This window comes from Podarcis muralis, chromosome 17 (assembly GCF_964188315.1).
Source record: "Podarcis muralis chromosome 17, rPodMur119.hap1.1, whole genome shotgun sequence".
NCBI classification, from domain to species: domain Eukaryota; kingdom Metazoa; phylum Chordata; class Lepidosauria; order Squamata; family Lacertidae; genus Podarcis; species Podarcis muralis.
The window spans coordinates 30,925,829-31,035,714 of NC_135671.1; the positions used below are offsets into that span (position 1 = coordinate 30,925,829).

Below are 109,886 nucleotides of genomic sequence, written 5' to 3' on the forward strand. Positions count from 1 at the left end.
GGTAGTTGTATTCATCCAGGGAAAGGATTACCCGGTTTCCTTAAAATTTAAAAATTAAGGGGGAGTTAAGAAAAACAACTTTTTTATTTTGATCTGGTGCCTTAAAAATGCAAAGAAGGAACCTACTTGGCTCCTCCCATAAGCTGCAGAAATGATGAATATAGCTATTTTGAAGGCTGTCCATCAGACCAGGTGAGAAGTATCCATGCCACTGTCATGACTCCCTCCACCACAGATACCTGGGACTTCCAAGTGTTCTAGACAGCAATGTGAGATGGGGAAGGGGGGAAATCCATCACTGTATTTTTCCACTTAAATGTTTCCACTTTTAGCAATGCACTGAAGGAGCATCTCTACCCCAATTGTTCAGCCCGGACACTGAGGTCCAGCTCCAAGGGCCTTCTGGCGGTTCTCTCACTGCAAGAAGTGAGGTTACAGGGAACCAGGCAGAGGGCCTTTTCAGTAGTGGCATCCGCCCTGTGGAACTCCCTCCCTTCAGATGTCAAGGAAATAAACAACTATCTGACTTTTAGAAGACATCTGAAGGCAGCCCTGTTTAGGGAAGTTTTTAATGCTTGATGTTATGTCATGTTTTTAATATTCTGTTGGGAGCCGCCCAGAGTGTATGGGGAAACCCAACCAGATGGGTGGGGTATAAATATATTATTATTATTATTATTATTATTATTATTATTATTATTATTATTATTATTATTACTACTCCATGAAATGAATTTGTCATGTTGTTGTCATACCCCGCCTATAGGGCTGGGTTTCGCCAGCAACTCTGGGTGGCTCCAAGCACATATAAGAACATAACAAAACGTCAAACATTAAAAACCTCCCTGCTTTCAGATGTCTTCTAAAAGTTGTATAGTTCTTTATCTCCTTGACATCTGATGGCAGGGCATTCCACAGGAAGGGGAAGGCCCTCTGCCTGGTTCCCTGTAACTTCACCTATAACATGAAATAATAATAGCAAACCAGTGATATTTTAGGGAGCAGGCTAGCAGGCAGGGCCAATGACTTACATCACAGGAGCCTACACAACACAAAACACTGTTGCTGTAAGTAGGTTTTATTTTATTTGTTTTTTCTCTTATATTTTGGAAATGTACATCCAGGTTTTCTTTTCTTTAATTTTTTTTTTGGGGGGGGGGACCAAGAGAGTGGGGCCCTAAGCTATAGCTTGTTTAGCTTATACCTAAATCCGGCACTGGGGTTGTGGGTGGTTTTTCTTCTTTGCGTCAAACGTTTCTCCAGCATGCTGCAGCCTCCCCACCTGCCAGTGCTTCCTGATCTCAATATCAATCAATCAATCAATCAATCAATCAGTCTTTATTATGGTCCAGAGACCCAACAAATCATTACAGATCAATACACAATTCATATAGCCTACCTCCAGGTTAATCAAGCATTTTGTTTAGAATACAGGGCTCATTTGTTCTTGCAACCACCGATAAAAACTCTGCCACTGCTAACGTTCTAGCTTTTGTCCGGTCTTCCAGTAGGAACCTGACATAGTGAGCCTCTGATTTTCCCGGGAAAGGAACCAGCAAGGGTAGTATCAGTTCTGGTTTCTCTTCAGATCGTACAAATCTTTCGCCTTTTACTAAAGATCTCAATATCATAGAATCTTAGAGTTGGAAGGGACCCCAAAGGTCATCTAGCTCAACCCTCTGCAATGCAGGAATCTCAGCTAAAGCATCCATGACAGATGGCCACCCAACCTCTGCTTAAAAGCCCTCAAGGAAGGCGAGTGCACCACCTTTCGTGGGAGTGTGTTCCACTGCTGAACAGCTCTTAATGTCAGAACGTTTTTTCGAATGATTAGTTGGAATCTCCTTTCTTGTAACTTGAAACCAGGAGATGCCTCAGTTGAGATTCCTGCATTGCAGAGGGTTGGGCTAGATGACCTTTGGGTTCCCTTCCAACTCTACAGTTTTATGATTCTATATGCAGTTTTACTTATTTGGTATTTATCTATCAATCACCTCTCTATCCATCCATCTATACAGAGGAGCATAGGGGACAAAATAGTAAACGGTGGGGTTAAATGGCAATGAAAGTGGAAACAATGTAATAATTAAATTAAAACCCATCAGTAAGTGGTGGTGATACTACTGTAATCATCATGACTAACAGTGCAATTCTTCGTATGTCTACTCAGAAGTAAGGGGTGGTATTCAACTAAATTCTAGCCAAAGTAGACCCATTGGCATTAAATTAGCCATGTTCATTCATTTCAATAGGTCTACTCTGAGTATAACTTAAGTAGGCTACAACACACTAATTTCATCATGCTGTTGCATGTGTTTGCTTGGAACAGTAATACACAAAAAGCTGATTCCATTAGATTTGGCTAATGTTGCCTCTATTCAACTTGCCTAATTTGAGTTCTGATTGGTGTCCATTAATTACCTGAAAGAGCATCTCCACCTCCATCATCCAGCCCGGACACTAAGGACCTCCTCTGAGGGTTTTCTGGCGGTTCCCTCACTGTGAGAACAAGTTTCTAGAGACTAGATTATGAGTCTTTGTAAGTTGTGTTTCTAAAAGAACTTTTGTTATTGCCAAATGCCAATGTGTTTGCATTATTAAGTTTGTTACGAATAAAAAATCATTTTAAGTTAGAGCTTGATAATTATTTCACTATTAATATACTTCTTAATTGTATTTCAGTTCAACAATTACTTTGATAAAATACAAATGTTGTTATTTGCAAATGGCTTTAGATACCTATTAGGTCCATAAATTACCATGTAGCATACATTCAACACAAAAAAACCAGCAACAATTTGTTGTTGACAAAAGACAGCTGGATATATAAAGGGCCCCATTACCTTCAATAGCTTAGGGCATCATCAAACCTAAATCTGGCCCTGCACAACCCATTTGCAAGGATAATACAAGATCAATCTCAAATTGTGAAGCAGCCTGTGAAACAGTCAGAAAAATGGGAGACTCTTCCACAGGTGGAGAAAACTCTGGAGAAACTGGAGAGCAGGCTTTGGTGTAACACTAGATCAGACCAAAGGCCCTCCGTTCTTACAGTGACCAGCTAGATGCCAAATGGAAACTCTTAAGTTTGCTGCAGTAAAACAAACCACAACCCCTGGTTTGGAAGCCATACATGCTTTGCCTGAGTTGTTTCTTCCATTCAAGGAGCAACTAGCCCAGATAAGCAAGTTCATGGGAAACTATTAGCAGATTGAGGTTGAATCCTGACAAGACAAAAGTACTGTTTTTGGGGGACAGGAGATGGGTGTGTGTGGAGGACTCCCTGGTCCTGAATGGGGTAACTGTGCCCCTGAAGGACCAGGTGCGCAGCCTGGGAGTCATTTTGGACTCACAGCTGTCCATGGAGGCACAGGTTAATTCTTTGTCCAGGGCGGCTGTCTACCAGCTCCACCTGGTACGCAGGCTGAGACCCTACCTGCCCGTGGACTGTCTCGCCAGAGTGGTGCATGCTCTAGTTATCTCCCGCTTGGACTACTGCAACGCACTCTACGTGGGGCTACCTTTGAAGGTGACCCGGAAACTGCAATTAATCCAGAATGCGGCAGCTAGACTGGTGACTGGGAGTGGCCGCCGGGACCACATAACACCGGTCCTGAGAGATCTGCATTGGCTCCCAGTACGTTTCCGAGCACAATTCAAAGTGTTGGTGCTGACCTTTAAAGCCCTAAACGGCCTCGGTCCTGTATACCTGAAAGAGCATCTCCACCCCCATTATTCAGCCCAGACACTGAGATCCAGCGCTGAGGGTCTTCTGGCAGTTCCCTCATTGCGAGAAGTGAGGTTACAGGGAACCAGACAGAGGGCCTTCTTGGTAGTGGCGCCCGCCCTGTGGAACGCCCTCCCTTCAGATGTGAAGGAAATAAGCAGCTATCTTCTCTTTAAAAGACATCTGAAGGCAGCCCTGTTTAGGGAAGTTTTTAATATTTAATGCTGTATTGTTTTTAACACTTGATTGGAAGCCGCCCAGAGCAGCTGGGGAAACTCAGCCAGATGGGCAGGGTATAAATAATAATAATAATAATAATAATAATAATAATAATAATAATATATTTATTGTTTTTATTTAATTATTATTATTATTATTATTATTATTATGATGATGATGATGATGAAAGACAGGTCACTATTACGATCCCTAGATTGCCATTGGGAATGTGCTGTGGCTGAGCCTTGAATGAATTACTAATGTGTTCATCCATTTACCATAGCAGGAAGTGACTGAGCAGAACCAACCAGATTCAGTGCAGCCTGGCTCTGGGTGCGAAACCAAGGGGGCGCTGCAGGTGACACAGAGCATGTGCAGACCACAAAGCAAAAGGTCCAGGTGGGGGGCAAAATATGGCCTTGCACAGGGCGCCGCTGAAATCTGGAAGACTGAAGTCCGCCTCTGAGATGAGCCTTTCACAAACTTGCTCTTCCATCCACCCTTCTTCTGCCCTCCAGCTCCCTACATTCCACTCCACATGGACATTGCAGGGGGTTGGACTAGATGACCCTTGGTGTTCCAACTCTACAATTCTATGTTTCTAACACACACAGGCAACCTTGCATTTGTGTTGCCCATAAGGTAACTCACCAGAGAGCTCAAGGGTCAACTGAAGGTGGTGGGAGGCAGATTTTCGCCTCTCCCTGGAGTTCCTCCCTTGTGCCTTGACTCTTTTAATTGGAAGCAGGTGGTGGCAGTGAGGTGGAGAGGGCTCAAATCTTCATGTTGCATTTAGAAGTTCCTTGTTTGGAGAGAGAGAGAAAATTCCAATAAAATGTGTGTGCTAAAAATCCTCTCTCCCCATGGAACTTTGCCCAGGCCCACACACCACTAGGAGCTGCCGCATTAAAATACCCATCCAGATATAATAACTTTATAGGTTTATGCATCTTTTGGTCTTATTGGCCCCTCTGAGAGGCAATTCCCATTTTAGAGACAAGGAGCTGTGGCTGGGAAAGCAAGGGCTTCCTCAAGAAGTCCTTCCTCAGGGTCACAGCTGATCTGAGGGTTTAATCAGCTCTTCTGCAGTCTAAGCTCCACCTCTTGGTATCAGAAGGTCTCACAGTCATGCTGCAGATCCTCTGCTAGGCCTCCTCTGAATTCAGTTGGCTTACTTCTGAGTAAACACATGGAAGATAAAGGAGCCTAGATGCCAAGCCTGTCATCACATCCTTTTAGCACTTTTCCACCATCCCGGTTTCTGTGCCAACCCAATCTTAGCAACAACCACAAGGGCTGTTTGGTAATGACTTGGCCTTGGCTTTGCGTCCCTCAAATGTGCTTTATTTTGACAATAGTTACTATAAAGCGTAGTACAGTGGTATCTCAGGTTAAGTACTTAATTCGTTATGGAGGTCTGTTCTTAACCTGAAACTGTTCTTAAACCTGAAGCACCACTTTAGCTAATGGGGCCTCCTGCTGCTGCCGTGCCGCTGGAGCATGATTTCTGTTCTCATCCTGAAGCAAAGTTCTTAACCTGAGGTACTATTTCTGGGTTAGCAGAGTCTGTAACCTGAAGTGTATGTAACCTGAAGTGTATGCAACCCGAGGTACCACTGTATTTATCTTATAAAGCATAGTATTTATATAGCACTTTCTTTGCTGACTTGCGTTCAAAGAAATAAGTACTGGCCTGCCAGCCATATCCCTCTGGAAAACTAAAGGAAAGGTGTGAAACTAATGGCATTTCCCCATTGATTGCTCCCAGCACCTGATCCTTAGAGATATACTGCCCCTATACATGGAGGCTCCCTTCAGCTCTCTTGGCTTAGGTTCCTAGCTGTTGATCGACTGGTCTTCCCTGGATTAATCTGTCCCCAGTATATCTGAATTAATATAAGAATAACAAACTGCTTTGAGGGTTAAAAACAAACAAGTTACTGGTTTGTTTTAGTTCTTTTTTTTATTATGTATTTTTTATCTTGTATTTTTATGTTGTGAACTGCCCTGAAATCTACAGGTGAAGGACTAATTAATAAGAAGAAGGAATTTTAAAATTTTGTTTCCACTACGGCAGACCAACGCGGCTACCTACTTGTAACTAACAATAATAATATATTTATATGATGCCCATCGACATACAAATTTAATAAATAAAATACTGAATAAATTGACATTCAATGCTCTTTTTAAAATGTGGTGAGGAGGGAGGGGATTTATTGGGTTGTTTTTGCTTTTATTTATCTCATAAATTTCCTGTTTTTACAGTGTGCTTTTATGTTACTGCGGGTCTAGGGCAGCATACAAATTTTATAAATAATACTAATTATTATTTAGAAGTTAGGAAATAAATTGCGAGCGAGGGTCTCCATCCTCCGACCTCCCGCCCCTCCCTCCCGCCCCGCCCAGCAAATTGGACCCCCTTTTAACATGATAATGACTGGGGAAGTCCTGCCTGCAGCCCATAAAAGATCCCCCAGGGGATCGCGGTCGCTTCGGTGATCCAGCCACGCTTCCGAAGGGTCCCGCCGGCTCCTCCATCCATGAGCATCCCACTGGCCCTCAATGCCTCTTACCGGGTCTACCCTACAGGGGTGGTGGCCCCCGCTGACATGGGCTACGACGGTTACTACTGGCCCTCGGTGAAGGAGGAGATGGAGCCGGGGAGCTGCTCCGGGGGGTTCCCTGCCCCCGAGGCTGTTAACGGCCCGGAAGGGAAGGGCCCCAGCAATAACCCAGGTAAGCGGATCTCCTAGGAAAACGCGCAAAGGAGGTTGCAGCCCTCTTTGCTTAAGTCTCTTAAAGCCCCTTCACCCAGGAAAGCTGACTCCATTGCACTAGGGTTACCCCAAACATGGGTCTCTAGCTGTTCTTGGGGTACAGTTCCCATCATCCCTGACCACTGGTCCTGCTAGCTAGGGAGGATGGGACTTGTAGTCCCAAAAACAGCTGGAGACTCAAGTTTGGGGAGCCCTGCATTTACTGTACAGAATTCCCTTTCTCAGTTAAGCAATTCTTGCAGCGAATGCAAAGCTTGGAATTCGCAAACTGTGAAGCAGAAAAATAAACAGAACCCTTTTGAATGCAAAAGTTGGGCATTTCCTCCCTCGCTTGGTTTTAATGCACCTAAGCGGGGTTGCTTGTTCGGAAGTCGCTTGGGGTTGCCTTGGGCAAGATAAAGGAACTAACAAATTTAGTAAGTAATAATGATGATGATAATTTCGATGGGGGCCCTTTAACCGAATTTGGATTGTGGCCTTTTCCATGATAGGCTTGGGTGATGTGCACGGCAGTAGGGCGTAGTGGGTAGAGGGGGTTGAACCCGGGAGATCGGGGTTCAAAGGCTCGCTTAGCCATGAAACTCTGGGTTTCATCCCCACACTCTCTGCCTACCTCACAGGGTTGTTTTGAAGGATAAAATGGGGAGGGGGGAACCATGTCCACCACCTAGAACGCTTTGGAGGAAAGCCAGAATAGAAACGCAGTAGATAAAGAAATAGAAATATTTCCTCGGGAGCCCATTTTGCTGACTGCGCAGGGAGGAGGTTGCAGGTGCGCAGCCGGATCCTATGCAAAGAGGTGCGCGGCGCCTAATTGGGCTAAAAATGTTATGGATCTGGATTTCCAGGCCAGCGCAAAAGCCCAGCCCCTGGTGGAGAGGAGGTATTCAAGGAACAATTGCCTGGGTTTCAAACTGCCCCTTAACTAGGGAGCAAAACAGGGTCAGTGCTAAGAGTTGCTGCCTAGCGAAAGAAACCGCTTTCTGGCCGGAGAAGAATGCGCTCACATCAGCACCACATTTAAAACGCAGGGCTTTTTCCTCCTCCCCGCCCCAAGGCTACCCTTATATCTTGACCTGGATTATTACTGGGCACAAATCGCTCAGTTCCCAACATTTTGCGGACTCGAAATGTGAGCGCGATCCGGGTGTCAACTCGTTAATCCTGCCCTTCCCTCTTGTTACGAACGTGAATTTTGCCGAAGCATTTTGCAAGCCAGTTACATACCAATCAGTGTTTTGCAGTCATTTAAGGTATGATTGTCTTAAGCAAGAATTAAAGCATTGCTTACATCCAGTTCATTAGTGTTCTGCAGTCTAGTGATGCTAATGAAAACTGTTAATTGGTGGGCGTGGTCTGTTGGTCCTGGAGATGAGCAATGCAATCCTAGCAATGTTTACTCGGGTGTAAGTGTTATTTAATTTACCTGGGCTTAGTCCCATGTTGGTGAAGTTAGGATTTGCAGCCTGTTGAAGGTTTCCTTTTATGTTTCTATGTTCAGAGTGTGCAAACTTTCAAATATAACAGGAGGTCTGAGAAGTAGATAGTTTGATCTTGCCTGATGCAAAGGTTCTATATAGAAAGTTTGTGTACTGTTTCATAAAACTTATTTATCAAACACTTTTTGCATTCTGGCTTTTTAAGCCCCGTTCTGCCCTATTTATCCTTTGCATACTGTCTCTGCTTGATTCCTAGATCTCTCCCCAAGGTCTTCCAGCTCTGGGATATTCACTTATTATACACCAGATTCTGCAACCAGCCCCAACAAGCCGCCCCCCTCCCCAGATCTGACTTCTACTCCCCAGCGGTGCAAGGAGGAAAGTAAAGGAGGCAAGAAGAGCAAGAACCGCACGGCTTTCTCTCAAAGGCAGCTGCAGGTCTTGCACCACAGATTCCAGATGCAGAAATATCTCAGTCCTCAACAGATCCGAGAACTGGCCTCTGCCTTGGGACTCACCTACAAACAAGTAAGTGTTTTGCTGAAGCAGGGCAGGGTCAGGCCAGGAGACCTTTGGCCTGAATTTTTAAAAGATTTGCTCTTGTTGCACTTGACTTTCCAGAGTCAGAATTCCAGTTGTTCTAACTGGTGGCAGCTCTTGCATAAGCTGTCTTGAGATCCACCTTTTCTGTCTTGAGATCCACCTTTAATATTTGTCTGGCACACTTCTGATTGTGTATGCCTCAGTTATTTGAGCCTTCCTTCCTTCTCTCCTTCTACAGCTTCCTTTCTTACGTAGTTTGCATTATTCTTTCTTGGTGGCGTGCAGAATTGTATTTGTTTCCTTGTGCTTTAACTGCCATGGCTTCTCTGAGCTTCCCTGGGAGTTCTAGTTTGGTGCTGAACTGCAACAAAATGCTGCAGTGCGGGGTTATCTTAATTAGTCATTTAATCTTTTGCTTCCCCATTGCAACAAACTAGTCAAAATTCCATGGCAAACTTTCAGTTCTCATTAGGCTGTTTTTGAGGTCCTTCGTGTTTTATGCACTGTGACTTTGCTGTTTGTTTTCTGATATTTAATTTTATTGGGTACTATTATATTCTAATGGGTTATTGAATATTACATCTGATTCAAGTTGTTTATTTTAAAGTTACATTTTTATTATTACAACATTTTTGTATTGGGTCAAATTGTTATAAGTTGTGCAAACTTTGTTTCTTCTGCTTGTATACCGTCTTGTGTATAGTAATATAGAAAAGCGGTATACAAGTTAAAAATGAAATGAAATTGCATGCAAGTAGTGCCAGTTTGGTAACAAATCTCCACCTGCACATTGAAATGGAGGGAATGGCTGACTCTACTCACCTGCACAGAACTCCCAGAGATCTCTTGAGAAGAAGGAATGCCAAGTTCATTCTAAGCCTGTTGTATAAACATGCTCACTGAGTGAGCTTTTTTGCCTTCGTGGCTGACAACGTAAAGATCTGAGTGTGAGTGGTGCAAATACACCTTTGCATGGATTGACTACGAATGAAGGAAGTTGCTTATCTTGTACTGTGTATTTCAGATAAAAACCTGGTTTCAGAATCAGCGGATGAAGTTTAAACGAACCCAGAAGGAAGCTGTGTGGATGAGAAGAGGAATATGCCAACCTCAGGTAATAAGGCGGCCCATCTGATGGAGCAGAACTTCTCCAGCTTCTGACACATTAAGATGTTCCAGTGTGTTGCCTTTATAGTAGTGCCTGGCCCACAATGTGAGCAATGGGTTGTAGATTCAATCCTTGGCATCTCTAGTAGGGCTGGGAAAAATCCCTGTGAAATCCTGAAAGTGCTGCTACCAAGTAGTCTAGACAATGAGTGATACTGAGATCCTTAGCTCATCTATCTGTACAAGGCAGCTCCTTATGGTTTAGTCCCCAAATAAACAAGGCTTTCTAAATCCAACCCAGAACCATAGAATTGTAGAGTTGAAAGGGACCACAAGAGTCATCTAGCCTCACCCCCTGCAAGTCGAGAACCTTTTGCCAAACACAGGGCTTCAACCCACAACCCTGAGATTAAGAGTCGCAAGCTGTACAGACTGAACTATCCCAGCTTGAGCTAAGCCTCCATTTCTAAGCATGGGGAGAGAGGACACAGGTACTTCTCCCCCTTTCATATATTGGGTTCTTCACTGACATGGGTGTCAGCATCAACAAACAAGTATAATGTCCTAATATATGTATCTCACACAAAAATACAAAGCAGGCCTCAGTATGACAATGGAGCTTTGAAATATTGGTCGAGGGAGCGCGTCTGTTACATAGGGAGGGGCAGTGGCAGATATCCTGACATGGACATGTGATCAAAATAGGACCCCCCTCAGCAGCTGTTATGGATGCTTTAGTTGAGATTTCTGCATTGAAGGGTCTTGGACCAGATGACTTGGGGGGGGTGTCCCTTCCAACTCTTAAGATTCTATGATTCCAGGGCCGGACTGAGGTTTGATGAGGCCCTAATCTACTGAAGGTAATGGGACCCTTCATATGTCCAGCTGTCCTTTGTCAAGTACAAATTGTCGCTGGTTTTTTTGTGTTGAATATATGCTATATGGTAATTTATGGACCTAATAGGTATCTAAAGCCATTTGCACATAACAAAAAATGCATTTTTTCAAAGTAATTGTTGAACTGAAATCCAGAACGGATTCAGTTTGAGAACCAAGGTACCACTGTACAGTGGTAGCTCGGTTTACAAACAGCCTTGTTAACGAACTATTCGGTTTACCTCGGTCTACGAACAGAAACCAATGGTGGAAGGCCTCATTAGGGAAAGCGCGCCTCTGTTTAAGAATGGATTTGGTTTAAGAACGGACTTCAGGAACAGATTAAGTTCGTAAACCGAGGTACAACTGTATATAGAAATGAGCAAACCAGTGACATTTTAGGGAGCAGGCTAGCAGGCAGGGCCCATTACTTACATCATAGGAGCCTACGCAACACAAAACACTGTTGCTGTATGTAGGTTTTATTTTATTTCTTTTTTATCTTATATTTTGGAAATGTACATCCAGGTGTTTTTCCTTTAACTTTTTTGGGGGAGGGGGCCAAGAGTGGGGCCCTAAGCTAGAGCTTGTTTAGCTTATACTGTACGTAAATCCGGCACTGTATGATTCCATGAAAAGGCCTGTTCCTAAAAGTCCAGGAGAGTGAGTCTCACACACCCATCTATTCCTGGGTCACTTCTGGGGGCATGAAAATAACTAAACAAACTGGGAGATTTTAAACCTTAGGCTATCTGTTGGGACTACACCCACAGTGGCCTCAGAAAGACCTGACACAAAGTAAAGACATCTTATCTGTCTAGACCAGGGGTCTGCAACCCGCGGCCCCGGAGCCGCATGTGGCTCTTTTACACCTTTGCCGCGGCTCCGGGGCGAATACTAGTGAGGGGAGGAGGCGCATTGTGCGCCCGACACTCCCCACTGTGGCGGGCGCTGTACTGGCTGTGACGTCGCATGCGTTAGTCACGCACTGTCCTGACGACACCTTCCCGCCCGCCTGCCCGCTACATTGTAAGGGGCATGTATGCTGGTCACTGCATTGAAAGGGGGCATGTACGCTGGTCACTGTTTTGAAGGGGAGTGAAGAACACACACACAAAAGGTAACTTGTTAATTTAACGTTTATTTCTATGAGGAGGAGTAATTCTGAGGGGTCAAACAAAGAAATAATAAAAAAGTGACAAAAAAGTTATTTTTATAATGACGAGTTTTGCGGCTCCCATTTTTTTTTCCTTCGGAAACTGGTCCAAGTGGCTCTTTTTGTCTTAAAGGTTGCAGACCCCTGGTCTAGACACACCATTTTTAAGCATTATTTTAATGTGGAGTGTATGTAAGTTTGAAAACAAACACCCTATTCCTTCAGAGCCGGGATGGATGGTCTTATGGAGTGTTTACAGTTCAGGACAATATTTTAATAGAAAATTTGTACAATTTAATATAAAAAGGTGGGAGTTCAGTTAGGTCAAAAGGGTCTGTCTTACAGTGAACTATCCTCTGCCATGAACACACAGGGTGGCATCGGGCACACCAATACTGGTCTCCACCCTCAATCTCCAGATGGGAATGATTTTTGCCTAACTTCTAAAGTTGCCTGAAGGACAACTGAGATAACGGATAATAATTTAATAATAATAAATTATTATTTATCGCCCGCCCACCTGGCTGGGTTTCCCTAGCCACTCTGGACTGCTCCAAACAGAAAAATTAAAAACATTATCCTTGACATCTGATGGGAGGGCATTCCACAGGGCAGGTGCCACTACCAAGAAGGCCCTCTGCCTGGTTCCCTGTAACCTCACTTCTCGCAGGGAGGGAACCACCAGAAGGCCCTCAAAGCTGGATCTCTGTTTCTGGGCTGAACAATGGGGGTGGAGATGCTCCTTCAGGTATACTGGACCGAGGCTGTTTAGGGCTTTAAAGGTCAGCACGAACACTTTGAATTGTGCTTGGAAACGTACTGGGATGCAATGTTCTTCTGTAGACAGGTGATGTCTCAATGCTAAGCGTTGCTATTTGGGTGTGTGTTGAAACAGTGCTACTTTTCTCTTTACAGAACGGTTACCTGGACATAAACCCCAGCTATCACCAAGGATACGCCATCAACGATGCTAGGAATATCCATTCATTGGCCAATGCCCACGAGAACTATGCCAGCAATCCCGTCGGCGTCAACAACCAGAACTATAGCAGCGATCACAGCCAGATCTACGGTAGCCCCCAGGGTCTGTGTCCAGTAGTGGGAGAAGGAGAGGATGGAGGCTTCTTTGGGAAGGCTGCTGGGCCCTGTTATGGCCAACAGGCACTCGGGTACATCAGCCAGCAAAGGATGAACTTCTGTCACGGTTTCTCTGCAAGCCTGGAGTATGCCGCTGTGAAGATGGAGGGTGGATATCCTTTTCCCAGTGTATCTGCCACTGCACCAGGCACCTCTGTCCTGCAACATTATCAGACAGACCCTCTTGCAAACCCAAGGACACCAGAGCAGCTCTAATTCCCAGACTTTAGGTTCTCTCCCTGCCACCCAGGGCTCTCATTCTTTTACTGCTTTCTCTTCAGATTCTCTTGCTGCAAATAGGAGTCCCGCTCCTATTGTCCCACCTCCTTCACTGGCATCTGTGAGGGATCTTGGCACTTGAAAAAAACAACAGAAAATGGGCAGTTTTATTGCTGTCTTCTGACTCGGGGGCTGTGTGTTTGTGTGTGTGTGTGTGTGTGTTGCATGTGCGGCTCTGAACTTGGCTTTCTTCAGTTCATCCTGGCTGGCTCCAGGAAAAGGCACTCAATGTGTATGGAAAACCATGTTCACGAAGAGGAATCTGCAAATGTTAGAATTAACCGTGCTCCCATCTCCCCTTGGTTGCCTGCTGTGTGAGTCACTTCCTCAAGAGCTCAAAATTTGGCTGCCCCTCTCCAACCCAATTTGAAGGCAGCTTCTACTCTTTAAAAAAATGGACTCTTTTTGTTTCTTTCCCCATTATTCTCTTTGATCTTTCATGAAAGATATTGTTTCTTTCCTAACAAGAGAGCATTTACTCTTGCTTCAACTGCCTATCTGTTAAGAGTAGGATGACTTGGGGGTAGAGGACAGAACTTCTGGTTTAAGGTACGTCCACTACATGGAAGCAAAGGGGTTGCCTTTCTGACCTATATGACAACCTGCTGCTATTGAACCCATCCTCTACTTCATCTCTTCACTTGAGGAGACCTCCAAAAACATAATGGACAGAGCCAGATATAATCAAGGTGAAAAGTGAGGTTTTCTTTATTTTGGCAGGAAACACTGTAGGGGGCTCTTTATTTCCCCTTGCACCACAAATCTTCAGGCAATAGCAAGGGATGACCTCTGCAGGTTCTCTTTGATCAGTCCTGGAAGGACTGCACAAACAATCCCACAGTAACCCTCTAGCCAAAGGCTCTCTTAGGTAGGGCTTGGTTGCTGATGGCCAACTTGGAACTTAGTATTACACGCCCCCCAATTTTATTATAAAATATTTCATTCACCAATATGACAAGACCTATCGTCATAGGGGATCTACTGTAGCTGCCAGAAAACATGGCGGCTTGTGTGCTTTTTTAATATGACACTGCAGGACACTGTTGATTTTTCCTCTGGCTAGCCTTGCTTTTTAAGTCTTACTATGTAGTGATTACTGGAAGGGGGAGGAAACTTCTGCCTCCTATCCAGGCATACTGTGGACCTACCTGCTTAGCAGCTGCCTAACTGCCTAGATTAGATTTTCTTTTGGAATGAGGGGAGAGTTAATAGACTTGCCAAATGTTTTTAGTGTTTCATATTCTCGTGGTTCATGTGTTTGCATACAGAACACACCTGCTTTCTAGTTAACAGTGTTTACTATATTGCTGTCTCATTTTTAATCTGCATAAGGCATTGGTGTTATGATTGGTTAGTAAAAGTGCATCCTGATAACCGTGTTTCTGTTTAGCTTTTTTGTTTTGTTTAAATAAGCCATTGGCAAGTATTTGCCGCTGTTATTGTACAAGAACCTTGTGATAAGTATATAACCTCCTTGCCCTAGGAGAAATGTTGCTAGCCAACCAATATTAGTTTTGTTGAGGTTCAGGAAACCCATTTAAGACCCCCAATTAGCCATGATGCCCATAGACTTTCTTTAACTGAAACAGGCTCTGATTTACATTTCCCGATGATTTCATATATTGCTCAGAGCAGCTTGGATTAAGGTTACCTGAGGCTGAAAACTAGTTATCTTCATGCCAATAATAATAATAATAATAATAATAATAATAATAATAATAATAATGCAGCCTTCACTCACTCATAGAGAAGCCTATTGCATCCTTCCCAGTACTGGAGCATTTTGTCTATTGTAAACCACAGAGCCTAGGGCTTGCTGATCAGAAGTTTGGCGGTTCGAATCCCTGCAAGCTCCCGTTGCTCGGTCCCTACTCCTGCCAACCAAGCAGTTTGAAAGCATGCAGTGCAAGTAGATAAATAGATACTGCTCAGTCATGCTGGCCACATGACCCAGAAGCTGTACGCTGGCTCCCTCGGCCAATAAAGCGAGATGAGTGCCGCAACCCCAGAGTCATCCACGCCTGGAACTAACGGTCAGGGTTCCCTTTACCTTTACCTTTACTCTGCTACATTTCCCCAAATATTTATGAATGAAAGGGCAAGATATCCCTGCCATGCTGCTTAATTATTTGCAATAGTCTGAAAGATGAATTATACTCTCTTCTTTAAAATTACACCTTTGTGTCTATAAACTGTGGTCTAAGCTACTTTTTGAATCCATCTCTGCCAAAAGAAGGGAACTCACTTTGAAACTTATAGATGGTTCCTAACACCATGGAAGCTGGCAATGATAAACCCAGGAAACTCAACTACCGTAAATGCTGGAGAGGTTGCACCAGTACAGGCACATATATCTACATGTGGTGGGAATGTCTCAAAATTCAACACTTTTGGACATCAGTCCTACCAGAAATCTTCAAAACAACAAAAAGAGGTATTAGAAGCAACTCCAAAACTGGCCCTATTAAATATAGAGAACAACATGCACTCAAACTACAAAGAATCCCTAAGCTACCTACTCAGCAGTTAGGCGCATCATAACTAGACACTGGAGAGGGACCTGTCAGGAGTGAACATGGGCCACTGGTACCAAACCATATGGGAAACAGCTACTAGAAAAGCTAAGCAACTAATTGAAATGAGTACAGGGGCGAATGAAGGGGATGCCTTCACCCTGTGTGGCTTCCGTTCATTACACACACAGCCCAACAAGACAACAGCATAACAAACCCCTCTCTCTCTGACAAAACTCACTGCAAGCAACCGAATGCTGTGCATGCACTATGCAAAAGGAAAAATAATTGCCCCTCTTTCTCCCACCCCTCCCCACATCTTTCTCCCCACCCCCAACATCACAATGCCTCACACCAAATGTAACTAACCTGTACATAGGATTCTTGTAAACTGAAAACAAGAGATGTTATATGTACCTTTGTTATCCATGAAAATCTTTCAATAAGAACAATAAAAAATACACCTTGTTTTGGGTGTGGTATGCAATGCCTGGGCTGAAATTGTACCTAGATGCAACTAGAGCCATTAAAGAACATACATGGGGACACACATAATGACAACTAAACTAACATGAGGCAGGTGTCTTGGGATGTTGCTGTTTAGTCGTGTCCGACTCTTCATGACCCCATGGACCAGAGCATGCCAGGCACTCCTGTCTTCCACTGTCTCCCACAGTTTGGTCAAACTCATGCTGGTAGCTTTGAGAACACTGTCCAGCCATGTCCTCTGTCGCCCCCTTCTCCTTGGGCCCTCAATCTTTCCCAACATCAGGGTCTTTTCCAGGGAGTCTTCTCTTCTCAAGAGGTGGCCAAAGTATTGGAGCCTCAGCTTCAGATAGGCAACTGCAATTGGTAAAACTAAGGAAATTTTCTTTAGGAGTCAGCAACTTGGGTGATGGAAGGAAGGCAAGGTGATGTGAGGACAACCTCAATCTTCAGTTTATGACCAGGAGGCCAGGAAGGGATTCTTTTTGTGGGCACACGCGCTAAACCCTGTCTGTGGTGCCTACCCCATTATCCACAAATGATGAGACAAGAGACCAGAGTATGGGTTCAAATTGGCCACAACTTTATTGAACTTCAGAAGTGGGGAAAGTGGCACAGGCCTTGGCAGGTAACCCTCTCAGCCCGCCTGGCTGAGGATATGCAGGCAGATGAGGTCCAGTGAGAGGGGACTGCAAAGCGCAAACTTACACAGCATGCCCTTCCATCGACCTCGTCCCGGGAGTTGGACCTACATGCCGCTGCTCTAGGGCCAGGGACTCCCGGTTTTTGCCCTTTAATGGGCCCTGCAAGCGCCACCGCATGGGGAGGGAACATGAATGCATTCCCCTCCCCGACTTGATGTTAAGACTAAAGGATACCTTGCCAAGGCCTAAAAACCGCCAAAGTTGTGACGAAATTGCTACGGGGAATGCAAAATATTAGTCTGTAAAGAAAGAATCATTAAATTGAAGATCGCTGACCTAGGCTGAAATTAATAAAACAAGAAATTATTAATTTGAGGGAGGGTGGCTGGGTGATCCTGGAAGGAAGAACAGCAAAAGAGGCTTGAGCCAAAGTGTCAGCCTCTTTTCTTTTGGCCTTAGGCCCACCCCCGGCCGGCTGTCCATTGTCCTCCCTGGCTGAGGGCGGGTCAAAGACCAGCTCAAGCAGGTGGGTGGCACCCGCCCAGGTGAGTCCCACTCGGTGCCGCAAACCCCGCCCACCTGTGTGGAAGGGAGGGTGGATATTATAATGATAAAAATAGTGTCCTGCATTTTGCCTTCCCTGGGGTAACTGCTATAGGCTGGGAGTGGATCAGGCCAACCAAAGGCTCATCTAGTCTAGCATCCTTTCCTCATGGTGCCCAACCAGAAGCATTGCTGCACTAAAACCCAGGACAATCAATGTTTTGGGGAGTGGCGTCAAAGCCAAATACAGCAATGTCCTGTATAATTAAGTGTTCGTATTAAGCACCTTAATATAGGTGTCAGGACAGCAGCAGGGAAAACTTGTTGGAAGCAAAGCAGGTTTCAGAAAAGCCTGCCTTACCCAATGTTTTCCCTAAACAGGAGGGCCTTCTGGGACATATAGATGGAAAAGGAAAGGCAGAACTGCATACTGTCTTCATGTCACATTAACCCTCATTCTAGATAGGACCAGAGCCACTAGGATGGCAACTGACATCATAGCCAAGAAAAGAGGAAATATATCACAGCTAGGCCGAGAGGGGGATCTTGGTGTCTGGGCAGCCTAGGACCTCCATGCAATCTGCCCAGACTTGCATCTTAGGGGGGTCAATTTGGTGCTTTTAACACAGCGGTTTGGCTTCACCCCTGGAGGCACACTCCATTGTCTCGAGACAGATGGAAGCCAACAATACCAATCAGGTTTCACTTCAGGTAGCAGTGATGGACCCTCATCCACCCCCACAGGCCTCACAAGCTGAAAAGTATCCTCAGTAACATGGCTGGGCAATCTTGCCAAAGGTTCATGCGCGAGAAGGAACAGAAATAGGTTCAAGAATCCATTCCCTCCCAAGCAGTGCTATAGGGGCCTCAGTTGGATGAGGCTCAGTAGAAGAAGATCCTTAGATACGTTAGTCCTGCACAGAAGGAAGAAGCCTGGTTGCTCTGTGGTGATACTACAGCTGCCGTCAGAAGTTACTTTATCCAGCCAACCATCTTTGGAGAAGTGCAGGAGAACATGACCATTGCAAAAGAGAAGGTCAGGAAGGCAACATTTCCCCATACTTGCCAATCTCCCACATCCTGCTGGGATAGCTCAGTCAGCAGAGCATAGAATTAGAGTTGGGAGGGGTCACACGGGTCATCTAGTCCAACCCCCTGCAATGCGTGAGACTCTTAATTTCAGGGTTGTGGGTTCAAGCCCTACGTTGGGCAAAATATTCCTGCCTTGCAGGGGGTTGGACTAGGTGAGCCTTCTGGCCCCTTCTACAAATATATGATTCCATCCCATTGTTCTACGCAATGCCTCCTCCTCCCTCTGGCTGCTGCATTGCTCCATGTCACAGAACCGCAATGGTTGACTCCAGAATTGGCCAAGCTGTAAATGCAGAATTTGGCAGGCCTCTTAAATCTGAACATGATTTATTTTTTATTATCTATTACGATGTTTACTGTAGTGACTTTCTCTCACTTGGAGCGCTACTTGGGCAGAGAACACAACTTGTTTCCCCTGATAATTTTATGGTGGCTTTGTGTGTATTTTTTGTAAACCCATCTGAGGTTTTAGTACAGCCAAGTGGTATATAAATATTGTACAATAAATAAAATAGTTTAACCTCTTAGTCTAACGATGCTCCTTTCGCTTGCCCACCTGCTCCACAAATTGCCGCAGTTTTGCAGGTAACTTTGCCCTACCCTACAATATGCAAGAGGAACATTAACTGTGAACCCCCAAAACCAAACCAGAGCCAAACAATGAAATTCACCTCCCAGTGCAAATTGTTTCACTGCAGGGGAAGAAAATTTTGCATTTCTTCTCTCAGGGCTCAGGAGGGGGCATTGCCCCCTTAGGCTATGTCTGCTCTTTCAGGAAACCTTGAACCAAAGATGTTGATTGAATGAATCGCCAGTCATCTTGCTTGCCTTGTTGTCAACAAGAGGGCAGCCTATGCTAATTCTTTGGCACTTTTCTGTCCTCCTGCATTAGGGGATGAAATTTTGCATGATAAATGGCAAAATCCCTGACTTAAATTTGGGAGATATCACTTCAGGGCTTCAGCTCCAGTAAGTTCCTCTCCTTCCTTGGCATCTAGATAACCTTACCTATCAACTCTATAGGGGGTGCCTTAGACCTTGCTCTTTTCTGTCTCACCCTCAACCCCCAAAATATGGGGATAATACTATATAGCTTCTTATAAGAGCCAACATGACGATGTATGTAGGGAACTTCTGACACTATATAAATGCCAAGTATGATTTTAAAATATCTGAGCAGTGTACTTTGCAAAAGTGACAAGAAACACCATTCTAGGGTGCATTCTAAGAGCAAACACCTGCAAATTATACAGCCACCTTTGTGTAGAAACCACACTTTTTTATATATGCATTTTCATTGAAAGTTTTCAACACATAATTAAAACCAAACTAATACAAATAAAAATAGAGAAGAAAAGGAAAAGGAAATAAAAGAAAAAAAAGAAAGAAAAAACAAAGAGAGATAATAGGAGAAAGGAGAAAGGGAAATAAAATACAGAGGGGTGAATATTAATCCTTATCTCACACAGAAGGGGGTGAAGCCTCCCAGCTTTCACCAGGGAGCTTCTAAGATATCACAGTTTTAACACCTGTATGTGTTGCTGTTTTTTAAAAAAGGATTGTTTCTAAGGTAAGACAGAACTTGGTTGCAATCAAATGTGTGCTAAAAAATAAATTCCAGAGAGGTTTGCACACTTAACTTCACCACAGAGACACCCTGGGAAATATGCAGTTTTCTGAATTTCGTAGAAATCAATCTGACAGAATAGAGAGGCAACGTTTTGTTATATATGAAATCTGGGTTTCTCCAAATTCATAAATTTTAGCCGTGTGTGTGTGTAACAGAAAGGAATTACTTTCACTTGATTTCAACTATAGCTGTCTGTTGCAGTAAATATACACACATACACATTATTATTATTATTATTATTATTATTATTATTATTCTGCATACATATTTGAGAGCAACCCTTTCCTTCGAGTAAACCTGGATAGGAATTCTTATCTGACAGAGCCCTAGTTGAAACTGAAGGATGGTCTTCTGTCTCTGGTCCCACCATCATGCCAATCATCAGCAGGTTACTCCTGAGGGAATTCAGCCTTTGGTAAAAATAAAACATAAAATAAAAAAATATGATGAGTTTTCTCTTTTTGTTCCTACTGACCCCTCCCACTGTGTCGTGTCTGGGAAACACTAGCAATATCGAAGGTTGTCTTGCGTTAAGATTCCAAATGGTAGCTGCATGCATTTGCAATGCAACACAGTTTGCAGCTGCAATTTGGAATCCTAACGCAAGACAACCTTCCGTGGTAATTCACTGGTAATCCGCTCTGCTTTCAATGCAGTGCAGGACACATCATTGCCAGTGAATGGATATAGTATATTACTACAGCAGAGAGAGACATACAAAGTGAGAGAGAACATTATAACTGCTTGAGCCTGTTAGGGTAGCATTCGAGAGATGCACACCCTACAGTATTTCACATATGCAAGAGTGTAACTCGTAAAAATTTCTTTTTTAAAAAACTATTATCCTGAAACAGGAAAAAAAAACTGTTTCCAAATCCAAATAATTAGGACTTTCTTTTGTTTTCTACATTATCGATGGCTCTCGTTATCTATTATTTTCCCAAATGGACTAAAACGCTTACCTTCACCTGGTGACGAAATCCTGAAATTACAATTTATTTCTTCCCACTCCCCGTTTGCTGCCATCTGGTGAACGGAGCTATACCATCAAGTACACAAATATGCAATGCCGCCTTCTTGGGAGAAAAGCAATGACAAACCTAGACAGCATCTTAAAAAGTAGAGACATCACCTTGCCGACAAAGGTCCGTATAGTTAAAGCTATAGTTTTCCAAGTAGTGATGTATGGAAGTGAGAGCTGGACCATAAAGAAGGCTGATCGCAGAAGAATTGATGCATTTGAATTATGGTGCTGGAGGAGACTCTTGAGAGTCCCGTGGACTGCAAGAAGATCAAACCTCTCCATTCTGAAGGAAATCAGCCCTGAGTGCTCACTGGAAGGACAGGTCGTGAAGCCGAGGCTCCAAGGCTTTGGCCACCTCATGAGAAGAGAAGACTCCCTGGAAAAGACCCTGATGTTGGGAAAGATGGAGGGCACAAGGAGAAGGGGACGACAGAGGACGAGATGGTTGGACAGTGTTCTCGAAGCTACCAGCATGAGTTTGACCAAACTGCAGGAGGCAGTGGAAGACAGGAGTGCTTGGTGTGCTCTGGTCCAGGGGGTCACGAAGAGTCGGACACGACTAAACGACTAAACAACAACAACACAAATATGCTCACCCCCTGCCCCAGTCAGGACCTTCAGCTTTACTTAGATGAATGCTCTCTTTTTTTGGTCTTCTCACTGTGCAGAAGTGAGAGTTGCTCATAGAACATAATAGAGAAATGCAAGAATATAGCCCAACTGTGAAAGGGCAAAAGTGCCCCCACCCCGTCAAAAACGAAGAGGACAGGATCTATTGCCTTTCTCTAAGCCAGTATTATTGTTTGTCAACAATGTGATTAATTTAAAATGCAACACATTTAAAAGAGCAACGTGCGTGCACTTCTGTGGAACAGAAGGCTTCTACATTCATCTGAGCACTGAATTTGGGCTGTGAGCTTCAAAGGGGCAATTTACAAGTAACTTGACCTTTGCTGCATCTCAAGAGTATTTTGGGCTGGAAATCCAAACTAGCCTCGGTGCATGGAGTTACTTTTTCAGTAAAAGCATGACTTCATTAGTCATTACTTCCCTGCAGTAAAAGCACAGGGACCCTCGTTGAAATAAGGAATAGTTGTGTGTGCATAGTGCATTAAAAATAGGAATAGAAATTGAGGTGGGGAAAATCCATCACATCATTTACAAAAATAGACCAGCCTTAGAAAGGTGCACAATTTAGAAGAGGAAAAGGCCTTTTTATTGTTGCTTTTATTAAACAATGGAGTCTGGATCCCCCTTGACAACTGAGCCTTGCTTTAAACTCCCTACTCCCTTGCCTGCCACTCTGCTTCTGCCACCTGGTGACAAAATCCTGTAATTACTGCCTCTTTCTTCCCACTCCCTGTGTCTGGTGAATGGAACCAAACAGCCACTCCAATTCAAACCTTTTCAAGACTCCCATGAGAGGTGGTGGACTCTCCTTCCTTGGAGGTTTCTAAGCAGAGGTTGGATAACCATCTGCCATGGATGCTTTAGCTGAGATTCCTGCATTCTAAGACTTTTCTCTCCACTGCACTTAATAATGCAATTCCTCCAGCTCTTTTGTTCTTTGCTGCTGTCAATGGACTGCCCTGCTTACAGGAGCTCATGAGAATGCAAAGATGAACACAAATTTTAAAAACCACCCTAACACATCTGACTAGTAGTGGAACACACTTGACATAAATTGGCATGTTCCAGGGCTGTGCTAGTGGCCCCACTGTGGCTTGTAAAAAAAAACAAAGCATTTAAAAGTCAGAGAAAGCAAAGGGCAAGGTGACTGGGGGTTCTCCCATTCCACTTCTGATAAGTTTTCCGTTTGACCCCCCACCCCAAATTCAACAGCAAAATTGAAGACTGTAACCCTATACAAAGGTAAAGGTAAAGGGACCCCTGACTGTTAGGTCCAGTCGCGGACAACTCTGGGGTCGCGGAGCTCATCTCGGTGGGGCTTACTTCTGAACAGACACACATGGGAAGATGCTATGAGCTATTTTTCACCTCAGATGGAAGATTTCCACAAAATATTAAACTAGGCAGCACTGTAATAACTCAAGATCTCCCAGCTTCTCACTAACAGTATTACAAAATACTTATTCAAGCACATGTACTGTAGGAAAGGGGAGGCTTGGGGAAAAGTCAAGAGAATAACAAACCCTATACAGTGGTACCTCAGGTGACATACGCTTCAGGTTACATACGCTTCAGGTTACACACTCCGCTAACCCAGAAATAGTGCTTCAGCTTAAGAACTTTGCTTCAGGATAAGAACAGAAATTGGCCTCTGGCGGCGCGGCGGCAGCAGGAGGACCCATTAGCTAAAGTGGTGCTTCAGGTTAAGAACAGTTTCAGGTTAAGTACGGACCTCCAGAATGAACTAAGTACCGTATTTTTCGCTCCATAAGACGCACCAGACCACAAGACGCACCTAGTTTTTGGAGGAGGAAAACAAGAAAAAAATATTCTGAATCTCAGAAGCCAGAACAGCAAGAGGGATCGCTACGCAGTGAAAGCAGCAATCCTTCTTGCTGTTCTGGCTTCTGGGATAGCTGCGCAGCCTGCATTCACTCCATAGGGCGCACACACATTCCCCCTTACTTTTTAGGAGGGAAAAGGTGAGTCTTATAGAGCAAAAAATACGGTACTTAACCCGAGGTACCACTGTACATCTTCAGAATAAGTTTTGGACAGAGCTCCTGTGGAGGTACAGCTCCTGAGAAATTAAATGTGAAGAACTGAAAGGGAGAGGGAATCAAAGAAAATTTCAAGAGAATGGGTGCTGCTTCTTTTTACTCATTTATTCACCATACCTGGCTGAGTCTACATGAACAATACAGTGAAAATCAGGATCCTGGAAGAAAACAGACCATGTTCCTAACGGATCTTTTTCTTTGTTCCACCATCTCCAAAGGGAGATGATAAACTACAGCCACCAAGGTACATCAATGATGTCAATTTCCCTGACTCTCCCTTTCTGTTTGCTGGATCTGCTCCTCTGTCAGGACAACAGGCTTGTATTTCTCGTCAAAAAGTTTCTCGTTGGCTTCCGAATGGAGGTTATGGAAATAAATTGTCCTGAGATGCTCTGGCAGGTGTTGAAACTCCTCCTCATTAATGTCCGGATCCCGCATTTTGGAGTGCAGAACCCACCAGCGCCCCCAGAAGCCCACATCAAGGACTTGGCTGGGAACCTCCATCCAGCGTGGCTTCAGGTACTTGCAGTGCGCCTGGTAGAGATCTGCTCCCGCGTCAAAAGGAGCCTCATAGACGAGGGAGAAGAAGAGCAGGCTCTGGAAGCGCAGCTGGCCCCGGTTCCTCAGCTTCGTCAGCCGTTGGACGTGCCCTTCTGAGCTGCTGCTGCGGGTCCAGGGCGAGAGCAGGAGGAGGGTGCCCGAGGCTTCCAGAAGGCTGGCCTCAAAGGAAGACTCACAGGGGCTGCGGAGGCTGCAGCCCACTGCTCCGGCCAGCAGTGAGAGGTAGAGCCCAGCTTTCCCCGGCCGCTGCCTGACACCCAGAACAACCTCTTTGCAGGCTTCGGCATAGTCATGCAGGAGGCTCTTGCACCACAAAGCTGGGGAGGGGGAGGCAGGAAAGAAGAAAATAGGGATGGTAAGAACAGAAGAAGAGCCTGCTGGATCAGGCCAATGGCTCAACTAGTCCTGCATCTGGTCTCACAGTGGCTAAACCAGATGCCTCTTGTGGGAAACCAGTGACTAGGATTTGAACCACTATCCCCATGCCAAGGTTTCCAGCTGTGGAGGTACAGCACACCCATCACTGCTAGTACCTGGCCTACACAGAGGGGGGGCAATCAGATGCACTTGCCTCGGGACTCGGTGGGCTAAGCTGGCCAGAGGAGCCCCTCAGGGGCCTGCTGGTCTCATTCTGTCATGGCAAGAACACCCCATGCCTCCCAGCCAACTGGGGGCTCCTACTCCAGGCCTCTGAAACACTCTGCATGGACATGGCTAGTAGCCTTGGCTGATAGCCTTTTGGTTGTTTTATTTATGTATTTATTTCGTAAGGTTTATACACCTCTTGATTGTAAAAACCCTCACTTTGCGAAAAAACAAAACAGTAAAATTGAGAAAAATTCACAACCCTACTTTAAAACATGCAAAAACGGAAGTACAGTGGTACCTCGAGTTACAGACACTTCAGGTTACAGACTTCGCTAACCCAGAAATAGTTCCTCGGGTTAAGAACTTTGCTTCAGGATGGGAACAGAAATCGCACCGCTGCAGCACGAGACCCCATTAGCTAAAGTGGTACCTCAGGTAAAGAACAGTTTCAGGTTAAGAACGGACCTCCAGAACAAATTAAGTTCTTAACCCGAGGTACCACTGTACTAAAAGAGGTGAGTTGCTTTGACTTTCTAACCACCTGGATGTCTAAACAGGAATGCTTTTAGCATGTGCAAAATAATAATAATACAGTGGTACCTCAGGTTAAGTACTTAATTCGTTCCGGAGGTCCGTTCTTAACCTGAAACTGTTCTTAACCTGAAGCACCACTTTAGCTAATGGGACCTCCTGCTGCTGCCACACTGCCAGAGCACGATTTCTGTTCTCATCCTGAAGCAAAGTACTTAGCCCGAGGTAATATTTCTGGGTTAGCGGAGTCTGTAACCTGAAGCATCTGTAACCTGAAGCGTCTGTAACCCGAGGTACCACTGTAATAAGGGAGTACAGTGATCTCAATAGGCAGGGAGTTCCAAAGCACAGGTGCTGCCACACTGAACGACCGTGTTCTTACAAATGCAGAACAGGCATTACGTGGAACCTTGAAGGAGTGCCAGTTCCGCTGACTGAAATGCAGAGTGGACACCTGTAGGGTAAGGCGATCTCGCAGGTAAAGCGGCCCCAATTTGATATGGATTTTATATGCTAATAGCAACACCTTGAACCCGGCCCGGCAGCCGATCAGCAACCAGCGCAGACCTCCTGAGCAGTGATGCTCCTCCATGCCATGCAGGTCATACAGTGAACCCTGAACAAGGCCAAAATTTGGCACCCTTCATGACTTTGAATTGGTACCTATATGAATATAGGTTTTATTATGATTACTGGGATTATTATTGTGGTCATTTTGTGTCCCCCTCGTCCAGGGCCGAATTTAGGTTTGATGAGGCCCTAAGCTACTGAAGGTAATAGGCTCCTTTATATGTTCAGCTGTCCCTTGTCAACAACAAATTATTGCTGTTTTTGTGTTACATATATGCTATATGGTAATTTATGGACATAATAGGTATCTAAAGCCATTTGCACATAACAAAATATATATTTTATCAAAGTAATTGATATAGAAATGAGCAAACCACTGATATTTTAGGGAGCAGGCGGGGCCCATGACTTACATCATAGGAGCCTACACAACACAAAACACTGTTGTTGTATGTAGGTTTTATTTTATTTGTTTTTTTTATCTTATATTTTGGAAATGTACATCCAGGTGTTTTTTCCTTTAAATTTTTTGGGGGCCCTAAACTAGAGCTTGTTTAACTTATACGTAAATCCAGCACTGCCCTCGTCTCAGCGCTCTGTGCGGGACAACAGTCCGCACCCCCTTTAATCCGGCGCTGCTCCTTGATTGTCTCTAATCCTCTTTGGGAGAGAGTTCCATAAGCCTGACTCTGGTTAAGAGGAACCTGCAGCTGCGTGAGCTCCGCGCCGGGAGGAAGGAAAAGGCGGCGGCCCCGGGCCGAGGCAAAGCGCGCCACAGAAGGGCACCCGCCACCTCCTCCTCCCAGGGAAGCATGCAGGGGGGCGGCGGCGAACCTCTCCCTCCTTCCCCGCCCGTCCCTCGGGGTGAGGTCTGAGGAAGCGGCCGGCGCTCAGGGCTCGAGCCCAGGCCTCCCCTTCAGCCACCCGCTCGCCTGCCCGCCTCACCTATGCGGCCGGTGCGGAGCCGCCCCCAAAGGCGCCTCTTCTCCGGGCTCGGAGGATCCGCCATCGCCGGCCTTTTCTGGCAGGACCGCGAAGCCGGACGTTAAAGCGCGACGGACCAGCTCAGCGGAGACCGGAAGAAGGAAGAGAAGGCGAGAAGCGGGAGCTCATAGAGATAGGAAACCTCTAGACTAGCTTTTTTTTTAGTATTGTTTTGTTCTCTGTGTAGTTTATACAGTAAAGCGCCGTGTGATCCTAGGACAAAAGGGCGGTATATATATTAAATTATTGAATTATTTCATAACATCTAGACACCAATTGGTTGTTAAAAAAGCAAACAAGACACCTCGAAGGGGCTAATAAAAAAAGGCGAGAATTAGTGAAAATTTCTGCACTGCAGAGGGTTGGGCTAGATGACCCCCGGGGTCCCTTCCAACTCCCCAATTCTGGGATTCTTCGGACATTTCACAAGCCTGCCCTGCTTTCTTGCTTCTGCCTTCGAGCAGAAAAACACGCGCAGCTTTAAGTCCCGCCGGGTCGCTTTATGGGCTTCCTCCGTCGCAGGCGAAATTACAAGCGCAGCCCCGAAGCATCCGTGTCCGTGTGGAAATCCCTTCACGTGACCCACGGGGCCTCCAGTCTCGGCGTTTCCGAGTCTATGAGCGCCAGGGGCACTTTTGACGCGCGCCGGAAGCCGCGAAGGGGCGGCGGCGGTGCCTCGCTGGAAGCTGCGTCCGAGGCTCCTCTTGAGCTCCTGGTGAGGCTGGTCGGACTTCTTCCCCCCCCACCGCCGCTGAGGGACCCTCGTGGGGCGGGCTCTGCCTGCTAAGCCCCTCCGCTGGGTGACGAGAGCCTCGCCCGGGTAAGGGGCTTCTGGCTGCCAAGGGTGGGCTAAGGTGGGGGGGGGGGGTCGCAGGCTCCGCGTGGCAAGAGGCCGACCTGTGCTCTCTCTCAGGCCCGGTCTCTGAGCATGTGCAGAGTGCCTCCCCCCCCCCCCCATTGGACAAGGGACTGTGATGCTCAGGGTCCAGGGCTGTTCCCTTCCGTGGCGCAGGCTTGGCATGGCAGAGGGAGGAGAGGTGCTTCCTGGAATATCCTAGAGTTGGATGGGGACACCCAGAGGGTCATCTAGCCCAACCCCCTGCGAGGCAGGATTCTCGACGCCAGTCCTCCCACCCCATACCAGACCCTGCTTAGCTTTGCAAAATGTGCCGGATGTTTTATCTCTACGCCACTAGGAAGCTTACTGCAGGCATTTGAGCTGCAGCAGCTGGGAACCGTTTCGCGGTCAGTGCCGGATTTACATATAAGCTAAACAAGCTATCGCTTTAGGGCCCTCTTGGAGGCCTCAAAAAAATTTAAAGGGGAAAAAACTGGATGTACATTTCCAAAATATAAGAGAAAAAATAAAACCTACATGTTGTGTAGGCTCATAATGGGCTCTGCCTGTTAGCCTGCTCCCTAAAATATCACTGGTTTGCTCATTTCTGTATCAATTACTTTGATAAAATACATATTTTGTTATGTGCAAATGGCTTTAGATACCTATTTGGTCCATAAATTACCACATAGCATATATGCAACACAAAAAACAGTGACAATTTGTTGTTGACAAAGGACAGCTGGACATATAAAGGGCCCCATTACCTTCAGTAGCTTAGGGCCTCATCAAACCTAAATCCAGCCCTGGTTTCGCCCCAGCCATTTTTCAGTCAGAGGGCTAGCGGTGTCTCTGCCCCCCACTCCAGATGTTGTCAGACTACAGCTAGGAGCTGTTCAACGGTGAAAATGACTCCCTCGGATGGCGGCAGACTCCTTCCTTGGAGGTTTTTAAGCAGCGGTTGGGTGGCCATCTGCCGTGGATGATCTAGATGAGATTCCTGCATTGCAGAGGGTTGGGCTCGATGACTCTCAGGATCCCTTCCAACTCTACAGTTCCATGATTCTAACTGCCAACGTCCCTGACTGTTGGTTTGTGCTGACCTGGGTCTGATAAGAGTCCAGCAACATACGGAGAGCCACAGGTTACCCCCACGTCTGTTTTGAAGCTGCCTTTAACTGCCTCCTGTCCATACATCCCAACCCAACCATCTAAATGTACACATCTGTATGTCTATAATATATGCACCTGCCAGTTCATGATTATGCTTCATGTTTCTGAAGTGGGCTGCAGTGCACAAAGACTGATGCCATAATACAGTTCAGCCTTTAAGGTGCTTCAAAGCTCTTTGATGTTTCTGCCAACGCAGTTTGTTATCTTTTCTAGGATAATCCAGTTGCATCATGGCTGCCCCAGATGAGCTCAAGTTTCATGGTGAGTGTTTTAATTCCGCTGAGTGAGTTATGGATTGTGGCAAGCTTTGGGCACTAGGCTGTGCAGTGTGCTTTCTCTGCCCACCTCAAAACTTCCCTGTTCATACATGTCCCACTTACAAGAGCATAACCTTTTGTTGGATTATCTACCTTTCCTATCTCATTAGTCTTCTATACCAGGAATAGTCAGTCTACAGCTCTTGGCAGTGTTAGAAACTGAGATAGAAAAGCTAGGAGCCAAATGGCTTTTGGGACTTGGGTTGTGGGCGCCAAAATCGGCTGTCTAGTTGCTACTGGGTGGGTGTGTGGTTTGACAACACTTTTTATTTATTATTTTGATAAGCATGAACTAAGTGATTCACATAAGTGACAGATAGTTAATGTCACATTTTTAAGCAAAAATTGTTAATACATGTTTCATTTGGTGTTTACAATAAAAATATTGCTACCGTACTTCAGTTTTCAAAACATTCTACTCTTTATTGTTAAACTCCTTAACATATTGTCTATCCTTAAGGCTTCAGAGCACATTTCAGTAATCCTCGAGTGTCAGCCAGGTGCAAAAAACAGCACCCAGACTCGCGGAGGTGTTCGCAAATGCAGAAACTTTCGGTGCAAAATGTGTCTGGTGCCCTGCTAATTTCGAACTCTGGCTCTTGGAGAGTACCCACCCCATAAGATAACTTTTGTGCAGCTGCTGAGCACTTGCTTGCAGTTAAAAGGGGGTTGAAGGAGCAAAGATTGAACCTTGTAATGCGAGCAGAATCCATTGAAGGCAATGGGATTTACAGTGGAAGCCTATGCATGTCTGTTCAGAAGTAATCCTAAACACACGGTAGGGAGTAATCCCCATGGAACACAATGGGATTATTTCTGAGTAATCATGCATAGGAGTAGCTGTGGTGGGACTTGAACTGGGGCTTTCCTGGCCCACAAACCATCATATACAGCATCTCTCTCTTAGGCTCAGGAGAATATGATAACAGTTTTTATACTTGTGGAGAATTTTTGCTTAATGCAAAAAAAACCAACACAACGTGTTGTGAGCAGGCTGGAGGCTTTTTATTTTGGGGGGGGGGTGCTGATTTTTCTTTGGTGTAGATTGCTCCAGCTGCCTCTGAAGGTAGGTAAGCCTACTTTGATTTCTCAAGGAAACACAAGTTCTTTGGAAGTATCCAAGTTTTGTTTCTACCTTAAGCTAGGCTTGCCATATTTCAAAAAGTAGAAACCCGGAAACCTTGAAAGTTGTTGAGCTTTTCTTGGGGAAAACCTCCCAAAAACACAGGTTGAAGCTAGAAGGGAGAAATGCAGAAGTTCTACTCGCCAAACAGTGGGGTCCTATACCTGTTCTTTCAGAATTTCAAACATTGCCTCTGGTACCACATACACATGAAATAGTACCTGAAACGCCAGTGTGGTGTGATGGTTAGAGTGCCAGCCTAGGACCTGGGAGACCAGGGTTCAAATCCCCACTTACCCACAAAGCTCCCTGGGTCACCCTGGGCCAGTCGCTCACCCGCAGCCTGACTTACCTCATAGGGTAGTTGTGAAAATAAAATGAGGGTGAGGGAGAGCTATGTACGCTGGGATATAAATGTAATAAATCAAAGCAAAGCATGTTAAAACTAGAGGAAAAAGCCGTCCAGGTTTTTCACCTCCTCTGTTAGTGGCATCCTGGGATTTTAAGCACCAGATAAGAAAATGGTGGAGCGACTGGCTTGGCTAACAATTTCTTCCAGACAAATAACTTGGCAGCTCTGCAATAGGCAGAGCAAAAATCTACTTCTGCTCACCTGCAAAATTGCTTTCATTGAGTGTCAGGCTATGGAAGGGCTGTCCTAGCTTTGAGCTACAGGGGCTCTAGAGCGAAATCTGATTGTGCTAGTATTTCTGTCCTGACTGCCTGGCGTATTTTATTTTATTTTATTTTTTGCAGAATTCGACGAAGCCATAGATTTGCTGGCTGAGAATGCAGATGCCACCACTCCTAGCATCAGTGAGCGGCAAAGCCACACAACCGTAAACATGTCTTCCGGCTACAGTGAGGAGCCTGAGGCAGAAGAGGAGGATGATAAAACAGAGGTGCTGCTGTTTCAAATTCTGTCCTGCATGTTGATTTATAGCCAGCTGGAGAAGTAGCTGCTTTGCGGCAGGAAGGAAACATTAGCCTAGCCAAGGGGCTACTTCCTATGGACCTGGAAGAGAGTGGGAAGGAGATAACAGGTCAAATGGGAGCTTTGATGTAAAGCACAGTGATTTACATAGATAAGGAGGATGGGAGTCATAGAATGCATATAACACCTGGTCTGTAGCAGTTGCACTGGTTCCCTCATAGCTTCCCAGCCCAATTTAAGGTACTCTCTTGCATTTGGGTTGAAAGCCTAGATAAGGGGGGGGGGCTCGAAATAGCTGAAAGAATGCCTCATTCCTTGTATAGACCAGCTTGGGGCTTAAGATCAGCAAAGGCAACCCTCCTGGTAGTTCTCTCGCTCTTACAGGTTGGGGGGAGCTTGTGAGATTACCTTCTTGGTGGTAGCTCCAAGAATGTGGACCTCTCTTTCCACAGAAGTTTGTCTAGCTTCCATTGTTTGCTTTGACAAAGAAAGAATTTAGTTTTGTGTCCCGCCTGTAACGTGTTGTATGGACAAAACAAAAAAAATTCCTTCCAGTAGCACCTTAAAGACCAACTAAGTTAGTTCTTGGTATGAGCTTTCGTGTGCATGCACACTTCTTCAGATACTTCAGATGCATGCACACGAAAGCTCATACCAAGAACTTAGTTGGTCTTTAAGGTGCTACTGGAAGGAATTTTTTTTGTTTTGACTATGGCAGACCAACACGGCTACCTATCTGTGTTGTATGGAATTAGTATTTTCAGGTAATGGGTGTGCTTTTTGTTTGTTTATATTTTAAATGTACTCTGTGTGTTTTTAATATGCTGTAACCCACCCTGGAACCTTATTGTGAAGGGTGGGTAAGAAAAACAATAAATAACAACACAATGCGCATACACACACACACACACACACACACACACACACACACACACACACACAGCGGGGGGGGGAGCACTTTGCTGTGTCACCCTACCTAATTCACTCTTGAGCAGCCAAAATTCCTATTGTTCCTTGTATGAAGAGTAACTGGAAGAATTTCCATAAAAATAATGTTCCCTAGTAATTATAGGCCCTCCCATAAGTTTCGCCCCCACCTCTTAACACACACAACTGCAGCCTGTGGAGTTTCCTCAAAGCTTGCTGAAAGGAGTTCCTGGGAGGAGAAGCGTCCATGAAAGAAAGAGGTCTTCTTCTTGGATCATTATTTGGAATGAAGCACTCTGCCTCTTTTTCTTTTCTTTATTAAAGTAAGAATGCTTAGGGCACGAGGTCAGGAGTTCCATCTTCACAAGAGGCCCAGGGGTTGGTTTGTCTCACCCAAAATATATTTACTGGGCAAGGGCAAGGCAGTAACCTGCATTCTCATCCCTGCAGCTCTTGAGTTCCCAGAAGAAGCAATCCAGTTTCTGGACCTTTGAATATTACCAGGCTTTCTTTGATGTTGACACATACCAGGTAAGGGAATTTGTGTAGTTCTAGCTTCATAGGTGCAGCCAAGAATCAGCCACAGTTGACAAAATGAGGGAGCGTAGTAACTCAGCTTGCAAGTAACAAGCACAAGACCTGCCATACAGTTTGCAGATGGCCCTCCAGCTGTTTTTGGACTACAACTCCCATCATCCCTAGCTAACAGGACCAGTGGTCAGGGATGATGGGAATTGTAGTCCCAAAGCAGCTGGAGGGCCAAGTTTGGCCACCACTGGGCTAGATCACCCATACATAGGTCCAGTTCTGTTTCATGGCTGGAGGCACAACCTCATGGCTGGCACATTTGTATTGTGCTTTGAGCCTAATTTGGCTCCAGGATTCTGCTGTGGCTGAATTACCACCATTATTTTGTTGGGTACAAATTGAGAATCTTCCTGATCGACTGATACTTTCAGGAGCTGAAATCCACAGTGGTGATGTTCTGACTATGGGGATGGAGATTTCCTAACCATGAAGTTAGAATAACAAATTGAGTTCAGTCTTCCCTCCACCAGAAGCTTGCTTGCTTGGCTGTGGGCAACCATATTATCAGTCTTCTCTCCATACCTTGACAATGGGGTCTAGTGCAAGGCATAGAAATGCCTGTACAATATTTCTAGTGGTTCTTGCACCTCTTCCTGCACCTGTTCAGGGAAGTTTTTAATATTTAACGCTGTACTGTACAAACACTTGATTGGGAGCCACCCAGAGTGGCTGGGGAAACTCAGCCAGATGGGTGGGGTATAAATAAATTATTATTATTATTATTATTATTATTATTGGAAGCAAAAAGCCCTGCATCCTTGCACGTCCCCATGGGTTCCATTTTGCTGAGGCAATGCCTATTTCTTGTTTATCAGGTGTTGGACAGGATAAAGGGGTCGCTGCTTCCGCTGCCAGGGAAAAACTTTGTATGGCACCATCTACGGAATAACCCTGACCTGTATGGTGAGTACAGAGAAGCTCAGACTGATGCAGAGCACTGCCTCCTGCTTTGCAAAGTCTGGATTGAACTGTAAACTGTGATGTAGCATACTATGCCCAGGACAGAGAATGCAGCTTGCTCAGCATCCTGAGAAGCAAGTCCTGATTAAGCGGGGAGGGGGGTGATAGGAATTTTGAGGTCCTAGATATATGGTAGTGTTCATAAGTATACGAACCAAGCACATACATAGATGGTAGCTCCAAGAATGTGGATGACCCACCTGAAACCATTTTGATTCCCAAACTGACCAAATGTTTTCCCTGCAAGGAGGGAGGGGGGTCAGGGAGCCTTCCCATTGTCTCAGGAATTGAGTGATCAGCATTTTAATGGGTGACAGACTATCAGGAAAGGCAATCAGATAACCTGGCAAACAGGAAAAACAACATTCAAATTTCTGTTTATACCACCTTTTCTGCGTTCTGTGATGTATGTAGGATGTTTCTGGGGGTGGTCTTGATCTACAGGGTGGCAATTTCAAAAGTCTTTATAAGGCCTTACGCGCCATTGTTCTGGGTTCCTCCTCCCTTCTTTGTGTGGTGAGTGAGGACCCTGTTGCAACAGATCAATAAAGATCGGGCTTACTAGCTGCTTTGCTTCTCAATATTCTCTGGTTGGTCTCTGTTATTTTCTCCTGCCAATAGGGAACCTATGTAAGGACTCTATATGGGCTCTTGGATACCCCATAAGGGAAAAGGGCAATTTTTGTTTACAACAGGGGGGTGAAGCTTGCTAGTCATCTTCCAGAAGTGCAGTCTTCATTTCCTTGCTCTGTCATCCCTAAGTACATACCTTGCAAGTGGAAGGTCCCAGGTCAACCCTGGGCATCATCAGTCAATGGATGTCTGAGAGCTGGGCCGGGAAAAGCCATGGGGAATTAGGACTAGATCAGACTTCCCCAGCTTGGTGCCCTACAGATTCTGCTTCTTCTTCTTTGGCAATCACTCATAGCCAAGTAAGATTGTCTTCCATGAACATGGTTTTAACAGTGAGTCTGTAAGTGACTGTGGAGGTCAATTCTGGATCCACACATCCTTCCACAGTGGGGACATAGGTTTCCGGGTGGGAGTTGATCACAGTGAGGGTTTGCCAAGCGTGCCTTCCTCTTAGCACGTTTCTCCCTTTTGTCCCGAGTTTGAGCGTCTTCAAAGCCCGTGACACCTTTGGTAAAGGCTGTTCTCCAATTGGAGCACTCGCAGGCCGGTGTTTCCCAGTTGTCGGTGTTTATAGTACATTTTTAAAATTTGCCTTGAGACAGTCTTTAAACCTCTTTTGTTGACCACCAGCGTTATGCTTTCCATTTTTAAGTTCAGAATAGAGTAGTTGCCTTTGGGAGACGATAATCGGGCATCCGAACAACATGACCAGTCCAAACGCAGTTGATGTTGAAGAAGATTCTTCATTGATTCTGATTCTTTCTTACAGATTATTTGGACTATAGCTCCTATCACCCTTGATCCTTGGGCCAAGCTTGCTGGGATGATGGGAATTAAGCCCCAAACATCTGGAGAACAGCAGGTTGGGGGGAGGCTGCGCTAGATAGACTGATAGCCTAACAATGTGTGACACTTTTGTGTGTCCAAGGTTTGTGCTTGGCGAATGTAGATTTCCCTCTAAGGCCTGCTCTACCAGGTGGCCTCCAGTGTTGTGCTGAGACGCCTCACCTGAGCCCCAGCCCTTTAGTTGCTTCCTTGTTCTGTGTTTGGTAAATGAGTTCACAGTCGGCTCCATTCTTTGCCCCGTGCCGAGACAAGAAGTCTGCCCGTCTTTTTTGGTCTTCTAATGTTATATTTCTGCCTCTCACAGGACCGTTCTGGATCTGTGCCACGTTGGTCTTCACGCTGGCTATCAGCGGCAACTTGTCCAGCTTCCAGGAGAAAAAGGGCAGCCCCCAGTTCCACAAAGGTGAGGGATCGACGGGGGAGTGTCTCTTGCACTTTAAGCTTTCTGGACAGAGTGTCAAGTGGTTGAATGCAATCATAGTCCTTTTATATACCGGGTATTGTTGAAGGCACACCAAGAATGGGCAAAATAGAGATGGGGGGGGGGGTAAAAAATGAGTTGCATGTTACCTGCAAAAGCTTTTGAGCAAGGTGGCATGCGGCCTACAAAAAAGCAGGAAACAAGAGCTGTAGTAATGACTCCTTTCTTTCCTACTGGGGATGTGTGAGATGGGTAAATGGACAGTATTCAGAATGCCTAAATTTTGGCTCCCAGATATCCTTAACTTCTCACAGAGGAGCAGAAGCGCCTTAGCATAACTTAGTCATAAAATGAATGGAAGCTTTAAAAGTGGTTCTCAGTTATGATAAGTAAACACAAGAGGGAGGGAGGGAAGGAAGGAGTATTGTGCATGTGTGTACACACACACCCTTACCCTTCCCTCCCTCCCTCTTGTGTTTACTAGCATAACTGAGAACTACTTTTAAAGCTTCCATTCATTTTATGACCAAGTTATGCTAAGGAGCTTCAGCTCCTCTTAGCGCTTGTGAAAGTATGGGAAGGCAGAAGGCAAATATGTAAAGGCTTGTTCCTGGTAGGGTAAGCCCTGGTTACTGACCCTGCCAGTGCTTTTGCCTTGGAGCGAATGCTGCTCTTAATATTGTTTTCCTTTTCTTCCATAGTGTCCATTGCCGGAATAATTATCTACTGCTATGCCTGGCTGGTACCCCTTGCCCTGTGGGGCTATTTGCAGTGGCGAAAGGGGGTCCAGGTCCATGTGGACTCCTACACCTTCCTGGAGATGGTGTGCGTCTATGGTTATTCCCTATTTGTGTACATCCCCACTGCGGTGAGTAAGGCAAATGGGGTGGCAAGGAAAAGACTGGTTCATATGTCATTTCTTTTCAGTTTGCAGACCATAACGTTCCAGTAGAAAATACTCAAAAGTCCTGCTCCGTTGTGCTTTCCATTATTATTATTATTATTATTATTATTATTATTATTCATTCCCTGCCCATCTGGCTGGGTTTCCCCAGCTACTCTGGGCGGCTCCCAATATTAAAAACACAATAAAACATCAAACATTAAAAACTTCCCTAAACAGGGTTGCCTTCAGATGTCTTCTAAAAGTCAGATAGTTGTTTATTTCCTTGACATCTGAAGGGAGGGCGTTCCACAGGGCTGGTGCCACTACCGAGAAGGCCCTCTGCCTGGCTGCCTGTAACCTCACTTCTCTCAGTGAGGCAACTGCCAGAAGGTCCTTGGAGCTGGACCTCAGTGTCTAGGCTGAACGTTGGGGGTGGAGACACTCCTTCAGGTATACTGGGCTGAGGCCGTTTAGGACTTTAAAAGTCAGCAAACACTTTGAATTGTGGTCAGAAATATACTGGGAGCCAATGTAGGTCTTTCAGGACCAGTGTTATGTGGTCTTGGCGGCCACTCATAGTCACCAGTCTAGCTGCCGCATTCTGGATTAATTGTAGTTTGCGGGTCACCTTCATTGCAGCAGTCCCAAGTGGGAGATAACCAGAGCATGCAGCACTCTGGTGAGACAGTTTATGGGCAGGTAGGGTCTCAGCCTGCGTACCAGATGGAGCTGGTAGACAGCTGCCCTGGACAAGGAATTTACCTGTGCCTCCATGGACAGCTGTGAGTCCAAAATGACTCCCAGGCTGTGCACCTGGTCTTTCAGGGGCACAGTTACCCCATTCAGGACCAGGGAGTCCCCCACACCCACCTGCCCCATTTCCCCCAAAACGGTACTTCTGTCTTGTCAGGATTCAGCCTCAATCTGTTAGCCGCCATCCATTCTCCAACCACCTCCAGACATTCACACATTCCTCAAGCACTGCTAGTTTTGTGCAGCGGGATTTCAGCAAAAAGGACCTGAATTAAAACTCAGAGCTGCCAGTGGCTGAGGTCCTGTTTCTCATGAAGAGTGTATGAGATCTTACTCAACTTCCACTTCCTTCATTCACAGATGCTGTGGCTGATTCCTATCTCCTGGCTGCAGTGGCTGCTGCTCATCTTTGCAGTGGGTCTCTCTGGCTCAGTTCTGGTTCTTACCTTCTGGCCAGTTATCCGCTCAGACACCAGGCTGGCAGCTTGCGCCCTGTTGGCTGTCATTGTTTCTCTCCATGTCCTTCTGGCTATTGGTTGCAAGGTATGTTCTCTTCTATTCCCACTAAGCTAGGGCAAGGTTTGGAGAGCAAAATGCTACTTGTGCCGAGAGGGGAAGGAAAAGTAGAGGGAAATAAGCTGTGTACAAGGCAGCCGCTAGAAAGTCAGATATTTCAAATGAGTTTTTAGCCTCGGAAGTTGCAGAGATTTTACAGCAGCAAAAGTACTCAGGGCTGGAAACATGATGATGTCATTGAATGATTTTACTATATAATTCTGGGTACCCTGTGGCAATTTAGTATTATGAACATCTCTAAACCAGCCTTTGCCTACCTGGTCATGCAGGGAGTTGTCTGGAGGGCAACAGGTTGACAAAATCTCCTCTGAACTTAACAATATTTGAGGTAGCTTTATACTGGACCCCTGAAAAAATTGTATGATGTAAACATTGCATAGTGGGAGTACAATGGGAGTACCTTAGAAGTCGAACAAAATCCATTCCAGAAGTCCGTTTGACTTCCAAAACGTTTGACTTCCAAGGCGCGGCTTCCGAAAATCATTCGAAAACCAGAACAATCACTTCTAGTTTTTTATTCCTCGGGAGCTGAAAGATTCGAATTTACAGGTGTTCGGCTTCTCAGGTTCCACTATAGATAAAGGAATTCTAATTATATCATAGTGCTCATTGTGCCCAAAATTATGAGGAACGGAACAGGCATTTGATTAAGAAATAACAGGCTGTGATTTACCATTGAAACCTTTCTAGCAACTGTTCCAGCACTTTTAAGGCCCAACTAAAAGTTGGTAGGGAGCAAGACTTTGAGCTCATCAGAAGTTTTCTTTAGACTGGTTGGATCACCAGGGGTGGGGGAAATGCTGCCAGATATAATGGGAAGGACATTTCTGGTGCAAAAAGACCTCCACTTGTGACGACATCCTGGGGTGAATGGAGGAGTAATGATTGCTCTCACTTTGAAGATAGCAGCCATTTGGTTCTTCCGCTGGTGTACCTGCAAACCAGAGCGGGGGGGGGGGGCTTTCTCTGTATGAAAGCTGCATGCTGGTAGTGGGTGGGACTTGCCATAGTAAAGGTAAAGGGACCCCTGACCATTAGGTCCAGTCATGACCGACTCTGGGGTTGCAGCGCTCATCTCGTTTACTGGCCAAGGGAGCCGGCGTACAGCTTCCGGTTCATGTGGCCAGCATGGCCAAGCTGCTTCTGGCGAACCAGAGCAGCGCACGGAAATGCCGTTTACCTTCCCGCCGGAGCGGTACCTATTTATCTGCTTGCACTTTGACGTGCTTTCGAACTGCTAGGTTGGCAGGAGCAGGGACCGAGCAACGGGAGCTCACCCCGTCACGGGGATTTGAACCGTCAACCTTCTGATTGGCAAGTCCTAGGCTCTGTGGTTTAACACACAGCGCCACCCGCGTCCCTGGGACTTTCCATAAAGGTAAAGGTAAAGGTAACCCTGCCCGTACGGGCCAGTCTTGACAGACTCTAGGGTTGTGCGCCCATCTCACTTAAAAGGCCGGGGGCCAGCGCTGTCCGGAGACACTTTCCGGGTCACGTGGCCAGCGTGACAAAACTGCATCTGGCGAGCCAGCGCAGCACACGGAAACGCCGTTTACCTTCCCGCCAGTAAGCGGTCCCTATTTATCTACTTGCACCCGGGGGTGCTTTCGAACTGCTAGGTTGGCAGGCGCTGGGACTGAACAACAGGAGCGCACCCCGCCGCGGGGATTCGAACCGCCGACCTTTCGATCGGCAAGCCCTAGGCGCTGAGGCTTTTACCCACAGCGCCACCCGCGTCCCTTTTGGGACTTTCCATACCACAACGTAAATCGGATTTATGCGACACATCTCTATCCAGGCAGGCTAGAAGCATCAACCCAGTTAAATCCAGATAGGAATATGCACGGAGATTATGCAGCAAGATTGGTGAGGGTCATGATCCGGGGAGGGAAATGGTCAAGGAAGGAGACAGCAAGGAGAAGCCTGGAAGGTCCCTGAAGCCTGGGGTGTAAGCTACACCTTTGATATGGATTTTAATGCAATTAATGCATATATTGGTGCTGCTCGCTAATTTGCAGCACAGTGGGAAACGTATATGCTGTGTCAGCAGAATCAGAATTTGTAAATGACGGAATATGGCTGGAACAGTGAAGTTGATGAAGTCTGTAAGATCCCAGAGTGTTACTTGTATACATCTAGACCAGACTACTGCAATGCTGTTTATGTGGGGCTGCCTCTGAATAGGGCTCAGACCAGGGGTCGGCAAGGTTTACCTCGCCTGGGCCGGTTCACTCCAGCAGAGATCCCTCCGTAAGCCGGATTGCGCACAAGGGGTCGCGATTTCTGGTGCCTGTGCAGATGCGATTTTTGGCATCTGATCATGCGCAGATGCGATTTTCAGCACCACGAAAGTGAGTCCCTGCGCTGGTTTAGCGCAGCACACAGGGACTCGCTGAGTGGGTGGTTCAGGGGCAGCTCATGGGCCGGTTAAACGACCCCCATGGGCCGTTTGTGGCCCATGGGCCTTAGGTTGCCTACCCCTGGCTCAGACCCTTGCCCTTGTGCAAAATGCAGCAGACTGGGTACCTGCAGGTGCTGAGCTCTTATATCAGAGTAATAGGTTCCATGAATTGCACTGGCTGCTTGTTGGCTTCCAAACCCAATTCAAAGTACGGATCATAACTTCTAAAGCCCAGAACAGTTTGGGACCAAGTTTGGGCCATTTTACCCGTATGGGGCTGCCGAGCCTTGAAATCAGCTGCAGAGCCTGTGCTTGCAGATTCAGCACAAGCTAGTCAGGCTGGAGGGTGCAAAAGGAATATTACACTCAGTGTAGTATTGCGATTGTTGGCTGTCTGTGATTTCTTTTTTGCTAGTTTCATATTTTTAGTTTTAATTTGTAGGATTTTAATGGGTTTATAAACATTTTATACTCCATTGATTGTGAGCTGCTTTGAGAATACTTAGGGTTTCGAAGAGAGGCAAACGTTAATAAATATTAGTATTGATATTCTAACATCCCTTAAAAACTTGGTTTATCTGCTTTTTGCTGTCTTTTCGTTTTACATTTTTAAACCTCGAAGCCTATTAAGTACAACGTAAGAAAAATAAATTGCAGCTAGCCCCCCCAATCCATTTTCCCCTTTGTTAAACTCCCTTCACTTTTGTCTTGTGTTTTCATATAGTTTTAGGCACGTTATAAAAAATACAGTTGGCGTTACAGTGTGGACTTTTCACATGCATGTATTTCAAGTATCGGAAATGACACTGTAGGCTGAGACAGAGGAGTGCAATGTGCTCTGGATTAGTCACATTCTGCTTGCAACACTGAACTTAAATGAGAACTCTTAAGCAAACTCTTTGGCCCCACCTTGGTAGTGTCAATACAAACTCCACAGCCAAGATCCAACAAGGATGTGGATTATTGTTCTTACGCACATGCCCCAGGGCTGGCTTGTACATCCTGTACAAAGCTCTCGTCTAATAAACAGGGAAACAGTTATAGCTGGATATCCAGCCTAACGTGGGATGGGGTAGATTAAATTACCCAGCTAAAGTGAATCCAGTTTTCCCACGTACATTTCAATTATTAGTACATGCCGATTGCAAATGTACAGATTCACAGTCTCACTATGCTACCCTAGGAAACTTCAGTTTCTTACAGAAAACTTTGTGCTCTAGAGCAGTGTTCCCCAACCTTGGGCCTCCAGCTGTTTTTGGACTACAATTCCCATCATCCTTGACCACTGGTCTTGCAAGCGAGGGATGATGAGAGTTGTAGTCCAAAAACAGCTGGAGGCCCAAGGTTGGGGAACCCTGCTCTAGAGAATGGAGTATTATTTATACTACTTCTGCCATTTGCCAAACTGGATTAGGATGGTAACAAGAAAAACCGTTACACAATGTTTCCAAACCTGATCCCCCCCCCCCCCCAGTACGCTGACAAATCTATGTATTTTTGGCGTGTGTAGCTAAGCCTTGAAGAAACAGGTACTGAACAGTTTCTCTGTGAAATGGGAAATAAATGGTAATGCTTGCAGAAACTCAGCAACTTGCAGAACAGGGAAGCAGGCACACCCAGTGGGCAACTCTAGAGAATATATGGCATCTCCGGCCCTTAATATAGGACCTTGTTTTGCCGTTAACTTGGTAGCAGGCAAGTAGCCCAAAAACAATTTGACACATGTCATGTATTCAGTTTGAGACACGCAGGTTTTGCTTTTGCTTGTTTGCGTTCAGGTTTTGATTAAACCAGAGTATTCTTCAAAGTGCAGTCACTGAGTTTTCAAATTAACTTATTGATTCTAGGTGGAGGAAGGCGAGCCTGCTTGATTTCTACAGCTGATTAATTTTCTTCTCTTTGAAGCTGTATTTCTTCCAGAATGCAAGCGGCACACCTTCTCATCCCACGCCAGCTGCTCATTTCGGCAGAAGCACACCGCCTCACCCGGCCAACCACTCCACCTCGCATATTTGAAAGGCAGCTGGTAAGAACTTCTGGCCATCCGGTATGGCATGAAACAGATGCTAAAACTGCCGCTGGGTGTCAAATATTCTTTGTCAAAGCGCCCACTGCTCCCCAATCTCCACCCCTACCAATGGAAGCATAGGAACTAATGTGAGGTAACAAGGGGTTGGCATCTCTCCTCTTTCTCCCTTAGTGCATGCCCTGCTTACAAGACCTAAAATCTCTGTTGCAGACACTTTCATCATGAATGTCTGGCCTCAGGGAAAGCCCATGGGCGAAGGAAGGTGCACACCCATCCAAGAGGCAAGGAGACACCTGAGCTGGAACAGGGACCAAGCTGCATCACCTCACCATTTCAAGACTTTTGTTGTCCTACTTCAGCCAGCCATGTCCCTAAGGTGCCCGATTTGCAAAGAACCCGACTTTTGGAAACAAATTTAAAGGCCTGGCTGTTAACATCACAAAACGTTACTTGGGGTGGATGCAGCTGCCTTTTGCTCCTTCATCACAGGATGGGCCTGCAGTCCTGACACGGCTGCAGAAAGCGACTGAATGGAGTGATTATCTATTGTTCCCTTTCCAGTTAAATCTTTGGTAACGGCGGGATGTAGCAGAGTCAGCTGATGGCTGAGACTTTTTAGATCCTCGGTAAGGGTAGATGATCAGGAATAGAAGTAAGAGCTTCTTTGGAGGGAAGCTTCAATGATAGGGAGGTTGAGCACTTCAGATTACTTTGATTTAGTTTAGCTACTTGATTTTGTTTTCTATGGAAAGCTAATTTAAATAAAACTGCCTTTTAAGAGGAGTGTGGCTCTTTCTCAGCTTCTTTCCCAGCCAACACTGTCGTCCTCTGTGGCCACATTGTGTAACACAGGATCAGCGAAAGTAGCCATGTAACATGCTGTCTTTGTCTGTGAAAGAGGGTGACCGAAAATCTGGTAGAAAGAAGCACCTAATGGGTGGGAAACTACTGGGTTTCCTCCTCGGGGATTTTGTACCCAAGTCTGAGGTCCTAAAGGCAGCCTTTGCACAGTGTGAGAGACTCTTAACTGTATGTCAAAAGCAGAGGCTTGTCTTTTAAAGATGTGAGCGAAAGGGAAAAGAGCTTTGTGGAGTCACAGCAAAACCTGAGGTGGGGGAAACCAGCCACTGTAAACAAGTCTTCAAAACCCTCCCAGTTTTATTCAATAGTCACAAAATCATTGATCAGCCAGACCTAACAATTGACTGTGTAGACCCCACAATTCAGCCACTATGGAGCTTCTGCACAAAGACCCCTCCTCCCTCCCCCCCAAATTCAGCCCACCAAGCCCCTGTTGGGAGCCAAAGGAAACTGCCTAAGTAAAACACACTTTCCCCCCCCCCTCCATAAAACGGGTCCCTGCCAATTCCTTTCGAACATGCCAACTGGTGGCTCTGAAAGGAACAAAAGAAAGAAAATACCATAAATGGTTACAGGTTACACATACAAAGACTACAAAGGGGCTTCCATAACAGATGCCAGAACCATCTACTCTAAGAGTCCCTGGTGGCTACTGCAGGGAGCAGGCAAGTCTATATACTAAGCCACTTGGCACCCAGTCCCCACTGCCTGCCCAGCTGAAGAGAAAAATGGACTAGAGACAGCAGCTGCAACAGCCTAGAAAACAGGGTGGAAATGGAGCCAGAACTGGGCATAGCCGTCAAGATGAGCTGAGCAACAGGAAACTGATACACAAGCTGTTCACTTTCAGCCAGCAACCTTTTTTTTCTTTTTGGTACATTCATGTTTTAAATTTTTTTAACCCTTTGATGCTACATCGAGATTCCCCCCCAAGACAGGCAATCATCAGACCGGCTGATAAGATACTCGTGGCACAACAGTCCATCTCATCTCAGATGTTCTTCCGGAAGCCCAAGATCTACAGCAGTAAGTTGCCAGAACTCCTCACAAAGCCAGCCAGGAGGGATTGTTGGCCTTTTCTTTTCCCTCGCGACAGGAAACACTTCCTCCTCCTAAGTCTTAGCAAAGCAATGAACCCGGAGGTTGGGTTGGGTGGAAGAAACCAACGCACAGATGGAAGGATGAGCAGCAGCTGGATTTTCGCCTGTGCCCACTCTACAGCCAGCTGCAGCCCCTTCATTCAAAACACTGGGAGCAAGGAAGAAGGCTCAGGTTACTAGCGCTGCCGCTGGGCTGTCCACAGTACTGCTGAGAAGCCCTGTTGCAGCTTTGCTCTACAACCTGTGCCTAATGCTGATCAGTCATGGAAGATTTGAAGAATGATACCACTAGCGACATGATTGGTTGTAAGACACAGTGAGCGCAGGAACTCAGTCATGGTTGAGCAAGTTGAAGTTTCCAACATTTCATAAAAAAGTGTACAAGTCTGCTATCAAAGAACGAGTGGGGGGTGTCTTCTATTGTACAAGGGTCAGAACATCTCTGGCAAGCCTAATTTTTTTTGGGGGGTGGGGGGGAGGCAGGGGGGTGGAAGAAATCCAGAGAAGCAATTGCCAAACTGAGGTGCAGAAGGCAGGTGGGCAGGGCGGAATTTTTTCTTCTTCATTTGGTTTCCTGGTGCTGTCAGTTCAGAGGATCAGGGGTGAGGGTCTCTTAGCTCCCATAATGCATTGTGTTGGTTGTGATGGACATGGGAGATGCCATGGAAATGGCCGGGCCTCCCATAGTGAACTGGCTGTTGACAGGATAGTGACCACTTGATGTTCCTCCACTCTGACCACTAGATGAACCTGCAGGGGAAAAAAGAAAAAAGTTCAGAAGTCTCATATGTAAGGAATCAAGTCAGGTTTCTAGCAGAAATAGAAATCCTGAGCACTAGACCACTAGCTTTATACAGTGGTACCTCTGGTTGCGAACGGGATCCGTTCCGGAGCCCCGTTCGCAACATGAACAGAACGCAACCCGCGTCTGCGCGTGCGCAGGTCGTGATTCGCTGCTTCTGCGCATGCGCATGACATCATTTTGAGTGTATGCACATGTGCAAGCAGCGAAACCCGGAAGTAACCCTTTCCGGTACTTCCGTGTCGTCACAGGATGCAACCCGAAAAGATTTAACCTGAAGCAAACGTAACAAGAGGTATGACTGTGTGTGTGTATATATATATATATATATATATATATGTATGTATACACACTGGGAACCTCTATGAGGGAGCTAAAGCAACTCTAAACTGACAGGTTTCAATATAAATTCAGATTCTTACTTTTGGGCGTTACATGGTCTGCATACATGGTTGAAAAATGAAATTCAACCAGCTTGGGCCACCACACTCTGCAGAAACAAGAGGCAAAGTGATATGGTATGAAATTCTGTAGGCAATAGCTTGCTGAAGTTGATAGGAGAATGAAGCTGTCATGATATAGCCCACTAGCTTCTTGGTCCATGCATCTGAGACGGTGAATGCTTGTTTAGGGAAGCCTCTGTCACAATAAGCCAAGTCAATCTCTTCACCTACCCAATTCAGCTATTAATTCACCCATCACGAAGCAAAGTAATTTGATGCCAAAATGGGATGCTATAAATGTTCAGTGTTCACATTACTCGCATTTTGGGGGTATCTAGTTTAAGCTTCAGGGGTGATATAGTATAGTCAAACCTCAGTTCTCTAACAGCTCTGTTCCTGAATGCCGAAAACCCGGAAGTAAATGCTCTGGTTTTCAAACATTTTTCAGAACCCAAACATCCAACATGGCTTCTGCTTGAGTGCAAGAAGCTCTTGCGACCGATGGGAAGCCGTGCCTCGGGTGTCGAATGTTTTGGAAGTCGAACCGTCTTCCTGAACGGATTACGTTCGACAACTGAGGTTTGACTACACTCCGCAATTAACATGGCAGCCTTTGACCTTTCTCGTTCCCAATGAAGTACCTGATCCCTTTGTGGCCATACAGCTCAAACCCCCAAAGAGGAGAAGGCTGAACAGAGGCACACACATCCTTTCCCCTCAACTCCAAGAAAGCCCAGACCAGGTTTACCTTGAACAATCCCTGTACTCATGATGGATCCCATCCGGGAATGGGTGTGATTGACAATCCCAGTGTTGGCTGCTCAGGAAGAAATAAAAGGAGGAGGAAAAACACAGACAGGTTCAATCTGCGCTAAGTTACTTCACTTTACCTTAACCCCCACCTCCCAAGCTGTAAGCATGCGCCACAGATGGACCATTCCCAACAGTATCTGAAAAACAGGCTGTACACATAGTGAATCCCACTCTCTGACTGCTTCTCCCACTCTGCCTCTGGCTGCTAACTACTAAGCAGAGATAAAACACCTGGACCTCCAAACAAGTATGATCTCAAATTCAGAGGCATTTTGATTCGTGACACCAGAACTACCCGAGCCTAAGATGCCTTGGACTCAACTTGAGCCACCCCAAACTATAACCAGTTCAAAATGAGTATCTCAATTATTGAGGTCTGAGAGAAGTAGCTTAACTAGGTACAAAATAAATGCAGATGTGCCAATCCCAGAATCCTGCTTCCTGTCTTTCTTGGCCAACTTCTCTAGGGCTCAAGTGGTGAAAAAACCTATAATTCACCCACTTCAGGTCTAGAAAAGTAGGCCAAGAGAGACAGAAAGGGAGATTCTAAGATTGGTTGTTCTGCATTTACTTTGACCCCAAACCACTTCTCTCAGGGCAAAGAAACAGCAAATTTAAATAAAGTGTGCATGGCTAAATTTCTAAAGTTTCATATTCCAATGATGAACCGGCTGTGACTGACATTTATTCTCGTTCATTCTCCCCCTTCCATCACCATTTAGTGTGTAAGCTTCCTGGGGCAGGTACATGCCTATTGCTTAAGTATAATGTCAGCACTTGTTTAGCTAAGCCAGCTCACATCTTCTCATAACTTCCTTAGTTCCTTCATATTCAGGGTGACCAAGAAACAAGCCAGGATGGGGTTACAGATGAGAGTAGACACGTTTGCCACAAGGGGCATGGAGTAGTTTTTATCTGTCCAGAATATGCCAATTGGTGTGTTTGCTCTTAAAGGTAATCGTTTGCCATTCATTCCTATAAGAAAACAAAGTACAATACTCGGAGCCAAGACTGCAGGGAGGGTAAAGCCTACTATCTACTGATAATGGGTCTCCTGATGCTCAAAAGCAAGGGATCCCACAGAGGACTACATCATGACCATCCCATCAATGATCCCAGGAGTCAACTGTGGCAAGGCTGTTCTGCATTCTGTTTTATAAGAACATTGACACCCACCTTCAGGGATGTCAGCTTCAGCTTGTCAGTTATGCATGTGTGAATGCACAGAGATCACAACTGGTGGTGCAGGTTGCTTAACTATAACAACTGCTATCAGTGCAGTCACACAATCTGCCTTCCTGCCTTCCTTCTTTCCTTCCCCATGGCAGGTGCCTTTTCTTTGTGATTTACACTTGACATCTATGTGGCAGTTGCAAAGTTCCCACCTCACCCTCTGCTGCACATCCCTTGTTAGCTTCTTTTCAAGGGGACACGGAGCAGGCCCCAATTCTCAAGCTAGTTCTCTAACTTGTTCCTGAAACTGGCTCTGCACAGGCCCCCAAGCCCAACAGCACAGGCCCCCAAACCCAACATGCACAACAACACAGACTAGGCCTAAAGAACATCAGGTATGGACTCTACTGAATCTCTCTTGTTGCTTCTGCTTTTGGAACCTGACACAGTTCAAACTATTTGAGCATATAACCCAACACAGAGAGGGCACCTTTCTGTTCCATCAGGAATCAAACATGACTGATGAGTTCTGAGGGATAGCAGTGCAGGCAACAGTTTTAAGAACAAATAAGAATGTTAAATGTCAAGCGTACTCTTCATAGGAATTACACTGTAAGCAAGTGAGTTACGATAGTCTTATGAGTTCTATTTAAAACCATTTTGTAAAACTTAAATGTCTGAACCAGAGAAATACAAATAAACTGGAACTGAACCCAAAATTCTAATTATTCAACCCAACTTCCTAAAACCAGCAGAGACACTCTTCTCCCGCAATTGGGCTTAGTGCACATGGTAAACTCAAGGACAATGAGCAGGAAGATAATTCTGTGGCCAAAGGCATGTATACCCTGTTGAACATTCACAAGCCCAGTACTTGGATGAAGTAGGGCAAAGGATCTCCTCATGACCTCAGAGCCAGGAGTAAAACCTAAAAGATCAGGTGCTCAGGAGATCTGAGAGCTGGGGCCTTCATCTCAGCCACTGACTCTCATGTTTCCTAGGATCCTCCCATTTAGATATAATCTGCTCCACATTGCAGATAAACTCACCTAGAGGAATAAGGTTGTTGTGGCCAACATTGGTGCCACCAGCAATCACGCTGCTGAGATCATAGGCTGTGGGCATCCCTGCAGCACGGGGTAGAAGGGAAGAGGGTGAGAAACGAGGAAGGCACTAACCAAGACACACACACCTAGACCTTCAAGCATCCTGCCCAGCACTGTTGTGGCAGGAGAGGCCATTACATGGTAAGTGTTACAGACGCATGAGCCTCTCCAAGCCACACACACTGCACCACCCCTCCTCCCATAAGCTGATTTTCAAAAGGGGGCAGGCTGTTCCAGGCAGGGATAGGGTTTTTCATGCAGAAGCTCTCCTGGGCAAAAGCTGCAGTGAAGCTGGGCCGTAATCTGGTTCTTACAGAAAAGTAAGAGAGGGGCTTCCTCACTCCACTCCACTCCACGGTACTTGGAAGTTCTCTCTTCCCTTCTATATGTCTGGCTGGGTTGCCTGAGAAAGTGATGCCTTGCCAAAATTGCCTTTGGAGGAGGAAGGAGTTGCTGCTTGAGAACTAGCTGAACAGAAGTGGATGGAATCTGGATCTTCTCTGTCAAGGAAGGCTAGCAGCCTTGTTGGAACCATCTCAGCAACTGACGGAGGCTACAGCATTTGCTGTGCCTGGGAGAGGGGACATAGGTGTTGGCCAACTCAACTCAGACAGGTATAAAGAGGGTGAACAGCAGTGGCCAGCGGAGAGAAGCCCAATAGGAAAATGGTTGGGGGAAAGGGAAATTTTCTCCCAACAGAAGCTGGGTAGACATCAAACATACACCAGGCTGCTGTACCCCCTGGGACAATAGGAGATGTATATTAATCACACTCCAAGTCCACTCTTCCTTGAAAAAAGCAGCTGACACAGGGCTCCCAGCAATCTCTCATCCACATCTGCTTAGCTTTACTAGTGCTAAAAGGTTACGACATTAGGTGCTCAGCAGAATGAGACACAACATTGAGCAAGCTGCTGAGGGGTTACAGGCAGCTGTCTGCAGGTGACAGCAAGAAACGCGAACAGAAAAATGTCGACAGCACCAGTGCAACAGGTACTCCTCAGTCTCAATGCTCCAGTCAGCAAATAGTAAACATCAAAACAGTCAACTGGAGAAGGGAAATTCATGTCTGCTGTGTAAGTACGAGCATCTTCATGTGTGAGCTCGGGGCAAGGGAGCCAGCTTCTTTCTGCTCTGGTATAATCTCCAACAGACTGAGGGTGTACATGCCACACAATGATCTACTGCAGAACCACCAGCAGGAAGATAAGGGCAGCGGCACGAACACCCCAAGGTTCTTGTAAGGATAGTGATTATATAGAAGTATGATATTCTGCATCACACATGTGCCAACTCTACAGAGAGAGAGAAAGGCAGTTGCCACATCCCAAGAATACTGTTCTAGTTGCAAATGATTTGCTTGTTTAATGCTATGGACACAGTGTCAACAATAGGGCTTGCCCTTGGAGGAGAAAATTTGCTCTTCATCACCCCATAGCTACTCAAAATCTAAACTCTGTGACATTAGCTAGAAAATCCTCCCACTTGTTATGCTTGCCTCTGCAGACTGCTCAATTTTGATTACATGGGTCTAAGATGTTCCTATGCTCCGCTGCAGAAAGGACTTTGAACCACCAGGATTGGATGAGATACGGCTGCAAACAAAACCAGATTGCTTGCCGCAGGCCCTCACATTACTGTATGAGAAAGCTTTATAGCCAAAACCATTCAGTGAACCTTCAAACTGAAGGCAAAGCTCGAGCCCTGTGGAATCCAGCACTCCTGGCTGATGTCCTGACTTCCAGACCCAAAATGACTGAGGAACATAGATGACCCATCAGCTTTGCCCAGGAGTGACAGTGAAGAAGGTACAGTACCAGCAACAGCCATCCCTGTGCTCATGTTGTAGGCGCCACCTGTGTTCCACATGTTCTCTGAAGGAGAGGTGTAGTGCGAGCCTGGCGGGGGTGAAGGAGTTGTACCTGTGTACCTGGAAGGCAGACACACACACCCTCACTCACACACACAAACACCAGCGCCAACGTCAATACTCTGGAGATCAAAGCGCCCCAGTGGCTCATCATTCTAGACATCGTGGGCCATTTCCAACCATCATCCAGAAGAGCAGGAGAGTCTTGTGGCAACTTAAAAGCACAATAAATTTATTGCGGCATAAGCTTTTGTGGAATCCATGAAGTGGGTTACACAAACTGGCATAGAGAGAGAAGCTAATACTGTGAGGCCAAGAGACCACTGAATGAAAGTATATGACATTTCCATATGCATTCAAATGCATTCTAGGATTTTATAAAAACATCCACCTTAGGTTTAAGAGAAGAACACACAACAAAGCAAAATTCTGCTTTTATCTTTAAAAAGAGGAGACAGGGGGATAGCTTACCTGAATGTTTATGCAGATAAAGAACTGATGTTTCAAGTAGTAAAATACAGAATATCTCTATCACTCACTCACACATTCACACAGATGTATTGAGCACTGCCCAATAGATAGCCATGACAATCATGCCAAAATGTTCAGTTGCCTATTGCAGCAGTGCTGTTCCTGCTACTTTCACTTTCTTGCAGGGTAGAGCTCGAAGCACTTTGAAAATTTGAACACACACATGGCAGGACACATAAAAAAAACCCAAACCCTCTCTACAATACTGTGTCTCCAAAAAGCTATTGTCAGTAAGAAGTTGGTGCCAGAATTCCTCTGCCACACTTTAATCCAAGGACAGCCCACGATGTGCCATCCCATCACCCCAAAGCAGCGTGGGTCAGTGATCAGGGATTACAGGAGTTGTAGTTCGACATCATCTGGAAGGCCACAGCTTAGCCACCCTCTCAAACTAAACCAAGTATTCGAGAAGAGGTGGCGATGCATGTTGTACAACACAGAGACTTTGCCATCACACCCCACCAGTAGAAAGCAAGAGCAACTATTCTGCTTGCCACCGTTTTAAGGGCTCCTCTGTCCAAAACGCAAGATGCAGAGAGGCAACTATGCCGCTGGATTTCTAGGGCTCCAGCAGTCACTGGCCAGCAGGAAATGTCTTTAAATATCTGCACACTAACCTTCCCTCACCCACTCAAGGTAGATCACAACATAAATTAGCAAGATGTTGCTGGAAATAAAAACAAGGACTAACTAGATGTGAATATTTTAAGGCAGTAGAATCTGATTTACAACAAACCAGGACCCAAATGAGGAGATGCCTCCCTTCTTCTCATCAAAGAAATTGACCCATGCTTGGATTCCCGAAGTGTGAGCAGTGAAGTAGCCTAGTTTGTGGAAGATGGCAAGTTATTCAAAATCTGGCTGGCCACTGAGGGAAACCCAGATACTGGGTGAGATGATTATGTGGGGTAATCCAGAGGGGCTTCTTATACTCTTAGCCTTGCTGAAAAGGCCCACATTCTAGTGGTTCACATTTATTGGGGGGCTCACCTCAGAAGATAAAGGAGGAATAGGAAGGAATATGCATCTTTCTGTCCCCTTGCTTTCCTCTCTCCAGCAAAAAGCTATCTGAATATACTGGTAAGAAAGGAATGCATTTTTGCTCCTTTCCTACCCGCTTTGCCTGAAATCGCTGTGTGTCTTTCCAACCTAGCCCCCGATCCCTCCCAACACAGGTCATGAAAGCAAAACGATTCAATCAGGAAGAGTTAGCTTGCTTCCCCTGCCAGTCTGCCCAGTGAAGACTTGCTTTTGAGTTAGGCAGAAGTAGTTCCCTGAAAAGCGGTTCCTCAAACACACTGCATCCTCATTCACACAAGCACACATTTAAAAAAGCAACAACTTTATTATAGAGGTGGGGGAAAACCCTTGTAAGATTCACCGTGACATACCTGAAAAATGGGTTTTTCAGGTCAAGGAGGTTGCTGGACTTGGAGCCTGTCTGATCAACTTGAGCAACAATACTGATGTCGTAACTTTGCCTGAAAGAGAAGGGGAAGAGATACTGGTAAAGGAGTCCCCAGTCCCTTCTGACAATTCGGCAGGGCCATTTCTAATGGAGACCAGGACTCTGCAGGAGGATGAGAGAATCTCGCTTATTGGGAAAGGAGATGGAGACACTGGCAAGAAGTCTGGCAATATACACTTCCCAAGTGTTGCAGAAAGCTTCAAAGCTCAAACAAAGCCAGCTCACCTTCTGTTCTACCAGTTCTACCTGGACGAGGGATATCTTAATTTATTGATCTTTAGCCTACTTTTCAAAAGTTGTTCCTTAAGCGGGTTAGAGCTAAAATATTACAGTGTAAATAAAATTATAGTGACAATGATAGAACATTAAAAACATTAAAAACAACATCTTAGCAGCAGTTTGTCTGAAGAGAAATGTCTTAATAGCACATTTAAGAGGGCCTGTTTCCTGGATATATCACACGGAAGTGATTTCAGAACTTGGGGGGCCATCACCAAAAAGGATAATTTGGGGGCAGCCACCAGCATGATTGGATCCATAAGCCCCTTCATCTTAACTGCAGGCCTCTCAGATTCTATACTTTCAGAAGTCTTTGCAATGGCAATAAGCCAGCAGACACGAAGGAGTGTAACTGGACTCAGATAAGGCCTAAAACTCAGGATCTTTCATAGTGTGAGTCACAGGAGAAGTTGGGGCAAATCCCAAAATGTCAGGAGTGCAATGGGCTTGCTCATACTGCTGGGTTCTACGAAGCAGTGTGAAACACCAAAATGACAGCTGTGACTAAAGCGAGCTGTGCAAAGGGAAGACAGGCAAATATTGCTCACAAGACCTTTCTGAAGTGCAAAAAAACAGCTAGCAGCCAAGAAGGCTGAGTTCGGATTCAAGTTACACAAGCCCAGAAGTAAGTTGCATCTTCCTGTTGGGAAAGTAACTATTATCCCTATTTATTGATGAGAAGGTAACAACCAGGGTGAATTTGATTTAAATCAAATCGATTTAAATAACTATTTAAACAACTAGTCAGCAAGACTTGATTTATATCATTTTTTTACAGAAAGATCATTCTGGCTGGTAAATCTTAATATTACAACCAGATGAGGGTTTGTTTTTGGAATAAAAAATTTTCAGAGTAGTTTTTACAGTTATATCAAAAATTACTGATTTGGTTATTCTAGTATAAATTCATAGATAATTATGAAATTATTGTGAGGTTTAATAAGTTAACTTTATATTTGGACAACTTTTCTGCTGTACTTTATTGGACGGAGAAAAATAATCATTTCCTTAATAACAATTTAAACAATCTATTTAACTAAAACAATAACATTATAGCATATGTATGCATGTTTGTTAACTGATGTAGTTAAACAAAATAAAATTAAAAACCGAGACTGAATTTTAGCACACATGAAAAACTTAAAACAAATCCTTATTTCCTGATGAATAGCCTTTGGACTATAATGTAACTTAAATAGAAAACTAGCTTTAGAAATATTTTTCCTCCAAAAGCATTTTATTTTAAAAATCTGATTTAAATCAAAAAATCCGATTTATATCCAAAAAAAAATCTGATTTTTTAAATTTATTTTTTAAATCATCAATTTCCCCCCACCCTGGTAACAACTTAATCAGCCTGGCACATAGCTTTGAACTCATCTTTCTCTGGTTCAAGTCCAGCACACAACACCCTAGACGACACTGCCACTGCAGAATCTGAGCTAGCTGCAAGAGGGCTTGTTTTTCCATGCGGCTGAGCTGGCCCCTCTCAGCTTACCTCTTGTTTGCGATGAGCAGGCATGTCCCTGAGAGGGTGTCACCAGCCTTAGCAAAAAGTGGAGACTGAAAGAGGCACCGAACTTGGTACCAGTGGGTTAGAGGCTCTGTCGGAGCGGTTGAAAGCCAAACGGTCATTCTAGCGGAAGGAGAGAGGCAAGGGAGTCATGTTTAGGCACAAGGACTTGAGTTGTCACAAATCCACATCCTACCCCTCTCAGATTGCTCTGTTTCCCAACTGTCAGCATATCCCCAGCTGCAAAGTAGCTGCACTCAGGCCTGGCTTGTCATATACCAATCTGTTTTCACTCTCCACAGAGAAACCAAGGCTCCTGTTTTTCCTCTTCCAAGTCAGTCCCTCTTGAAAGTTCAGTTTGGTGGCAGGTGCGCATTTTGGAAGCACCTGTCAATACTTTCCTGCTTGATCTTGCTTTTAATGGTTAGTACAGTCCTTTTAGTCAACTTTTATTAGTGCTTAAATTAATTTTAAATTGATTAAATTGTAACCAGCTGAAACATCACTTGATTAATGAGGGCCAACTTTAATTAGAAAGGCCACAATTAATAGAAGACTTGTTACTTTTTGAGGATACAGTGGTGCCTCGCAAGACGAAATTAATTCGTTCCGCGATTTTTTTTGTCTTGTGATTTTTTTTGTCTTGCGAAGCACAGTGTCGGGAAAGTTTTGGAAAAGCTTCAAAAATCACCAAAGTCTTTAAAAACCTCAAAAAAGGCTACCACACCGCGTTCTATGAGTTGCTCCTCGAAGTCAAGTCGCAACTGTATTAACGGTGTTAAGAAAAAGGAAACAAACTTGCAAGACGTTTCCGTCTTGCGAAGCAAGCCCATAGGGAAAATCGTCTTGCAAAGCAGGTCAAAAAACAAAAAAACCCTTTCGTCTAGCGAGTTTTTTGTCTTGCGAGGCATTCGTCTTGCGAGGTACCACTGTATTTTGGTTCTGTTATGTTAGCAGAAACAGGAAACTGAAGATATGCTTTCCTTCTAATCATTATAGTCACTTTTGTGGACTAGTGGTTGTTGAAAAGAACAATTCTCAAAGCACTATAAAATTCAATCACAAAACACACTTAGTAAATACAGCTAAAACACTATAAAAATAGTGTAATAAGAGAGTATCTCCTCCAAAACACCCAACAGAACAGGGCCACCTTAGTCTGCTTGCAGAACAGTGACACAGCAAGACAAGCAGATATCCCAAGGGAATTCTTTCTAGTGCTTTGAGACAATTACAGAAACAATTTAGCTATGTTTTGAAACTAATATGGCATCCATAAAAGGTAGTCGCTGCAATAGGACCTCATTAGATAATCTCAAAATCTCACATGGGAGGCAGCATTCTCCCAAGATAGCCAGGGTTTTAAAAATTAAGAGCTTTAAAACCAACCAGTACCTTAATTGGACTTGGAATTAAATAAAGAAACAAAATCAGAATTGGCAAGCAAGCGTTCGCTCTATCAAACTGTGCAGCCAAGAGCAAATCTAGCGTTGTGAAGAAATGCAAGCTTCCATTTACTATCCCGAGGGCTGTTTTTTTCTAAATATGTTTCCCTGCTGCCAAGTTAAAAAAACATATTTACATTCATCTACCGAAGGACACAAGTCAAAAGATAATTTAATTTGAACTTGCCAGTTTACTGCAGTGTAGGAGTGATAATCAGTTATCTGTTTTATAAAATCCAAGTTCTGATGGGAGGAAAGAGCACTTTTGCCACCACTTACATTGAACCGATGAAGGCTACATCAAACCAGAAAGCCAACCCATGGACTAGACCTGAATGCAGCATGTGGAATTTGAACGGGATTTCTATCCTGGAAAACAAGAGGAGATGCCACATGAATTCACCCTCTCCCTCGCAGTCACATGGTTTCCTCTTAGTCAGCACAAAGTAAAAGGTAAAGGTAAAGGACCCCTGGACGGTTAAGTCCAGTCAAAGGTGACTATGGAGTTGCAGTGCTCATCTCGCTTTTCAGGCAGAGGGAGCCGGCATTTGTCCACAGACAGCTTTCCAAGTCATGTGGCCAGCATGACTAAACCGCTTCTGGTGCAATGGAACACTGTGACGGAAGCCAGAGCGCATGGAAACGCCGTTTACCTTCCCACCACAGTGGTACCTATTTACCTACTTGCACTGGCGTGCTTTTGAACTGCTAGGTTGGCAGGAGTTGGGACAGAGCAACAGGAGCTCGCCCCATTGCAGGGATTTAAACTGCCGACCTTCTGATCATCAAGCCCAAGAGGCTCAGTGGTTTAGACCACAGCGCCACCCACATGCATGCATGTATGTATGTAGCTGGAGATCTGAGACTGCCTCTGTCTCATATAGAGGCCATCTAAGATCTTCCTTTAAGTTGGGTCTTATCAGGCTGTGGCTCCCACTTTCTCCAGTTGTACTAATCAATAGCGTGTGGCTGCTTTCTTAAGGGTACTGTTTTTTTGCTTTTTTCATTCTAACCTGAATATAAATTTTGGACATTCACATTTTCAGAAGGTCAAAAGATAAGAACCACCTCGCTGATACAGACTGGAGACATGCAAGAACTATGCATAGTCATTCTACACTAGACAATTGTATCTTGTCATTGCTCAACAGCCTTCTTCTGGAAACAAGCCCAACCTGGATGTGGGTGGGAAATAGTTAAGACAAGGCTCCATTGACTTGAGGAAGTTTTTTTTACTTTGTTTTTTTGTATAGGAAGTGGCAAAACAAGAGACTCCCCATGAGACAGTACCAGAATTAAGACCAGAGGCCCTGCTCTCTAACCAACTTGTAAGACTGGTTAGACTGTTGGAAACCAGAGACTGAGAGTTCTCCATGTTTGAAACTCCCAGAGAAATATGTATGGCTTTGTCACTGCTGATTTTTAGGAAAACTCTGAAGAGATTTTTATTCTAATCTGTGTCTGATCTATTTACTATGCTAGATGAATTTTAGCTGCTGGTGGTTTTAAGTTAATGATTAAACTGTTGCTATTTTGATTTATTTTAAAACCTTACTTAAAATTCCCTTGGTTGGACAGTGTGCCCTCAAAAACAGGTTGCAATTTTTTGAATGAACCATAAATAGCCTCAGCAGACATGGCCTGAAACCTCAACAAGCAGAGTGATGGATGGTAGAAAACACAAAGAACAGGAAGTCAACTCGAACAGTTCTTAAACGTTGGCCCTCTTGATTTTGGAATTCTTATACCATCTCAGCCCATTTTTGTTTATCCTGACCCCTGAGTCTGAGGTCTCCTGCAAGCAAAGCAGGCATCAAGCCACCAGTCTGTTTCTAGCGAACCTTAATTGGTTAAAGGATCAAGGGAAGAAGACTGGGCTCCTATGCAGGACCAAAATATGGCTCAGGAAAGACTGCCAGGCTACTTTCATCTGGCTCTGCCACACAACAGTAACAATACACTCATGAAGACTCATACACTGGCATGTACTGCAGACACAATTTCTTTTTCTCTTTCCTTTTTTAAGGACAGAAACAGTATAACTTTGGCTTCTCCCAACCCTGTGTAACAGACAGCTGGGAGCCAGACTGGATTATCCCTCTGTCTCTTATAAAGGGGATAACATACCTGTGCAAATCCGCTTCTTTGGCGTCTAAGAAGTTCACTGTGTATTTAACAGATTTGGCCATTAGAATCCTGATATCAAAGGTGTCCTTGGGAAGAGAAGCACATAAATGAAAACCTCTGGTTGGGTCAGGAAGTGGAAAAGTCCAAGTCTCCACTCACTTCCACTCCCAGACAAATGTAAAGAAGACAGACAACATACTAACTTACTCTGAGGGCCAGAAGATGCTTGTGAATATTATGCCATACAACAGAACAATGCCTTTCTTCCCTGCCACCCTAAGAGGTAAGCAGAGATGAGCATCATGGTTGCCAGCCTTGCTCTGTTCCATGCAAAACAGTGGCATGAACCAAGACACTCTACTCCCCCAGTGCTCAGTGCTTCCTTCAGATGGCAATACCAGTTCCCTGGTGTTTACTTGCTCCATTTGAAGAAGTCAGACCTGGGAGAAGTTACAGGCCACCCAATCTCATCTTTGTTTAAATGTGTCCAACAGCAAAGGCATAAAACTGATGGCTCTCTATATAAGAAAAATGCTCATGTCAGGTGCACTATGGTTTTCAAAAATTAAAGTATAACAGGTGTTCAAGCCATCGAGAGGAGGCTGGAAGCTTGTGGGTTCTCATCAACTGGGCCGATTACTGGTTGCGCTACTTGTGAGCAAGTAACCAAGCTAGCACATGGTATTAGTCTCTAATGAACACACACAGGCTTTGGTGATTAGACTCCAAAAGCTGTAAACCCCCCCCCCAAAAAAAAAAATTTCTTCTGACAGAAGCTCCCTTTGGAAGGCTCCGAGGACTAGAGACAGCTTTCAATCACATTTCATCCTTTCCCCTCACCATGCTCCCACCATCAGGAAGAATGTCAACTTTTGCCACAACATGTCGGTCCTGTATACCTGAAGGAGCGTCTCCACCCCTATCGTTCAACCCGGACACTGAGATCCAGCGCAGAGGGCCTTCTGGCGGTTCCCTCATTGTGAGAAGTGAGGTTACAGGGAACCAGACAGAGGGCCTTCTCGGTAGTGGCGCCTGCCCTGTGGAACGCCCTCCCGTCAGATGTCAAGGAAATAAGCAGCTATCTTATCTTTAAAAGAAATCTGAAGGCAGCCCTGTTTAGGGAAGTTTTTAATATTTAATGCTGTATTGTTTTTAACGCTCGATTGGGAGCTGCCCAGAGTGGCTGGGGAAACTCAGCCAGATGGGCGGGATATCAATAATAATAATAATAATAATAATAATTACTACTACTACTACTACTACTATTATGATGTCAGCATTATAGGACAGACTTACCACAACTGGCTGCCTGAAATATTCATCTACTGCTGCACCCCGAAGTGCTGACAAGTCTACCCCATGGAAGGATGGCTGATACCTGCAAGACAAAACACAGCAGGCTGGGTGACTTGGGAGGGTCCGGGTATCCAAGGATGCACCAATGTGAGGTTTCAAATACCAGTCTCCTCCCAAAGAACCAATACTGGAAAGATAGCAGTTACACTGCAGAGGACCATGGAGGTTCTTCACTGCTATCTAGAAGACTAGGAAAGATGGGACTGCTAAGGTAAGGTTTACCCAAACCTGAGTCTGCTTCCTAGGAAAAGTGGCTTACCAAAAGTTAGCTTTTGTGAATTGTTCCATGTAGAGCTGCTCATCTGTGAATGGTGCTAAGTGGACATCCCCAATGGTTGGAAACATGTTTCCTGAAATTGAATGGAAGATGGACATAGTTTATTTATTTACAGAAATATACTTATGGTCTCCTTCCAATTTTAACAAAGAAAAACCCCAAGGTGGATAACTTCAGGATTTGGAGGGGGAGAGATCTGGAAAAAAAATTAACGAACAGGTTAAAAATCAGACAGAATGGCAGTTAGGATTGATCAGGTTAAAAAGAAAAAGAAATTGGGAAGACAGTAAAATAGAAACAAGTTAAAAGAAATAGGAGCAGCAGGTAAAAGTAGAGTGAGATTTACAAAACAAAACTGTCATTAATAATAAATCTGTTCTTGATTTATTGAATCAAATCTTGATTTATTTAAAGTGGCACCATGAATGCCTTCAAACCACTAATTTCCTTAACACTGCTGCACCTTGAGTCACTGCCACAAGCATTTGAAGAAAATCAATAGCACCTCAGCCAAAACCTTCCCACAGAATTGACTGAGTTCAATCCTGACCACTGCCCCACTGTATCACCTCACCAGGAGCCCACTGAAGATGTGCCTGTTTCAAATGATGGCGGTTGTTCCTAGCGGTGCATTTATGATTCACTTTCCGCATAGCTTCTTCTCTTTAAAACTGGTTTTAAAAACTGGTTTTATTATTCACTTTCCGCATAGCTTCTTCTCTTTAAAACTGGTTTTTATTTGATCTACTGTTTTTATGGGGAATGCTTCCATTGTCAGCATCATCCTTCGGCCTCTACCAAGCTTCTGATGAACACCAGCAATGATGCCTTGCTAATTATAGAACCAATAGAGGGAGCGTTTCTATAAATCAAGGCGTGACCACCTTTAATTGTTCTACTATTATAAAGCATGAAAATTTTGCAATTCCTTCCAGTAGCAAAATTGGCTGGTTGAGTGCAGATCAGTCTGGAAGCAAAATGGGGTCATTCAAGAAAAAGGCAGTGGGTACAATACACCTGAGCAACTTAATTTGTAAATTAAACAAAAATAATTTTTTTAAGTCAAAGTGCACAACAAGCACCTGTGAGCCTCTGGGACCGATGGCTTACAGGTAAGAAAATAGTAACTCATTATCTGAAGAGTGAAGTTCCAGATTTGCACTGAACAGCAACAAGACCTCCTGTCTGTGTTGCTTTTCAGGGAGCAGGGTGGAAGGACCATGACTATGTAAATAACCTGGATTTTGCCATTTTGAACTAGAAATGGAGCAGGCTGAGTGCTTATCAATGAAGGCTATGACTGAGAGCAGTTATGGTGCCCAACACAAAAAAAGAGGGGGGAAAATGGCTGGTGGATTGGAAACATCAGAAGCACAGAATGTTAGGATGTCAACTGAGTAAAAAGGGAGGAAAATGGAAGGCAGAGGAAAGAGAGAGGAAACTGGCCTGCTGAAGCTCACTGGACAGAGGTAGTGTTGGGAGCAGGGGGCACCCATTGGTGCTATACGGTTAATGGAACAACTCTCCCTGTCTATATGGGGACATTTCAGAAGGAAGGAATGGAGAAAGCCTTTTCTCTTTCACTTTCTCCAGAGCCACTGCCACCCCAGCTAATACAACTCAGATGCTCAGGTTTAGAACAGGAAGCTAGCCATGACCCTAACCCCTCTATAGTGCTACAGAGAACCAATACTAGGAGGCTCCTACTTCAGGCTGGCTGGACCCTGAACTGCGGTGTTTGAGGGCAGGGGTGGGCAGAAGATTGCTGGGTGATTTGCAATAGATTAGCAAGCGTTCCTGACTCCCAGTTGTTTTACCTTACCAGTGGCCAAAATGTAGAACGCTAAACTGGAGTAACTTTTGTGCTAAATTACCAAGAGGTCAGTTTAGTTCAGGTACTGGAGAGGGGGGTGGTATTGTTTTTGTTTGTTACTAGGTTACGTATTTTTGTGTTTTTATATTCTAAGCCTCCCTGTGATCCTCAGATGAAGGGTAGTATAGAAATTTAATAATAATTAATAATAATACTGAGAACGAATTCCCAGGATCTGAATGTGCTCAGATGAATCTTGTGGTTCAATTCTAACAGCATGTCTTTTGTATCTAGCTCGAATGGACAAACTTCAGGAATCAAGTAAAAAACCCACAAAGTAGATCTGTCAAACCCGAAGTCTGCCCACGCTTGATCTGGGGAAGTGGTTCCCAATTGTGGATTCCCCGTTTTTCAAAAGCCAAGTTTTTGAAAATTCTCCTATCTCTATAGTAGTTTTTGTTTTGTGAATGGTGCCACGGACTCCCTGGGATCCACAGCAAGGACCACCAATTGGGAACAAATGCTCTAGGGCACATATGGGAAACCCATGCAGCCTGCAGCCCAGAGGCTCCCTCTTCATTGCCCAGCAGTTGACTGGTGCCAAAGAACACTTTGCTTGGCATGCTGCTTTGCTGCTTCGAGTGTAGGTCAGTGAGGAAGTGGAGGGGAGGAGGCGCACAATAGGAATGCTGAGATCGCTTTGCACACTGCACTCCTGCTCCACTGCCCAGCTGCTTGAGGAAGCACACCAAATGGAAAACTCCTCACACAATGGGATCTCAATATGCTGGGAGGAAAGGTTTAAACCTCTCTCCTCCCACCCTGATGCTCTGAGAATAGGGGGAGGGAAAGGGGAGAGATAGTGCACGAGAGAAGGGAAAGCTGTGCCTGCTTTAGGGAAGATTGGATCGAAGCTCCGCTGATCACTGGCTCCAGCCCCCATTCCACATGGCCCTCAGGATCAAAAAAGGGAAGAGTAATAGACTGCAACACCTTCTTGCAGGTCCCACAAGTTCCTTGAAGGATTGATTTATGATATGTCTTTGGGGGGGGGGGTGTTCTTTTTTTAGCTCAGGTGTACAAGTTACCAGATGTAAAAGGGTGACTTTGAGCAGTTTAGGAATTTGGATACGAAGGCCCTTTGCTTCTGGCTACTTAGATGTTGTTGTTTTTGGAAGTTGAAAGAATTCCCAAAATGCATGTTTACGTTGCTAGGGGGCGCCCCTTGTTGGTTTCGAAAAATCCATTGTGTAGGATCAAACTTGCTAAGTTAAAACGTTTCCATTTTACTCAATGAAGAGAGAATTGTGGGCGACTTACCTAGTGAACGCTCCGTTGTGCTACTGAAGCCTGCTTGGAGAGGGAAGAGCTGCATCGGCATAGTGGAGCCTGCCGCTTGCTTCCCTTTAGTCTGGTGGGGCAAAGTGGAGGAAATTGGGCTTGGCGGATGTGTGCCGTTAGGCATCATCCAAACCAAATTCCTCTTCCTCAAGATGGATTGGGGTTGGGGGGGAACTCCCTCCCCCCACAAGCACACACTCCCTCCCATATACACACACACTGTAGAGAAGTTTCAGGTCTCAATGTGCACCTTGCTGTACTCCCTGCTGTCCACTAAAGCCAATCCACTACATTACAGGAAGGGTAGGGCTTCAACATCCCTCCACCCTGAAATGCACAGGACTGGATGCATACTAGGCTGTTGGAACTTTAAAAAACTTAGAAATTACAACAAAGGATCAAGTTTTCGTAAAATAAGCTTTGCAAGGGACCGGTTGTGAGAATGAAGGGATTTGAGGCTTTGCATGCAAATTTTATTTTTGCTGAATTCTGTCCTGCCCTTAAACAACTACGGTAGGTATCTTATTAAATACTGACTTAACACCACTGACGCCAGATTCACCGCTGCCCCAGCCTGCAAAACAAGTGAATCAGGGCTGAAAGACTAACAGAAAAGACTTGAGTGCATGAAGCCTATGCTGTAAGTGAGCACCACATGCAAGATGACAGAACATGTTTAGTGCTTACAAACCGCAGAAATTAAGACAGGTGCCTTAACCTGCCAGTTTTTATGCTTTCTGCTGCATGAGTGAATTTGGAACAGCTTTCTCTTAAACCAAAGGCTTTTTGATACGAGCCCCTGCTATAAACACTGGCATACAGAAGCTTCGCATGGCTTCCTAATCCTTCACTCTTTGGCCCACCTCTACTTTATACTAGCATCAAAAGGTGAGTGAACCCCTGTTTAAACCATGAACAGGAAACCAGGTCGTCCCCAACTCTTCCTTCACCAGCATCTAAGGCAGACAGAGGAGAGTCACATTGAGCAAAACAGAGTAGGGTCACCTCCTGCATCCTGTAAGATGATTGCTGTATTAAAATGCACTCCCTTCATATTAAAATATTATTCTGCAGGTACTTGAAGCACCACTTGCTTATTGCATAACCCAGTGCCATTTTGGCTTAGTGTGCCAGAAGAAGCCTTGACAAAAGCTCTTCTGCCCACCCAAATCCCATCACTGCACCACCGGCACAAGAGGAAGTCACTTACCACTGGGCTTTAAATACTTCTTGGCATGCAGATAGCTCTCCAGCATACGTTCATTGAAAAGCATGTACCCCATTGGCTCAGAGATAATGATGTCCACCTGTTCTGGAAGGGAGACCTCCTCTACCTTCCCAGGAATGACCACGATCCGGTCAGTGAGGTTATTACTCTTTACTAAAACCTGTTCCGGAGGAAATCATGGGAGAAAATCAGAAAAAGACCAGTCACTCACAGAAATTCCCCACCTGTTTGGTCCTTAGTTATCTGTTGTGAGAAAGGGGTGGATACTTTTAAGGGCTTCTCTAACAGTACAGTCATACCTCCGGTTGCATGATTTCGGGTTGTGCACCGCACCGAACCCAAAAGTACCGAAACAGTTACTTCCAGGTTTCGGCGCATGCACAGAAGCGCCAAATCGCAACCCACACGTACACAGATGCACAGGTCGCAGGTTGCGAAAGCTGTAGGTTGAGAACGTGCCTACCCCACGGATAACGTTTGCAACCCGAATGTCCACTGTATACCAAAAACAATATTATCCCAGACAGGTAGATAGATACTCAGGGCTGCTGCTTATGTCATTGTCAGGACTGGGTACATGGAAACAAGTTCAGCAGGTGGCTAAGCAGTTCATCTTGAACTTAAGCAATGAATTCCTCACACTGAGATGTCAGGCCAGAATCAGATGCTTTGTTGACTCTTTTTGTCATCTGCTCTCTGCTGGACTGGTAGCAGCTGCAGTACAATCTTTTGGACCAGCAGCGGAGGTGGTGCTGCAGTTCCAGATCGCTGCCAGTGTGCAGTGTTAGAAACTGAGATATAAAAGCTAGGAGCTAAATGGCACCTTAAAACCTAGGTTATGGGTGCAGCAACAGAATGTCTAGGCACACTTTTTAATAACAAGAATACAAAGCTGAAAATGAATGAACTGCAGCTAAAATATTATGTTCACTTTTCATATGCTCTAGTGCCCATCCCCCTAATATCCTTAAGAGGGTCTCTTCTCCAGTCTACAGGGAGTAGTTGGAAGTGGGGAGGCAGGAAAAGGTCCTCCTTTCCTTCCACTCTGCAGTTTTACTCTGAAATCTTAGGCAAGGTACTGCAACCAGAGCTCAGAAACTGCTCGCGCTAATGAAATTCCCTGTCACAAAATGCACCTAGAACAATGGGAGTTTCAAACACTGACAGGGCACCTGGGACCCCATGATAAGAGTCCCCAGTTTCAGACACCTGGCGTCTTACAGATATGTTTTATACTTGGGTAGAGATATCCCGATACAAAAAACATATGTAGTATCTGTGGGCTCATCCACACTTTCTTTTGTCCAGGATTTAAAGCTCTGTATCCAAGCGTGTGCTCTTTTGTCCCAGTGCTTTCCCTGGGAAAACCCGTTTTACTGCCGAATCAGAGCAAATGGCAATCGGATTTTTCATTTCAGGCAAAATGTGGGCTTTCCTAGGGAAAGTGCCAGGACAAAACAAACAAACAAACAAACAACAATGCTCGGATATGGAGCTTTAAAGCGCCACCTGTGCCTGGAGCAAAAGGAAGTCTGAATCAGCCCTCAGTTGAAGGATGCGCATGTGAACAATTTGCCATTTTCTCCTTTAAATAAAAGCAAAAAGTAGAACCATGTAACTGTCGAGTTGGAAGGGACCCCGAGGGTCATTTAGTCCAACCCCTTGTGATGCAGCAATCTTTTACCCAACGTGGGGCTTCAATCCCCTGGGATTAAGAGCCTCGTGCTCTACCGACTGAGCTATCCCTTCAGTCTAGTGCATCAGAAGGGATGCAGGTTCCTGCCATGTGTGCAAAATATAAGGAGCATTCCTAAATGCTAAAATAGTTTGAATAGCTTAAAGGGATCCCGAGTATCTTCCTTGGAACAGAATGCCACCCACCTTGTGGAATGCCCTCCCACCAGATGTCAAAGAGAAAAACAACTACCAGACTTTTAGAAGACATCTGTAGGCAGCCCTGTTTAGGGAAGCTTTTAATGTTTAATAGACTATTGTATTTTAATATTCTGTTGGAAGCCACCCAGAGTGGCTGGGGAAACCCAGCCAGATGGGCAGGGTATTATTATTATTATTATTATTATTATTATTATTATTATTTGCAAACTTGCAGCAAGGATTAAAATGGCTCAGAGGAAGTAATGAATTAGAGGCCCACCAGCATTTTAGATATGTGCAGAATCAGCCTAATTTGGGTTTAGCCCCGTTCTGATGAGACATCACTTCCAATGCTAAATCAGAAATAACAATCCCACCTTCACAAAATGGCTGTGGAGAAAATTTGGAAACGTGGAAAATTTGGAAATGCGTCCACAAAACTCAGTACTATAAACATGGGACGTTCCCTACAGTATATTCACAACCAGACTGTGAAGTAGGTTAGGCTGGTCCAAAGTGAATTTCATACGTATGCTCAAAAACCTTCCTCTGGACTTCTCCCCATCTTGACCTTCGAGATAATCCGAGCCAGATCGTCATATAAAATGCACACAAGCCGGAGGAGCTAAGAGCATGGGAAGTCAAACAAAGATTTATGATTTGGCTTAATATTTGGACTGTTTGATTATTTTATAATTCAGAATGTTTTTAATGTGGCCATTATTGGATTGTTAATTTGGAAAACTTAATAAATATTGTTTTTAAAAAATAAAAAAAATGCACACAAGCAAACTGATTGTATGGGGGGAAAGATTATTAATTCCACCCTTGCATCCAAGCCTAGTTTCTTCTCAATGCCTAAATCAACACCACTTTCTCTTTATAAGGATAGAGCAGCACAAGGAAGAGAAGGGAAACTGTCCTGTCAGCTGCGAAATGTCGGCGTTTGTGACCTAAGTATGGGTGGATCCCCCAGAGGCTTTTCCATAAGCCTTGAAACATCACTGACCTCTGCATGTTGAGCCATTGTACTGGCTTCCACTGCATAGATTTTTCTTGCTCCGGCCTGTGCTGCGAAAAACGACAGGATGCCAGAACCACAGCCAACATCTAATACAATCTGGTGGGGAAAGTGAACAGACAAGATGTATAGTCAAGTCACTAAGCACAAGCAAATTCTCCCTCCTCCCGAATGACTTTGTAAATTCATTTAATATTTGTATAACAGGAAGTTAGTATGTAACACAAATTCTAACCAAACCAACTGCAAAATTCTAAAGTGTGGAATATTTCCATCTTTGAAGGAGGCAGTTCCAGTGCCCAGAGATTTTATGTCGCAGTGTCCTCATATTAGAGAACAAGCCAGCCAGCTAGAAGCATTTAAGCATAAGATTTCATTCTATGACCTGTCCTGACCTAGTCAACATTTCTTCACTGACCCTGGAATTCCACTGCCCAGCGGTGGTGTACAGACAGAATTTCTTAGGATTCAGTTCAGGACCCTTGCCATGGGTGCGAGGCCACATCTATTTTTAAATTTAATGTTATAAACTGCTTTTCAAATGCTCACATGTTATGCCACTTTTCAAATATGCGAAATAGATAACATTTATTTTGAACACAGAAGAAATGCAGCCTGGGTGTGAAACTTGCAGACATTTGGTCTTGCCTTTCACGAACTCTGGATTATTAGGAGGTGCCTGTACTGCTTGCATCACAAATACAGGATGCACTCAGAAAGTGCCAATAGACTCCACCCCCTTACCTTGTCTTTAAAGTCACTGTGGTTCTGCAGGATTGCTCGCTGGTACGTGCCTGTTCTGACATAATCCTGCATCATATTTTGCTGCTGAGATAAGTATCCATAAAACTAAAGGGAAACAAAAAGCCTCTGCTAAAGCCGGTAAACATTTAACTCGAAGAAAGAAGCACCTCACTCAATATAAGCATTCAGTATCCAAAATGACAGCAATGCTTACAAGTAATTGCTACCAGAAGAACTCACTTCTTGCACTCACTCACTCTCCATGCGGCAGTGCTGTGGAAGCCACTTGGAAATATTAAATGCACAGATATTGACAGTGTGCAAGCCCTGGCAATTTTAGTTTGCAGAACTACTCTTGACACTACACTGTCCCAGTTTCTGACAACTACCAGGACATGCATCCACCAATCTGCACAGTTGCAATTAAGGCCCATGACCTCATGATTTTGAAGAAAGCTGTGCCCACAATTTGGCCAGTTCTTTGAATGCTTTACAGCACACCGAGAATCTATGGAGGATTCCAGTAGACAAAGTTCTGCTCATCCTCCTATCATTCAGCCCTTAACATACAACTTTTGCTTTGCTTCCCAGAATTCCAAGCCTCCTCCCCAAATCTCTACCTCAACAGCTGAAAAAGTTAATGAGTGAGTAACAAACAAGCAGACACACTCAATCAGCAGAAGTCCCTTGTTTACCAATAAGGAGCTTTAAAAATCTCCAACTTGCAAGAGACATACATTTGGAAATGAACACAAGGAACTTACAGTGACACACCAGAAAAAAGCATCAGCTGTTGAACTCACCCACCTACCTGAAAGTACTGCACAGCAGAAGACTCTTCTGTACGCTCACTGAACACAGACTGCTCAATGTTGTGGCCCCGACAGTTTTTCAAGATATTATAAAATGAGCAGAAGTCTAAAAGAAAAGTCAAACACGGCATTTAGTATTCAAATGTCACTATTCAGACCCAACACAGAACTTGGAGAACTAACAGGCAACACACTTTCTGGGGGATGGAGACTAGGATGGCAGCGAAAGGAGAGGGGCAATTGTCTCATATGCTGTGTTGAACCTATGTGGGCTATTAACATAGTATCTTGCCCTCTGACTGTATAAACCTTCACATCCTCAGCAACGAGCAAGTCAGAGACCACATAGCACCCTACAGTCAAGGCACTAGCATTGCAGATCAGACGGCTGCCCATATAAAATGTATCTGGTGCCGTCTTGAACCCAGCAAGGTTATTTTCTCCTGAAGTTGCTTTTAAGGAAACAATCTGGAGTTTCACAGCCCCTTGAGCAGCAGACGTACGTAAATCAAACACAAATCTAGTGGTACGTACCACTTGGCGTTGCGAACTGTATAAGGACGCTATTACACCCCAGTGTAATAATGAAAGACTGCTTGCCCACTCGACTGCATTCCGTCTCCTTCGACACAGAACACTTGAACACGCAAACATCATCTTCTGTGGAGAGAAAGGAAGGAAAGAAGAAAATAGAATCAGTGACTCCATCAAATGCTGAAAACATTTGTCTCCTAAAAGATGGGACACAAGGGCAAATATCCAAATACAGTGGTACCTCAGGTTACATACGCTTCAGGTTAAATACGCTTCAGGTTAAAGACTCCGCTAACCCAGAAATAGTGCTTCAGGTTAAGAACTTTGCTTCAGGATGAGAACAGAAATCGGGCTCCGGCGGCGCAGCAACAGGAGGCGGCCCCATTAGCTAAAGTGGTGCTTCAGGTTAAGAACAGTTTCAGGTTAAGTACAGACCTCCGGAACGAATTAAGTATTTAACCTGAGGTACCACTGTATCTCATTCGGGCAGCACAAGGATTTACTCTTGTGTAACTGAACTCTCCCCCCCTCCCTACCTCCACCACACACACCCTAAATCTGTTGTGGGGTTTCCTCTAGCCCTCTGGAGCAGATCTGTGACTTCAGCAGAACAGGGACTTCTGCAGAAGCAAGAACCTGAATTTCAAGAACTTCCTAATCTTCATTACAGCAAAGAAATGCCTCACTACCTGTAACCATTCCCTACTGATATTCAGTAAGGTGAGTAGGCACCTGTTCGTTCACATCAACCATATTTCTAGTAGTTACTGCCCCACAGTCCCCTTTGGTGGGTCACTTTGAAGAAAGTTCATATGCAGTCAAGATTTTTTTTTGGTTTGGATTATAGGAAAGCTGGACCCTAACCAGTGACAGGCTTTTGCTTCATTTACATTTCATGCACTCAGTGCCTAGCATGTGCAAGGTTTGCAATAGCGTTATTCAGTTTTCTTTGTTTTGCACATATGCTACAGTGAGGGAATTCCTCCAACCTATTTTTTTTAATCTCTTATGCTTGCATATGTCCATTCATGAGAAACTTTTCCCACATGGTAAATTATATTATCTCCCTAGCAGATGTATTGCTTAATTCTCAAGTTGTGGTTTGTCAGCAATCTTCTCTCATATCCAGCCCTCCTTAAGGTGCCAGTTAGGCAGCTAGTTAGTATTTGTGAAAGCTGTTTCAGCCATTTGTCATATTTAGTTTTCAAATGATAATGTATAAGGATGTTTGCAAAAGTATATGTTGTCCCAACTACCTATATTCATTAATTGCTTTTTTACATATGTTTAGCACAATGGATTAAAAGGATATATACCCTATACAGCATCATCACAGTGGGCTCCTCTAAAAGTAGGTAGTTCTTACTCTTGCACTCTTAAAGGTAAACCTTTGAGACTGTAAAATGTGTTCTCAATATTAATTCAGGAAAAAGATGTGCATCAACTATGAGAAATTTTGGAGAACAGTGCCTAGCCCCTAATACTAATTAATCTTATATAAACAAGATAAAATGAATAACCCACTGTAGATTCCAAGTCAATCCAAACTCTTCCTAAGCATCTTAACAATCAATTCAGGGTGCACTGTGGGCTGAACAAGTTAATCACATGCTGGCACAGGTTAACAAGCAGAATAATTTATTCTGTCAACAGTTTAAGGTTAACAGTTTTGGCAATACTCTATTCAGACGCTAGTCCACTTAATCATGGCCTGAGGAAAAGCAGCCCTGAGCATGTTTTGAGTCAGGATGGCTTGTCAAAAGGAAAGGGGGAAAGGAAGGAAGAGGGTTCACCTCTGTCTTGCAGCATCTATTCAGCAGTGTTTGCATCTGCTGTGGATCATAATGTCTGAGTGTCTAAGAAATTATTTTGATGTCAAAGTGCCTTCTCCAGTAGGGCTCTCTCCAAATCCTTAAAACATATGGAGAACCTCTGTCCCAGGTAACTATCAGAAGGCTACGTCCACGACCACCAAGCATGTTGCAGAACCACAACCGAATTCACAACGAGGCAGCAGGAGAAAACTCAACTGTTTCAGCAAATGTTGATGTTGGTTTTAGCTAAATGTCCTGTTATTTTTATGACAGCACTCTTGTGGCAGAGCAAGCTGTCTTATATGCAGTATTCAAAGAAATCTGATTAAGATTTCATAAATATATTTCAGGAACCAGTGAGAATAAATGCAATAGCTCAGCAATGTCATATAACACAAGCCCGGAATGCAGTTGAAAGCCAGTAGTGAAGGCCTACATGTCTTTTTGCGCTACTGAATCGTTGCCAATTTAGGTGCGCAACTGTGAAATTTCTATTTTGTTCTATATTCACACGTAAAACTTGAAAAGTATCAGAATTTCCCAGAAACAAGGGCTGGTAGTTACTGGAAAGAACAACGTTTTTCCATGACCTGGAAAGTTTACTTGACAGGGTCTAAATATACGTTGAAACATATCATGATGCAATGCATCTTGCATTCCCTTCCTTTTGAAGACAGGCGCTGGGTTAAACTGGGGTTCACATTTGAAATGCTCAATAGTGTTCAGAACACTCCAGAATAAAAAGTGGCGTGCCTGAGTCATCAAAGACAGCACACGGCTTTCTGTCTCGCATCTTTTCACAGGGAAATGGGTGCAGGGATCAAGATGGGTTCGTTCTTTTAAACTTGGTTGGGTCTTGAGCAATGTACCAAATCCCATTCTAATATTTCAAGGCTCATCTTGAATTCAAGAGCTCAACATACTACACCATAGAAGGCCCAGAATCCTACCCTGAGTGGTTCAGAAAAGAAGGCCCTCTCCTTTTAATATGAGGTTGAATCTAAGTGGTTACTCAAGTGACAAGATCAAACATAGCACACTTTCCTTAAAGAACAAGATTCCGAATGCTGGGGCTTCTAAATAATATAATCCTGGGACCACATCAATCTCAGTTATTCCTATAGTACAAAAAAAAGAGTGCTTCCTGGAAATGAACATTCATTTCCTCCGTTGGAAAGAAGCACCAGGTTGTGGGCACCACACACATTCACCCTCACAACCTCAGATTGCCCCACAGGCAAGCATTCACAAGGTAAGCATTCAGAATACAAGCACAGAATACAAACACAGCATCATTCTGGTAACTCCAGTGGGCACTCTTGTAATTTATTTTAGTTTATCCCAAGCATCAAACTGCCCTCTTGGCTCCTGTATAATAAATGAATGCAACAACCCCTGCAAAACAGTCTGAAAGTGTAAAGACATTGTGCAATTTTTATACTAAGAGTTCGGAGAGGGACATGACAATTTTGAGGGTTTATTTCCTTTTGTTGTTTTTTTTATTCTAAAGCTCTGCTCATTCCCCTGGACAGATTATGGCATGTTGTGCTGGACAAAAAATCGAGAGGACAGGATGGAGGTGAAGAGCAAAAAAATCAAGAGTTCCACCAAGCAATCTCCCTGCAACACCAAGAGCTACCAATTCAATGACAGGTCAGAGACAAGGCCATGAGCTCAGTTGGAGTCATTTTACTGCACAATGTAGTAAAATTAACACAATGAGGCTTGGTCTCCCTGAAGACATAAGCAGCCAGGATAGGATATGAACAATGCCTCAGACTGAAATTGACTGGAAAGGCAAGGGTTAGCCCAAGACAGGGAGGGGATAAAAATCCCAGAGCAGTTGTGTGCCTTGCAAAGAACACAATTCAGATCCTAGAAAAGGGAGCCCTGCCTTTTCAAGATTCTGCTTTTGAAAGCTATTCAATGTAAATGTCTCTCATGCACATTAATTAAGCTGTCAAGCTGGGCCTCCAAGTTCTTTGTGAGTGATAAAAGGGGCACAGCAGATGTGCCCTGGGCTTCCATACACTGAGCACAAAAGGGCTGAATGCTTGGTGAATTCAAAAAGGCCGCCAGAGCTTGTCACATCAGAGCTGGATTCATGAGATGAGATGCTTGCCTTGCTTCCACTCCAGAGTCTAGATTTCTTCTTCCAATAGCAGGCTTATTCCAAGGGTGCAGCTTGTGTCTCATCCACCTCCCAAGATTTTATCTATGCTAAGCTCCAATGCTAGTACTGCAAAGCCAGAAAAAGTTGCTGCATTGGAAGACATTCCTCCTTAGGTACTTTCTCTGTGTATCCCCAGCAAGTGCCAGGCTTAAATACAGAAGAGGAAAAATCAAAGACCGTTTATGTTATTATGTGATTGTTGTTCACAAAACAAGAGAAGCATCTGGAATAAGCATAAGCAATCCAAATACGGCCAACTTAGATTTTACATTTCCCAACGTTTAGGCTCATCTCCCTTACTGCTGTGAAACGAAATAAAATACTTTCAACTTGTCTTACAATGATAGTGGCATGCCTCAGACACATTATATTGTGGTATGCCTCAGGGACCATTTTCCCAAGCAATCCAGAGAGTTGCAAGCAGAACAGTCCATGGAACCAAAGGTTGATCCTCACCCGCTCTGTTACATCCCAATAATCCTTTCCCTAAATAAAGATTAGTGGCTAGGTGCCTCACACACCACTACACCAATCGCAGCAACCAGGAATGTGTGGATGTCACCGGAGAACCAACATGGTTGTACTTAGTTCAAACACAATCTGTAATCATGTTCTGAATATGATTTAAGTAGGGCATATATGGAGCAAGCAAGAAAGTAAGCATGTCTCTTAAGGTGGCTACTTGTCCTGGGAAAGTGGGGGGGGGGGACCTCCCTTTTGTACGACCCACAGTTTGAGAAGCACCAAGGAATTTTAGTCCTCAAAAAAACAGATGGTGACAGCAGTCACGAAATTAAAAGACGCCTGCTTCTTGGGAGAAAAGCAATGACAAACCTAGACAGCATCTTAAAAAGCAGAGACATCACCTTGCCAACCAAGGTCCGTATAGTTAAAGCTATGGTTTTCCCAGTAGTGATGTATGGAAGTGAGAGCTGGACCATAAAGAAGGCTGATTGCCGAAGAATTGATGCTTTAGAATTACAGTGCTGGAGGAGACTCTTGAGAGTCCCATGGACTGCAAGAAGATCAAACCTCTCCATTCTTAAGGAAATCAGACCTGAGTGCTCACTGGAAGGACAGATCGTGAAGCTGAGGCTCCAATACTTTGGCCACCTCATGAGAAGAGAAGACTCCCTGGAAAAGACCCTGATGTTGGGAAAGATTGAGGGCACAAGGAGAAGGGGACGACAGAGGACGAGATGGTTGGACAATGTTCTCAAAGCTACTAACATGAGTCTGCCCAAACTGTGGGAGGCAGTGGAAGACAGGAGTGCCTGGCGTGCTCTGGTCCATGGGGTCACAAAGAGTCGGAAACGACTAAACAACAACAACAATAAAATACAATAGCCCTTTTAGGTGCCACAAGGCTCTTTGTGGATCTTGCTGTAAAGGTACGAAGAATACTAAATAAGGAGAAAGGGTATGTTAGTGCACACAACACTACCCTAGCCAGTGCTTTTTACATAACCTATGACTTTTACTTAAAACACTTGCAGACAGTGTATTTATCCTAGATGTACAGAGGGCAGAGCCCAATCAAGGTTGTCTGTCACTAGCACACCCAACCCACCACAAATGTCAGTCACACATTCATCCCTTTCCCCTTGCCACTACTCTGTACAAATGAAGAAAGGCTCTGCAGAAACTTCAGTTAATATTTTGAGTGTATGCAAAATATGTAGATTTACACATGTAGAGACTTCAATCATGAAATCATTACTCTGGTACAAAACACCCATGACTTACACGCCAATGTACTGGGTTGATTCCAGTGCTGCTCACTCTGCTCACACAACAGACTTCTGCTTGCACAACAGGACGTTTTCCTTGACCCATCTCCCTGGCAGCACCCCCTGCCCCACAGCGCACCACCAAAATGTGTTCCAGAGGGTTGGGGGACAGGCTGGAGCAGATGGTGGGGGTGTCATACTGCACAAGCATGACGTCACTCACAGAGAATTGGATATAACACACTGCATTTAAAACGCTTTGTTTAAAAGTTAAAAGCATTAGTATTCAGTAGTTTCATTTCACAGAACAGAATTATGGGGATTTTCTACAAAGGATACTTTGCTAATGTTAATGAGTAATAGGATCAGTGCTGGGGTACTGGACAGCTGTGGTCAATTACTGTATGAAACCAAGAAAGCCCTTCTGCAGATTGGCAGGCTGCCTTTCTTTGCATCATGGTGTCGTCTGAATTTGAAGAAGCCAGAGAGGTAACTCCTTGCTCCTTAGCCATCCTGGATTATGGCTACACAGACCTCGTCTGAGCTCCCCCAGGGTTCTAAATAAATGCCAAGAACTATGCAATCCTTTGATCAATGACATATACACTGTTACTAGCTTAGAATTTAATTTAATATGCATAAATCCAACAAAAAGAAAGGCATACTTAAGCCAACTGAAAGAAATGGAATTAAGCATACCTATTTCTCCACTGGATTTCAGTCACAACTTAACTTGGGTTTTGTAGTAATACAATTCTACTAAAATAATTAATTGCAATACCTAAAGACGTAAAAAAAAAATCAACTGACAAGGTTTTTTTTAATGGCCAACCATATTGCTTTCTCTCTTGCTTATAGACCCTGAGACCACTACAATGAGTTAAATGGGTAGAATTCAATTATAACAGGGATTCTAACTATGAATGTATCACAACAAAAATTCCCTTACTGATAGCAGTTATGCAGTGATTACTCCACCTGACAGTGTGGTGGTGTGGATCCATGTTGTATATGGATCAAAGAGATTCAGCTTCAATTTTCTACTACGCCAAGTCATTATCTTTCAAGAGGAATAGTGAAGCAAATGTATGGTGAACTGAATACAAAGGAGATACCTTGGGAACTAGAAGGAAACAGAAAAGATTGATGCCTGTCTGAACATCTTCAGACATATGAGTTTAACGTGTTAACCAAGTAAAGGAAGCAATATCCAGAGCCCAGGTAGTAGGCCACACAAGTTGGGACCAAAGTGAAATGAAATGACATGAAGCACCTTAACTATTACATCTGTATCTCATTCGATAGCTGAATAGTGGATAAGGTACTTGATTTCTTCCCAGGTTTGGCTCCACCACTACAGGCTGAGCTGGATTCTGGCTATTGCTCCATTTACTTGGCTAACAAATATAAACACATAATACTTCAGGTTTGTGGGCTCAGAGCAGGCATTGTTTTTTAGCCTTTAGGCCAAGACCCAATACCAAGCAGAGTGTGCTCAGGGGAGGCACCAATCTTTTCTGTTTCCCTCTAATAAGCCATGTATATCCTCCTCTTTAGCAGAAACAACATCCTCACCAATACTTAGCATTTATATGATGCTCTGGAGGAGCCAAAGGATTTCACATGTTTTACCTTGCAACCCATGATGGAAACAAGATTTGCACAAGGCCTCCTATCTTCACAGTCCAGTCTGGACTCTACACTACACTAGCTCTCTAGCTCTTCCAGGTCTGCATTCTCCAGCTCTGTATGCTACAGCAACACATACACAAGTTCTACAACCCAGCTACATACGATGCAAATGTGTAAGAGGTATACAGTCCCTAAAATTCCCTTCTCCTCTGAAGAACTGGTTAAGTCCTTAGTTGTGCTAGGCAACAGTGGGCCTTTATAATGCATAACATTACTTAAACAGTCCCAGTAAAGAACAGAATTTAGCTAAATTAAAATTGTACAGGAGTAGCATTAAAACTGTACAGGAGTCAATACTGTAATTCTTAAATACTAAATAGTGCACGGGCGGGGAATACACATTAGTCTAATGTCTACCCAGTCATTTAGAGCTAAACTCCAGACCAATAATGTTCATAAGGAACAATCAAGCAACCTTATGTCCCTGTCTAGTTGAAGTTCATTAGCTACATATGTGGCAAGTTATTTGGAAGGGAGTACCTGCTGGGTGTCTGCCAGGGTTTCTATTACACTTGCTTGCTGCTGTGCTCAATTTCTACTGGGGGACTCGCTATCTTTACTTTTCTTGTAAAACTGATACAATCTGTCTTCTCAAGTGTAAAATTTACATAGAGTATCTCTTGGGTGAGAGATAGAAAAGTTCAAAATTTGAGAAAAATCAGGTGGAAAATGCATGTTTAAATCATGAAGGCAGAAATCCCCCTCCCTCTATATATCAGAAAGCTAAAAAAGAAAACTAACAAATCTGAATTCCAGTTTATGTTTGAAGGCAATCGTATGTGAAGTTTTCATCATCTTACATACATATTGTGGTATTCAACTACCATATTGCTGAAAGAGAAATTCAGGGCTGCACCTTCATTTTTTTGAAACTCTCTGGTAGATGAATGAAAAAATACAAATTTTTATCTGATTTCTGTGAAATTTAAATAGCTTATTATTCACTAATAGAAAGCTCAGCTAACAGAATGCTAAAAATATGGTCACATCTTAATTATACAAACGCTCCCTCAGCTATATGATCAATGGATACTAAGGATCTGAGTGCTGCTGCATTTCCAAGTAGCACTTACCTTAAATAGTGAAGCAGGACTATCATCTGCATATAGTCGTAACGTATTTTGTTAGCAACTGGAAACTTTGCCTGATAACTGTCAGGCATTAGAAGAAACTTTCCAGTGATCAGATTGCGCTACTAAACACCATTCCTTTCTTTTCTGAAACTACCAGGAACATGTTAAACAGACCTCTAGCCAGCTCTCACATTCCTAACTTTGCCCCATCCAACCAGAAAGGATGTGTCAAATCAATCAGCTGTCACTTTCATTCAACCCCAAACAACCAAGGAAATATGGCTGCCTGGACTGAGATTCCAAAGCAACTTTTTCAGTCCAGGCTGGCCTTACCATATTTTAATCAAGGTATTGTAAGAAGTTGACCCAATATTTCACTCATGAGGGAAATGTTTTCAAGGCATAAGAAGTGCCCCACACTTCACTATTATCTACTAGATGATGCCAACGTATTATGTTTGTGCTTAGGGCATCTGTAAGGGGATCAGTTTGTGTATAAAAATATACTTCTAGTCCCTGAACTACCGTCAGCAGAGTGGCCCTGAGAAAAGAGACATTGGGAACGCCTGTTCTACAGCATTATTTTGGATAGAAGCCATAATTTGGTAGGAAATACCGTTTAAAGAAGATCCAATAGTTCACCTGGTATTTTTCCTTTTGGTAATTAGAAAAAAGAAAAGTAAGCGGTAGAAGGAAAACAAGAAACTTGTTAGGGCTTAGAAAGAAACCTGGAAAGAAAGAGCTGTCAATTTCCCTTCAAATCATCTGCTGAGCATCCATTGAAATCAAAGTCGCAAGAGAAAGCATAGGAAGGCAACACAGCGAAAACTGTTGCTTGATAAACAAGCTATAGTATCCCTTTCCCAAGACGTGGGGTTAGTAGTTTGCCCACATGCCCACCAATACACTATGGACCGAGGTCTTTCTTGGCTTTTAACATTTAAGATTTCCCTCACAACAGATTAAACCTGAGAAACTACAGGCCCAAGCATCAGGTCACTTACTCTAGAAGAGTGGTTCCCAATTAGTGGTCTGCAGACCCAATGGGTCTGCATAACCCAAATGGGAACCACTGCTCTAGAAGAATGTTCTGAAGGCTGCTGCTTGAGAAGTGAAGTTTTGTCTCCTGGTAACCTGGAGCAGCAGCAAAGCTTAAAGAATTCACTTTTGTGACATGGTTCGAAGGTTTATATTCCATGCTCTTTCCAGTTTTTTATATTTTCTGGAGTTGTTGATGTAATTCAGATTTTTGTCATCTTTTATTCTTTTACATATTTTAATGTGTTTTTTTATATTTTACTGCAGCCATTCTGGAGATCTTCTTCTTGAGGAAAAGAAATAACTTGTATCTATTCATTAAGTCACCAAAAGTCCAGTCTGAGGTTTGAAAGGTGTCTCTAAATGTCAGCTAGCAATTAACTTCTACAAGAGGTGAGATGGGGAAAGTATACAAGGTATACTTTCAAGAATGCTGGTAATGGGTCTCGAGGGATAATATCAAACTCTGCTTTTCTATGTGATACCAGAATTTGCTGGTGGACACCAACCTCGTGTTTGTTTTGGTTAATGCAAAATGACTGTTGCTGTTTGTTTTGCATTTGTTTGCATACTTCACAGAAAAATATCAGTAAAGCTATATTATTAAAAAGGTAATGAAGGTTGCACATTGCAGTGTGTTTCAGCATACTAAAACCAAGCACTAGAGAAGAGCGCATTATCTTATTTCTTTGTGCTCTCTCCTGTTACAAGACAACACCAAATCTCAGAGTTATTTGAAGTAAGGTATTGTGAGGCTTGTGTCCAATACAATGTAGGCACTAAAAATGCCTAGTTAAGAGGTCAAAAACAGTGATCAAGACAGTGGCACTTGCAAGAGAAAGCACCTCCCATAGCAGAAATCACTTCTGTTTTAGGCGGAACCCCTTGAGCCAGCTGCTTCTAAAATGGCTGTCACACTGCTCAGTGCTGGTAGTAGATATACCAAGCAGTATACAAATTTAATTAATAATAATAATAACAACAACCTTCTCTGGAGTTTTAGATTCCCTTCAAACTGGATTTTGAGAAGCTGAAAAGGTTTTAGAAGACAGCTGGAAAGACCTATGTGTAGCCTAAAGAGAGGATTAAGGAGGACCCATGTTGAGTTCTCAAATGTTTTAAACAAAAGCAACAAACAATTGCTCTGCAAATTCACACCTACCAAAGAGTTTGTTACACTACTGCATGAAAGCAGATGTCAAAATATTTTCCTTATATTTAAACTAAACTAGCAACAATTCTGCAAAGCTGATGAACACCTAAGGGAAGTTACAGATTCTCAACCACCACACTGGATTTGTCAGAATTATACAATTCCTTCAAGATGGTGAAAGTAATCTACTGAAAAAGCAATTTTGTGTGTTTAGCTGATGGGTTTTATCAGTGGTGTAAGTTTTCAAGAGAGGGAAACCCTATTCAATCTAGGGTAACTTCCCTATGCTAATTTGGGTAAGTTGCAAAAGAAAGTTTTATGATACCCTAGAGAGCAGCCTATTTATTGCAATTTATTTTACTTGCATTTAATAAATAAATCTAAAAACTGAAACGGCCATGCCTGCCTAATACTGTATTTGCAATTGCATTCATTCATTGTTACTAATGAACTTATGGAGCAGTCATTTTTCTGCAGAAAAATAAAAGCACTAGAAAAATGCCCACCCATTGTTGGGTCTTGCAGACAGGCAGGCCCCATTCCCCTGGACAGCCTTGCAATGAGTGAATCTTCCAGAGTCAAGCAAAAAAGAAACCAGGCCTTTTGAAAGACAAAAACCTATTCACTTGGCAGCATTTGCACTCCTGAGTCCCGCAACCTTCCCTAGAGAAACCTATCTCATACATTAGCTTGGTGGTTTCTTGCTGTTCCCTGCAACACAAGAGAAGTATGTGGCCAGCTTCATGGGGGCTTTTGTTTCAATTTCAACCAGTTAACAGGTCAATTGTCATGGAGGCAATAAACTCCTAAGCCAGCACTAAAGAGTCATCATGTATGCTGAAGTATACCAAAATTTCCACATCACTTGTCAGACCAACTAAGCCTGAACAGGGTGCCTGTTGGGCAACAGAGTGGTCAGTTCTACTGCAGCTGTATCCCCTGACCCTGCTATTGCAGGCCCCGAACACCAAGAGCTCACTTGGTATGCAAGCTAGAAAGGATTAGAGATCATGTATACGAAATATTCTGAACCTGTCAAGTCCAGCGCTGAGTTGTAGTCACCCTACTGAGGAGTCATGGTGCATTGTGTTGCAACACACAGGATTGCAGTGCTTTCATTCTAATAAAGTCAGTGGCTTCTTTCCACAGCTTCAAGTCTTTTAAGTCTCCCTGCAGTTGTCTCCAGAAGAGGCATCATCATCAAGCAAGATTGACAGCTAAAAGCACACACAGTCCACTCTTTGAGGCACTTACTGGCTAAACCTAGTAAGTGACTATGTTCTCTGCAGGTCTAAATGCAGGCACTTTACCAGGGCGCCCAATTCAAGGCTGATTCTGTTGTAAATATATGGATACCCATTGGCTGCATCCTGCTCCTTCCTTCATTGATGTGAGCACATTAAAAGCCCTTAGAATGACAGCATCTTTGGATAACTTCCATGGTAACAATTTGGTCCTCTTTTGAACCACATACTCCAGTTTCATTGCACCTTCCCATTTTCTTCCTAATACTAGGAATCCTTTCCACCAATCATTCAGAGAACGATACACTTGATAGACGTGTTTCTATCCCAGAAGCTAAAAGCCGCTTGCACTACTCTGCTATGTATGACTGACTTGGGCTGCAATTTTAACTCCACTTACCTAGAAGCCCCATTGAATCGAATAGTACTTACTTCTGAGTAGACTTGGTTCAGCATTGCATTGTTACTTGGGAACCTGGAACTACAATCCTGTACACATTAGCAGGTCCTTTGAAGGACCTTACTAACTAAACATACACAAAGCACAGCATTAGGATGTCACAACTGAAGCGGAATCTGCCAGTGGTGTTGCAGAGTAGCTTAAACTGGGAGCTGCGAACTAGGAAGATCCAATTCAGATCTTATGCAGACATAAGCTCATTAGGTAACCTTTGACAACCCCAGCCTCAACCTGGGATGATAAAACTGGTCAATTTTACTGAACTGGACTACTAAGATAATGAACAGAAACTTTAAAGTACTATACAGTCATTAAGTATTGTTATTACAATGGTGTAAATACTTCCGAGTAGCCATTCCAGCAGTATATGAAAACACTCTTAAAATGCCATTTGTATCCAGGACAAATGAACCTCACTACATATGCTTCTATAGTTTGATGACTGACTTGACAGTTCTTTCTTCTGATATTCAAAACAACCTCTTAACCCAGTTTCAAAAAAACCTGTCAGATTTTGGACCTGTTTGGCTTCCAGGCCAAAAATAAACTCAAGGATCTTCTCCACATTAGCCAAATTTTAAAATGCCCTATTCGAGTTTTAATCTCATGTATTGACCAAAAAAAATCTTTAAAAATCTTTACTTACCTGGCCTTTCAACACATTTACTTTTTTGTCATCTAGAATCACAACAGACATTTCACATTCAGCTTTAACCACTATGTGCCCCCCCCCCAAAAAAAACCTTTTTTGAAATCAGCTATTGATGTGATAATTTGAGAGATGGCTTGGGGGAGGGGGGAATCAACTTCTACTAGCTTAGTTAAGGTACTTCAGATGCTAGACAGGCATCTGCATCTCTTTTTGAAGAACCAACTGGACTCCCTGCAAGTTTTCCATAAGACTATGAAAGCCTTTCAAGGCAACACAGAAGTAGTCGTCCAGCAGGTGAAGTATTCCAAGAAACCAGTCAGCTTGTGTTTAAGAGCAAGAAGCAGAGACAGCCACTCAGCACAGACCAGGCAGATTACTGCTGTCCCCACTTGGCCACAAAATTCAATGGGTGAACTTGGGCCAGCCGCTGCCTCTCAACCTAACAACCCACCTCACAGGGTTGTTGTGAGCATAAAATGTGGAGGAGGAGAATTTCTGTATTCCGTCTTGAGCTATCTGGAGGAAAGGCAGGATGCAAATGCAATTGATGGCAAGAATAATGAGCGGTCACCCCAGCCCATTCCTTCCAAGGACGATGCCTGCCTGCCCCATCTTAAGAACATAAAGATAATCCCTGATGTATCGGGACAATTCAAGCCTGTCTGCCTGGCCCAGCACCAGTGCTTTTGTTTTTCTAAAAAAATGTTTAGGGGTACACTGGTACCTTGGGTTACATACGCGTCAGGTTACAGACTCCGCTAACCCAGAAAATGTGCTTCAAGTTAAGAACTTTGCTTCAGGATGAGAACAGAAATTGTGCTCTGGCGGCGCGGCGGCAGCGGGAGGCCCCATTAGCTAAAGTGGTGCTTCAGGTTAAGAACAGTTTCAGGTTAAGTACAGACCTCTGGAATGAATTAAGTACTTAACCCGAGGTACCACTGTACTCTCATTTTTACTCAAGGAAATCACCATTTTATAGTTCAAATCCTGCTAAATTAATATAGTAAACGGACAAAAGTACAAAGATTCACAAAATGTTTTGGGGTATGCATACCCCTGCGCCCCCCAGAAAAAAAGCCCTGCCCGGCACCTCAGCACATGCCCATCGTGGCACAAAACATGCAGACTATCCCTGGGATGCAGGGCCGGCTCACCCACGAGGGAAGGCGACTGCCTCGGGCGGCAGGATCCCAATGTCGGCGTTTCATCCCAACCCCGTTCCTGAGGCACCTCTTCCCTGACCCCCTTCCTCCTCGGTACGGGGAGAGTTGGAGGAAGAGTGAGGCGGCGCCATTCCGGGGGGACCGAAGTGCCGGCCCCCGTCACTGGAAGCGTGGCGGAGGTGCGGCACTCTCCACATGCCCAGAGGCACCGGCGCGGGCCCTTCCGCGCCCCAGCCAGCCAGCCATCCATTCATCCACCCGTCCCTCAGCCCGAGCAGGCCCCTTCCCTCCGCCCGGCCACCTGCCCCGTCTCTCGCCCCCACTCGCGGGCCTCCACTCACGGCTATAGAGGGCGAGGCAGGCGGCGTCGGGCCCGGTGCGGGCCTCGAGGCGGAGCGCCTGCTGCTCCTGGTGCCGCTGGATCTCGCCGTTGGCGTCGCCGATGGTCAGGAGCCGCACGCCGGGGAAGACCGACACCGACGCCGCCGACGCCATCTTGGCATCCCAGGCCCGACCCGCGGCCGCCGCTGCTGCTGCTGCTGCTGTGAGGGGCGCCGAGGAGGAGGCGCAGCAGCAGGGGGAGAGGCCGGAAGCCGCGCCTCCTGAGCGCTGCCGCTCAGCGAGTGGGACAGCGCCCCGTGCGGGCGGCGGTGGAAGGAGCTCGCCGCGAAGGAGCCAGTGGGCAGGCGAGGGAGAGGCGAGGGACAAGGGCGGAGGAGGGCGACCCCTGCCGGCCGCCAGCGGGGACAGCGCCCGCGGGGGAAAAGCGGGCGAAGGGGAAAGAGGAGAGGATAAAGGGCCGAAGCGATCGTGCGCGGCATTTCCGGATCCCAAGCGCGGGGGCAAAATCCTGCATTGTACGGGGCAAGGATGCAGTTGGCAGGCATTGCAATTCATGGGCAAACTAGTACTTGTTGTTGTTGTTGTTGTTGTTGTTGTTATATCCTGCATGTGCGGGGCAAAAACAGAGTGGGTATGCACTGAAATGACAAACTCTGTAGTTGTTCTTGTTGATTTATTTATCCCCCCCCCCCGCCTGCCCACTGGTCCCATCACCTCCTGGCAAATAGAAGGGGAAGAAATGGAGGCAGTGAGAGATTTTACTTTCTTGGGCTCCATGATCACTGCAGATGGTGACAGCAGTCACAAAATTAAAAGACGCCTGCTCCTTGGGAGAAAGGCGATGGCAAATCTAGACAACACCTTAAAAAGTAGAGACATCACCTTGCCAACAAAGGTCCGTATAGTTAAAGCCATGGTTTTTCCCATAGTGATGTATGGAAGTGAGAGCTGGACCATAAAGAAGGCTGATTGCCGAAGAATTGATGCTTTTGAACTATGGTGCTGGAGGAGACTCTTGAGAGTCCCATGGACTGCAAGAAGATCAAATGTATCCATTCTTAAGGAAATCAGACCTGAGTGCTCACTGGAAGGACAGATCGTGAAGCTGAGGCTCCAATACTTTGGTCACCTGATGAGAAGAGAAGACTCCCTGGAAAAGACCCTGATGTTGGGAAAGATGGAGGGCACAAGGTGAAGGGGACGACAGAGGACGAGATGGTTGGACAGTGTTCTCGAAGCTACCAGCATGAGTCTGACCAAACTGCGGGAGGCGGTGGAAGACAGGAGTGCCTGGCGTGCTCTGGTCCATGGGGTCACAAAGAGTCGGACACGACTAAACAACAACAAAGTCAAGCAAGTAGGAGCGCAGAAGAGGTTGCTTTCCCTTACAGTGCTTTTCAAATAAACTGCACTGCCATAAGGAAGTGGTGGCAGCAGCCAGGGGATTGAATAATAATAATAATAATAATAATAATAATAATAATAATTTATTATTTACATGCCGCGCTTCTGGCTGGGTTGCCACAGCCACTCTAGGCGGCTCCCAACAGAATATTACAAACACAATGACACATTACATATTAAAAACTTCTCTCAACAAGTTCTTTTGAGAAGTCTTGTCATCAACTGTAATGGGACCTCCAGGTTCAAAGGCCATATAGGGCAGATGCGCAAGGGGCCGCTTTGCATTTTGGTTTTCTTAATCTTAATTATTCTCTGCACTCAATAATAATAATAATAATAATAATAATAATAATAATAATAATAAAGTTCAACAAAAAAGATAGACAAAGATGTTTTTATTTATTTATTTATTTATTTATTTATTTATGTACTTACTTACTGACAAGGTTCACACCCCCCCCCCCAAGAAGCATAACAGAACGCAGAGGCAACAGGGGAGCTTTTCCCTCTGGAAGAACGGGTGGACGGGTGGGACAATCAAAATTTAAAAACAGTGTTGCCAGGAAGCTAAAACCAACCCCTTCTGACATGCTGCTTTGCCTGTATGCAATGAGTCCCCTCCTTCTTGCCCCTGCAAGGAAGAGCACACAAACATACAAATCCCCCACTGAAGTGGTACAGTCCCTGCACAGCTTCATTCTGCAAAGCGGTTGACGTGGCCACCAAAGCTTCAAGATGTTTGTAGCAGGACAAAGGAACCGAGTGTGGTGTGAGCAGAAATAAAGTTGCACTGTGTGGAGGAGAGCAGTTCTGGAAATAGTAGCAGAGAACTGAGAGCAGCAGCTGTTCTGAGAGCAGGGGGTTGAGGTCTGAATTGCCCAGTGTTGAGAAATATTGGTCATACCCCACTTCACTCACTTCCTCTTGCATCAAAGTTTGCAGAGCCAGAGCAGGGAAATCTGTAGTGGTTTAGAATGTGAGACATGGACTCGTGGTTCAAATCCCAACTGCAATGAAACTCTCAGGGCAACCCTGACCAAGTCAGTTATCTCTCAGCCTAAGCTGCCTCACAAGGCTGTTGTGAGAGGGAAAATAGTGTGTATGCCACTCTGAGTTCCTTGGAGGAAGGGCAGGGTAAAAATAAAGAAAATAAACAAGTAAAGGGATTGAGCCCATTCACCTGTGCAAATTAACTGACCAGCATCATTCTTGGTATCTGTCTCCATTTGTGGACCTCGCTTAGGCTGAATTTCAAGATAATTCCTCCTTGCAACATGAGACCTGAAAGCCAACTTATAGGTAAAAGGTAAAGGTATGGTAAAGGACCCCTGGATGGTTAAGTCCAGTCAAAGGTGACTATGGAGTTGCAGCACTCATCTCGCTTTCAGGCCGAGGGAGCCAGCATTTGTCCACAGACAGCTTTCCGGGTCATGTGGCCAGCATGACTAAACCGTTTCTGGTGCAACGGGACACCGTGACAGAAACCAGCACAGAAACGCCGTTTACCTTCCCACCAAAGTGGTACCCTTTTATCTACTTGCACTGGTGTGCTTTCGAACTGCTAGGTTGGCAGGAGCTGGGACAGAGCAATGGGAGCTCACCCCGTCAATGAGATTCAAACCGCCGACCTTCCAATCGGCAAGCCCAAGAGACTCAGTGGTATAGACCACAGCGCCACCCACATCCTGAAATACCAACTTATAACACCATAAAAAGGTCAAGGGACCCCTGACAGTTAAGTCCAGTTGCGAACGACTCTGGGGTTGCAGCGTTTGTCCGCTCCGCAGACAGTTTTTCTGGGTCATGTGGCCAGCATGACTAAGCCGCTTCTGGCAAAACCAGAGCAGCGCACGGAAACGCCTTTTGCCTTCCCACCGGAGCAGTATCTATTTATCTACTTGCACTTTTTGGCGTGCTTTCGAACTGCTAGGTTGGCAGGAGCTGGGACAGAGCTCACCCCATTGCGGGGATTTGAACCTTTTGATCAGCAAGCCCTAGCCTTAGTGGTTTAGACCACAGCACCACCCGCATCCCATTATAACACCATAGTCACTCCTTAATGAGCTGGTACATTCCTTGGCAGTGGTCAGTAGCCTTTCCTCAAACATAGCTGCTTAAATAGAAATGCTCAGTGTGACACACAGATGAGCTCCACTTTCTTTTTGGGGTGTTTGTGTGCGTTAGAATATGCTTCTCATTTTCACTGAGACAGAAAACGGCTTCAAGAGATTATGCTGAAGCCAAATACGTCTGCCAAGCTGCTTGGTCCATCTTCTGCCCCCATACAGGTTAAAAAAGTAGGTTTTACACTGGAAAGGGAATCTAAGATGCAGAGGAAGGAGAAGCACAGCTGAAGAACGCAGAGTCACCGCTGCTGTTGTCACCAGAGCCCAGAGCCCCCGTTCTTGGCATCAGATGTCCTAGACCTCGCTCACTTCCTAGCAAGGCAAACAAACAGAAGTTTAAACCCAGAAACACTCCAAAAGAAGGCACCTTCTATCTGGATTCAAAACTGGATGCTGCAGACTGCAAACTGGGAAAGAGAGGAATCTCCATGGTCCTTGCAGCCCAGATTTTGTGGAGCCCCTTGCTTTACGATGCTGCAATGTTGCGCTGCATCCTGAAATTTTTTTGCAGTTAGGTGTGTATGCCCCTCCTTGTGACTCTCTCAAGAAGTGCATGCTGTCTGAGAACATTTGCATTTATTTATTTAATATCCCACCCTTCCTCCCAGAGGGGCCCTGGGCAGTATAAGAGGCCTGCTGAATTAAGCCAAAGGCCCATGTAGCCCAGAACTCTTTTCACAGCGGCCAACCAGGTGCATACAGGAATCCTGCAAGCCAAATCTGCTCACAAGAGTACTCTCTCCAACTACAACCAAGCAACTGGCATTCAGAGGTGGGCTGCCTCCGATAGTGGAAGTAGAGCACCGCAGTGGCGACTGGTGAAAGGTAAAAAGGTAAAGGACCCCTGGACGGTTAAGTCCAGTCAAAGGTGACTATGGGTTTTGCGGTGCTCATCTTGCTTTCAGGCCGAGGGAGCCGGCGTTTGCCCACAGACAGCTTTCCGGGTCGTGTGGCCAGCAGGACTAAACTGCTTCTGGCGCAACGGGACACCGTGAGGGAAACCAGAGCGCATGGAAACACCGTTTACCTTCCCACCACAGCAGTACCTATTTATCTACTTGCACCGGCATGCTTTCGAGCTGCTAGGTTGGCAGGAGCAATTGATAGCCGCACCTTCCACAAATTTGTCCCCAGAGTTCCTTAGCCACTGCTGGCATTTCCTACGCACAGGGTGCAGCAGGGCAGCCTTGGGTCCCCAGGGGCTGATGGACTACAACTCCCATCATCCCTAGATAACAGGACTAGGGATGATGGGAGTTGTAGTCCAACAACGTCTGGGGACCCAAGGTTGAGAAAGGCTGCAATAGGGTATGGCAGCAGATTGGCAGTAGGGGGAAGCATACCCTGCAATGTTTTCTCACCCAAATCCAGAGCATACCCCGCCCTGCCGTCACCCCACCGCTGCAGTCACCCCACCCCACAGCGTTGTTTATGTTGTTGCCTGTTGAGGGAAGGTAACTGACTAATTTACATGTATGCAAGTGAAGGATCAGTAGTAACCATCTTAGCTGGACCAAAAGAGCAGCCTGCCTGATGGACCAGTTTGCCTGGCAGAGGAACAGTTGGAAAATATTATGCAAGCCACTGCAGATATCAGTTTCTTCTCAGTAAGAGCTTATGCCACAACAGATATGTTCATTAGTCTTTAAGGTGCCCCAGAATTCACTATTGCTTTTGATCCAGGAAAGTTATTCTGAATTTCCCAGTGTTTTTGGAAGGTAGAGCAAAACACTTGGTTGCAGGCACTTAAAGAAAGTCTGAGGATATGCGATACAAATGCTGCTGTTTTCAGCAGAATAAAAACAAAAACTTTTCTTTTTGTCTCAAACATGCAAATGTGCAGGGAATGGCATTCTTTTTGAAGGTTAAACCACCCAGTTTTTATTCATCTCCTTCCAGTCTTGCCACAGTCCCAGAGCTGAAGAACTCTCAAAGTTCATCCTCATTGTTCCTACTTTTCCCAAATCAGGAATTCCAGAAATGGATGGAATCGGCAACATCTTCCCCACCTCCACATGACCCAAGTTCCGAATGTGTGATTGGCGGTGGAAGAGAACTTAGAAAGGTGAAGATGGAACTTTGTGATGGCAGGGACCAGGAGACTCTGGCCAAAAACGGTCGATGAACTCTGTTTCTGTTGATGATCTGAGAGGAACAACTTGCAGGGTATTGATGTCAGGGAGGAAGATTATCAGAGAGATCCTGAGCCGTGTGATCAAGTGAAAGGTCATTCTGATCCTCTAAAAGTACAAAAATCTGGCTTTTCCACAGAGCAGCGGGATGAAAGTCTTGTACTTGTAGCTGACGACATCCAAGCACCGTTGTTCTCTATAGCTTCCTGGTCCGTTTTCTTGAGAGATAAAAATGCCAAGATGGAGATAAATTAAGGAGACAAAAAATACTAGAATGGGGAGAGCTAAACCATGGGGATGAGCTCTACATAACCGCCAAATCACCATTAAATTTCTCTCTCTCGTGATACGTTGGATGCCATAACATATATCCTTGCTATCCAGCTTTTTTTGTGACTGCCTGAGGGTTATTCCTAGCCATGGAGAGACTGCTTTATAATAGCCCACAGAACTCTCTGACCTCAATTCCTAAAAGCAACTAGATTCCAAGTTCTGGCTCCCATGTTAACAACTTACCATTGTAATAGTGTACATGGAGTTATCAAAGGATGTCTCTGCGGAAGAAGCAGCGTGAACAAGGTTACTTGATAACTGAATAAACTTTAGTTACACAAATGTCTTAACATCTAAAAGCAACCAAACAGCACTTGTAATATCTTCTTTTCATTGATCATGTGGGATCACACAGAATCAAGGAAGTTATGACATGTAGTGGTAAGATTATCAACACCAGCTCTAATTCCTTTTCAGTGAACTGATGGGTGTAATCTTTGTTCTTTCAGTGAAAAAAAAAAAGGAAAGGGGGTGGAAAGCATTCAGTACAAATGAATTAAAAAGTTATTCTGCTACTTTACTTTCTGTCCCTCCCTTCCCTCTGAAACTTTCCACTGTCAGCACAGCAACATAACATAGGAACAAGGTTTCTCTTACAGTAGTCTAAAGGTAAAGGGACCCCTGACCATTAGGTCCAGTCGTGGCCGACTCTGGGGCTGCGGCGCTCATCTCACTTTATTGGCCGAGGGAGCCGGCGTACAGCTTCCGGGTCATGTGACCAGCATGACTAAGCCGCTTCTGGCGAACCAGAGCAGCGCACGGAAATGCCGTTTACCTTCCCGCCGGAGCGGTACCTATTTATCTACTTACACTTTGACATGCTTTTGAACTGCTAGGTTGGCAGGAGCTGGGACCGAGCAACGGGAGCTCACCCCATCGCGGGGATTCGAACCGCCGACCTTCTGATCGGCAAGTCCTAGGCTCTGTGGTTTAACCCACAGCGCCACCCGCGTCCCTACAGTAGTCTAAAGATGCCAATAATAGGAGTGGAACACAGTATGTAATATGCCTGCATCTCCCCCTGTTTGTAGAGTATGGCTTTGGCCTGGAGAGAACTTGTTTTGCTAAGGCAAAGCTTTCTTTTTCCTGGGCATTGGGCCACCAACATGAGCAGTAGTCCTTTCCTCCTCTGTTCCTGGCTTTGTCTGCTTTTAACTGGGCCAGACTCATTTTTCACCTGTATTTCTTCAATTCCTGATGTAAATAATATGTTGCCAATGATAAGCAAACAATCACTTGCAAAATCTGGGTTGTGATGCGAAGTGAATGGGCTCCTCTCTTTTGCGTGCCAATGAATATAAAGCTGCATAGCCCTGCTCAGGAATAAGAGCACAACCGATATCCTTGACCCCATTGCTGGGTCTTGTCCCAAGCTCAGCATTCAGGTGGTATTTGTGACCACTGATCTCTCTAGGCTGATGCTTCACCTGCCTCTGATACACAAATGCAAACAGAAGCAGCCACGGAAAATGTGCAGTCACACGTCCTTGGCACTTACATTTAACATACCTGTGGTGGGGTAGCCTGTTTCTGTCCAGCAGGAGTCCAGTACCCTAAGCAAATAAAAATATATATAACTAACGGGAATATTCTGCAATTCTGCAGTACTTGTTAGCTCTCCCAAAGAAAGCTGCTGAGAGTTACTGCCTACATTAGTTTCCCGCCTGGCTAATTTATCCTAATTTAGCAGGTTTGATTTATGCTTTCAGGCACAAGGACAAGACCCCGTTTCCTGGGTCTGTTGTATAGACAAGTGGATTTCAACTGGAGCAAGCTCTGCCCTCTACTGCATGGAGTGTGGTGATCGCTATAAGCAAGGCTGCTTGTTCGCCCTTCACACTTTGTAGGACAATATAACCCCTTTGTGTTCCATGTTGCTTTTCTATTGTGCCAGGATAGCTCAGTTGGTTAGAACGTGGTGCTGATAATGCCAAGGTTGCAGGTTCAATCCCTGGACAGCTGCATATTCCTGCATTGCAGGGGGCTGGACTAGATGATCCTCAGGGTCCCTTCCAACTCTACCATTCTTTGATAGTCACCCCTTAGCTGGGGAAAACTTTATTCAAGCAAGCCCCTCAGGAGAAACTTCCACAAGGGGAAAAGCTACTCTCTGCCTCTGCCCCAATAATTCCCTACTCCAGCCAGGCACAGGGCTGCCCCTCTGCACCCCCCGACTTTCAGGACACATCGGAAATATTTCACCTTGACCAGAGTTTTTTGAAACTGCATAAATGGGGGTGAGCTCCTCTCACCTTTGCTTCTTTCTTCTCTCTTTAACTAGTAAAATGGGAAGAAACAAGAGGGAAGCATCAGAAAAGGAAATGCAGTCCTGACATTATTAGGCACTCTGAGGGTACAAAGTCCCTACTGCTTGTGTCCAGTTGAGGGCTGCAAATTTAACAACAACAACAACTACAACAACAACTTTATATGCCCCCCATCTGACTGGGTTGCCCCAGCCACTTTGGGCAGCTCCAAACAGAAAATAGTAAAAGCACAATACAACATCACACACTAAAAACTTCCCTGAACTTGTAAAAATCTTTTAAAAGTTTTTTAAAAATCACCTAGCTGTTTATCTGTTTGACATCAGCTGAGAGGGCGTTCCACAGAGTGGGTGCAACCACCCCAAAGGCCCTCTGCCCGGTTCCCTGTAACTCCGCTTCTTGCAGTGAGGGAACCATCAGAAGGCCCTCGGAGGTGGGGGTGGAGATGCATGCCACACTTATGGCATACATCACCCAGCTTGTGACCCTAAATTTCCTGCCTTTTACCCCCATCCATAACAATGGCTTCTCTTACCACTCTGCAGATACCTGGGCACACATTGCTCTGTCCTCGCGGTCCCCTTCATTGCCAGCTCTAGGCCTTATTCCCAACAGAGATCCGGGAGTTTCAAGTGCATGCACCCAACGAGAGGGGTTGCTGATGTGTGCAGCAGCCATGCTTCCCTGCCATCTGCACATGCTTTGGCAATCCACTTCACACACTGGCCAGATGTGGAAATGGCAAGGTGTGGGGATGGGGGCATTTTTACCTTGACAAGGATTAACTAAACAGATACATAGCTGTCAACTTTTCCCTTTTCGTGCGAGGAATCCTATTCGGAATAAGGGAATTTCCCTTTTAAAAAGGGAAATGTTGACAGCTATGAACCGGAACTGTGTCAACAATGTGAATACTGAGGTGAAACTACTCAGAGGTGGCGTGTGGTGAAATTTTTCATAGGAGAACAGATAGGGCCTCAGGCACCAGCTTGCAAGGGCAATGGGGCGGGTGGAGAAATGTCACACATGCGAGCATCTTTCCAGGCCTTGGGAAGGAGGAGCCACGCCTCTGACAGGATGCTGAAGACCTCCTGCCTCCTTCCCAAAATCAGTCAGGCTGTGGGAAGGTGGCAGGAGGGCTCTTCGACCCTGTCTGGAGCATCATGCCTCCCTCCCTAAGCAAGGTAGAATCTTCCCAGGCTTCGGGAAGGAGGCACCAGACTTTAAGACTGAAATACTCTAATTTACAGTGGTGCCCCGCAAGACGAATGCCTCACAAGACGAAAAACTCGCTAGACGAAAGGGTTTTCCGTTTTTTGAGTCGTTCCGCAAGACGAATTTCCCTATGGGCTTGCTTCGCAAGACGAAACTTCTTGCGAGTTCTTGCGAGTTTGTTTCCTTTTTCTTAAAGCCGCTAAGCCGCTAAGTCGTTAATAGCCGCTAAGCCATTAATAGCCGCTAAGCCGCTAATAGCCGTGCTTCGCAAGACGAAGAAACCGCAAGACGAAGAGACTCATGGAATGGATTAATTTCGTCTTGCGAGGCACCACTGTACCAGGAACATTTGTGGGACCGGCCTAGTCTGCCACGTTCACCATAGGACCCGTTAGCATTTCTGAGGCATTGCTTTCCATAATCGGCTGGAAGTGGATTTAAAATGGTGTTTCTACATGGCAATTAATAATAGAACTTTATTATCTAGTAATGCTCAGGCCCATGGCCAGAACACTGCTATAATATTTACTCAGAAGTAAGTCCCATTCAGCAAAGGCCCTCTTCAGTTTTCCCTTTAACTAGAAGCTTCCTCTTTGCATCTTCTGTCCCTATAATAGCCCCGTTCAGCTAAATTGTTCCTTAATTAGTCAGTTCCTGTTCGCTGCTGGAGTGGGGGCTAATTACTGGTCTCCTCTCTGCAGCTAAAGTTTTTTTTTATTTAAATTTGTTTTTAATTGAAACAAATATGGGAAAATACACAATAAAGAAAAAAAGATGCAAAAAGAAGTATTCACATATTCTACACACATACACAGACAAGGTAGCAGTGTTGGTCCATAAGGAAAAAACCTCAGAAATCTATAATTGTATGATATCTTTATTAGGACCAACCAAAATGTCACAATCTTGTGGCAAGCTTTTAATCAGAAGAGATATTTCAGGAAGCAAGGGATGTGGAGGATGATACTAATATTCATTTTCTTTTTAAACACACAGTTGCAATTAGATGAAACAGTGTTTTTTTAAAAAACGAGTTATTTCTTTGGCTGCAAAGAGGAAACCAGTAATTAAAATATTCTGCCTCTCTGCATAAAAACAGTACCAGTAACTGATTAATTCAAGGCCAATCTCACAGTGAATGGGAAGGAACTAATTACAGAGGTTACAAGGAGGTAACTTCTAATTAAAGACACAGTAGCCCTACAAAGCCATAATAGTGCTGTTCCTGCTCATATTGTATATTGTTACTAAAGAAAAACATTGATCTGCAATGGGCTGATAATGATGTAATCTGGATTCTCTATTTAAGAAAGTAATTATCTTTCAGAGCAGAGAGAATATAAATCTTTCAGATATTTTACAGCTAAAGCTTGTCTAGTAGTATAACTTCCTCATCCAGTTTTCCATCACTGTCGCGTATCGTGCACTCACGGTTAGGGACTGTTTTGGCAAAATCTTTGTCGTCAAGTAAGATACCAATAGGCCACAAAGTGAATCAGGGTCTGTAAGAAAGTCTTAGAGGTCTCCAACCTAGGCTAGGCATCATCCTTATTGGCCAGTGCCCTTAAACAGGAAGATTACACATATTCATTTTCTGAATTCCACATACAGCGTCTCAATGCAACTGCAGCCACCAGCAGGATCACCGCCAGGAGCAGTACTCCAACCACACTCAGGACAACGGGGAGAACCCAGAATGGACCTGGAAAAGGAGGCCGCAAGTCAGCTACAGTTAATGCAAGAGAACAAAGCAAGAAAATACAAATCTGCTTTTCTGGAGTGTGGAGCAGTGTGTGTGTGTGTGTGTGTGTGTGTGTGTGTGTGTGTTTGTCCTCTTTCTCTCCCCTATCCTGCCCCACATAGGCTCCAAAAGGCCTTTTGGCTACACTTCTGTGCATCTTTCCCCAAACATTCCCCCAGGGGCCCTCTGACACGTTTCCCAAACGCACACTGCTTATCTTCCCTTTAGCGCCTACCTTTTGAATCAGATCTCGGCTGAGCTGTTGGAGGGAAAGTGGTCAAGCTGGATGCTGAAACAAAAAGAAAAAGAAGAGATGACCAGGCAGTTTTTCCTTTTTAAGAGGAATGTATAAATGTAAAAGAAAAAGTGGTTTGCTAAAATCAGTCATCTCCCCACGCTTCCAAGAGCCAAACATGGTCTCCAGGAACAGAAAAATGGGTGCTTCCAGATAATTAAAAGATCCAGTTTTTCTGTGGGCACATTTGGTACATCAGCTTCTACATATTCTGGCTTTTTTTAAGTCATGGATTGCAATGATCTCAGGCAGGCAAGCAAGCCCAGATAAGAAGTAACGACTCTCCGGCAGCTTTATGTATGTTTATTTACAAAAAAACCACATCCAGAGCACGGCTTCTTGCCTGCTCACATTGACGATAGTTGGTCAGTCTGAATCTTTGCCCCTGCCACAGCAGGAAGGACGCCAAACTCCTGCCCTTCCCCTCTTGCCCTTCTGTTGTCTTCTGATCTTATCCAGTCTCCTAGAACGGGGGCTGAGCGGCTGGCCTTCCCCCTCCCCACTTTCACTTGACACAGTCTCAGTCCTCTGCTTATCTGCTGATTGCCTAGCAACACTCTGGCTGCCTCCTAACTCTCCCGTTTCTTGAGAGCTAACAGTGTCTTCTTCTGGAAGGGGCGTGGTTGAACTGCCCCTTCTCGGCTCTGTCAGACAGCTCTCATCTGCAGAGTCTGTCTCTCTCTCACTTACCGTATTTTTCCCTCTATAACACGCAGATTTTTTCTCCTAAAAAGGAAGGGGAAATGTCTGTGCGTGTTATGGAGCGAATGTGTGGTCCCTGGAGCCAAAAAATCAAGCAAAAGTCAAATCGCTCTTCACGGAGAAGGGAAACCTGAAAAGAGGAAGTGGCAGCTTTCCTGCATTCTGCCTCAGGGTCTTACTGCCCACCCTCCTCTGTTTCGTTGCTGTGATTGCTGAAACGGAACAAAGAGCAGGGAAAGCCCCTCCCCTCCAGGCAAGCAGAGGGGAAAGTGTCGTCTCTGTGCTCCGGTACTGCTGGGGGAGAGGGAGAGAGAGTGGGGGAGGGAGAGGGAGAGGGGGGGAGGGAGAGGGAGAGGGAGAGAGAGAGAGAGAGAGAGAGAGAGAGAGAGAGAGAGAGATGGCTGGCTTGGGGGGGAACTTTTGCCTCCCACCCGTTAAATCCCTCTCCAGCATTCTTAGCCAGCTGCTTCTCTGCACACCCCTCTCATGTCCCTTCTTTGTTTTTCCTTCGCTCCCCACTTAAAATGTGGTTACAAAGCATAGATCAACATGGATCCTCAGGATCTTTGCATTGGGTCACCCCAAATTCACCATCAGATCACATAGCATGTCCATGGCTACAGCCTGCACCAAAAAAATCACGCACCCACTGTTGCCTGGGGCTGCAATGGTGCAAAAACGTGGTTACAAAGCATGGATCCACAGGGATCCTCAGGATCTTTGCATTGGGTCACCCCAAATTCACCATCAGATCACATAGCATGTCCATGGCTACAGCCTGCACCCAAAAAATCACGCACCCACTGTTGCCTGGGGCTGCAATGGTGCAAAAACGTGGTTACAAAGCATGGATCCACAGGAATTATCAGGATTTTTGCATTGGGTCACCCCAAATTCACCATCAGATCACATGTCTGTGGCCACAGCATGAAGCACAAAAATGATACATCCACTGTTTCATTCAGAATGTTTTTTCCCTTGTTTTCCTCCTCTAAAAACGATGTGCGTGTTATGGTCAGGTGCGTGTTATAGAGCGAAAAATACGGTAGCTCAATTTCTGAGCCTGACTCTTCCCCTGCGCTCTGGTGAGCCACGTTACTGACATGGGTATTGATTGCTATTCCACTGCTCTTGAGTCACACCAGTGGGCAGAGCTTGACAGAAAGTCTCCAGGTTGTGTTTTCCTGCCCATCCCCAAAGTCACTCCACCCTGGACCTGCATTACCAATTAAAATTTATACAAAATTTATACATGCACTGTTGTGGTGCAACGGTTAAAGTGTTGATCTAGGACCCATTCAGCCACAAAGCTCACTGGGTTTCATAGATTATTTTAATCTTTCTTTATAGCTTGTTTGTGTTTCCTTTCTGTCCCACCACCTTCCAGGGAGAGAAATCATGATCCTCTGCATACTATCTAGACTGCCCAGCACTTCTAAGAATACCAGGCCAGGGTTTGTTTGTTTTTAAGAGGGGGGCTTAGGAGATAAATCAGTGGTGGTCCCTCTTAGTGCTCCAACAGGTTTCCAAGTTTGTCAGGTGCTAATTGCAGGCCCTGACCAATATTGTGAAAACCCTGCCAGAGCAAGGGATATCCCTACCAAGGTATAGCTCAGTTGGTAGAACATGAGACTCTTAATCTCTGGGTCATGGTTTTGAGACCCATGTTAAGTGAAAGATTCCTGCATTGCAGGGGGTTGGACTAGATGACCCTTATGGTCCCTTCCAACTCCATGAGTCTGCGTTTCTGTGAACATATTCCCAACCTTTTCCCTATAGCAATGGTTCTCCAAGGTTGTGGCACGCAACACTGATGTGGCAGAAGAGGATGGCAAGTGGGGTGGGAAAGATTCAAGGATAATCAAAGAAGCATTTTAACATTTCAGTGCAGTATAGTAAGCCAGGCACGTCCAAAGTCTGTTTCGGGGGCTGGTGGGTTTAATCCGGCCTATCGCAGTATATTTCCTGGGGTAAAATCCTAAAAAACCTCAACAACTTCAATCCTAAAAAAAGCTCAACTCCTTTGGGATATAACCATAAAAAGGTCAACAACTTCAATCCTAAAAGCACAACTTTGGCTGGCCCTCACGGCCCTTCACCTCATCAAATCTGGCCCTCTTTGAAAAAAGTTTGGACACCGCTGGAACATATTTTTAATTATTTTAGTTGTCTTCTATGTTATAAATCAAGCATTGCTAGGAATTGCCCCCCCACCCCCCAGTGTATTTCATTCATATCTATATTTGTTGTGGTGCGAGCAAATTTTCAAATTTTTATTTTGAAAGTGTGACCCAGAGGGGGGGAAAAGTTTGGGAACCTCTGGCCTAGAATCCAAAAGTCAAGACTCTACCCATACTATGTAGACCAGGGCTTTCCAACCTTTTCATGCCGATGACACTTTTTAGACATGCTTCATTCAGTTCTCCTAGCAAACCGGAGGTTAAACTAACCCCTTTCCAGCCCCGGGAGGAGCACAGGGAGCGTTCACACAACACACCTAAACACTGCAGCTGACACACTAAAGCTCTGGCGTAGCCTCTACAATGGGGTGTGATGCGGGTCATGGCTTGCAAGCAGTGTGGGTGCAACCAATCACCCAAAATGAGCTCATCAAGCTTTGGTAGCACTCACCTTCCACTGTAATCTCAAGGAGGTTGCTAAACTCAGACGGTTTCAACGCACTTCCATTGTAGACGCCAAACTGGCACTTGTACTCCCCTCCATCACTGCGAGTGATGTTCTCCAGAAGGAAAATAACTTGGTGCTGTGCTTCTGCGGCATGCACAACCTGCAGCGGCTCCCCATGGCTCACCTTGAACAAATAAAACAAGGCATCCTTGTACTGCCTGGGTGCCAAACATGCAATCTTAATGGAGTCTCCTTCGTTGAGTGTGTCGGAAAGCACATCCAGAAAAATAAGTGGAGAGGGAAGAAGGCTGGAAGCCACCAAAGAGCCTGAAACAGCACAATGGAAAGAGGTTTCAATAATAATGATGATGATGATGATGATGATGATGATGATGATGATGATGATGTAGTTTCATCAGTAACGAGGTGGTACTTTCAAAAGGCACAGCCAAGTGATTGTACAAGTAGGAATCTGCTGAAGCAATGCTAGTCTTTTCTACAGCAGATGTGGTATAGATGTCCACCTTGTCTTGATCAGTTTTTGTGAGCTCTCAAATCATGAAAAGAAAAAGAAAAACCAACAGCCATAAGCACTGTGGTCAAATTTTCAGAAAATTCAGAGCTGGTGTTCTTAGACTGGGTGGGTGGGGTGGGGTGTTCTTTGGGTGCTTTCAGACTGGCTGTCTAGTTAAGGCTGTTTCCACCTTGGGCAATTACTGTGGAATAACCAGCCTTTTAAGAGGACATAACATAATGATCAAAACACCATGTCTCAATATTTTCCCTGTCAAGCTTCTGTTATCACCCTCCAAGCTCAGAAAACCCAACATTCATGTATCGATAAAAACCTCTTTCTTTTCCCTTCTTGTTCAGATTCTTTCACTTTATCTGTCCACTGAAAATTTTCAATAAAATATAAATGTTTGGTATTGCCTGCCACTCAAGCCTTTCTCCTACCCTTTGCTCTGAATGCTGCAACTTCTCCTTTCCAACAATTTCCACATCAGAGGGGCCTGTTCTTGCCCTCCTTTTGTGCTCAGGTCTTCAAGTTAGAGAAGCAGTACAGCAAACCAATGTAGACCCCACCTGGAGTCCTGTGTCCAGTTCTGGGCACCACAATTTAAGCAGGATATTGTCATGCTGGAATGTGTGCAGAGGACGGCGACCAAGATGATGAAGGGCCTGGAAACCAAGCCTTATGAGAAACGGTTGAGGGAGTGGGTATGTTTAGCCTGGATAAGAGAAGACTGAGAGAAAATAGGACAGCCATTTTCAAGGGCTGTCACATGGAGGATGGAGCAAGCTTGTTTTCTCCTGCTCCAGATGGTAAGACTGGAACCAATAGCTTCAAGTTACAAAGAGATTCTGACCAAACATCAGGAAGAACTTTCTGGTGGTAAGAGCTGTTCGACAGCGGAAGGTGGTGGGCTCTCCTTCATTGGAGGTTTTTAAGGACAGGTTGGATGGCCATCTGTCAGGGATGCTTTAGCTAAGATTCTTGCATTACAGGGGGTTGGAATAGATGACCCACAGAGCCTAGGACTTGCCGATCAGAAGGTTGGCAGTTCGAATCCCCGCGACGGGGTGAGCTCCCGTTGCTCGGTCCCTGCTCCTGCCAACCTAGTACAGTGGTACTTCAGGTTACATACGCTTCAGGTTACATACGCTTCAGGTTACAAACTACGCTAACCCAGAAATAGTGCTTCAGGTTAAGAACTTTGCTTCAGGATGAGAACAGAAATCGGGCTCCGGCGGCACGGCGGCAGCAGGAGGCTCCATTAGCTAAAGTGGTGCTTCAGGTTAAGAACAGTTTCAGGTTAAGAACGGACCTCCAGAACGAATTAAGTACCCGAGGTACCACTGTAGTTCGAAAGCACGTCAAAGTGCAAGTAGATAAATAGGTACCACTCTGGCGGGAAGGTAAACGGTGTTTCCGTGCGCTGCTCTGGTTCGCCAGAAGGGGCTTAGTCATGCTAGCCACATGACCCAGAAGCTGTACGCTGGCTCCCTCGGCCAATAAAGCAAGATGAGCGCCGCAACCCCAGAGTCGTTCACGACTGGACCTAACAGTCAGGGGTCCCTTTACCTTTAGGGTCCCTTCCAATTCTACAATTATATGATTCTAACCATTCTATAATGTAACTGCACAGCAGAATCTGTTCAGCTCCGCCACAAAACTGGCTATGTATGATATTGTTGGGCCCCTGGGGGACAATTCATATTTCTTCCCCTTACGCTGCGAATGCCGCAGAGCAAAATTCACACTATGCTTGCAAGCTTCTCAGCTTCTGAAATGAGCAGAAATTTACCCTTCTTGTGCTTCTAACGTCGTTTTAAGAACCTATCCAAATTTTGGCCTTAGGGAAAAGCCTTCCCTAAGGCTTTTTAATATTTATAAAATGCTTTAGTTATTTAGAAAGCTTTTTAAAAATAAAAAAGGTACTGATGTTTTGCATTAATGATTGGGCAAAACATCATCATCAAAATTATCATCAAAATTATATAAACAGGAATCAGCTGTAATATATAAACAAGAATCATATGAAACATGATAGAGATGGTAATGTTTGATTTTGTGCTCTTGCACCCACACCTTACAAAATTCCCTGAAAGTGTGCAACAGGGCACTATCCAAAACTGAATATTATAGAACACTATCAAAAATTCCAGCCTGCTTTGTTTACTTATGACCTCTTTCCTTGTCAGATATGAATTTGTTATTTAGGCCACCATTGTGACTACCCGTGTTTTCGCAAAGCCTCATTCCCTCTTCTAATCTTTTTTTTTATTTTTAATTGAGCATTGCAGGCTGTTTAACAACAAAGAATATTTCCTCACCTTCAGCCCTCCTCTTTGTAACAGGTCTTCTTAGAATCCCATCCAATGGTTTAGTAAGGCCAAAGCCTACTCGAAAAGTCAACATCTCAGTGTAACATTGACAGTAAGTTGCCTACCGTACAAGCTAACACCTGGTTAGTTTTCCCTCCCTTCATTTTTTCCCCTCTCCCTTTGGGGTAGCCGTCAGAAAGTCCTTGCACAAAAGAAGGCGTAAAAAAAAATAGCAGAAAACATACCAGCTAGCAGAAGAAAGAGAATTTTCAGATCCATGGTTTTGTGGAGCATTTTGTATCTTTTGTAAACAGAGATGGAAAAAGCCAACTGTTCATTGCAAATTCCTTGCAAGATGTGAAAGAACAAAAAAAGAGAAGACAATTTGCTTAATGTGGAGTTTCGCCACCTAAGGAGGAAATTGCAATCTGTCCAAAGTTACAAGACCTTTCAACTTCCTGTTGCGAATACGACTTTATTGTTTCCCTCTCAAATCCATTGCCACAACAAATGCACAATCACTGGTTGCTTTGTAACTACTGTAATAGCTTCCCTACTGTAATGAGTGTCCTGTCTAGCCCTGCAGAACCCAGAGTGCTCCCTGTGACAATGAAACAGGGTGCCATGGGCAGAGATCCAGCACTGTTTAGAATACGCAACTATACCTCCCACGTGGCATTAATGACAGGATTTGTAAGCGAAAAGACAATGGGAAGGCTTTCCCTATTTGCCTCCCTTACCACAGAGGAATATTTCAGGTCATTGGGAGAGTCAAAATGACGTCAGGATTGCTCTCCTGTACTATTTCAGACACATGGGTTATATATTTAGATATGTGTGCATTTATGAATATTTGTGTGGGTTAAACCACAGAGCCGAGGGCTTGCCGAGCAGAAGGTCAGTGGTTCGAATCCCAGCGACGGGGTGAGCTCCTGTTGTTCAGTCCCAGCTCCTGCCAACCTAGCAGTTCGAAAGCACGCAGTGCAAGTAGATAAACAGGTACCGCTCTGGTAGGAACGTAAACGGTGTTTCCGTGCACTGCTCTGGTTCGCCAGAAGTGGCTTAGTCATGCTGGCCACATGACCCAGAAGCTGTACGCCGGCTCCCTTGGCCAATAAAGCAAGGTGAGTGCCGCAACTGGACCTAACGGTCAGGGGTCCCTTTACCTTTACTCTGTATTTGAGACCTTTGAATTCTTCTAACACCCGGAACCAAGGAGATAAGTAACCATCTGAAGGCAGGCCTGTATAGGGAAGTTGTTTTAATGTTTTATTATGTCTTTATATGGGGACGCGGGTGGCGCTGTGGGTAAAAGCCTCAGCGCCTAGGGCTTGCCGATCGAAAGGTCGGCGGTTCGAATCCCCGCCGCGGGGTGCGCTCCTGTTGCTCGGTCCCAGCGCCTGCCAACCTAGCAGTTTGAAAGCACCCCCGGGTGCAAGTAGATAAATAGGGACCGCTTACTGGCAGGAAGGTAAACGGCGTTTCCATGTGCTCCGCTGGCTCGCCAGATGCAGCTTTGTCACGCTGGCCACGTGACCCGGAAGTGTCTCCGGACAGCGCTGGCCCTCTGCCTCTTAAGTGAGATGGGCGCACAACCCTAGAGTCTGTCAAGACTGGCCCGTACGGGCAGGGGTACCTTTACCTTTACCTATGTCTTTATATATGTTGGAAGCCACTCATAGAATGGCTGGAGCAGGCCAGTCAGATGGTTGGGGTATAACAACAACAATGTATAGAATAAGAGAACAAGGAGAACATACATTTAAAGAAGATTGGAAAATGTTTATTGAATATATGGGTGGAAATTGTGCACATTTAAAAACGCTGGCATTATTCAAGATAAATTCAACAGTGTAGATAAGTTTTGATGGATGTAAGAATGGAATACTGAATGGTTTAGCTTATGTAAAATATGCAGGGATTTATGGTATGTAAATTGAACCACGGAAAGAGAAGAAGGGAAGACATTGGTTTAAGGTTGTTTAAATGAATATTCTCAAATGTAAAACAGAAAAAATAATAATAATAAATTAGCAAAGAAAGAAAGAAAGAAAGAAAGAAAGAAAGAAAGAAAGAAAAGAACGTCCCTATTTAATGTTGGAGGATATGCCTGAGGACAAGGCCCCTTGTCGGGTCTCTTGCCCCCGTGGCCAGTCAGGGGAACCAATTCTGCAATGGGCCAAGGACCCCGGAAATATTTTTGTAAGATGATGGGCTCCATGCAGCGGATAATACGAGCCACGCTGCCTCCTTTACGCGCGGCTTCCTGCCCGCCGAGTTTGTCTGATCAGCCGCTTCGGCTTGCCCTGAGAAAGACAAAGCGACGGACAAAGCGAATAACGAATAAGTAGAAAGGAGAGAGAAAGAAAAATGCGGCCCCGGGCCCCGTCGGAGCGCGAGGCTGCAGCTGCTCTGTGCGCGCCCTCCGGCGCCGGCGTCCCGCCCGAGCGCGGCCGCCTCTTCCTCTCCAAGGAGGCGGCCCGGCCCCGCTCTCCTTCCGGCGCCAGGAAGGACCCCGACGATGGCGGCGGCCGCGGCCCTTGCGCTCGGGCTGCCGCTGCTGCTTCTGGGGGCGCCCCGAGGGGTCCCCGGCCAGGCCCACCCGCCGCCGCCGCCCGCCCCGCAGGACGCCGAGTTCACCTTCCTGCTGCCGGCCGGGCGCCGGGAGTGCTTCTACCAGGGCGCGCCGGGCAACGGCTCCATGGAGCTGGAGTACCAGGTGAGGCTGGGGAGGGGTCCACAATCCGGCCCCCAAACCAGGCGCTTGGGGATTGGAGGGGGGGGGCAACAGGCCCTCTTCTTCCTGCTCAGCCCCTGGTGGTGGTGGCAGAGGGGAATGGGGGGGTAGACTGCCCCCGAAGGTGGAGCTCCCCCTTGGCTACCGCGACGGGGCTGTGCGCGCACAGCGCTGCCCTTTGCTCCGCATCCAGGAGGACGTTAGTCGCGATCCGTATCACTTTCTTAGGAAACGCTGCTTTTTTATGCACTTCCCCTGCACGCCCCCCCCCCCCGCGCCACCACCAAACCAGCTTTGATCCGAATTGGGTGGGAATGAATGACCTGGCTGCGTTTTAAGCCGGCAGAGCCATGGAGCCTTTAGTATTGCGTTCTGTGTGGGTTTATCAGCAGCCAGATGACTGGCATGTTTGTTCTTCAGAGGGGAAATGGTACTTAGTACAACAAAACCCTGTAACTTTTCGAGACAGTTTGAGCAGCCAATGTATCTGACAGATCCCTCTTAAAAGCCGTTTGCCATTGCCTTGCCAAGTTTTTATTGTTTCCTTAACTTAACTTTTATTTAAGTTAAGTGATGAATTAATATGTTTAATTTCATAATGTGAAGATCTAAGGATGGTAATGTTTAAGTTAAATTTTAGAAGAACTGTGATTTGGAAAACCGTTAAAAGGACATGCAATGAAATTCAACCAAGGGAAAGCGAGGAAGTCACTTAACAATGTTAATAAGTGTAATTTTTAATAAGGCTATGATTTATGTTTGTTTGTCTTATGTGTTTGTTTGTTTGTTTATAATTATGTGAAAACTAATTTTAAAAAATTTGAAGTTTTTATTGTTTCCTTCCTAGTTGCCCAGCGTAGTTATCCTCACAACAGTCTTGCAAAGCGGGCTGGGTTTTAAAAAACGTTGCTCAGCCCCAGCAGGTTGCCTGATACTCAAATAAAGATTTGTAGCCATTTGCCACTTCTCTTGTATCATTGGTGGCTTTTCTGGACACAGTGGCTCTTTCCATCATCCAACTCTTGCTGTTGCCATTTAGGTTATTGGTGGAGCAGGGCTGGACGTTGACTTCTCCTTGGAAAGCCCTTCAGGCACATTGCTGGTTGATGAATACCGGAGATCCGATGGGGTTCACACGTGAGTCATGCTGCTTTTATGCTTTGGAGTGAAGGATATTTCAGTGGCACTGAGTGGGGAGGGCCAGAGGGGCAGTGGCTCTGGGTGCATTTTGCTTCTTGCCTCCCTGCCAGCCCTGTGCCGCTGCTTGGCTCTGGTGGGCAGTGGGGGTCACTCCAGCACCATCAGCAGCGAAGGCTGGAAGTGGGCTCCATTCACCCTCCCCGCCCCCAGGCGCACATACCCGCTGGGATACTCACGAGAAATCCATTGCTTGCCCATGGTCCAGGTGCTTTTACAAGTAGCAAAAGTATGAAGAGTTTGTGTATCTGATTTTTTTTTTAATGCACTTTGGCTAGTCCAGCATTGCAGGATATATCTGCCTTCATCACGCAGCCCTTCGCTCATCCTCTTTGTTGGCATCTTTCAGCATTGAGCCTACGGAGGGAGGGGATTACAAGCTGTGCTTTGACAACTCCTTCAGCACTATATCGGAGAAGTTGGTGTTCTTTGAACTGATCTTTGACAGCGCCCAGGAAGATGAGGACTTGAACAATTGGGCAGAAGTGGCCGAACCAGAAGAGATGCTCGACATAAAGATAGAAGACATTAAGGTGGGCAAAGAGGCTGTAGGAGAAATGCCTAGTGCTGAGATGTGGTGGAGTTAGGCAGAATAACAGTGGCATTCGATGGGAAAGAGACCAGGATAGCTCCAGTCTCCTGCCACCGTGCACAGAGTAACATTGCCAGACAAAGCAGATGGGGTCAGCCAATAGCAGATGGGGTCAGCTGCTGCCTGGGCTTCCAGGTATTTAGCTGATGCAGGAGGAATGCTCCACAATGGGAGCCTAACAATTAGTTCCTTTCCTGGATCTTCACTCCCCTTTTCCAAATGCCCCATGCCTGATGGGGATGGGTGGGAAAGAGCCCCTGCATTTCTGAAGCGCTGGCCAAAGCCCTGCAAATCAACCCAAGTCCTATGGGTGGAATGGATCTTCCCATCATTACTGTCAATATGTGGCTAGTGGCTTAATAAATTAGGATGTTCACATTTGTGGCTTTGCCCCTAAGAGACCTACCATTTAGGCTTTGCTGAAGAGGTGAACATGGTGATTGACACACTTGTGTGGATTAGTGTCTGTTTGTGTGTGTAACTTTGTATTAATGTAGCATTTTTATATGTAACACTGTAGTTTCGTGATTTTTTTTAAAAATTATTTTTAAAATTATTATGTTGTGCCTTCAGTTTTTTTGTACACCACATAGATACATTTTTGATATATTAAGCAGTATAGAAATTAAATAATCCATCAACTACATAAGGTACATAAATTTGAAATACTCATGAGTAATTTCGGGTTAATACTACAGGTAGTTGTTAATCAAAGCCCTTCTACTGTGTTCCAGAAATTGTGTTCAGAAAGCAGCTCCCTGTTGTTTCAAGACCCATTTATTTTATTTTACAACATTACCTATATGACAGAAATCTTTTCAGCTCCCTGAGATAAAAACCAGAGGGTGACTTGGTTCAAGTGCAATGCTAAAGGAAGACTCCTGATTAAAATTAACAGTGAAAGTTGGTCAACTAGCCAATTTCAAGTCAATAAGGTTACAAAGCTGACTTGTTTAACTGAGCAGTATTTGTTTTAAACCAGGAATCTTGGCTGTTTTTTTTTAAAAAAGGTATATCTGACAGAATTCCTCCTCAGCTGCACATCAGGGGGAAATGCTGTGTCCAACTCATGGTGCGCAGGGTGTGGTCCGAAGGCACATGATGTGCAGTCACCCTGCTGAAGCTAAGCAGCTCTGGGTCTCATTGTTGGTAGCAGCAGTACTTGCCAGGCACTTTGGTACACGTGGACTTTGAGACCAGAAATGCAGACAGCAGGTGTCTTCTTGTTACCGCCTTTGTGGCTTAGTACTCTGGTTAAAGAAGAAAATGAAACTAGCTGTAACTCTTAATAGGTTTTGGCAATCATTGCAAACCTGCATTTTCACTGCTTTGGAACAGTGCATACAGGGGAGCTGGCAAAGGCAACAGAAGGAGTAATTTTTTAATCTAGCCAGGAAAGGTTTTTCTTTTTTTTCTTTTTTATTGAGATTTCGGTTACACAACGAACAAGCTTTTTCAATATCTTAACAGATAAATTATTTGAGTCAGTATAAAGAGAAGGTACAGATCTGTAAGGAATATCTCTGGGGTTGTGGTACATGAATGCACAGTGATTCTTCATGGCCTTTTAATGAATGTTGAAATACTCATGCTTGAGTTCTGATGGTCACGATGAATTTTTTTTGGCTAACAATAATAGACATGGTGCCTGATCATTTGTTGGGTGAAGAATCGGACTCCATGTGATGGTTTCCTTTTCCCCAAAACACATCTTTGCCCCAAACACATCTGTTCTCCTTTGTTCTCACCACTGTAGGAATCTATTGAAACCATGAAGAGCCGCTTGGAGAGAAGCATTCAGATGCAGGCCCTGCTGCGAGCCTTTGAAGCTCGAGACCGCAATTTACAGGAAAGCAACCTGGGCCGAGTCAACTTCTGGTCAGCTGTCAATCTCACTGTGCTCCTGGTGGTGTCATTTCTCCAGGTGTACATGTTGAAAAGCCTCTTTGAGGACAAGAGGAGAGTCTGGACGTAGCAGGAGGAGAAATGGCGCCCCCTTTTTACCTGTACGGGGCAGGTATCCAGAAGAATGCCAGCTCCCATATTGCCAAAGCTCAGTACTGTCCCAAGTGTAGCTGCCATTTCCGTCATGAGTCTCTTTTCAGAAGGGGTTAAAATATCACAGCCAAGGTAAGGGAGGGATTTGGGGTGGGGATTGAACACCCCCACCTCTTATGTGATGGTGGCAACCTGTCGAAATTGAGAGCAGGATGAGGGAGTGCAAGAATTGGAGTTGTTAGGCAGTACACAACAAGCAAAAACAGCTGTTCATACATTTCAATAGCTCCTCTGTTTACAATGAAGGGCAGGTGCTTCTCAATGTACTACAGCTTGCAGCAGAGTTTGCCTCTTGGCCTTAAAACTTTGATATTCTGCATCAGACTTCATCAACATGTGCCTTAGCAAAAGTCGCTGGTCTGGCTGGAAGCAGCAACACCCCGGCCACTTTTGCTGTTGAGAGGCTCCTAGCCTCTGCTTTTTCCATGGAATCTCCCTGCCCTAAGAAACCCCACAATACTTAAGGGCATTAAGAAAACTTTCCTAGTGGAATTGGTAATCTTTACCACCCAGGCTTCTGCGTTTGATTTTCCTCAGGCATGACTACATGAGGAGTATTGTCACTGCTAAAGACTCCCATGGTCACCAGTCTGCAAAGGGTGAAAAGGCCTGGTTTTGCACTCATTAGGTGCAAGCGTGTCCCCGATCTAGCATTCCGATTTTCAGCAGAAAGCAAGCAAAATGTGACGAGTTTTATTCCCTGGGGAGGAAATTATTGCCTTTCCAAGACCCAGCTCTTCAAGTATCTTTAAATGTTAGGAACTGTGAACAAGTAAACTCCTGATTATAGAAGGCTGACCTGCAGAGCACATGAGCTCTTGAATACATCAGGTGGAATTCTTCTCTGTTTATCTTCTGCTCAGGACTTGAGCACCTTGGGAATTCCTTACTGGATTTAGGATATGAGAAATTTCACAAGTATAACTTGGGCCTAAATTACATAATGGTGGCAGATTAGTGTTGTTACATGCTGTGATTGAAGCACATTTGCATTTAAAGTGGGCGTGTGTGGGGCATCTTCTCTTCTTCCTGCCACAGGTACCCCAGCAGACTGCTCAGCTCTGATATCAGTAGTGAGACAGGCTGGGAGATGGCTGTGCAGAACAAGTGGGCAAAAGGAAGAATTTAGCACTGCCCTGGCAGTTTACTTTGTGCCCTCACTATAGACATTATTGAGGGACTTCTGAAATACACTCCTGGTACTTTCACTGGAGATTAAAGTTGAATATTCAAGAGTAGTTGATACACCCGAACCCCAAAATAGCCTTTCAGATGGGCTGCTGCATTTCACTTCACATTCTTAGTACATTAAAATTTCCCTGGACGTGGCAGGACATTAGCCCAAGCTAAGTGTTCAACGCTACTCTATTGGCTGCTCTTCAGGGCAGGATGCTGCCAGTTCCCATAGCTGCATCCCAGATCAGCTGGATTCTGGCAGCAAGAAACAGCTGTGTGTACGCTCACACTATAAAAAGACTTTGTTTGGGCTTCCTGATGTCAGAGAATGCCTGGCATAACAATGGGAGGCTGCCAGTGTTCACCCCTTTTCTAAGATTGTGTAGGCCATTGTCTTGTGGTTCAATAAATGGTCTTTGAATTGGAGCTTGTCCTCTCCTGCATCTGTCATTGGTCTTGGGTTACAAGAAGATTGGTAACATACTTTTCCTTTTGAGAGTGCTTCTTGTCTAGAGGTAGTAAGCACAGGAAGATGGCCCTGAACCATAGCTGTCAACTTTTCCCTTTTCTTGCGAGGAATAAGGGAATTTCCCTTAAAAAAAGGGAAACGTTGACAGCTATTGCCCTGAACCCTTCCCACTTTTCATGTCATTTAAACTGTGATGCCAAACCACTCAGCCCATTTTATTCTCCTGCCCCAAGCATCTCAGATTCCAAAGCATTTTGATGTCTTGCGGCACACCTACTGGTGGGAACGTCACTACAGGAGCAAATGTAGTGTTTTTCTCTCATTCTTCAGGTTGCAATACAAAATCCACAGCATGAAATTTGAACCCTCATGTCACTTAGTGACACAAAAACCTC

General features: G+C 45.0%; 6 protein-coding genes across 11 annotated transcripts; 3 read left to right on the forward strand and 3 right to left on the reverse strand.

The window, feature by feature from the left end:
* Window positions 1–6,451: 6,451 nt before the first annotated feature.
* LOC114587307 (homeobox protein NANOG-like) lies at window positions 6,452–13,472 on the forward strand. The gene is made up of 4 exons (XM_028711298.2): window positions 6,452–6,685; window positions 8,422–8,693; window positions 9,733–9,822; window positions 12,763–13,472. Exons 1-4 carry the CDS (start codon window positions 6,490–6,492, stop codon window positions 13,198–13,200), a joined length of 996 nt encoding a protein of 331 aa, XP_028567131.2. The 5' UTR covers window positions 6,452–6,489; the 3' UTR covers window positions 13,201–13,472.
* Window positions 13,473–23,974: 10,502 nt separating this feature from the next.
* TIMM29 (translocase of inner mitochondrial membrane 29) lies at window positions 23,975–27,254 on the reverse strand. Its single transcript, XM_028712868.2, has 2 exons — window positions 27,081–27,254; window positions 23,975–24,763 (listed from the first exon to the last, which is right to left on the reverse strand). Exons 1-2 carry the CDS (start codon window positions 27,142–27,144, stop codon window positions 24,144–24,146), a joined length of 684 nt encoding a protein of 227 aa, XP_028568701.2. The 5' UTR covers window positions 27,145–27,254; the 3' UTR covers window positions 23,975–24,143.
* A 230-nt stretch (window positions 27,255–27,484) lies between these two features.
* Window positions 27,485–43,307, forward strand: YIPF2 (Yip1 domain family member 2). Of its 3 annotated transcripts, none has more exons than XM_077921373.1 (10): window positions 27,485–27,939; window positions 29,344–29,391; window positions 31,327–31,472; window positions 32,882–32,962; window positions 33,835–33,922; window positions 35,763–35,861; window positions 36,581–36,747; window positions 37,879–38,061; window positions 42,401–42,521; window positions 42,696–43,307. In XM_077921373.1, the coding sequence occupies exons 2-9, from the start codon at window positions 29,361–29,363 to the stop codon at window positions 42,509–42,511; spliced, it is 906 nt and encodes a 301-aa protein (XP_077777499.1). In that variant the 5' UTR covers window positions 27,485–27,939; window positions 29,344–29,360; the 3' UTR covers window positions 42,512–42,521; window positions 42,696–43,307. The 3 variants fall into 3 exon arrangements, with proteins under 3 accessions (XP_077777499.1, XP_077777498.1, XP_077777497.1); XM_077921372.1 differs by having other exon boundaries at window positions 27,490–27,834; window positions 42,735–43,307; XM_077921371.1 differs by having other exon boundaries at window positions 27,492–27,939; window positions 42,735–43,307.
* Window positions 43,308–43,664: 357 nt separating this feature from the next.
* On the reverse strand, window positions 43,665–84,061 carry CARM1 (coactivator associated arginine methyltransferase 1). 2 transcript variants are annotated; one of them, XM_028712866.2, is made up of 17 exons: window positions 83,590–84,061; window positions 69,057–69,182; window positions 68,522–68,628; window positions 67,711–67,815; window positions 66,955–67,065; window positions 64,053–64,230; window positions 59,671–59,761; window positions 59,352–59,433; window positions 58,056–58,141; window positions 56,208–56,297; window positions 54,469–54,606; window positions 52,615–52,704; window positions 50,640–50,752; window positions 48,766–48,843; window positions 46,479–46,547; window positions 45,710–45,777; window positions 45,051–45,235 (listed from the first exon to the last, which is right to left on the reverse strand). In XM_028712866.2, the coding sequence occupies exons 1-16, from the start codon at window positions 83,741–83,743 to the stop codon at window positions 45,719–45,721; spliced, it is 1,677 nt and encodes a 558-aa protein (XP_028568699.1). In that variant the 5' UTR covers window positions 83,744–84,061; the 3' UTR covers window positions 45,051–45,235; window positions 45,710–45,718. The 2 variants fall into 2 exon arrangements, with proteins under 2 accessions (XP_028568698.2, XP_028568699.1); XM_028712865.2 differs by lacking the exon at window positions 45,710–45,777 and having other exon boundaries at window positions 43,665–45,235; window positions 83,590–83,810.
* Window positions 84,062–85,441: 1,380 nt separating this feature from the next.
* On the reverse strand, window positions 85,442–102,112 carry C17H19orf38 (chromosome 17 C19orf38 homolog). Of its 3 annotated transcripts, none has more exons than XM_077920928.1 (8): window positions 101,508–102,112; window positions 98,437–98,760; window positions 95,044–95,097; window positions 94,677–94,769; window positions 91,838–91,862; window positions 91,095–91,138; window positions 89,769–89,806; window positions 85,442–87,432 (listed from the first exon to the last, which is right to left on the reverse strand). In XM_077920928.1, exons 1-8 carry the CDS (start codon window positions 101,554–101,556, stop codon window positions 87,415–87,417), a joined length of 645 nt encoding a protein of 214 aa, XP_077777054.1. In that variant the 5' UTR covers window positions 101,557–102,112; the 3' UTR covers window positions 85,442–87,414. The 3 variants fall into 3 exon arrangements, with proteins under 3 accessions (XP_077777054.1, XP_028568151.2, XP_028568152.2); XM_028712318.2 differs by having other exon boundaries at window positions 85,442–89,470; window positions 101,508–102,111; XM_028712319.2 differs by lacking the exon at window positions 89,769–89,806 and having other exon boundaries at window positions 85,442–89,470.
* Window positions 102,113–103,711: 1,599 nt separating this feature from the next.
* Window positions 103,712–109,448, forward strand: TMED1 (transmembrane p24 trafficking protein 1). Its single transcript, XM_028712321.2, has 4 exons — window positions 103,712–103,981; window positions 105,039–105,136; window positions 105,546–105,729; window positions 107,545–109,448. The coding sequence occupies exons 1-4, from the start codon at window positions 103,784–103,786 to the stop codon at window positions 107,761–107,763; spliced, it is 699 nt and encodes a 232-aa protein (XP_028568154.2). The 5' UTR covers window positions 103,712–103,783; the 3' UTR covers window positions 107,764–109,448.
* The last annotated feature ends 438 nt before the right edge of the window (window positions 109,449–109,886 follow it).

What these genes read in the sequence shown, in the direction of transcription:
- LOC114587307 (XM_028711298.2), top strand. Translation starts at nt 6,490, where the DNA reads ATGAGCATCCCACTGGCCCTCAATGCCTCTTACCGGGTCTACCCTACA. An exon ending in TGGGACTCACCTACAAACAA is followed by an intron (nt 8,694 to 9,732) that starts GTAAGTGTTTTG and finishes TGTGTATTTCAG; the next exon opens with ATAAAAACCTGGTTTCAGAA. An exon ending in GAGGAATATGCCAACCTCAG is followed by an intron (nt 9,823 to 12,762) that starts GTAATAAGGCGG and finishes TTCTCTTTACAG; the next exon opens with AACGGTTACCTGGACATAAA.
- TIMM29 (XM_028712868.2), bottom strand. Translation starts at nt 27,144, where the DNA reads ATGGCGGATCCTCCGAGCCCGGAGAAGAGGCGCCTTTGGGGGCGGCTC. An exon ending in GCTCCGCACCGGCCGCATAG is followed by an intron (nt 24,764 to 27,080) that starts GTGAGGCGGGCA and finishes CCCCCTCCCCAG; the next exon opens with CTTTGTGGTGCAAGAGCCTC.
- YIPF2 (XM_077921373.1), top strand. Translation starts at nt 29,361, where the DNA reads ATGGCTGCCCCAGATGAGCTCAAGTTTCATG. An exon ending in AGGAGGATGATAAAACAGAG is followed by an intron (nt 31,473 to 32,881) that starts GTGCTGCTGTTT and finishes TCATCCCTGCAG; the next exon opens with CTCTTGAGTTCCCAGAAGAA. An exon ending in TTCTGGCTATTGGTTGCAAG is followed by an intron (nt 38,062 to 42,400) that starts GTATGTTCTCTT and finishes TTCTCTTTGAAG; the next exon opens with CTGTATTTCTTCCAGAATGC.
- CARM1 (XM_028712865.2), bottom strand. Translation starts at nt 83,743, where the DNA reads ATGGCGTCGGCGGCGTCGGTGTCGGTCTTCCCCGGCGTGCGGCTCCTG. An exon ending in TTCACAAAAGCTAACTTTTG is followed by an intron (nt 59,434 to 59,670) that starts GTAAGCCACTTT and finishes TTTGTCTTGCAG; the next exon opens with GTATCAGCCATCCTTCCATG. An exon ending in GAGTACAGGGATTGTTCAAG is followed by an intron (nt 45,236 to 46,478) that starts GTAAACCTGGTC and finishes TTTCCCCTGCAG; the next exon opens with GTTCATCTAGTGGTCAGAGT.
- C17H19orf38 (XM_028712318.2), bottom strand. Translation starts at nt 101,556, where the DNA reads ATGCTCCACAAAACCATGGATCTGAAAATTCTCTTTCTTCTGCTAGCT. An exon ending in GCCGAGATCTGATTCAAAAG is followed by an intron (nt 94,770 to 95,043) that starts GTAGGCGCTAAA and finishes CTCCTTTTCCAG; the next exon opens with GTCCATTCTGGGTTCTCCCC. An exon ending in GAGAGAAGAAAGAAGCAAAG is followed by an intron (nt 91,139 to 91,837) that starts GTGAGAGGAGCT and finishes TTATTTGCTTAG; the next exon opens with GGTACTGGACTCCTGCTGGA.
- TMED1 (XM_028712321.2), top strand. Translation starts at nt 103,784, where the DNA reads ATGGCGGCGGCCGCGGCCCTTGCGCTCGGGCTGCCGCTGCTGCTTCTG. An exon ending in CCATGGAGCTGGAGTACCAG is followed by an intron (nt 103,982 to 105,038) that starts GTGAGGCTGGGG and finishes GTTGCCATTTAG; the next exon opens with GTTATTGGTGGAGCAGGGCT. An exon ending in AGATCCGATGGGGTTCACAC is followed by an intron (nt 105,137 to 105,545) that starts GTGAGTCATGCT and finishes GGCATCTTTCAG; the next exon opens with CATTGAGCCTACGGAGGGAG.